Genomic DNA, 144179 nt, shown 5'->3' on the forward strand with positions numbered 1-144179 from the left:
ACTTTAGCAAACGTTCTGGGTTCTCTGCCCGCTTCAGGAGAAAGCAAAAGGAGTCGGTTCTCTGCCCACTTCAGGAGGAAGCAAAAGGAGTCGGTTCTCTGCCTCACCGAGGTTAGTGAAAAGAAGTCGGGTGTAAAGGCTTCTCCGCTTAGCTGTGGGAGCTAAAGGAGAGACACTTACTTAGTGCAATACCTGGAGGGCGCCTCAATGGAGTGGACGTAGGTCAAGTTGACCGAACCACTATAAACCCTTGTGTTCCTTTTTCTGCTTCAGCATTTTAATTTTTCGCAATTATTTTTCTGTGGTGATTTTGGAACATCCCTAACAAACTTTCAAAAGCCCTTCAGATATGGAACAAAATCATATTCCTTGGGTTAGGGTATACCAATTTGAATAGATGCAATTCCTTATGAAAGAGCTAATGCCTCCCTTACCTGGTCCTCGATCATCTTCTTAATATCTTTCTAGGTCGATATTGGAAGGATTGAGGAAATTATTGGTCAAATTACTAATTGAACTAGTGGAGCTAGTAAAACAAGTTGTAAGATAGGAGGGACTATTGAAACTGACTCAGGGACCCTATAACTGGACTCTAGCTTCTTATTCTGGTTAGTGATTACTTGGATAACAGGTTGTTGTAGTTTGAGCAGAGGTTGTTATGATTTATCCAGGAACTCTTGCATTTCCTTTTGGCGACTTGTGCCTCTAGGTTTTTGATATGCTACTCTTTAAATCTAGCCCTGACTGATTTATCTAAATATGAATCAATAACTATTAAACCTTCCTCCATGCCAGAATGACATCTTCACAGCTTAATCTCTTTAGCTGATCCTCTAGTCTCAATGATCCAAGTACTAAAAATGACAACTTCATCTTCCATCAATAAATCATTAAAATCCAGATCAAATGATTCCTCAACTTCTTTCTTTCTTAAGATTTCCTTGATTTCTTATGCTACCTCATTGACCAGCTAATCCTCTATCACTTTGAGGTTGATGGGTAAGTAGCCTTTATAGTCCATCATATCATAGAACTCATTATCTTGAAGCTCAGAAATGATAGCTTGTAACTTAAGATCATCAACTGTTGTAGGCTCTATATTAGTTGTTCAATCATCTCTTGGTCTTCATCTCAAATGGTCCCCTCCCCCTCGACTATCTCGGAGTTGGTATTCTGAATGGTGGCATCACTAATAACATGAGTGGCATCTACCTTGGGTGATGATGTAGGGGCATGGATAGTAATAGCTCCTATATTAGGCAAGGTAAAGCCCTCAGATACCTGGGTAGGGAGCTATGGGACAACAGGTGAAATATAGGAGAAACTTCCTGGGACATCAACTAAAGTATCTACTGAACCAGCAACTAGAGCATCAATTAGTGTATCCTCTAAATCAACTAGGACAACACTGACTAGAATTCGGGGTAGCTTGATTAAAGATTGAGGTGGCTCAGCTGATGGTGGCAGAACATCGACCCTGCTAATCTTCTTAGGGACAAAGTTTCCTTTAAGGGATTTGGGCCTTTTTCCTTTAGCTTCAGTCACCACTTTGATTTTAGAGTCCATCTTAGTTTTGACCACCACTGAGGCCAACTTCACAAATTTTGGGGAAGGGACTAGCAGCCTGCCAGTAAAATGGCATCCCTCTCTAGGTCCAGTAAGTACAATACCCTCTATTTTTTAGGATGGAGGGTGTGGCACCTAGTGGTACCCATCTACTAACACAAAAGTGGCTAGCTGTCTGGAAAACTTTTTCTTCTTCCTCACTAACTAGGGAGTTAAATATCTTGCTTCAAAATTTTTTTCTTAAGAATTTCCTTTTCAAACTTATGTGATATAATCCCCTTCATAAATCTCACATATTTCTCTTAGTTTCACCTGCCTAGGCAATATAGGTATGGATTATGTTCCTCAAAATTTTGGTTCTCTGCAATCATTTTTCCTTTAGAGTTTTCTTTGTTGAGTAGTCCACCATACATGGTGGGGAACTGGCTATCGTTTCCACCCTCTCCTCCCTTGTAGAAACAACCAAAGGATGTAAATAACTCCCAATAAGGAGTGGAGAGGATATAAGGATATGCATCTCATCATCAATTTTCTACTATTCTTAGCCCAGAGTCTTAGCCTCAATAACTTTTCTTGTCTTCGCAATCTTCTTCCTAATTCTCTTCAAGTAATTCTTCCTCAGATTATTATTTGTGTATGGGATCCAAAACTCAATCCCTCCTCAAAAATAGACTTTACTTCAGCAATCTCAGAAGGAGCTTCTGACTTTCCCACCTCAATATTAGGAATGACGAGTTCAACCCTTAACCCTAGGACTAACATCAATGTAGGGCTATCTAAGTCAACATCATTCATGTCAACGAATGCCCCCCCCAGCATTCATGTCAACCAATTTCTCCCCTTTCATTGATAGTTCAATGGTTTGAAATCCTAAAGCAAACTGAAATATTTTTCCAAAGTCAATCTCTTCACAAGTCAAACTCTTCTCAAAGGTGAAAATTAGCTTGATGGCCATTGAATTGAGTTGAGTTTTCTAGAATTAGAAATAAGAATTGGAATTAAAAAAATTTTAAATTAAATTTTGAAAATCAAAATGAACTTTATATTTTATCACATATGCTGAGTTGTAAAACTCATACCCAACATATGATGATAGAATATAAAGAGTAGTTATGATTTATAGGAAATTGAAATGTTTGTTACATATACTAGACTACAAGGGAATGTTGTAGGGTAGCATATGATGGTGTCAATTTTAAATTTAGTATTAAAAATATTTTATTTTGAAATATTGATGAATTTCTTCTAAATTTTGAAACACAACAAGTTGGTTTTTCACTCAACTTGAATGCTTACAAAATTAACAAGAAAATTCAATAGAGTTGTTTGCTTGACTCTTCCATGCCATTGACTAATTTAGATGTGGAATTTCAAAGCTATAAGTTTGAAAGATTGAAGATTTTGAAAAAAAGGAACAAAAGGAGTCCTTGTAACTTTATAACTCAACCTATCGAGTTGGATTTTATAGAGCAGGTTCATAAAATTTACATGGAGATTTTGAGAGTTTTACTTGACGCAATCACTCTACCAGTCAACTTGGTGGAAAAAGGTCAAAGCCCAATTTTCGGACAAAGGTTTCACCTCTCTTTTTAATATAAATTTTTTTTATGTTTGCCAAGCTCTCCCAAAGAAAAAATTGGTAGAGATGCCAAAGAAAAGAAAGGTAGTTAAGATTGCAGATGAAATAGAATTTCACTATTATTAAAGATAGAGACAGAGATATAGTCCCACCGAGCCTGCCATTTTTTATGTTGGAATTTGAAAAAAGGTTTTGAAAAGGTTAATATTCTTAAGGGAAATTGAAATCAATTTTCAATTTTATTTCTAAAATCAAACATCACATCAGCAAAGGTATACCACCTCAACTGGTGGAAATAATATTTTAAAATGGGGTTCATATTTAGAATTCCAAATTTCATCTTACATATCATAACCAATTTTAGGAAAGAACTGTATATGGCCACAAAGGGTCAAAGTGTAGTTAGATCAAATATCTAGTTAAGATAATCTAGATGAATTATCACTAATTTCATATTCCAAGTTTTGTTAACAAATGATATATTTTCAAAAAGAAAGAAAATATCACTCATTAATGATTATTCAAACATGACTATAAAGATTGTCATAGATTTTAAGTTTCCCAAAGAAGATTAATTGAGCTTTGAAAAGTTAATGTGGGTCCTAAATCTCCTATGACGGCAAGCCCTTATAGCTAGTTACATCGTAAGAAATTGAGGTCTCCTATAAATACTCTCAATTGAAATAATTACAAAAATATTATTTAGAGATTTTCGAGGAGTGATATCAAAGGAGGTAAATTTAGAGTTGCAATAGGGATTGAATCGAGTTTTGAACACTTATTTTTGGAGTCAACGGAGGAGGGGTAGGAGATACTTTGAGATTATGCAATAATTCAGAAGTGTCCCAAGCTAATTTAATTATTGGGCTTTAAGCTTAAGATTGAGAGAATTCTTTTTAATTTGAGTTTATTGTGTTATTAGAAATTTGGGATTATATTTCTGTAGGTTGGGGTCTTATGACTCAAAATTTGTCCAATATCCTAAATCTAAAATGGGCACTGGACCATAGTAACCCAAACCTAGCTAATGCATTGCAAAATTTAAACTTACCCCAGCATTTATTGGGGAGCTAGCTAACCATTTAGTCGATTAAAATCCATTAGTCTGGTCATTTTTATGAAAGAGTGGTAGGGACATTATAATTAAAGTATTTGAGAATTGGGACCAACATCTAGAGCAAATACTAATTAATTCCTTAACTTATGTAGGGTGGAAAATGCTTAATGAGATATGTAATTAAAACTTTAGAATCATTTGATTAATTTTTAATGCAATACATGCTTATCGACTCGATTAAATGAATAAAATGTGTATGAAGTAGTTTAAAAAAAGGTTTGAAAATCATTTTTCCTAGAGATTACATAACATTCCCTTGACAAATCTTCACCCTTAAAGGCCAAGTGGTTTGCATAACTCATAGGCTGGGAGGTGCCTAACAAGGAAGAGAAGCAATAAATAGGATTTTTTTAGACTCCCTATGGTCCTAGACTTACTTCTTAGATCAATAGAGTTTTTATATTAGCCTAAAAATTTTATTTAAATTTAAGTATAAAAAGTTTTAAACATTCTCTCACAAGCTTCCACATATCTAGGTTAAAACAAAAATGGCAAGCATATCGCTAAAAAAACTATGAAAAGTAGGAAACCCTATTCACAATCAAATTAAATAAACACATCAACAAATCAAATCAATTAAATAAATTTTCATAGGCAAATTACCAGTTTTTTACAACCCAGAATTGACAAAAGTTAAAAGTTGTCGGGCAATACTAGCCACAAACTCAAATTCTAATCCTCAGATCGTCCCAAGTTGACTTTGAGTGGGATACGCTTTATCTTCAACTTTTTGGTCTTCTCCTCTTCTGGCTCCTTGGATTCTTCATATCTAGATTCCCAAATGAAAAATAAAACCCTTCCCCAAAGGAGAGGTTATTCTTTTCCACTTGAGTTGTGAAATGATCCAAATTTGGGCTTCTAAGTGGAAAATAACCTTCCCCTAAGGTATATCCTTTCCTCTTTGGAAACTAAATTTTGACCTATGTATCTAGACTCAATTGTCTAACTTTCATAACTCTTAACTTTGAACAAATTACATCAACATAAAAATAAAAAAATCTAGATTCTCCTACAGGGCTATCATAAGCATTTAAAATCAAATCAATCTCAAGTAATTGTATATGTGCAATAAAAAGTAAATCACACTTGACCAAACTCTTATTTATTAGGGGGCCAAGTAGCTGAAGCATGTGTAGCATTTAAAAAGATTATTAATTAAACCCCCATTAATTTCCCTGCATGAGCATAACCACCTATAAAAAATTCTATGAGGAACCAGATTAGTCCTAACCCAAGGGTAAATTATCACACTTCACATTAATTCACAAATTGTAGTAAATAAACACTAAGATCAATAATTTTTCAATTCACAGCATGCAATGAAAATATAGAAAAAATTGGCACACAACAGTAAAATGTAAACACCAGTCTAGCCTAGACTAGAGTTGTTCATTCGAGTAAACCATCTAAAATGTATGCTAAAGGATGTGTAGCTAGGGTAGATCCTAAGTTTGATAACTTTTTATGTTATCTAGTGTTCAAATTTGTTGAAGGTTGAAGAGATATGTTTATGTCTGAGTTTAAATATTAATGAATTAAAGTTTAATTTAGGTATATTTAAATGGTCAAATGGTTACTATCTTTGTTGCTCACCGAGGCCTTGAAGTTTATCTCACCTTCCATGGGGCTAAGCTAATAGCCTTGAAGGCATGGGTTACCTAGTAGTAACAAGAGTTCATTAAATTGAGTTAATTGGTTAGGTATTAAATGTGATAAATTTTAATCAAACTGAATAATTACTAATTAAAATAATCAAGTTACAAGTTTCTGGATTTTTCAGTAAATTATTGGATTTTTAGAATTTTTGGAATTATTACAGTTATTTAACTATATTAATTGAAGGGTTGAAAGTTGAATTTTAGAATCAAAGTGAATTTTGAACTTTTAATATTATTCATAAATATTAGACCTTAAGATGAGTGATTATACTATTAGTTTGCTCAATTTGAAATTTTTGACAATAAGTTAAGATTTTTGAAGTTTGGACCTAGTTTTGAAAAATGGTTGACTGGAGAGTTGACTTTTTGAATTTGACTCAATCTTGGATTTTTGAAATTTTTAAAAAATACTAGATTTTAATTGGAGTTGAATGCTCTAAATTTTGTTTAAATTGATTTTTTTTAATTATTGATGATTTTTTAAAGTTATGGTATTTTTTACTTTTCTAAAATTACTTAATTAAGGAATTTTTAGATTTTGATCCAAATCAATTCCAAACCTCTTAAAATTAGTCGCAAAGGTCAGGAATGACATTAGGGGATGTTTCCAACAATTTATGGATTTTTTAAAATTAAAATATTTTTAATTAATTAACTGAATTAATAATCAATTTTCCTTAAAAATTAAATTAAAGTTAAATTAAAGGTGATTTGATTGGACTTTTATGTTTCATGGGTTAAGGGTTGATTTTGAATAATTAGAGGTCTTATGTTAATTTTTAGGATTTAATATGAATTAATTATGATTTAATTAGGGCTCCATGCCAAATTTAGGAGGGAATTTTGGGGTTCTTAGTTGGTGGACCAAATGGGCACAAAATCAAGTGAAAATTGGGTCATGAGATCACTTAATCATATGGCCTAAGCAAACTAAACTTGGGCCCAATATGGATCCCCTACGGTGGTTAACTAAATCACTAAAGGTAACCACTATGCTACCTTAGAAAATTCTTAAATCACTATCCTAGGCTTGGATGGGGATACAATCAGTAGCTCTAAACTCCTTAGACTAAGCATAATTAACACACCAAAATTAAAAGCCTAAATCTTTTTGGATATATCATAAAACCAATTTCAACTTAGGTGTAAAACCATGACCTCTAAGTTTAAATTGGGTCAAATATGCCCTTAAACTTATCAAGCAAGATAGAAAAAAAATGAATATGTCAGAGGCATGTCTAAGTTCATTCTCCCAAAGTACTAAGCCATGGTGACATCAATTGGACACATCAATTCAATAATACCTTAAATATTCAAATTAAATTAACATTAACACAAACATAATTAGGGCTTAAAGCCATAGAGATTTTAAAGATCTCTCTGAGATCTTTCCAATGAGTATAATAACTCCTAATTTGGTCAATTCTAAAGGGAGATATGAATTTTTTATGTTTTCTATAATTTTTGAATTGATTCAACCCAAATTTACACAGTCAAATTGCGCTTTTACACACGACATTGTTTAATTAGCTGGCCAATGATTACCTACTAATTGTGTAATATGGGACTAAAGATAGCTATTAGATCTTGAATCAGACGACTATTATTAAAAGGGCTACATAATAGTATGATCTAAATCAATAAATATGATTAAGTCTTCAAACTCCGATGGTGAGCTAAGATCTTAGGGCTTTCTGGAATGTCCAGGGAATTCTGCTGGCCAAACTCTTTCAAACTTTATAGAAAGCATCAGAGCAATGAAAACCTTCAATCCAACGGTGGAAATCTGTTTGGGTAAAGGTTTCCTTCACACTTGACCGGACTACCTTTCTAGGAGGCTCAGAAATCAGTTCTCACCATATATAAAGCCCCAACGAATAGTTTTTTCAATCAGTAAGCTTGAGGGGGTGAATGCAAAGTTTTTCCTTCAGATGCCAAGATCAGAGGAAGGCCGGAGGTATGACTTCGAGTAGAAGACACATAGATTTTGTCAGAGCTCACTTAAACCAATCGCTAAAGTAGGATAGGAACTTAGGGAATGAGATGGAAATTCTTAGGGAGCTTTGGGGAGGCTTTTCAAAAGCTTGGATGTAATTGAGAGGGTCTAGGTTGAGGTACCTTATTCAAATGAATTCTACAACCATAGATATTTAGGATCAACCGAGCAGGTCGTTAGATGATTGCTAATTGGAAGGGGACAACTTGAGAAGAACTCAAATAAGGAAAATTTAGGCCTTGGGGAATCTTTAGCCAAGACTCGTGATAGGGGGACCATCATAGATGGTTTTCCATTCACTTCAGTTGTTGGCTTAGTCGAGATGAGTTAGAATGGTTATTGGGGACCATGTGAGCTCAATTAGGTAGGAGGTAGCCCAATTCACCTTGATATCTAGGGTTGACCCAAACATGTGTAGTTTGTTGTAAATTGGGCTCAACATGGGTTGAGTCGGGTCATAGGATTGATGAGGGAAGTGTGTTGAGTCAGGGAGCATCTAATGCAAGTGTCAATTAGGTTTGAATTGCTCTGAGGTGTTAGATGGCTTGGGTCAAAGTGGTTTTAACCACTTTGGGTTGGCCTAGAAATTAAACCAGGTCAACCGAATGGCTGGGCTGACTAGTGTGGGTGTGTTAGACCTAGGGTAATCCAGTGGGGGCGGCGTTGGTTGGGCTTAGTGAGTCCTAGGTTGGTAAATGGCTCAACCCATAATGGTTTTGACCATTTTGGGTTAGCCTAATTCTTAATCAAAGTTGACCCAATGGCTGGGCCAACTAGGGAATGTGTGTTGGGTCAAGGGGGACATAATCCCACCATTGGATTAATCCAATTAAGCTAGGGTTGAAATTTGGCTCAAGGGAAATCTCTCTTTGGACATTTGGCTCAACCAAATGGCTAACTCAAGTGGGACCATCTTGGGTCTTCAAGAGGGGTTTATTAAGGACCAAATAATTGGTCACCCCATGGGTTTGAATTAGTTTATAGAAGTCTTGGTTAAAAGGATTGAGAGGGTGGAAGTGTATGGATGGTTTGGTCAAACTTGGTTAAGTTGGTCAACCAAGTTGACCTAGGTTCAAAAGTTAGGTCCATTTAGTTCAAATTGATCATATGAACTAATGGAGGTGGTTTCAAATCAATTGGATGTCATTTGGTTTGAAATGGGTGTTTAAAACCCTTAAGGGCCACTTTCATCAACCAGGTCAAACTAAAGTGTGTGTTTAGATCTAATGTATTACTAATAAATATTAGGATCCATTGGAATAGGTTTTGAAAGTTGATATGTGAAGGCCATATTGAATTTTGGAAAAAATACCAAAAACCCCTTGAAAGGGTATTTTGGTCATTTTGACCCCTAGTCAACCCTGGGTAAAATTGGGTCCAGCAAAGTGCAGTTTATTGGTTAAAAAGTCATGACAAAGGCCATGGATGTTGTTGAGAGGTTTCGAAAGAACCCTAAGGTGAATTTCCACTAAATGGCAAGTATGGTGACATAAGCTATAAATATTTAAAGATTTTGTAGCCTTTGGAAATCAGTCTAGTTTTTGGGTATAGTGACCTCAAAATGAGTTCAAATTTTGTGGGTTAACTCTAGAGACATATCTAAATGATATGCAATTTTTATAACTCAAATCAGAGGTCATTTGAATTGGTTTCAGGGTGACATAAAATTCACCCATAAAGGGTTTCATGACTTGGGTCCTTAACTCTGGGATTTGGTTTGGAAAGATGGGGTTGGATTAGATTTTTGACTTGAATGGTTACGTTTGAATTATCCACATTAATAAAAAGTAAATGAATGATCAAAATTAATTGGATATGATTTTAAAGTTTGTTGAAAGTGGGATTGAGATTGAATTGAATAATAGGATTGGATTTGATTTAGTTTTAACTAGGACCTAGATAACTGAGAAGTGGATACCTCCCAATCATTAGGTCCATACATAAATGAGATCAACAGAGTGCAAGCCCTCTTAGTTATTTACATAAGAGGAAACCTAAGTTTCCTATGAAAACTATCGATTAAAATAATGGCAAAATTTCTATTTAATAGATTTTTGAGGAGTGATATTAAGAGAGTAAGGTTATAAATTTAATAGAGATTGGTTCAAATTTGAACAATTTTTTTCAAAGAATACGGGAAGAGAAGTAAGAGGCCTTTGGGATTCTAAAATAGTTCAAAAATGCCCCACTCTACCCTATGTGTTGGGCTATAAATTTTTTATTGAAGAGAATTTTAATTCAAGTTATCAATTTATTATAAAGTTGGGATTATATTCCCAAAAGGTTGAGGTATTATAATTTTGAGTCTGCCCTAGGTCATAAGTCTAAATTGGGCATTGAACAATAGTAGCCATAACATAGTTAATGTCATGCAAAACCTGAACTTACCCCAGCCTGAATTGGGTAGCTAGCTAACCACCTAGGCATTTTAAAATAATGTATCTGATCTTTAATAAATGAGTTGTGTGGATGTTGATTAATCAATTTTGAGGAATTAGGGTTGATATCTAAAGCAGATCCTAAATGGCCTCTTGATACATGTACGGTGATTGATGCTTGAGAATACATTTTAAATTGCCTCGTAATTAAGGCAACATCATCACTTTTAAACCTAGAAGAATTCAGTGTCCTTATTATTGGCCTTTAGCGCTAGATTTTTCTCCTTCTTTTTCTCGCCTACATCAAGGTTTCTTTGATTCACCACTTGCTCGTAAGTAATGAGTGATCCAAGTAAGTTATCAATAGAATAAGTATTCAAATCTTTGTATTCATTAATTGCAATGATCTTAGCTTCAAAGGAAGAAGGTAAACATCTCAAAATTTTATTCACTCTTTCATAGTTAGTTAGCTCTCTTCCTAAAGCATATAATGAGGTGATAATTTGAGTAAACCTAATATACATGTCAGAAATCAATTCAGTGGATTTCATACAAAAAAGTTCATAATCATGCAATAAAATATTCAACCTAGATTGTTTAACTTCATTGGCTCTTTCATAAGTAATACACAATCTATCACAAATTTCTTTACCAGTTGCACAAGTTGAAACATGCATATAATCTTCCAATTTCAAAGAACATAAAAAATAATTCAAATATTTTGCATTAAGTTGTGTTAAATCCTATTCATTAAAAGTCTATTCAATAAAAAGAAGTTCATTTTTAATGCCATTAATTTCACATAACGGAGGTGAATAACCACCTTTAACAAGCATCCACATACGATTGTCAATCGATTGTAAAAATATAGACATGTGAGTTTATTGCAACTCGAGCTTATGAACTTATATTTTTGATAATAACAAATATTATGGCTCACTTTCTATTATCTACTTGTATTTGTAATATATGTTTCTTTATGTGTATACTAACTTTTTAGGATTACGATGAACCATTCAAGACTTAAGTATTAGTAGAATATGTTTTATTTATAATATTCATTTATGTATTTTAATTTCTTGAGTCAATACCTATAAGAGAGTATGCTTACTTGGTGACCATGCACACAAACTCAAGGGAGTGAGATCTAATCAAATCTAAAAGATCAAGTTTTAAACTAATCATACAGAACAATTTTGGATCGTCCAGAACGATCCTTTATGATCTTGGAAAATCGCTGCCAATGCTAATTTAGGCAAGATTTTAATATTTAAATTTTGTTCTAATCTTCCCGGACGATCTTGATCATCCACGACAATCAATACAAATTACGCCTAAATTTATCATGTGATTAGGGAATTAATTATGGTTAAATTTTTCAATTTGATCGTCCTGGATAATCTGTATATCGTACAGGACGATGTTTGCTGACATACTTGATTTTCCTAAATCATCCAAGCCGAATTACCATAATTTTTATTTTAATCTGCCTAAACGATCCACAATATCATCCTGGATGATCTGTATAATTTTGTTCTAATAATCTTGGACTATCCTAACATCGTCTGAGACTATCAGGTCAAATTATGCACATCGTACTGGATGATCCTATGATCATCCAGGTTGATTTTTGGCACCAAAATTGAGTTTTTAGGGCTTTTTGAAGCCCTCTTTTTAAGCGCATCGTACGGGATGATCCTGCGTTCATCTTGGATGATATTTGGCACCAAAATTGAGTTTTTTAGGATTTTCAAAAGCCCTCTTTTTAAGCATATCGTACGGGATGATCCGGCAATCATCTTGGACGATAATGTCGATATGGTGCATTTAAGAACTTTTTTGTAGCTATTCTATTTAAGCTTTGTCAAAGACTTTGAAAGTGTCTTTGGCAGCCATTGAGGCTTTATTTCTTATGGAGAAAACTTGAAGAGAGAGCTTAGAAGGGAGAGAGGAAATGGTGGAGTTTGAGAGAGGGAGAGATCCTTAGAGGGAGTTTCAAGGGAGTGTGGAGGGGTTTCACACGGTTGCTCCAGTAAGCTTACACCTTAGTACCATTAGATTCAAGGCTCATCTTGAGGGAAGTTTTGCGAAAAATATGATCTCTTTAATGTCAAAGAACCCGACTACTCCGCCGCACCGTGGAAGGTGGAAGTGATTTTGTAAGAGCTTCTCCGCCTAGATTTAGGGGCTAAAAGAGAGACACTGAGTTTAGTGCAATACTCTGAGGGTGCCTCCGAGGAGTGGATGTAGGTCAAGGTTTGACCGAATCACTATAAATCAGGTGTGCTCTTTCCTTTATTATTTTTGCATTTAATTTCTGCACTTGGATTTTCTTTGTGGTGAAATTTGGTTTAGTTTAAGTTTTATTTTTTATCCTGAAAGATTTTTTAAAATATCAATTCATCCCCCCACCCTCTTGGTTAGCCTTGGGCTAGTTCATAACGGCTTAACATCCCCAACGAACTTTCAAGGGGTATCAGAGTGGATTCATAAAAATGAGTTTTTAAAAACCTTTGAATTTCAATCCATAGCTAATTTTGTAATCATAATATTACGGAAGGTTATTCAATCACCATACCACCTTTATTTGAAAATATTACTTTTAATTTTTTGAAAATGTGCATGTCTACTTTCTTGCAATCAATTGATTATCGAATGTGACAAATAATTTTAACTAGTTATTCTATATTGTCATGTGTTATAGATGGAATTAAAACTGATATTCCTTTTAATCAATGGAGTAGGAAAGAACAAATCAATGCCTAATTGAATGCTAAATTGTTAAATTTTAAAGATTTTATGTTTATATCCATGTGCACTACTGGCAAGAAAATTTGGGATAAATTATATATTATATATGAAGGCACAAGTGAAATCAAGCAATCCAGGTTGAATACTTTAATACATGATTATGAACTATTTTGTATGAAACCTTATTAGACGATCTTAGACATATATACTAGGTTTATTCAAATTGTAATATCATTATATGCTTTAGGTAAAGAATTTTCAAACTTTGAAAAAGTCAAATAAAAATCTACTTTGTCTACTTGATAAGTTTGATGCCAAAGTTGTTGTTATTTGTGAATCAAAAAATTTAAATGAATATTCTATTAATAATTTGATTGGCTCACTTATTTCCTACAAGCAAAGTTTGGGTCAAAGACTTTTGGATGCAGGTGAGATGATAATGCTAAATGCTGAAAATATAAAGAAAAGTGACTTAGTTTACGACATAAGCAATGACTTATCAAGCAAATTAAAAAGCTCAACAAATCATAAGCATCAATAAAAGTGGAATAAAGGTAAAAAATGTAAGAATGTTAAGATTTCTTGTGACGTTGTTTTTTTTTGGATGTAGAAAACCCGAACATATGAAAAATTAGTGCCCTAATTTGAGAACTCTTCCTGCAAAAAAAAGGGTAAAGCTAAACAAATTGTAAAAAGGGAAAATAATGAAAAGAAAAAAATCTCCTGGGCAGACCTTGCTTCTGAATCATTAGGTTAGGAACAAGATGATGTTTAAACTCTTGTTTGTGTGTTTATTTATTTGTGTATGCTTTTTTTTTAATGTGTTTTCCTTGAGTTTATTCTTTTTTGTTCTATCTTTACATTAAAGTTTTAAATTTGTCTTTACATTTCTTTTTATGAAGTTCTCTCTGATCAACACACATGTTCACTTTTCTAAAAATGAAAAACCTACCTCCTATTTTTCTTGAATTTTTATGTAAGTTGTTGTTGACTTCTCTAAAAGCAGTCAAAGAAATGAAACTCATGATTTTGTCTCCCTATCTCTTTTCTTATAGAGGTTATTTTATTTTTTATTCAAAATCTTCATCATATTATAAATTTATTTTGAAACTAATCTTTTTCATTTTCCTATATTTATTTTATCGTATAGGAATCTTTTGCATGTTGTTGAATCTACCTCATAATTTTCTTAATCAAGTAGTTCATTTTATCATTAGAATAGGTTTACTTTTGTTTTTAAAATTTCAAAAATGTAGCATATTAAAAAAAAAAGTTGTCAATGATGCCAAATCAAAAGATGCGAAATAATGCTAAATTGAGAAAAATACACAAAGTGTATTAAAAAGTAAAAGATGTATAAAGTGCACCAAATAATTGATAAGAGACATAAAATGAGCATATAAAAAGTAAGCTTACCTTTCTTGAACTTTTTAAAACTTAAGAAAACCTTTTTATCTATTAATATTTTCAATACTTGAGCTTGAAAATCATGATTTTTTATTCACCAATTTGGCATTAATCTTTTATTAGATATATTTCATGAAAGGAGTTTTGAAAAGATTACTATTTATTTTTCTAATTTGTTCCTTGATTTAGATATTGAATTAAAAAAAAATTTAGCCTTTAAATAAACTTGAGCTTAGCTTAACAATTTCTGAATTTCTAATCTTTCTAGGTTATACATTGTCAATACATTCCTTACTAAATTTTTTGAATAAAATTAAGAAGTAACTTTCTCATTTTAAGAATATTTGATTTTTTTTTTCACTAGATCAGGGATTGTTTTGTTTTTTAATCATTTTTATTGTTCTGATTATTTGTGCCCCTCCTCTCTTTGATAATATCAAAGGAGAGAATGTACTGTTATATTTGTGTCTGTGTTCTATTTAAAATAATAATAATAATAATAATAACAAAAATTTTCTCTTCCGTTATTTTTAAATTGTTATTCTCGTGAGGGGCAGATTAGGAGAAAAAGTTTTCAATTTTGCAAATTCAATCAATAATATTTTCCATCATAAAAAAGGGGGAGATTATTGCAACTCGAGCATATGAGTTTATGTTTTTGATGATAACAAATATTATGGCTCACTTTCTGTTGTCTACTTATATTTATAATATATATTTGTTTGTGTGTATACTAACTTTTTAGGATTATCATGCACCATTCAAGACTCAAGTTTTGGTATAACATATTTTATTTATAATATTCATTTATGTATTTTTAATTTCTTGAGTCAAGTCTTGTAAGAGAGTATGCTTGCTTGGTAACCATGCACACATACTCAAGAGAGTGAGATCTAGTCAAATCCAGAAGATCAAGTTTTGAACTAACCGTACTAGACAATTTTGGATCGTTCAGAGTAATCCTTTATGATCTTGGAAAATAACCGCAAATGCTAATTTAGGCAAGATTTGAAGATTTAATTTTTATTGTAATCATCTCGGATGATCTTGATCGCCTATGATGATCAATATAAATCATGCCTAAATTGATCATGTGATTAAGGAATTAATTATGCTTAATTTTTTCAATATGATCATCCTGGATGATATGTATATCATACAGGACAATATTTGCCGACATACTTGATTTTCTTAAATCATCCAAGTCGAATTACCATAATTTTTCTTCTAATCGGCCTAAACAATCCACAATATCATCTTGGATGATCTGTATAATTTTGTATTGATCATCCTTGACTATCCTAATATTGTGTGGGACTATCAGGTCAAATTCTGCACATCATATTGGACGATCCTGCGATTGTCCAAGATAATTTTGGCCACCAAAATTAAGTTTTTAGGGTTTTCTAAAGCCCTCTTTTAAGCACATCATACGGGATAACCCTGTGATAGTCTTGGATGATATTTGGTTCCAAAATTGAGTTTTTAGGGTTTTTAGAAGCCCTCTTTTTAAGTATATCGTACGGGACGATCCAGCAATCTTCCTAGACAATAATGTTAGTTTGGTGCATTTAAGAGCCTTTTTGGAGCTCTTCTATTTAAGCTTTATCAAAGACTTTGAAAGTTTTTTTGGCAGCCATTGAGGCTTCATTTCTTCTGGAGAACACTTAAAGAGAGAGCTTAAAAGGGATAGAGGAAGGGTGGAGTTTGATAGAGGGAGAAGATCCTAGGAGGGGTTTCACATGATTAATTGCTCTAGCAAGCTTGCACCTTAGTGCATTTAATTCAAGGCTCATTTTGAGGGAGTTTTGCGAAGAAGAAGATCTCTTTGGTGTCAAAGGACCCTACTACTTCGCCGCACTGGGAAAGGTGGAAGTGATTTTATAAGGGCTTCTCCACCTAGCTGTAGTGGCTGAATGAGAGACACTGAGTTTAGTGCAATACTCAGAGGGTGCCTTCAAGGAGTGGATGTAGGTCAAGGTTTGACCGAACCACTATAAATCTAGTGTGTTATTTCCTTTATTATTTACGCATTAAATTTTTGTACTTTGATTTTCTTTGTAGTCAATTTTGGTTTGGTTTAAGTTTTGTTTCTGAACGTGAAATATTTTTTAAAATACCAATTCCCCCCCCCCCCCCCCGGTTCCCCCCCCCCCCCCTCTTGGTTAGCCTTGGGCTAGTTCATAAGGGCTTAACATCCCTAACAAATTTTTAAGTGGTATCAGAGCGAGATTTATAAAAATAACTTTTTTAAAACTTTGAATTTCGATCCATGGCTAATTTTTATAATTATAATATTATAGAAGGTTATTTAATCACGAGACCACCTTTATTTAAAAATATTACTTTTAATTTTCAGAAAATTTGCATGTCTACTTTCTTTTAATTAATTGATTACCAAATGTGGCAAATGATTTTAACTGGTTATTTTGTACCCTCACGTGTTATAGATGAAATTAAAACTGATATTCCTTTTAATCAATGGAGTAGGAAAGAATAAATCAATGCTCAATTGAATGGTAAATCATTAAATTATTTTTACTATACTTTAAATTCTAAAGATTTTATATTTATATCTACATGCACTACTGGCATGGAAATTTGGGATAAATTATATAGTATATGTGAAGGCACTAGTGAAATCAAGCAATCCAGGTTGAATACTTTAATGCATGATTATGAACTATTTTGTTTGAAATATCATGAGATGATCTTAGATATGTATACTAGGTTTATTTAAATTATGATATCATTACATGCTTCAGGTAAAGAATTTTTATACTTTAAAAAGTCAATAAAATTCTATGTTGTCTACTTGATAAGTTTGAAGCCAAAGTTGTTGCTATTTGTGAATCAAAAAATTTGAATGAATATTCTTTTGATAATTTGATTGGCTCATTCATTTCCTACGGGTAAAGTTTGGGCCAAAAACTTTTAGATGCAGGTGAGATAATAGTGCTAAATGCTGAAAATATGGAGAAAAGTGGCTTAGCTGGTGACGTAAGCGATGAATTATCAAGCAAATTAAAAAGCTCACCAAAGTATAAGCATCAACAAAATTGGAATAAAGGTATAAATGGTAAAAATGTTAAGATTTCTTCTGATGTTGTTTGTTTTGGATGTAGGAAATCCGAACATATAAAAATTTAGTGCCCTAATTTGAGAACTCTTCCTACAAAAGAAAAGGGTAAAGCTAAGCAAATGGTAAAAAGGGCAAATAATGAAAACTAAAAGATCGCCTACGCGGACCTTGCTTCTGAATCACCATAACAGGAGCAAGATGATGTTTAAACCCTTGCTTGTGTTTTTATTTGTTTGTGTATGCTTTTTTTTATTATTTTTTATGTGTTTTCTTTAGGTTTATTTTTTTTCGTTCTATCTTTACTTTAAAATTTTAAATTTGTCTTTACTTTTCTTTTTGTGAAGTTTTCTCTGATCAACACACATGTTCATTTTTCTAAAAATAAAAAACCTACCTCCTATGTTTCTTGAATTCTTATGTAAGTTATGGTTGACTTCTCTAAAAATAGTCCAAGGAAGGAAACTCATGATTTTGTCTTTCTATCTCTTTTCATAAAGATGTTATTTTAATTTTGATTCAAAATCTTCATCATATTTTAAATTGGATTTTGAAACTAATCTTTTGTATTTCCCTACATTTTGTTTATCGCATAGGGATCTTTTACAAGTTGTTGAATCTACCTCATAATTTTCTTAACCAAGTAGTTTGTTTTATCAATAAAATGGGTTTACTTTTATTTTTAAAATTTTAGAAAGGTAGCATATTTAAAAAAAAAAGTGGCCAATGATGCCAAATCAAAGATGCGCAATGGCGCCAAATTGAGAAAGATACACAAAGTATATCAAAAAGTAAAAGATGCGTAAAGTGAGCCAAATAATTGACAAGAGCCATTAAATGAGCCCATAAAAAGTAAGCTTATCTTTCTTGAACTTCTTAAATCTTAAGAAAACTCTTTTATCTATTGATATTTTTTATACTTGAGCTTGAAAATCATAATTTTTTATTCAACAATTTTGCATTAATCTTCTATTAGATATATTTCATGAAAGCAGTTTTGAAAAGATTACTATTTCTTTTTCTAATTTGTTCCTTGATTTAAATATTGGATTAAAAAGTTTTTGAGTATTTAAAAGAACTTGAGCTTCGCTTAACAATTTCTGAATTTCTAATCTTTCTGGATTATGCGTTGTCAATACATTCCTTAAGAAGTTTTTGAATAAAATTAAGAGAAAACTTTTTCATTTTAATAATATTTGATTTTTTTCACTAGATCAAGGGTTGTTTTGTTTTTTAATCATTTTTATTATTCTGATTGTTTGTGCCCCTCCTCTTTTTGATAATGTCAAAGGGGGAGAACATACTGTTATATTTATATATGTTTTCTATTTAAAACATAATAATAATAATAATAATAATAATAATAATAATAATAACAAAATTTTATGTTCCCCTATTTTTAAATTTTTATTCTATTGAGGAGAAGATTAGGAGAAAATGTTTTCAATTTTGCAAATTTAACTAGTAATATTTGCCATCATCAAAAAGAGGGAGATTATTGCAACTCGAGCTTATGAGTTTATGTTTTTGATGATAATAAATATTATGGCTCACTTTCTGTTATCTACTTGTATTTGCAATATATATTTGTGTGTGTGTATACTAACTTTTTAGGATTACAATGCACCATTCTAGACTCAAGTTTTTGTAGAACATATTTTATTTGTAATATTTATTGATGTATTTTTAATTTCTTGAGTCAAGTCTTATAAGAGAGTATGCTTGCTTGGTGACTATGCATACACACTCAAGGGAGTGAGATCTAGTCAAATTTAGAAGATCAAGTTTTGAACTAATCATACTGGATGATTTTTGATCGTTTTGGACGATCCTTTATGATCTTGGAAAACAGTCACCAATGTTAATTTAGGCAAGATTTTAAGATTTAATTTTTGTTCTAATCATCCCGAACGATCTTGATCATCCAAGACGATAAATACAAATCATGCCTAAATTGATCCTGTGATTAGGGTATTAATTATGGTTAAATTTTTCAATTCGATCATCCTGGATGATCTATATATCGTACAGGATGATGTTTGCCGATATACTTAATTTTCCTAAATTGTCCAAGACAAATTATCATAATTTTTCTTCTAATCGGTCGGACGAACCACAATATCATCTTGGATGATCTATATAATTTTGTACTGATCATCATGGACTATCCTAATATCATCTGGGACTATCAAGTCAAATTCTGCACATCATACTGGACGATCCTACGATCATCCAGGACAATTTTTGGAGCCGAAATTGAGTTTTTAGGGTTTTCAAAAGCTCTCTTTTTAAGCATATCATATGGGATGATCCGGCAATTGTCTTGGACTATAATGTTGGTTTGGTGCATTTAAGAGCCTTTTTGAAGCTCTTCTATTTAAGATTTGTCAAAGACTTTGAAAGTGTCTTTGGCAGCCATTGAGGCTTCGTTTCTTCTGGAGAAATTTTGAACAGAGAGCTTGAAAGGGACAGAGGAAAGGGTGGAGTTTGAGAGAGGGAGAAGATCCTTGGAGAGGTTTTCAAGGGAGTGTGGAGGGGGTTTCATATGGTTTGTCCAGCAAGCTTGCGCCTTAGTACCATCAGATTCAAGGCTCATCTTGAGGGAAGTTTTGCGAAGAAGATCTTTTTGGTGTCAAAGGACCCGGCTACTCCACCGCACTGGGGAAGGTGTAAGTGATTTTGTATATGCTTCTACGCCTAGTTGTGGGGGTTAAAGGAGAGACACTGAGTTTAGTGCAATACTCAAAGGGTGCCTCTGAGGAGTGGACGTAGGTCTAGGTTTGATCGAACCACTATAAATCTGGTGTATTCTTTCTTTTATTATTTTCATATTTAATTTCTACACTTTGATTTTCTTTATGTTGAATTATGGTTTAGTTTAAGTTTTATTTTTTAACATGAAATATTTTTTAAAATACTAATTCACCCCCCCCCCCCCCCCCCCCCCCCCCCCCCCCTCTTGGTTAGCCTTGGGCTAGTTCATAAGGGTATAACATCCCTAACAAACTTTTAGAGTTTTCAAAAATTCAAAGGGAATATTGTCAAATAAAGGTGGTTGGGTAATAGAACATCCTTCCTAAATATTACGATTACTAAACTTAGCTATGGATTAAAATTCAAAAAGTTTTTAAAAACTCGATTTTATAAATCCCTCTCGAATACCACTTGAAATTTTGATAGGGGTGTTAAGCCCTAATGAACTTGTCCCAAGGCTATCCAAGAGAGGGGGTGAATTGGTATTTTAAAAATTCTTTAAGAAAAAGCATAAACTTAACCAAAGTTCACAATAGAAATCAAATAGCAGAAATTAAATGTGGAAGAAGTAATAAAGAACAAAAAAATTTATGGTGGTTTGATCAACGTGACCTATGTCCATTCCCCGGAGCCTCTCCTATAAGTATTGCACTAAATACAGTGTCTCTCATTTCACCCACACAGCAAGTCGGAGAAGCCTTTACAAACCTCCTTTTTATTGACCCCGGTGAGACAAAGAACCCAACTCCTTTTGCTTCCTCCAGAAGAAGATAGAGAACCCAACTCCTTTTGCTTCCTCCTGAAGCAGGCATAGAACCTTGATTAGATGCTGAAGTAGACCTCTTTAGAACTCCCAAGGAATTAGGGATGATGATCGGAGAAGACGATGATGGATCCTTGCTTGGAGTAACCTTTGTGAAACCCGTCATAAGATCTTCTCTCTCTCTCTCCCTTGCTCTCCCTCTCCTCTTGCCTCTCACAGGTTAGGATAGCAGCAAAAATACTCTCTTGGGTAGAACAAGAGGTCTTATATAGAAGAGCTTCAGAATAGCTCTTAATTGCAACAAATCGATTTTGTCGTCTAAAACAATTGAATATCATCTTATACTATTAGTATAAATTTAGCTCAGTCAGCTAGGATGATTTGGGACGATCATAAGGTTTTTGTTTATATAATTTAAGCTAATAGTATATCATCCTATACAATTAGTATAAGTTGTTGAATATCGTCCAAAACATTGCCCTGAATGGATGTCTGGATGATGTAAAAATAACTTGATTATCCAGACCAATCTCACGATAGTCCCGGATGATTAGATCAATTCAGTACATATCATCCAAACCATCGCCCTAAATAGAAGTAGGCTGATATTTGATCATCCAGGAACAACTAAGGCTTTTGAACTGATTGTCCCAGCCATTCTTGAGATCATTCAGGACGATATGATTGAGCAATCAAACCTTAATTACTTTACTTAATTACCATATTAATTTAGGTATGATTGTACTGCATCATCCTAGATGATGTCCAAAAATAAAAGCTACCTAAATAGATATGGTGACTGATTCTTTCTGATTTGAGCCTATCATCCAAGCCGATGATAATATCGTCCGGGATGATGTGCTTAATGATGGCTGCCTTAACCAGGATGCCCTAATTATGATTTTTATTTTTAACTGATCATCCAAGCCAATATTGCCCAAATTGCAGTTTGATCTTGTTGACCTGAAATGTTAGTAGATAAGAGTCATAGAGAAACAAAAGTGTTTTTTATCATCAAAATTCCATTCCCTAAAGTTAGATTCACAACAATTATCAAAGATATGAACACAGAATCTGTTGCTGGTCCTGATGGTTTTATGGCTAAATTCTTTCAAAAAACTTAGCATATTATTAAAGAGGATTTGGTCAACACTATCGTTGATTTCTTTAAGGGTAATCCTTATCCTAAGTTTTTTACTTCCACTTCCATTATTCTTATTCCCAAAAGTAATGTCACTAACTTTTGGAGGGATTTTCAGCCTATTAGTCTTATCTCTTTTTTAAACAAGTTAAATACCAAGTTGATTATGAGTAGATTAGAATCAATTCATCCTAAAATTATCTCTTTAGAACAAACTAGTTTTGTTAAAGATTATTCTATTTTTGATAATTTTTTATTGGCCTAAAAATTAGTCCATGATTTGGAAGCTAAAAATGCTGGTGGTAATGCAATCTTCAAAATTGATATTATCAAAGCTTATGATAACCTCAATTAGTATTTTCATGATACCATGCTTAATGTTTTTGGTTTCAGTAATGGTTTTATCAAAATCATTAAGAACTATATTGAGCATTATTTCTTTTCTATTATTATTAATGGCAAGAACCATGGCTTTTTTTAAGTCAACCCAAGGTCTCAACCATGGAGATCCCTTATCCCCTACTTTGCTTATTTTGGTCGTGAAATTTCTTTCTAGAGGTCTTAATGATCTTTACATAAAACATCCCACTTTACAGTATCGGACCTTGGGTGGTTTACCTATTTAGCATTTGAGTTTTACTAATGATTTTATTTTTTTACTAACAGTTCAAAAAAAATGCTTAACATTCTTTTTAGATTTCTTCATCAATTTCAAACTTCTAGTGGTTTAATGTTTTATTATCTTTAAATTTTATTTATTACTGTTAAGTCTATTTATATTCAAAGGATCATTTCAATTCAAAACAATTTTGGTTTTATGAACAAGCAATTACCACTTAAGTATTTAGGCACTCCCCTTTTTAAGGGCAGGAAGATATCGCATTTATTTGAAGACATTTTTTTTATTATTAAAAAAAAAAACATTCTTCTTGGGCTTTTAATTTTTTTCTTTTGGTGGTAGATTGGTGTTAATCAAGAGTGTCTTGTGTTCAATTCCTATCTATTTATTTCATACGCTATATCCCACTATGACAATTTGTAGTAGGCTTGAAAGAATTTTCAACATGTTTTAATGGGGAGTTAAGAAGGGGAAGTCAGCCATTTGTTGGGCATCTTGGAAAATTTTCCCTGGTGTTCAAGATGAAGGTAAGCTTAGTCTTAAGAATTTAAGTGACATGGCTTTTGGTTTTTCTTATAAACTTTGGTTTAATCTTAGGACTAAGAAAAGCCTTTGGGCTAAGTTCATGACTGCTAAGTACTGTGGTGGCAAGCATCCTCTCTTGGGTTTTTTTAAAAAGGGGATTCTTTTAATTAGAAGATATTATGTTCCATTAAATGGGATGATGAAATTATATTCAATGGGGCTTAGGATTGGAAGACATCTTTTTTTGGCAAGACAATTGGTTTGGATCTCCTATATTCATAATCTGCTTAATGCTCATACTATCAGTGCTTGTAAAGTTTCTTGTTTTATCAATGATGGTATGTGGAATGTGGATTATCTTTCTAAGATAGTGTCTCATTTTTTCATTAATCTTATTTTGAAAGTTCCACTCCAAATGGATTAAAAAGACTGCATTATTTTCAATAAATCTAAATATGGGTGTTTTAATTTTAAAGAAGTTTGGCATTCCATTAGGAACTCACATGAGAAATCTCATATTTTCTCTTCCATTTGGTAAGGTATTCACATCTCCTACTATATTCTTACTTGGAGAATTTTTAACAATTACATTCCAGTGGATCCTATTGTAATCAAGAGGGGTTTAAATATTGTTTCTAAACGCCAATGTTGTTTTCACTTGGAGAACTTAAATTATGTTTTTGCTTATGGTCCTATTGCTTTGAAAGTGTGTTTGTTTTTTGATAATTTGTTTAATAATCAGTTTTTTTATGAGTATTATAATATTAAGAGTATTATGCAAGATTGGTTTGTGTCTTCTAAAGGTAGAATGCATAATATTCTTTTTGTTATTATTTGTTGGTATCTTTAGAAAAGTAGAAATGAATTGAAACATGAGAACATTACCATGAATGCTTTTAATATTATTTTAAAAATTAAGGATAAAGTGAGATAGTTAAATTTGGCCAATTTGATTAATGAGGGTATTTGTAATGGTTTTTTTTTAAATTGTTGAGTTTTTAATATTAATATTTCTTCTAATTCCCTTTTTAGTAAAGATATTATTATTAAATGGATCAAACCTCCCTTTGGTATCCATAAACTTTGTACTAATGGTTATTTTAAAACTTTGAGTGCTAGCTATGGTGGGCTCATCCGTGATTTTAATGGTGATATTATTGTGGCTTTTGCGGGTCCCTCTCCTTTTAAGAATGCCATTATGGATGAGCTTCAAGCTTTCAAGTATGGTGTTCAATTATGTATTTCTTTAAGGATTACTAATGTTTGGATTGAAGTTGATGCCAAGCTTGTGATTCATTATATTAATGGTATTATTAATGTCAATCACTCTTATTTCTACATTATCAGAGAAATTCATCAATGTCTCTCTCTCATTACCTATTCCATTTCTCACATCTATAGGGAAGGTAATTTTGCTGCTGATTTTTTAGCTAACGAGGGTTGTAATTTATTGGAATTTGTGGATTATGTGGGAACTTCCATACGTGGAAAACTTGTGGACTAGTTTGACCGTATCAGTCTTCCTTATGTTAGGAACTACTAATTTTTTGTGGATGGTTAGTTTTGGTGTTGTTTTTCTTATGAGTTGTGTTTGTTTTATGAGGATGTTTTGGCCTTGGGCCTTTCATATTGAGCGGTTCATGAAGTATTGCAATGATCAAAATCTTGTTGATCTAAACATCTAGCTCCTTTGTTGCTCTTTGCATCCTCCTTGTCTTAAAAGATTATGTGGTTGGATGGGGTACTTAATTAGTATTTTGAATCAAGGGTCTGTTTGCTGCTGGATTAACTCGGGATGTCTGAATTTTATTGATATTTTCTCTTTTATCTCTAAGATGTTCATTAATCATTATAAGCATTTGGAGGGTTTCATCTTTACTAACTATTGGGTTTTACATTTTTATATTATCACCCCGTTCTAAATGTATGTTAGTTGGTTGTATAGTTTCTCATTTGATTCTCTATTTCAGAAATTATTTTCTATTCTAAATCAAATTTGAGAAGTAGGTGTTATCCTCTGCTTATGATTATTCTACTATTACTTTCCTAAGCCTTTCTTTTGGTTGGAATAATATCACTATGGATTATTCGAATGCTATAATTTGCTAGTTTACTTCCTTTTTAATTGTTGGAATTGGATATTGCTTGACTTTATGATTTATGCTCTCTTTTTTATGTTGGTTTGTTTCCCTCTCATCTTTGGATGAGCATTTGGTTGTTCCCTCCTTTTTTTGGTTTAATTGTGAATGGTCCACTTGCTTGTGGTGGTGGACTTAGCATTCTATTGGGGTTTAGTTTCAGAGCTATCATGGCATCATTTCCTTTTTGGATATTATCTCTTCACTAGGGAGGTCTCGTTTTGGACTCATGTTGATCTTTTTATATCCTTATGGCCCTTCAAAATGTGCATCTGTATTTTTATATTTTCTCCAGTTGGTTGTATTCCCTTTTAACTATTTTTCCTATGAATTTTGTTAATTTTCTGTTTCTATTTTTTGTTATTACCTTTGTCCTTAAAGGCCTCTTTTGCATTCCTTTGGATGTTCTTTCTCATTTTGTGTAGTTCATTTTTTGGTCGAAAAGAATGAGTTGATTGAGTTTTATCTTTTCTTTTTCTTTTGGGCTAGTGGTTTTGGCCTTTGTAGAATGTTATTAGGTTATCTTGTGCTTCTGCTTAGTAAGGACATCTGGCTCATAGGTTCTTTTTTATTTTTCTTTGTAGATCTTCTAAGCAGTATCAAATTGGAGGTCCTTTTAAAGACCTTGTAATCCTTTTTTTGAATTAATGCGTAGGCCAGGTAGTGGGTTTCCCCTAAAAAAAAGGTCAAAAACCAATTCATCAAGTCTGTAGAATATCGTTTCAGTTTGATCTATTCCAAATTCTATATGTAGATCATAATGTATGATGCTTGGATCATATGATATGATTATTTCATTCTCCTCAAGTTTTTACAAGATGATCTCTGTGATGATAGGAGATTATCTCTGCATTATCCAGTATGATGGGTATCATACTATCTAATTAGTTCAATAAATCAAGGTTTTCTTAGGATGATCCCTCGAATGGCTAATTGTTATATCTATCCATCATCTAGTACAATCCACTTCATATTGTATGATCTATTGTATTAAACTTTGTACCATACAATCATTTCAAATATTAAAAATACTTACCTAGATCTGATTACTAGGGTTTTTGAGTTAAATAGATCATAAAATATGATATGGTTTATATAGTATGATTAGTTTATAAATATTAAGTACATAATTAGATATTTAAAACATTTTTCCGAATACCTGATAGTACAGTCTTATTTGAATTGTATGGTATAATTAGTATAAAAATTTTTAAACTTTAATTTTCTCACGCTTTGGTGTGTGTTCACGGTCACCAAGTTAGTATACACCTTTTACAACACTTTGACTTAAGAAATATAAAATAAAAAATATAAAATCATACAAAACATTCTTCTATTCTACCCAAACATGAGCCTTGAATCTTGTTGTAATAGTATATGTTATACCTGAAATTTTAGTACACATTAAAATGGATATACAAGATAAATGCTAGGAAAAGTAAGGAGATAATCAATAATATTTGTTATCATCAAAATCATAAGCTTGGGATCCTAGATTGAAACATTCTACACCATCATTGGTTATATGATCCCTAATTATATGATGTCTAATATCAACATGTTTACATTGGCAATGTTGAATTAGATTTATAGAAATATAAACTATGCTAGTATTATCACACATTATATAGATTGCACCTACAGGTAGTCCATAGTCAAGAATCTATTTATTTAGCTATAGTTGGGTAACATAGCTTCCTATAGCTACATATTCTACTTCAAAAGTGGATAGGGCGATGGAGTTATATTTTCCACTTGACCATGAAAATGATGATTGTCCTATAAATTGGCAAGTTTCATAAGTACTTTTCTTATCTACTCTATACCCAGCAAATTTTGAATTTGTGTATCCAACTAATTCAAAAGTAAAACAATTCCTAAGATACTAGATACTTAAGTTTTGCATGCTTATTATTTTTAAATTCTTTTAACCATAGTCATTTGGGATTCCTTAAGATCAGCCTAAAACTTAGTGCATAAACAAACACTAAATATTATCTATGTTTTATTAGTAGTCAGGTAGGGTATTGATCCTATAATACCTCTATATTTCTTTTATTTAACAATTTTGTCATCTAAATCTTTGTCTAACTAGGTGGTCAGGCTTATTAGTGTATTCATAATCTTACTACTTTTCATATCAAATTTCTTCAAATTTTTTTTAATAAGAAATGTTTCAAATTTTCTTTAATTCATAATAAACCTAAGAAAGTAAGTTAACTCACTTATCATTCTCATTTCAAACTCACTAGTCATAGTGGTATAAAACTCATTGCATAAATTGTCATTTATAGATCATAAGAGTATATCAACAATATAAATTTATACTATGAGTATATAATCTTCAAATTTCTTAAAAAATGAGGTGGTTTCTACACTACCCTTAACAAATGATTTCTCTAACAAAAGATGATGGTTTGATAACTCACCCATCCTGCTCAGTCTAAACTCTCTACCCCAAATAGTTGATTAGGGTTTTTTTCATCCTAGTGTGTCTCTATGGAGGGCACCTATTTTATTTTTGAAGAAGAGGATGGTACTATACATATGTATATTTATTTTATGAAACTAAATAAAGTAACAATCAGGAAAAATTATCCTTCACCATGGATTAATGATATTTTGATTAGCTTATGGGAGCTTCCATATTTTATATGTTTGATTTGAGATCTACATATTATCATGTAAAAGTAAGAGAAGAAGATGTGGAAAAGACTAAATTCAATACCAAATATAGACATTACAAGTTCTTAGTTATGCCTTTTGGGCTGACTAATTCACCTACAATCTTTATGGATCTGCTGAATTAGATATTCAAAGAATATCTCAATTAATTTGTGATTATGTTCAAACATGATGTTCTGGATTATTTATCTTCCAAGGAAGATCATGCATTACATTTGAGGATTGATCTAGAAACACTAAGGCGATATCAGTTGTATGCTATGTTCTTTAAGTGTGAATTTTGATTGAAAAGTATCTCAATTTTTGGGCATGTTGTGAGTAGTGTAGATATTTCCATAGATCCTTATAAATTTCAAATAATTTCTAATTAGTTAAGGATTACTAATTTATTTGATGTACACAAATTTCTAAGTATGGCGAGTAATTTTAATAAGTTTTAAAAAGGATTTTCTCATATTTTTGCATCTCTAACATGACTAACTTATAAATCAGTAGCTTTTACATGTACATCTAATTGTGAGGGGAGTTTTTTAGATTGAAAAATATTTGACATATGCTTCATTCTTTTCCTATTCCACCAGGTACAGAAAAATTTTAGGTATTCAGTGATGCTTCACAAAAAGAATTAGGATGTATTTTGACGTAGTATGGAAAGGTTATAGTATATGCTTCTAAGAAATTGATGCCACACAAAAGAAATTAATTGACTCATGAGTTAGATCTTATTACTATTATATTTTCTCTGAAGATCTTGAGGTACTACTTATTCAAAGTTAGATGTGAGATGTTCACTTATCACTAGAGCCTGAAATATTTATTTATTTAGAAAGATCTAAATTTGAGGCAAAGGAGATGGATAGAGCGTATCACTATAAAGTTTATTGTTAATAATGCATTAACACAATTCATAAAACTAAGAGGTCTTTGTTCAATTAAATTATTTTCACTTAGACAGTCCGCCTACCCATTAATTGACTTAAAATGATGAGTGTTAATTAAATATCTCTCTTGATAAGAGATGTTTTTCTTCTAAAATAGGTAATAGTCTTCACTTATGTAAGTTTGAGGACCTTTGTCTTGATTAAAATTGATGTTTTTCATTTCCTGTGTGTTTTTTACCTGCGAAAAAAATCTACCAGAAAGCTAAAATTCTTCTAGAACAATTGTCATTTCTGTTAGAAAAATCCACAGATAATGGATGATTTTCTTATAGTAAATTAAAGATAATGATTTGACTACATGGTATCAGCTTAATAAGCCTAATATAGTGGTATATGTTTTGAGTAAAAGTATACTAGAGTGTTGAATATTATTTTTACTTCTAATGATCATCTAATTAGGGATTTATAAAGATTATAGTTAGAAGTGATTGCTCATGTTGATAGGGATTCTAGTATTTTAGCTCAAATGATTATTCAACCCTCTATATAAGAAAGGATTTAGGAAGCTCATAAGTCATATTCAGAATATCCAAAGTTAATTGACCATATAAAGTCTAGTAAGAGATCTAAGTTGTGTATATTTGATTGTCGTATCTAAAAGTTCATTAGTTATGTTAAGCCCTTATGAACTAGCCCAAGGCTAACCAAGAGGGGGGTGAATTGGTATTTTAAAAAATTTCTCAATAAAAACACAAACTCAAACCAAATAAAAATTCACCACAAAGAAAATCAAAATGCAAAAATTAAATGCAAAAATAATAAAGAAAAGAATACACTAGATTTATAATAGTTTGATCAAACCTTGACCTACGTATACTCTTCAAAGGCACCCTCCGAGTATTGCACTAAACTCAGTGTCTCTCCTTTATTCCCCACAGCTAGGCAGAGAAGCACTGACAAAATCACTTCCACCTTCCCGGTGCGACAGAGTAGCTAGGTCCTTTGATACCAAAGAGATCTTCTTCTTCCCAAAACTTCCCTCAAGACGAGTCTTGAATTTGATGGTACTAAGGCGCAAGCTTGCTGGAGAAATAGTGTGAAACCCCCTCTACACTCTCTTGAAACCCCTTCTATGGATCTTCTCCCTTTCTCAAACTCCACCCTTTCCTCTCTCCCTTTCAAGCTCTCTCTTCAAGTTTTCTCTAGAAGAAACAAAGCCTCAATGGCTACCAAAGACACTTTCAAAGTCTTTGACAAAGCTTAAATAGAAGAGCTCCAAAAAGGCTCTTAAATGCATCAAACTGACATTATCATCCAGGATGATCTCAGGATCATCCCGTATGATGCGCTTAAAAAGAGGGCTATAGAAAACCCTAAAACTCAATTCTAATGTCAAAGATCATCCAGGATGATCGCAGGATCATCCTGTACGATGCGCTTAAAAAGAGGGCTTTAGAAAACCCTAAAAACTCAATTTTGGCACCAAAAATTGCTCTGGACGATCACAGGATTGTCCAGTACGATGTGCAGAATTTGACCTAATAGTCCCGGACGATATTAGGATAGTACGGGACGATCCGTGCAAAATTATATAGATCATCCAGGATGATATTGTGGATCGTCCGGGATCATTAGAAAAAAAATTATGGTATTTCAGCTTGGACGATTTAGAAAAATTAAGTATGTCAGCAAACATCATCTTGTACGATATATAGATCTACAGGATGATCGGATTGAAAAATTTAATTATAATTAATCCCCTAATCATAGGATCAATTTAGGCATGATTTGTATTGATCATCCTGGACGATCAATATCATCTGGGATGATTAGAACAAAAAATAAATATTAAAATCTTGCCTAAATTAGCATTGACGCTATTTTTGAAGATCATAAAGGATCGTCCTGGACGATCCAAAATCATCCAGTACAATTTGTTCAAAACTTGATCTTCTGGATTTGACTAGATCTCACTCCCTTGAGTGTGTGTGTGTGTGTGTGTGTGGTCACCAAGCAAGCATACTCTCTTATAGGACTTAACTCAAAAAATAAGAATACATCAATGAATATTACAAATAAAATATGTTCTACTTAAACTTGAGTCTTGAATGGTGCATCGTAATCTTGAAAAGTTAGTATACACATAAACAAACATATATTGTAAATACAAGTATACAACAGAAAGTGATTCATAATATTTGTTATCATCAAAAACATAAACTCATAAGCTCGAGTTGCAACACTATCATTTTCTATAAGAAAATATTATGAGTTCCTAGTTCTAAAGATGTGAGATTTTGTATGAAACCCATTATTCAGGTTTTACTATTCATTCAATAAATAAAAAATATATGGTGATCCAAAAGGTATGTTTTGGTGGCCTAGATTGCAAAAAGATGTGCCAAATGTTATTTCAAAGTGCGAATCGTATTAGTTAGAGAAAGCTAAGCATCAATGACCGATAGATATTTTATAATCATTTACTATTCTAAATTGAAAATGGGAAGAAGTAATGATGGATTTTACTATTAGATTCCCCATATCGAGACACATACATAATGTTATCTAGGTTGTAGTAGATCATTTGATAAAGTCTGCATATTTTATTTTGATCTAATAGGTTAATTCAATGTATAAATTGGCACAGGTGTATGTGCAAGAAATTATCTTACTATATGGTGTACCATAGGTGACAATTTATCATAAAGATGTTAAATTTACATTTAGACTATGGAAGGGGAATTTGCAAGGTTTGGGCACAAAACTATATTTCAGTATGACTTTTTATCCATAGATAAATAGATATTATGATAGGACTACTCAGGTATTAGAGGATCTTCTAAGGCGTGTTCTGGATTTTGGTAGATGTTGGGAGGATCACATTTCTCTAATTGAATTTAATTATAATAATAGTTTTAATTTGAGTATGTGTATGACTCTTTATGAAGCTTTGTATGATAGAAAATATAGAACCCAATATCTTAGATAGAGAGGGGTAAGAGGAATCTTATTGTGTTATCTTTGGTTGTTAAAATTACTAAAAGGATCCCTATGATTAAAGATAGATTAAAATTAGTGTAGGACATGTAGAAATATTATTTTGATGGAAAGCAATGAGCTATAGAATTTTAGGTTGAGGAGTTTGTATATGTGAAAATCAAATTGATGAAAGGCATAAGAAAATTTAAAAAAGAAGGAAAGTTGAGTCTAAGGTACGTTGGATCATTTAAGATAATTGAAAATATTAGAAAATTTGACTATAAGTTATAGTTTCTATAGTATATGTCCAATATTCAAAATGCATTTCATGTGTCATCTTTAAGAAAAAAGGTGTCTAATTTTGGAACTAAGTATTTTCTTATGAAGCAATAGTACGTTTGAATCTAAGCTATAGAGAAGAATAGAAAAGATTATGGTATATGATGTTAGAAGACTGCGAAATAAGTAGATTCATATGATTAAGGTGCAGTTGAAGCATAGAATTGAAAGAGAGGCTACATGGGAGAAAGAGTCTGATCTAAGACAATTGTACCCTAATTTAATTCTCTAATCTAAGTTTGAAATGTCAAGAATGATATTTTTTGACAAGGCGAGGAATGTAATACCCACTTAAATAGAGTTTAGTTATGCCTATTTTGACCAAGTCTGGTGAATGTAAATTTTATGAAACTTTTGCATTCATACCATATGCATGTGTCTATGAGTGATTTGTATACATGTGGGTATTTGGAATTTGTTCTGAAGCAGGCCCCTATGGTTTGTGTGCTTAAATGTAAAATTTGAAAATTTTCCCATTTAGTGTCATGATGTTGGGTTGGCAAAATTTTGGCATTGAGCTCTCTAATAATTTTTTGGAAAATGAACTAACACTACAGCAATGAGGTTGGGTGTTGTGGCGCTATGCTCTCCAGCAAAGAGCATTGTGGTGATGAAAGATTGAGTGTTGTGACGCTAGGTCAAATTTTTATAAAATATAAAAATTTACAATTTTTCATGTTTATTAAAATCTCACCATCAATTAGAGAGAGATTTTTTAGAGATAGAAAGTTCATTTTATGTGTCTTTTATACATTTTATGTTGTCGGCCTAGTTCAAAAAATAGTCTGGATTGAAAAAGATTAGATTTCACCTATCTCAGTTTTCAATAATAAAAAAATTTAGGTTTTTTTGGATTTAATTTATAATTTCGTAGAGTAAAAAAAAAATTATACTCAAAACTTTCACCAAATAACTTTTTATTTGTAGATATAACAATTTTTGTATGTTGTATTTTTTCTAGAAAAAATCCATCAACTATTTTAAAAACACTATTTTTATTAAATTGAATAATAATTCTAATCCCAAAAATAAGGTATAATATAGATAAAGCTACAAAATGATAGTTTGGATAATCCCTGGTAATCTGGCAAATTTCTAAAATATTAATTTTATGCTCAGTTGCTGAAATTGTAGGCTACCAATATAGCACATTTTGAAATTATGCATGTTGATTTATGTATATTCTTTTACTTAATTACAATGAATATGTGCTTATCTGTTTGAAATGTATGATACTAAATAGATTTGACATTGGAGAAAGTTTTGCTGTGCTAAATGCATTTGAGTCATTAGGCATTGAATTTTTGAATATATGATATATGATAAGCATTTAGGAGTCATCAAGGCTTGTTTTCATATATGATATCACGAGGGAGTCATAAGGGCTTGTTTTTTATGGGTGGCACGTTAGATTAATAAAAAATTGATAAAAAGAGTTATAATAATAACAGTAATAATAAATAGAAAAGTGCTTCATTTCATTAAAGAGACGCCACCTTTTTACATTACAAAAATGAAAAAAAAAATAAAAAATTAAAAAAAATAATAATAAAAAAAAAAGAAAGAAAGAATTCTTATCAACAACATTATTTGACATCATCAAAAAGGGGGAGATTATTATAGTCTATGACCCCTAGTCTTAGATTTTGTTGATGACAAATAATATTGATTGAATTATCTTATTAACCATTGAATATTTTGAATGTTATTCTTGTCTGTAAGTACTAACATTTCAGGGAGATTAATTATATATTGCTTAATATAATAGAAGACTTGAGACTGGGTAGAACAGGATGTGAAGGAGTCTGTAACTTTGTATTTTTTATTTTTTGTTTATTAAGTCTGGCCACAAAAAATGTATGCAAATTGAGTAACCATGCACACACACAAGGGGAGAGTTTCTTTTTATAAGAAAAAAAATTATTTTTTAGATCGTAATATATAATTTATCAATATAAATTATTTAAAAACTCACAATATAAAATTGTTGCGTCCTGGAGTATTCGCAACGGTAGAGAAATATATAGTTTAACATCTTAGCATTGTACGAAGATCCAGCACACAATCAGATAAGTGAGAGGGTGTAGCGTTCATAAAAGACACCAGAGTTTTTACGTGGAAAACACCTGAAAAGGGGGCAAAACCATGGGGCCTGGCCCAGTTTGAATGAATCCACTAGTATTTGTAGTCGATTACAAATTAGGCCTTCTCAAGGAGTAGGTCTTAGCTTAATGTCACAAATGTACATCATATAGAGTGTATTACATGGTGGAAGTTACAATATATATAATTTTTTTTGTCAGCACGTCCATAGTCGATATGATGGAGGTCGGAAAGACCGTTGTCTGGTGATGGAGGTCGGAAGGACCATAGTAGGCGACGGAGGTCGGGAGGACCGTAGTTGGCAGGAGACCGGGGTCTGAGTGACCGTTGTCTGGTGATGGAGGTCGGAGTGGCCATAGTAGGCGAGGGAGGTCAGGAGGACCGTAGTTGGCAGGAGACCGGGGTCTGAAAGACCATTGTCTAGTGATGGAGGTCGGTGTGACCATAGTAGGCTACGGAGGTCGGGAGGACCATAGTCAATAGGAGACCCGGGTTTGAAGGACCATTGTCTAGTGATGGAGGTCAGAGTGACCATAGTAGGCGACGGAGGTCGGGAGGACCGTAGTCGGCAGGAGACCGGGGTCTGAAAGACCGTTGTCTGTTGATGGAGGTCAGAATGACCATAGTAGGCAACGGAGGTAAGGAGGAACGTAGTCGGCAGGAGACTAGGGTCCGGAAGACCATTGTCTGTTGATGGAGGTCAGAATGACCATAGTAGGCGATGGAGGTCGGGAGGACCGTAGTTGGCAGGAGACCGGGGTCTGAAAGGCCATTGTCTGTTGATGAAGGTCGGAATGACCATAGTAGGCGACGGAGATCGGGAGGGCCATAGTCGAAAGACCGTTGTAGTAGGGAGATACTCTGGAAGAACTCTAGGCCTCAGGTAGTGGCCCAGTATAAGTCCTGGCCTCAGGTGGTGTCCTGGTTGAGCACATGGTCTCAAGTGGTTGTTCGGCAGAGCAATGATGTCAGGCAGTGGTCTGACAAAGGTGAGGGCCTTCGGCAGTGGTCCGAAGAAGGTGAGGGCCTCTAACAAAGGTGAGGGCCTTTGGTGAAGGTGAGGGCCTCAGGTGTTGGTGAGAACATTTGGCTAAGGTGAGGGCCTTTGGTGAAGGTGAGGGCCTCAGGTGTTAGTGAGGGCCTCAAGTGTTAGTGAGGGTTTCAGGTGATAGTGAGGGCCTTTAGCAAAGGTGAGGGCCTCTAGCGAATGTGAGGGCCTCAGGTGGTGGTCCGACGAGGCTCTCGCAGTGGTCCGGCGAGGCTCCGACGATGGTCCGGCGAGGCTCCGACGGTGGTCCGGTGAGGCTCCGGCGGTGGTCTAGCAAAGTTCCGGCGAGGATGAGGGCCTCATGTGGTGGTCCGGCGAGGCTCCTATGGTGGTCCGGCGAGGCTCCGGCGATGGTCCGGTGAGGATCCTGCGGTGGTCCGGCGAGGATCTTGCGTTGGTCCTGCGAGGTTCTGGTGGTGGTCGAGGAGGAGCTTCTTCCTTCTCTTCTCCTCTTCTCTTCTTCCTTGGGGTCCTCTTCCAAGAGAAATGAGGGGTCTATTTATATATTTTCTGGAGTGGCATGCCCCGTAAATAGGTGAGAGATCAAGGGTAAATGGGGAGTGGTTGGTTGGACGGCCGATATTGAACCCCTTGATCATGGACCATTCGTCAGGCATTTGGAGGCCTTAGTGATTTTGGAATTAGGTGATCTTGGTCTCGTTAGATTTATCTCGTCTAGCCATTCAATTCGAGTATAAGCTCGTTAAAATTGGGGACCGTTTGGTAACTCAAATTATGATTCGAACCTTCCAACAGCACTTCGAGTCTTCGATTTAGACTCATCGGATTGAGTTGAATTTGGTGTCGTTGGCTTCGTATTTCCAAGACGCTCAGTTTGACTATAAGTTCGCTAAAATCAGAGTTTGGGAGCTCCCAGATTTATTTTTTGAAGTTTTTGACTCCATTTTACATCGAGATTTGTGCCCGATCAAGGTAATTTTTTGACGATGTATCAGTTGCCCTCCTATTTTCGGACGTCAAAGTTCCATAAGTTCGAAAATACTAGTTCTAACATTTGACAGTGGCCGAATCGCAAATGTTGTGTTCCAAAAATTATTAACTTGCCCGAATGTGATCATAGAGATCTCGTTGAGCTCTGAAAGTGTCAAAATTGGGTCTGGAATGTAAAAAAATGTGTCTGAGGACCCCAAAAACATCGAAATCGAACTATTCAGGCCAAAAATTGGGCCGGCCGCCGCCTGCTTGCGGACACCGCCCCGGTGCCAAAATCGCTTGCCGTTTGGCGCGCGCGGTTTGTGTCGACAGTCGGTTTTAAAACCGGCTGCATTAATTTTTTATTTTTTTTTTGTAAGAGTTGAGAGAGTGGGAGAGTGGGAGAGTGGGAGAGGGAGACTCCCCTTTCTTCCTATAAATAGGCCCCCCTTTGTACCTAATTCCTTTCACTTTCTTCTCTCCCTCTGTCCTTACAATTGAAGCTTTCCCTTGGTCCTCCGAGGCCCCTCTCTTTGCAAGAAAGTCTGGAGATCCCCCCTTCTCCCACTATTCTTACAATTGAGGCTTTCCCTTGGTCATCCAAGGCCCCTCTCTTTGCAAGGAAGTCTGGAGATCCCCTTTTCTCCCTTTTTTCTTCGAGAGATCCTGTGGAGTTTCGATGTTTATTGGTTGACAATGGAGGTCGAAGAGACTGTTGTAAAAAGGGATGTTGAAAGGATGGGTGACGAGCAGAAATATAGCGTCGGGTAGGAGTCTTGCGACGGACAAAAGTCTGACGAAGGGTGAAAATTTAGCGTCAAATAGAAGTCCGACGATGTGCGTAAATTCAACATCCGGTAGAATTCTGACATTGGAGAGAAGTACAATAATGAATACAAATTCAACGTCGGGTAGAAGCCCGACGAATATCCGTCGATAGGCAGGAGTCTGAGATCGGAAAGAAGTAAGACGTCAGGTAGAAGTACGACGTCGGGTAAAAGTACAATGCCGTGCAGAAGACCGATGAAAGTCCATCGATGGACAGAAGTCCGACGACGGGTAGAAGTCCGATGTCCAGAAGAAGTACGACGTCGGGTAGAAGGTCGACGAAAGTCCATCAACGGGCAGAAGCCCGACAACGGGTAGAAGTACAACGGCAGGCAAAAGTCCAATGTTGGGTAGAAGTACAACGTCGGGCAGAAGACCTATGAAAGTCCATCGACGGGCTGAAGTCCGACAACGGGTAGAAGTCCGACGTCTGGTAGAACTACGGCGTCGAGTAGAAGTACGACGTCGGGTAGATGGTCGATGAAAGTCCATCGACTGGAAGAAGTCCGACGACGGGTAGAAGTACGACAGCAGACAGAAGTCCAACGAAAGTTTGTTGACGAGCAGAAGTTCGACGATGAGTAGAAGTCTGCTGACGAGCAGAAGTCTGACGTCCGGGAGAAGTCCGACGTCCAGGAGAAGTCCGACGTCGAGTAGAAGTACAACGTCGGGTAGAAGACCGACGAAAGTTCGTCGATGAGCAGAAGTCCGACGACGAGTAGAAGTCTGCTAACGAGCAGAAGTCCGACGACAGGGAGAAGTCCGACATTGGGTAGAAGTACAACGTCAGGTATTAGTCCGTTGAAAGTCCTACAAGGCAAAAGTTCAGCGACAGGAGGAAATTCAATATCAGGTAGAAATTTAACTTTGTGCAGAAGTCCAATGGAAGTCCATTGACGGCATTCTGGTGACGTTAACCAAGGATGTATAATCATTCCGAGATTGTTTGTCAGAGCCTTTGCTCGATGATGTTAATCGATATTGGATCCACTAATGATGTAAGACCTATCCGAGGTTGTATGTCAGAGCCTTTGCCTAATGATGTTAACCTGTGTGGAAAAGGTCGAGAGAATCCACCAAGGATGTAAGACCTATCCGAGGTTGTATGTTAGAGCCTTTACTCAATGACGTTAACATGTGTGGAAGAGGTCGAGAGAATCCACCGAGGATGTAAGACATATCCTAGGTTATATATCGGAGCCTTTGCTCGACGACGTTAACCTGTGTGGAAGAGGTCGAGAGAATCCACCAAGGATGTAGGACCTATCCAAGGTTGTATGTCAGAGCCTTACTCGATGACAATAACCTGTATGGAAGAGGTCGAGAGAATCCACCAAGGATTTAAAACCTATCCGAGGTTGTATGTCGAAGCCTTTGCTCGACAACGTTAATATGTATGGAAGAGGTCAAGTCGAATCCCGTTGGGATTGATTTTTTATTAATTAGGAGGGGGCCAATGCCGCGTGTATTCTGAATCAAAGGTGAAGAAGGGTCTATCTTTAGACCGCTACTGCCTTTTTTAGGTCAATATTAATTGCCCAAGGAGTAGAAGTCCATCAAGGGACTATAAAAGATAGAAGTATCCTTGCATTTGCTAGGATTTTTCTGAAACATCATCTTGATATTGAAAGCATTGGAGGGATCTTCTTGATCATAGTTTGAGTCAAGGTTGCCCCCCAGTCCGCTTCTGATTCTTATGATATTGATGAAGTTATGACTGCTCTCAGGAAGTTGACAAGAATGTCCTTTTGAGGTTGGAGCAAATATTTTCCCCCCAGTCGGGAACCAGTTTCCCACAGACGGCGCCAAACTGTTGCGTCCTGGAGTATTCGCAGCGGTAGACAAATATATAGATTAATATCTTAGCATTGTACGAAGATCCAGCACACAATCAGATAAGTGAGAGGGTGTAGCGTTCATAAGAGACACCAAAGTTTTTACATGGAAAACCCTTGAAAAGCGGGAAAAATCATGGGGCATGGCCCAGTTTGAATGAATCCACTAGTATTTGTAGTCGATTACAAATTAGGCCTTCTTAGGGAGAAGGCCTTGGCTTAATGTCACAAATGTACATCATATAGAGTGTATTACATGGTGGGAGTTACAATATATATATTTGTTTTGTCAGCACGACCATAGTCGATATGATGGAGGTCGGAAAGACCGTTGTCTGGTGATGGAGGTTGGAAGGACCATAGTAGGCGACGGAGGACGGGAGGACCATAGTCGATAGGAGACCGGGGTCTGAGTGACCATTTTCTGGTGATGGAGGTCTGAGTAGCCATAGTAGGTGAGGGAGGTCGGGAGGACCGTAGTCGGCAGGAGATCGGGGTCTGAAAGAGCGTTGTCTAGTGATGGAGGTCGGAGTGACCATAGCAGGCGACGGAGGTCGGGAGGACCGTAGTCGGCAAGAGACCAGGGTCTGAAAGACCATTGTCTGGTGATGGAGGTCGGAGTGACCATAGTAGGCGACGGAGGTCGGGAGGACTGTAGTTGGCAGGAGACCGAGGTCTGAAAGACCGTTGTCTGTTGATAGAGGTCAAAATGACCATAGTAGGCGACGGAGGTCGGGAGGACCGTAGTCGGTAAGAGACTGGAGTCTGAAAGACCGTTGTCTGTTGATGGAGGTCGGAAGGACCATAGTAGGCGACAGAGGTCGGGAGGACCGTAGTTGGCAGGAGACCGGGGTCTGAGTGACCGTTGTTTGGTGATGGAGGTCGGAGTGGCCATAGTAGGCGACGGAGGTCAGGAGGACCGTAGTCGCCAGGAGACCGGGGTCTGAAAGACTGTTGTCTGGTGATTGAGGTCGGAGTGACCATAATAGGCGACAGAGGTCAGGAGGACCGTAGTAAGCAGGAGACTGGGGTCTGAATGACCGTTGTCACCACTTGGAGGTCGAAGTGACCATAGTAGGCGACGGAGGTCGGAGTGACCATAGTGGACGATGGAGGTCGGGAGAATCGTAGTCGGCAGGAGATCGAGGTCTGAAAGTCCGTTATATGTTGATGGAGGTCGGAATGACCATAGTAGGCGACGGAGGTCTGGAGGACCGTAGTCGGCAGGAAACCGGGGTCTGAAAGACCGTTGTCTGTTGATGGAGGTCGGAATGACCATAGTAGGTGATAGAAGTCGGGAGGACCGTAGTCGGCAGGAGACCGGGGTCTGAAAGATTGTTGTCTGTTGATGGAGGTCAGAATGACCATAGTAGGCGACGGAGGTCAGGAGGACCGCAGTAGACAGGAGACCGAGGTCTGAAAGACCGTTGTAGTAGGGCGATACTCTGGTAGAACTCTAAGCGTCAGGTAGTGGCCCAGTAGAAGTCCGGGCCTCAGGTGGTGTCCTGGTTGAGCACAGGGTCTCAAGTGGTTGTTCAGCGGAGCAACAATGTCAGGCGGTGGTCTGACGGAGGTGAGGGCCTTTGGCGGTGGTCCGAAGAAGGTGAGGGCCTCTGGTGAAGGTGAGGGCCTCATGTGTTGGTGAGGGCCTTTGGCAAAGGTGAGGGCCTTTGGTGAAGGTGAGGGCCTCAGGTGTTGGTGAGGGCCTCATGTGTTGGTGAGGGCCTTTGGCGAATGTGGTGGTCCAGCGAAGTTCCGGCGAAGGTGAGGGCCTCATGTGGTGGTCCGGCGAAGCTCCGGCGGTGGTCCAGTGAGGCTCAGCTGTTGTCCAGTGATGCTCCTGCGGTGGTCCGGTGACGTTCCGGCGGTGGTCGAGGAGGAGCTTCTTCCTTCTCTCCTTCTCTTCTTCCTTCTCTTCTCCTCTTCTCTTCTTGCTTGGGGTCGTCTTTCAAGAGAAATGAGGGGTCTATTTATAGATTTTCTTGAGTAGCATGCCCCGTAAATAGGTGAGAGATCAAGGGTAAATGAAGAGTGGTTGGATGGACGGACGATATTGAACCCCTTGATCATGGACCGTTCATCAGGCATTTGGAGGCCTTAGTGATTTCAGAATTCGGTGATCTTGGGCTCGTTGGATTTTTCTTGTCGAGCCGTTCGATTCGAGTATAAGCTCGTTAAAATCAGAGACCGTTTGGTAACTAAATTTATGATTCAAACCTTCCAACAGCACTTCGATTTAGACTCATTTGGGCTCGGATCGAGTTAAATTTTGTGTCATTGGGTTCGTATTTCGGAGACGCTCAGTTTGACTATAAGTTCACTGAAATCGGAGTTCAGGAGCTCCCAGATTTAATTTTTGAAGTTTTCGACTCCATTTTACATCGAGATTCGTGCGCAATCAAGATAATTTTTTGACGATGTATCAAAAATTATAAATATAATTAAATATTTTAATATAAAAGTATTTCATTTGATAACATACAAATTTTTTAGAGGTGAAAAACTGAAACTTTGCAAATTTTTTAGCATAAGAATATTTCATTTGAAAATAATTAAATTTTATTAAATAAAAAAAATTTCCCAAAAGTATTCAAATTATAAAAATTAATTGTTTATATTATAAATTATATAATATAATATTTACTCGAGTGGCTTGACAAGCAAAAAAAAATCCACATAAACTTTCTAACATATATAATAAAAAAATAAATAGATAAAAATTAAATATTATCAACTAAAAAATAAATCTTATTCATATTATAAAAATTAATTAAGAAAATCTATAAAAATATTTTATATAGTGTATATACTAAACTAATGATGGTTTTTTATTTTGTATGGTTTAATCCAACATCACTTGTGAAATTTTACTTTGTATTTTAAAAAATTGAGATAAGTTCGCCGGTTTAGTAGTTGAACCTGCAATTTTTGCCCAAATCGGTCGGTTTGAAGCAACACCGGTTTTGAGGTTGAACTGAATCGGCCTTCAGACTAGTTCACGATTGACTGGTCAGACCAGGCAGTCCGATTTTCAAAGTCCTAAGTAAATGTTTTTTTTTTTTTTTTTTTTTGAAGAAATGCAAAAGTTGCATTAAAAAGAAAGAAATAACAACCTAATACAAACTAGAAAGTAGAAACTAAAAGATCCTTGATCAAGAGAAAAAGTATCCTTATTGAAAGCATATTTGTTTAAATTAAACTTATTATTTTTGAAATGAAACCCACTGTTTCTTATTTTAAAACCGTTGAGATGGAGGGGATACCAAAATATTAAACAACCCAAGGGTTGGTTAGTATCCCAGAGTTCCCATCCGGTTAAAAAATAGGATCTAGTATCGATAACATAAGCAAATATAGTAAGTTTAAAAAACAAATAAAGAGCCAAAAGAAGAAGGAAGGTACAAAAGATAATCAAAAGGAAATTACAAATAATCAAGGACAATCGTAAAACACCTAAGAATAACATCAATAGGTATTTCAGATGTCTTTTCCAACTTTCAATGATGTAGTCCAAAGCAAGAGATATGGTAAATTCTTTGATCAGATGCTCCATCCTTAGATATCTTTCCACTTTGATGATTGCAATGAGAATACTGGCATCCATATTATTGAGATGATTGAGAAGAATCTCTGAAGTAGTTCTTCATTCTGAGATTAGTAAATGTTTCAAATCAGCTAAATTCAATATGAAATGCTTCAAACAAATCAAGCTATTGTACTCATTCGCTTCTTTTTATAGTTTTAATTGAAATATGATTTCATTTGAGAAATTTTTTTGTCACTATTTTTTTATTGATTTTAATAAATTTTTTTAATTATTTTAGAAAATAGTAAAAAAATTATTCCAAAGAAATCCTATATTTATATGAAATATAACAAAATTAAAGTTTATAAAGCAATCAATTAACACTTGCATCACTCTTGAGTCAATTGCAGTCACATGCAAAAGTTAAGAAATGAGGATAAAATTAAAAACTTGATGAGGAAAAAATAATATCAGTACATCTTAGTGAAACTAAAACATATAAAACCTGGACAAAATTGAAGAAAATATAATTTATGATAACATCTTAGTGAAACTAAAAAAAGTTCGATGATTTTATGACTGGCATATCAACTATAGCTTTATAATTTTTAGAAATAAGAGATTATATTACTAATTACATATAAAATTTGAGAAATATTTAAGTCACATAGTATTCTAAACAAAAGAATATAACCTCTTTAGTAATTATTAATAGATTTTTTTTTTAGAATTCTTGTTACCACATTTCTTGATATAATAACTTTTGCATATAAAAATTTGATTATTAATGTTAAGTTTTAAGATATATTTATGGTTTAAACTTACAGTTAAATTTACTTCTATCTTGAAAAAAATCTTTCCTACAATTATTGTCATTTGACGTTCAGTTTAAAATTTAACAGCAGATAATACTAAAAAAATGGGACAGTATTGTGGAAACTTAAGTGGGAAATAAATATCCCATTAAGGTTTGACAAATAAGCTAACATTTTCCTTGATTTACTGAATCCTTCAATATATTAGGAAAATAATCAATCAATAAATAAATAAAATATTTTTTTTTTAGTCTTCGACAGACTCCTACTGAGCGGGCCATTGATGATGCCTTAAAACCGATTCCTAACAAAAACATTCTCAAAATAATCCCAAGACTATTCATGCATGACCAATTTAATATCATAATATCACATTGTCCCAATTTATTCTCTTAACCATACAAAATTGATCAAAATAGTCCATATTATATTTATGATATAAAATTAATCACAATTTAATCCATCGACTTTAAAGAATTGATCCCAATTTAGCCCCAAAAGGAGGCATGGTCGATAGACTAATGCTTCGTTTGAGGCGGCTTTCTTGTTGCTTCTTAAGCAATTTTTTAGTTCAATAATTAAAATTTTTGTAGTAGAAAACTGCTTTAAGAATCAACAAAAAAGCTATCCCAAACAAAACCTAATGCTTCGTTTTGGACGACTTTCTTACTGCTGCTTGAAGAGGTTTTTCTAGTACAAAAATTTTAATTTTTATATTAGAAAGCAATTTTAAGAAGCAAGAAGAAAGCTGTCTCAAACGAAGTCTAAATTGTAACATTATACTCTTGGACTAAAACGACATTATTTAAATAATGAGGTAAATAATGAGGTGACTATTTTGAGCTTTAACCCAATCACTAACTAATTCAACAACTAGTTCCTCTCTATATGCATTTCTAGCGACAAATTTACTGGGGTGAAACGATCCTTCCAAATTATCTAAATGATTAAATAAGGCATGGATGCAACATCAACTACAAATAATATTAAATGAAGGCTTAGAGCACAGCTTTGGTAAACAACTCAGTTGTCTTCGCACATTACAGCCGAAGCCAGAGAAATATGAATCTTACAGTCCAATAAGACTCGTGCAGGAGCACAAAATTTACATCTACGCTCTTCAAGAACTCAAGCCTACAGATAAATCAATTAACTGGAGGAAATACCCAAAACTTCATATAAAGCTTGAGATCACAAATGTCAGTAATAGATTATAGAAAGAATCAGTAAAAGACTACTTCTAGGCTACAGAGCAAAAGCCAAACCAGAAACTTCCAAACTTTAGATTAGCCCAAGGCCTGCCTGCTTTGCAAACATTGGGCATCAACAAGATTCCAGACATTCTGGACAACCCCATTTGAAACAGTTGAAAAGGCGAGTTTTGCAGATTTCTGATGTGATTTTAAGAGCTCAGTACTGCTTAGAAGCTGCTTCAAAGACTTCACAAGTTCTAATTTCCCCTCAACCTGTACAATCAATGGCTTATTTCATAAAAATAATCCTACTAAAGTTGGGTGTTTCTTAGAGGTAAATCTGAAACATGTCTAATTACATGCCGTCAGAAAGAATGTGCATTCAGAAAATAATAGAAATGTTACGGATAGCAGGAAAAAAAATCAAGAGTTCATTTGATTTTTCATAAATAAAAATCATGTTTTAGAATAATGATTACATTTCAAAAGTTTGATAAGGTTTAAGGCTTCGTTTGGCTGCTTCTTAAAACTATTTTTTAGTACAAAAATAAATTTTTTTTACTAAAAAGTTGCTTTAAGAAACAGTAAAAAAACTGTCCCAAACGAAGCCTAAAACTCTGATTTTCAACTTTGTCCAACCGAACAATGAAAAAATCTAATTTCATTGTTTCATAATTTTTTTATCTATATTTACAATAAACTATACATATCCTAAGATGAATAGCCTTCCTCGACTTGAGAACGAAGGAAAGAAAAAAAAAAAAAGCCTTCCTCACCTGAATAACTGACTGGTAATCTACTTGTTTCATCTCTGCTAACATGCGAGAGAAGTGGCCTACATGAGGACCTACAAATTAAACAAAAGCGAGGATAATTTAAAGAGGAATCCAAAGAAAATGCACTTTACATCATAGTAGCTAAGAAGCTACCTGTGAGAACAGCACAACCAGCTGCAGCAGCCTCAGAGAAATTGTGACCAGAAAGACCAGATTGGAAAGAACCTCCAATAACAGCTATTGGAGAGACCCTGTAAAGCATTCCAAGTTCCCCTGTACAGGCACCAAAGTGTCAACCACCATAGAGAGTCCCTGGCAAATTAAACCAGCACCCTTTTGTTGTTATTTGTGCAAAAAAGGAAAAATAAAACAATGTTGGATGAGTCCATTGACTATCTGAGAGCTGCATCATCCATATAATTTATAATATAAAACTTGAAAATACAACAAATTAATTGTTGTTAAATCATGAAATTGTCCAAAAGTATGTAAAAAAAATACTGATATTCAAATTTACTCGACCATGTAGCAGCAATTTACGACTTGGCCATGCCAAGTTGAAAATTTTCTAAATTATATGAATAGATCAATCATATCCAATTTCAACCACGTGACATGTCTCGGCCATCGTTAGTCCCTTGAATTTATCACAAACATGCCTAATTCTGCACTCTCCTCCAATGATCCGAAAAAAATATTACAACCAGTCAACTTCCAGAAGAAAGAGAAAGAGCAGCATTTGTGAGGACTCAAAAATGATGGGGTGAAAATACAAATAAGGTTTTTATCATCAAACAATAATGAAGAACTCCCTAGTGATGTCGATTAGCACAAGCACTTGCCAAAATATAATCTGATAAAAAATCAATTAGGTTTTGCATAGATTTTTTATGTGCCTTAAGTTTAAGCTTTTATTTGAGAATAAGAACTCCTATGTTCTATAAATCCAAATAAACTGACAACAGAATTGGATTATAGGCTCATGCTCAATGGTTTTATCTATAAAAATTAGACTTCTACCTTTGTTTTACCAAGAAAAATCTCATGCTTGAACTTGATTTATGCTATAAAAGAAAACTGATGACATCCCATATGTAAGATTCTATTTTGTGCAAATGCTACCTACATATGTTGAAACTTGCATTCATAATTCATTCTTCAGTCAACAAAAAGTCCTTAATGAAATAAACCAGAATTAAGCTATATATTGTGCTATCAACTTTTATTGTTATGGCAGAGATGGCTACAAATGAATTTTGTTGAAAATGTTTCTGGCTCTGTTTATTAACTATAATTCAAATCAATTATGATGCCTGTAGCAGTCTTTTCCTATTTTTTTGAAGATTCATCTTGAACTAGTTAAGATTTCTAAATCTTAATTAATTTTAGGATGCCAGGTTTTCAATGTTTTAAACTAGGACATTTTGGATTTGATCAGTTCCTGCCTATAACATTCAAAAATCTGGTATGAAAATACTTTAGTAATACCAAATCTTTAAGTAATAAATTGATGTTAAGTAATTAATAATTCTGAAAATGTGCCTCCTTTAGGCGTGTGAGTATGAGAGCAGTTAGTTGGCTGGCTCTTATTTAATCCTTTTTTTTATTCACGTCAGCCAACTAATAGAGAATAGATATTTCTATTGGATAAGAATGGAATCAGTTAGTGTAGTGTGTGGGCCCCTCTTCCTACCATTTCACATAAACCATGGACTAAAAAGGCGTTCGAGGCGGATGCCTAGAGGTGCGCCTCGAATCGAGGAGGAGGTCGGGCGAACTGAGGCTTAAGCCTCGATCGTTCGGGCGAGGCTTACGCCTTTTCCACTGAGGCGTACGCCTCAAGGCATGAGGCATCGAGACGCAACGAGGCAGCGCCTCGAAAGGGAGAAAGTTACCTTCACATTCAGCGATCAAAATGTCGTAACTTATGATCCGATAGGAAGGGAAAGTCGTCAAAGGAGTGAAGTCAAACAACCCAGAAGGAGCCAAACAAGCGACGAGTGCAATCTCTGCACCTCTTGTGAAGCAACGAAGCCGAACAACAAGGACGAAAAGAGAAGATGAAAGGCAAACCCTAGACATGGCTAAGTTATAATTGATTAACTTAGTTAATATAATTTAAAATATTAATAATTAAGCAAATTAATTAAATAATTAATAGTATAATTAGTGCATAAATTAATTATCTAATTTAACTTAATTGACTAATTAATAATATAATTGTTAATTAAATATTATTATAATTAGCCTAATTAATATAAATTACATATTATAAAAAGATTTTTCTTTTCAGATATAAACATCAACGATATTCTTTCAAGTTCATAATTGACTTAATATTTTGCCATTTTTTATAATTATTTATAATTTTACATTAGCTTATTTTTACCATTTTGAGGCTTACGCCTCGATCCGCCTCAAGGCTTATGCCTCACCTCGCTTAGACAAAACGCTTTGATTCTCAATTTCGCCTTTTAAAACATTGACATAAACTAAGCATTTCACTCTTACAAACGGTGAAGGATGATAGTAAAGTACGGTATAGTGTTATGAAAAAAGAAAGGTTACAGAGTGGAGTGCGAGCAATGTAGGAGATTTCGGCACAATGCTCAGAACGGCACAGTGCATAATGAAGTGTGAGGACCCGTGTGAAGCCAGTATTTTATTGAGATTTTCGGCACAGTACTCGGTAGAGGGATTTCACATAGTGTAAGGACGGGTTCAGCACAGTTCAAAGAAAATTAGGGAAGAAAAAGAAGAGGAAATACAGGATCTTTGGGTTATGCAAAAGAGAAGTTTCGAGGTAAATTATTATGTTATGTAGAAGTGGATATTATGCAATTTATTTGAGTAATAAATTGTGGAATTTATAGAATTAGAGATATGAATTGTAGGTGACTTATAAAAGGAAAAGAGTACAAGGTGGAAGAATTGAGGATACAAATCGTCAAGGAGGTAAGTAATTCATTTATATTCAAATTTAAGAACTTTCATTTATAGGCATTAAGGTTAATTTTGAATGCATTAAAATAAAAGGTTATTAAATTTGGTTAATGTATAGAAATGATTTTTAATTCAAGCTTCTATGTATTAACAACCATATACATAATGAAATCAGGTAAGTGTAAAATAAGATTTAGTATGTTAATCTAAATGCTTTCCTATTTGATACTGTTTTGAAAATATGTCAATTTACTTGCATATGGTATGCATTTTAATTGTACACCGGTGATCACAATAATGATTATGAAAGAATGCAACAACTTAAGTATAACTTATGAACACTGAAAAGCTTTGTGAATATCAATTGGAAAGTAAAGTTTGGCTACAAATGATGTATAACTGTAATTACAGGTGGGGTAAAATGGACCCCATATAATATACCTGTATTACATAATGGGTAAAAGGGACCACAGAGAATATGATACCTGCATAGCATGTGAGGCAAATGGAACCCATAAATAGGCAAAAGAGACCTCTATGTAATTCAATAATGAGAATGACAAGTTTACCTGGACTTCATTAAAAAATGTTATGAAAGTATAACCAAATCTTTTATAGATTAAAATTGATATTCGTTGTAAAATTCAAAAGAAGTAAAGATGAAAGTTAATTATGAATTTATGATGATTTCAATGATTGATTATTCTCAATTATTGTACTTTAAATGTTAATTAATTTGCAAAGCTTACTGAGTCTTATAGCTCACAAATATTTTCTTACTGTTGTTGTTACATGAAAACACAATGAGAAGATTGTTGCAGATTAATTTATGCAAGTTATTTCTTCTTTTTATGTTAAAGCTATCTTTGTTAGTGAGTCTTCTGGTAAGGTATGATAACATTTCAGAAATGAATTTTATTTGGTTTTCCTTAGTGGCTCTGTAAGTATGTTATTGAGGTTTTAATTTGGAAGTTGCTTCCGTTGTTATATAAATTGAATTATGGTTGGATGTTATATATGATCTTCTAAAAAGAGAAGTTGTATTAAATGTTTTTGAAAGGAAAAATGTTTATGCTTGTTGACCCTAAACCGTGGCCAGCAAAAACAAAAAAAAAAGAGAATCGAAATCAAATCCACGTACCTGCCATCCCACACGGTCACACGTCGTCGCCGCTCTTCGCACGAGGAGGCCATACATCACATCGTTTCTCCCCACGACTTCGCATGACGAGCTCGCGTTGTTAAATGGCTACGAAAAGGAGACCTTCATCCCTTTTCAGGCACCCGAGCTCTTACGCGATTCCTCTCTCACTCTTCGTCTCCTTCCTGGCTGCTCGACTTGGCTCCCTCAACGACGTCCTTTACTGTCGGTTCGGAAGTGACGACATTTTGATCGAAGGCTCCCATAGCCTCCAATCCTCTCTCCTATTCCACTCCCCTTGCTCTGTTCGGTCCAACCCGACGTCCATACAGAGAGAGAGAGAGAGAGAGAGAGAGAGAGAGAATCTTCTCCCCTTGCCCTAGCCGTGAGAGCCCGTCGCCGAACCCCTCAACCGAGCTCCTCTCTCCACCCGATCTCCCCTATCCGAAGTTGCCTCTCCCTCTGCCTTGCTTCTTCGGCTCCTTCAGTCGAATCAGAAGTTAGCACATTTTGATCGGAAGCCACAACAGGGAGCCTGCTTGTTGTATAGGTAACTTTCTCCCTTTGGCAAGCTTCTTCGGCCAAATCCAGTAAAAAAAATAAAAAAAAAATAGATTTTTTTCTTTTTTATTAATTATAATAATTATTAATTATCTTTAATTATTATTTAATTATAGTTATAATTAATTAATTTTATAATTAATTACTAAATATTAATTAATGATAATTAATTAATGCTTGCGATGCTTCTCTCGCCTCGACATCCATGCCCTCCACAGCCGGTCTGCCAGCCTCGAAGGTACAATCCCAAAACTCAGAATTTGGTCCTTGACGTTCGCGACGAATTAGCAAACCCCCTACGCGCTCACGTAGCGTTGTAGGGCGGGAAACCGGTGCGATGCTTGCGATGACTTAAGGATCCCTCTTTAATGCTAGCAATGAGCCGTCAAACCCCCTATGCGCTCAAGTAGCATTGTAGGGCGGAAAACCGGTGCGACGCTTGCGGAAAAGAGGATAAATTTTTTTTTTTAATGTATATATAAGTACCCCCGAACGCTCACGTTGTGCAAAGGGGGGGAATCTGTGTTTTTCTGACTCGTGCTCCACACCCTTAAACGCTCAAGTAGCGGGCGGGGATTTTAAATAAAACATGCGGCCGCGGTGACATTTTTGACACCTACCTGAAGCGCTCACGTAGCGTCAAGGGGAAGGTTGCCTCTTGGTTTTTATCCTAAAAGGGAGAGGAGCCGGGAGGCTGCCAAAATTTTCATTAAAACAGGGGACTTGGGCAGAATTTGAACAAGCTGAACTTGAACTCGGACCTGGACCTATTTGAACTCAAAAAGAACAAGAACATGCACTCAAATGAACAAGAACAGATGACTTGTGGACTTGAACCTGAATAAAACTCAAGTGACTAATAAAAGACCAAATGAAATAAAATCAAGCTGAAACCCAATTCAAATCAAAGTGAACATGCAATTAAACTCAAAGGACTAGACTTGGACAAGTAATCCAAACTCAAAATCGGAGCAAGATGGGGAGAGCAAGGGACTCAAATTGAACTCAAACTGGATCCAAACTTGACATGAACAACAAAGAACTTGAACTTTCAAGAACAATAGGGACTTGAGTTTGAATGGGATGCCAAGAGCTGAACCCATAACAACATACAAGACTCGAGCATGAATTGAACCTTGAGCTCGGGTCCGATGTAACGTGTAGGACTAGAGTTTGGATGAATGAACAAATCAAAGTCCAAATGCACGGTTGTTTAAGCTAACAGCAAGTTGCAAGTGAAAGATGAAATTCCAGTGTACACGAAAGATGAATGCAACAAACTCCTATAACAGTCCCTACGAGATTAAAAGCAACGTGCTTACAAGAACAACAAATGGTTGTAGAATGCATATGTGTTCTATATGCACTATTGGGATCTCCAACTAAACAATAAGGCCTGCTGATTAAGAAGGCAATACTGGAGACCGATAATGGAGGATCTTCCCCTACAAATAAGTACAATCAAGCCCACCCGAGATTGGTGAAAGGGTGAATATGATGCAGAAATAATGGGTCTTCTACAAACATTTTCAGGAGGTCATAGTAGATGCAGCGGTCCCCTGCAATTGGATACTTGTGGATAACAACAGTGTATTCTAAGCACAATAAATCACTGTGGACACAAGTACAGATATCACCTACGACAGTGGTGATCAAGATCATCAAATACGTCGGGTACAAGGGTAACTCGGTCTATGAAAGAGGACTGCCCCCTGTAAACAAGTATAATTAGCAAAACTACCTGAGATTGATGAAAGGTGGATATGATACTGATGTAAAGGACTATCCTACGAATACTCCTAGGAGCTCGTAGTGGATACAATGGGTCCCCGCAAATATATACAAGTCGCTTGTGGATAACAACAGTGGGCATATCGTAGGTACAACGAATCACTGTGGGCACAAGTATTGATATCACCTACGACATTGGTGGTCAAGATCTTCAAGTATTTCGGGTACAAGAGCGACTCGATGTACAAAAAGTACACTCCCTGGCAGAATCGAAAAGGAAGTTTGAACAAATTAGAACCAAACTTCCTGGCGTTCCAAAGTCTCTTCTTAGTTCTATACTTAAGAAGAAAACAGTTCTGGTGCCCACAAACACCGGAAATAATAAATTCATTACACTGATGATCTTAAAAAGAGTTCTTTACAAAGCAACAAACTTCAAAATACAAAAAGTCCCTCCCCCGGTGAATGAGAAAGGGGGAGTCAACATCAAAACTAAGTCGCCACCGGATCTGCAACACTTATGCAAGCAGACAGAGGGCGTCCACAAACTACAACACCACGCCACCGGATCTGCAACACATATGCAAGCAGACATAAGGCGTATACAATCTAAATGCCACGCCACCGGATCCGCAACACTCGTACTAGCGGACAGAAGGCATGTATAAGTTCTCAAATGAAATATTGTGCATTCAAAGGGCAGTTACCTGCACACAACTAAAATATTTTAAAGAACCTCTGCACATTCACCATAAATTGTCTACACATAGGTATACTAAAGAGGTAAATATGATTAAAACCAGCATGGACCCCGGCGAGCGTGTTATTGGCACACACGTGACGCCTAAGGATGCTGCGCGGGTCGATAAGTGAATTCTAGTTCAAACCAGATCCTTCTATACGGATCAATAGAAGTCGACAGGGCTCGAACTTTCAAACAAATACATGATTGTGAGGACCGATGTATTTGTTTTCATACATTCATATTAGGCCTACAATCAAAAGAATTCACTAAACAAAAAGGCACGAAGCCTATGAAACCCGATCCTCCTAAACATGTAAATGGAAGTAGATAAGGTTGAAACCATAAGATAAATATGCAGTCACGAAGTCGACCGGAATATTGATCTTATACATTCATATTAGGCCTTCAAGGCCTTCAACAAAGAAAGTTCATGAACAAAGGCACAAAGCCTACGAGAAACCCGATCCTCGATCAACCGCTTGGTCGAGTTGAAAAGGTTCAATCAAATAAAGGGAAATGACCCCAAACACCCCGATGATGGCCGTGTTGAATGTAAATCTCAACCGGAGGGGTTCACAAATATTTCAAATGCCTCCCACAAGTCCACTCAAAATCCAAAAGTCCATTCAAAATCCAAACTCCACAAAACCTAAAATCCAGATATTTAAAACTGAAATCAATCCATCAATCACTCAAAACAAAATTCATCCGCCATCCGCAATAATTTGCCGAGGTGGACAAAAATAAAAACTACTCTAGCTCACAAAGAGCTAAATGTCTAGTCGGAAATATCACTAGGATCCATTCTCAAAACAATCTCCTGCTAGTAAGGACGTGGTACGTGTCCTCTGACCGGCAGTTCGCCGCCAAATGGAACTGCAGGATAAATGATTATGATGACTCGGGACCCTCTGAACAAAGTGGTTTTGCTGCCAAATGGCACCACGAAATACTGGTTATGGCCAGAGTCAATACGTACCTTATTGGCATCAAATCCTTGAGATATGAATCAATAGGATATGAACGATAGGGCACAAAGCCCTCTGTTAGCTAACGTGGATTCAAATTTATCCCCTTAGATAAACATTCAACCCAGGTCTACAAGGTCCCCTTGGACGAAGCAACCCGTGGCTGCTGACAAGGATCCTTCTGTCAGGTTGGGTCGACTACCTCCTCTGAATAAGTAGACCAGGGACCACGATTGCCCGGGACGACGGAACCATGGGATCTTGATTGGGTCCATCATCCATTCCCCCACCATCTGCTTTAAGTAAAAGATGATGAAACTTCTGTTTTAAATATCAAACCTTCCAAATTCCCAATTCCATTCCCATTGCTATTACTATATGCCAGATAACACGTATATTCTACGTATCTGATTGAGGCGAGGCGCGCCTCAGTAAACTTGAGGCGTAAGCCTCATAAACTAAACTTATTGCGTAGGCTTTGAGGCTTAATTGGTCGAAAATGCGCTAAGGCGCGCCTCAAGGCGCGCCTTTTATTGCGCAATTTTAAACGTTGCCTATAGGAAACCAGAACTCAGATCATAAAGTCCTCACAAAATGAGGGCGAAATCTCTGGGTAGTGTCTTATCTACAAACCATCAGCCTTCCAAAATTTACCCCGGAATTTATTCCGTTAAAACTCCCTTCGCCGATAAAAGTAAAGCACAATCAATCAATGCGCGGTGGGAAGGCCGGGGCGGAATTTCCGGAGCCCACAATGCTATGCACGTTACACTCCACCGTACTGTTTAGAGGTACTGTGGGGTGTTACACCATATGCATAAACAAATTGCTCTCCTATCATTGGGGCTTCCTCAAAATTGGAAAGCACTCTTGATGTCGATTGTAGAAGGAGAATGGGGAATTGACAAATCACTAAAGTTAGTCCATAAACACTTAAATTTAGGCAATTACTAATCTATTTTGATGTAAAATAAATAAATAAGTAAATTCATCCCAATAAATAAAGTATTGATCGTCAAAAAGTTAAAATTTTGCTAGAAACACCAGCCACACAATGATTAAGGCTTTTACTGCAAAGGGAATATAAGATTGCAACCAAATCTCACTCACATGCAAAAAAACTATTATAAAGTGCAAAGATGATGTGAACTAGGACATAAGTAACCAAAGATCCAGGATTCGTCCCATAATGAAGAGATATTCTTCTCCAAAGGTGTCATTCAAAGCTTGCAAGAGTAGCAAAGATTTTACATTCAACAACATATATAATATTGAGAGAAAATCAAAATTCTCTTAAACAACAACAACAACATCAAACTTTTATCCCACCACATGAGTTCGGCCACATGAATCCTTTTTCTTCATTGTGTTCTATTAAGAGTCAAATTCTCATTTAAATATAATAAAGAATAGTCATTTCTAATACTTTCTAACCAAGCCTTTTTAGGTCTATCTCTACCGTTCTTAATACAGGTCAAATCTAATACATCTACTCTCCTACTGTGTCATCGGAAGGTTGACGTTTTATGTGACCAAACCATATAAGGCGATTCTCTCTCATTTAAGGGGACTCTCTCTAATCTTATCTACCACTGGAGCTACTCCGACCTTTTCAAAAAATATACCTGCTCGACATTTTGTCTCTAAGAGTAAACCAATCATCCACCCGAGCATCCTCATCTCTGCAACACTTATCTTATTTTGTGCTTCTCTTTTAATGGTCAACATTCTATGCCATAAAACACTGCAGACCTCTCAACCAACTTATAGAATTTCTTTTAAGTTTGAGGGGTACATTTCTATCACACAACAGGCCCGATGCATTCCTCCACTTCAACTATCCAACTTGAATTCTACTAATAATATCTCCATCTATTTTACCATCACTTTAAACAATAAACTAGAGATATCTGAAACATGTATTTTTTTAATGACTTGATCACCCAAAATCACAATTCCTCAACTAGATCTATTACTACTAAAACTATACTCCAAGCATTCGGTTTTAGATCTACTCAAACGAAAACCTTTAAACTCTAAAATTGGCCTCCATAATTCAATTTTTACTTCAACTCCCTTTCTAGTCTTATCAACAAGAAGAAAATACCATTAGTATAACTTATTCGACTACATGAAAATTGCATTGTTCATAAACATTTTTAATAGACTCAAATAATGACTTGATGATGCAACCATAAACTCTCGTGTTGAATTTGATCTAGGATATCTTATGATCTAGGTTTTGCAAATGCAAATCTAAAATTAGATATAAAAACAAGAATGCAAAACATTGTGTCGATATGATCAGGGAATCAAATAAATCTAGGGGGACCCCTCATAATCAAATCGAATGAAAGCGATCGAAATCGATAGAATACGGACAAAACATTAAGGGACATTGCCAAAACATCGTCCGTTTGCAAAACGGACTTCGTTGTTGCATCAAAAACATCGAAATCATATAGAAAAGGTTATTATATTTCCTAGGTCATCGTACAATGAAAAAGGTGAAATTGGCACAAATTTTGAGGTGACACTGCATAAAAATGCCCAACTGATATCTCGATCAAGCAGAATTCACTGTTGCACTCAAAATATAAAAATTACCCAAGAATTACCACTCGTGATTGATTTGAGCGAAGTTAATCGAAATCAATGGACTACAGACAAAACATTGTGCGATGTTGCCTGAATGTCCTCCCTTTGCAAAACAGACTTCGTCGTTGAGTCCTGAATGTCGAGAATACCCATAAGTGATTACCATATTGTATGGATCATTGGACAAGTGAAAAATTAAAATTTGCACAAATTTCGAGGTGATAATGACACACAAATCGAGGTGCATGATTAGCGAAGAATTCTACGAGTTGAATTATAAACTTTCTAAATCATATATATATATATATATATATATATATATATATTTCAAGTTTTATTGTATATTATTCTATTAAATCTTCAATTTATCGTGTCAATTATCTTCTGTCAATATCCTCTGCACAATCTAAAAATTCGGCATGTGAAGGGTGCCAACATCCACTCAACCACCTCATCTCCTTTAATCGAGTCTCTTTCTCCCTCTCATTATCTTGCTATTCACTAACCATAGATTTGGTTCCTCCTCTCCAACCAAACTCCTTTAGTTCCCCCTCCATTTGAACTCCCCTCCAGCTCCTCATATTGCAACCAGCCCCAACTCCTCTACTTGATTCCCAGGTGCATCCCACAATACTCTCAGCTACTCCATAAAACCCCTCACATTCCCCACTCCCAATCTCCCCCTCACAAAACTACCTCTGTTTGATCTCCCTATCAAACGATCTCTCTCCCATCTCCCTTTCCTTCACACTATCAGCCACAACAAACTCTACCCGCACTCCTCCATTCAATACCAAACACAACTCCACCTCCCAACCACAACAAAGCTCCCTAACTCCTGCACTAAACCGCAACCAGCTAGGGGTATCAAAATCGGGTTTCGGGTCAGGTTCGGGTTGAACCTGAAACTAGCTCGGGTTCAAATAGTTCACACTAACCCGACCCGGTTATGTAAACGGGTCGAAAGTTCAGACCGAACCTGACCCGCACAGGTTACAGGTTGACCCAACCCTACCCACGGACACAACAACTAAAATGGCAACGATAGTGCATCGGTAACGCCTGCAGTGGCAGCGGCGGCGCAACAGCGGTGCAGACGGGGCACGGGAGAAGAGATAGTGGACGGCTCGACGCGACGTGAACTCGATGAGAAAGATGGCGGGCGTGGGCAGCAGACGCGAGCAGCTGTGTCATTCCGGGTCATTTCTGGGTTTCCGAGTCAAACCGAACCTGACCTGATTTTTGAAAGGAGTCGATTTGTTGAACCCGAACCTGACACGTTTCACAAACGAGTTGACCCTAACCCAAAATTTTTTGGTCAGATTCAAATCGGATTTTCGGGTCGTATCAAATATTGACACCCCTACAATCATCAGTCGCCTACATACTCGACAACCTTCTATCGACATCCAACCAACCTGCATAAGCCGAAAGCCCCCAATATACTCCGTTCCTTAGCTCCTCAAAGCAGACCGAAACCTCCCTCATCCTTTCCAACTGAACTCCTCACAACCCGTCGTGCTGGACCTGTTGAAGCACACTACCGAATAGCCCATTCACATGTCTTCCTCCTGCTCCAATTCACATGGAGACCTGCCATTCACATCTCCTCCAAAAATAGTAGATTGACCACTCCACGCACCTCCTTCAAGCCACAGCAGCAAACTACTATACCCAAAAAATCAAACAACTCCCTTCCAACCCTACTAACTTCTATGGCTGCCCAAAACCCATATTCCTCATACCCCACTCTCCAATCCCTCACAAAGAACACCTCAAGCAGCAAATCCCCTCAACCAACTACCTCTATGTTAGCATATTGAATAATGCATACACATGATACATCTGCATGTCACATAATGTATATGTATAATATATTAACATATGACAAATGTGCACACAATGTATTAGCATTTTAGATAATGCACACATGATACATTTGCACTGTACACTTGCATGCTTTTCAGAGCACCTGCACGAATGTATTGGTACGTATTTTAGTGCATTTGCGCAAGTGCTTATACATATTTTGGTGCATTACATTGCATATTCGTACGCTTTCAATTTTTATGCCTTACAATGCCTCAGCACGTTTCTCGAGATGTTGTGCTTTGATGAGTTGTTGCACACTTCTTAAGACCATGACATACTTCTTGTGGTGCTAGCACACTCAGGGCCATCACATGCTTGCCGAGGTGACATGCTTAAGTTTAAGAATTTTCATTTTAATGCATTCGTGTATTTTAAAATTTAAACATTCACACGAGTGTTCATTGTTGGAATACACATTATGTTTCATTTTCGAGTTTAAAAATAACGGCATTTATCCGTTTGTACAAGTGTTGTGGATCTGGTGACATTAAAACGAATTAGGCTTCATTCATTCAAGATATAGAGTTATTTTTTTATTCAATTAGCCTATTCAAGCTTATAGATTTTACATAGTTTATAGGATTTATGAATTAAATTAAAATAAGAAATTTCAGTGCTGCTCGTAGGAGAATTAATAGGTCTGCTACAAGTTCCCCGGTTCTGAATTGTAGGTGGGTTGATTTATTCAATATGAGTCTGCTAACCTCACTTGTAGGTGAGTTGTTTTGTGCACTACAAATTGCTTACTCCTACTCCAAGGCGAGTTGTGCACTATGAATTCCCTATTGCTACCCATAGGCAAGTTGTAGTGTTCATTACAGGCATCTTATTATTTTCCTATACGCGGGCTACTATTTTCTTTACAAATTTGCTGATACCACTCGTAGGCAAGTCATTGTGCACATCCACTAAAAGTCTCTTATTACCACCCGTAGGCGTGTTGTCATACGCACAACAAGTCTTTTGTTCGTTCTTGTAGGGAAGCTATCGCAATAATTATAAGTTTCCTGGTTTTTACCTGTGGGTAATCTGTTGAGCGTATCACAAGTTTATATTTGTGCCTTTAGGCAGGCTGTCTTGTTTGTTTTAGGTTCTTGTTTTTGCCTGCAGGCAACTTGATATGTTCATTACAGTCCTCTGTTCTCGCTCGTAGGAGAACTGTCACATTCATTATAAATTTGTTGTTCTCTCCCGTAAGCAAACTGTCGTGCTCGTTACAAGTCTCTTGTCTCATAATTTAATAAATTTCGTTTAAATTGTATTTTTATTTTTAGAAGTATTATTTTAGGTTTGGTTCCCTGTGAATGCATAGTTTGAATTTTGGCAGCCTCTCGGCTTCTCTCCCTTGTGTAGAAAATTTTGGAGAGTCTAGGCCTGCCCTCCATATCAAGAAAGACGTGCAAAGTCATTTTTTCAGATGATAGCGTGGTCGTTGTCTTCAATCCCACCACATAAAGAAAGAAGTCCATGGGTTTTCAAAGTACTTTCTTCGCCATGCTGAATAACGCAAATAGGTATTTAATTTACCCCGTAGTGCTAAAAAAATGGCACAAGGTTTATCCACTTTATTGTGAGCATCAATAAGGAGCTTCCTCCTGCTATGCTAAGAAAAACAGGCTTAGGTGGTTTGCTTGTTGCTTCATAGGCATTGCCAACAAGATTTTGAAGTTTTTTTTGAGTTTGGCGAGCGTTATACCTTAGCGCACGAAGAGACAGTGATGGTGTCAAGATGAAGTGGCAATGAAAGCAGCGATCGAAGTATCACTACAGGAAAATCACTTATTACCGGCGGAATTTTCTGGCGGCTTTCCGGCGGCCAGTTTTCCGGCGGTTTTCCGGCAAATTTCCGGCAGTTTTTGACGGCTTATTCCCTACAAAATTTTCCGACGGCTTTCCGACGGCCAGTTTTCCCCGCAAAATTTTGCGACGGCTAATTTCCCGCAAAATTATCCCGCGGAATTGTCCGGCGGCTTTCCGAAGGATTACCAGCGGCTTTCCGACGGCTAATTTCCCCGCAAAATTTTGCGATGGCTAATTTCCCGCAAAATATTCCCGCGGAATTTTCCGGCGGCTTTCCGACGGATTACCGGCGGCTTTAAAAAATTTATTGAAAATGAATAAAATTTTTACTATGTAAATGATTTAACAAAAAATTAATTAAAACTTATATTCACTATTTAACTAATTTTCATTTTAAAATTATTTAGTTAGTTAATTGTTATTTTATATTAAATATTATTTTTTATTTTAAATTAATTAGTTTTATTTTTAAAAAAATAAAATAATTAATTGCTTTTCGTTCAGAATATACTTTAAATAAATAATATTGACAAAAAAAAACGTATTTGCATAACTGACATTTCGGTTGGGTTGCTTGGAGTCTACACGGAGAACCACCGTTCGAATCTCCACGCGGGCGCGCGCACGAGCCGCGCGGGGGGGAGCCTGGCCGGATCGCGGAGCGCGCGGGGGGGAGGCCTGGCCGGAGCGCGGCCCATGCCTGGTGGGAGGGCGGGGTAGCCTGGCGGGAGCGCGGAGCCTCTGGCCGGTGGCGGGATTCGGGCGCGGAGCGGGGTGGCTGGCCGGAGCGATTTTTTTTTTTTTTTCTAGTCCGAATAGGCGAGTCTGCTCTGACCCCGCACCCGACCCCGCGCGCGACACCGCCCGACCCGCTGCTTCCTCGTCCGCTCCAACCCCGCACGCGACACCGCGCCCGACCCCGCGCGACACTTTTCCCGGGTCGGGTTAGGGTCGACCCGTTTGAACCCGGGTCAGTTCCGAGTTCGACCCGAACCCGACCCGTGACCCGAAATTGACACCCCTACCTACAAGGGTTAACTTGAGCTAAGAACAACCAAAGCTTGAACCTAAGACTGAAGCACCATCACCAAAAGCAACTGATATGGACAATAATGCACCGTTCTTTCACAATAATACTAAGGTCTTGGCTGGCATTGCATCAATCATCCAGAAAAAAAAATGCTCCCAAATTTAGTACAACTGTTATGTTTTGGCATTTAATTAGTCCAATGCAATACCTTATGGAGAATGAATTCGAAAACAACTTCCTATTACAAAATATTTCCCAAATTTTATTAAGTGTTAAGGGAAATTATCATTTATCTTTCCTAAACTAAACTAATTATATGTAGCCCCTTAAAACCAAACAAGATATTAAATACTTTTATTTGTTCATCCAATTTGATGATAAAATGAGTTTTCTAATTAAAATTATGTTTAATATTTTACCAGATAAAATATACATTTTATGCTAAATGTTCAAAAAACTTCTTTATGTGTTACTTATGCCAAAGAAAAAAAAAATTGTCATTTTATATTTTATTTGATAAATATAAAATCTCTTTTATTATATTTCTTAAAGGTAAAAGATGTGTAATAATAATATAAGACTAACAAAAGATCAAAACGATCAAACGTATTATAATAATAGTGAAATTATTAAAAAAAGTGCAGAAATTTAGTACTTCAATAAAGCAATATGTTTTGCACAAAACAAAATTATATAATATTAAAAATTCAAATAAAAACAAAAAAGAAAAACTTCACTAAACATGCCCTCTTTCTTTTCAAACAATAGCGCGCGCTATTTTGTGTCATGCGCCATGCGCCATGGCGCGCATATGACGCAAATAGCGTGCGCCATTTTGAATATCTGCGCTGCACCATGCACATGGCGCCATAGTGCGCCGCGCCGTGCCGCGCCGTGCGCCATGGCGCATGCTATTTTGCGCCTTTGACATCTATGGATGGGAGGTTTCACGACAACAAAAGGGCAGGGGTAGCGCAGTGAGGAGTAAGGCTGTTGCTTGCCGGAGGTGGAGTTTATGTATGTAGCTGGAGTGGGCTGTTGGGTAGTGAAGCTTGGAGTGTAGTAAGTGGCAAAAGTTGTTGAGTTTCACGGTAGTAGCTAGAAGGAAGAACTGGGTTGGATCAACATTGGTGTAGAACTGTGGAAGAACGCATTTTGGTCATATAGTTAGAAGAGAATGACACGGTGGAGTGGCTTTGCTGGTGTTTCACGTGAGTTAGAGGAGTTCGTGTGGGAACTAAGGGTTCACGTGAGCAGGAGGAGCCACAACAGGTCGATGAGGTTGCTGTTGGAGGAACGGTTGAGTTGCGGCTTGAAGCATGGAGAAGCAAATTGGTAGGAGTGGTCGCAACTGTCAGGCTGGGAGAAGTGCCGTTTCCGTGGGCATTCAAATCGATAGGTGAGGGTTTAGTCTAGATATTGTTATTGTTTATTTACTTATTTATTTTTTGTCCTCTAGCTGAAAGCCATTTATGAGATCACTAGGTTGGGCGGCTATGCACGGATTTGAGCAGGGTTTTGCCAAGTGATATAGTAGCAAGATTTCCAAGTATATGATTTTATTTCACCTTTAATATATTAAATTATATATAAGTGATTTTAAATTTAACTTGATCTCTTATATGATTTCTCGTTTCCTATGCGCCTTGAAATTCTCCCCAACGTCATCTAGAAATTTGTGCCAATTTTGCACTTTCGCTCTTGCGATGACCCATGCAATATTACAGTCATTTTTTAGTATTTCTATACGTGACGATGAAATCTATTTTGCAAATGGGTGACGTTCTAGCGACGTCATACAATGTTCTATCTGTAATCTGTCGATTTTGAATGCCTTCGCTCGATTTATATACGAGAGGTCTTCCTTTAGGTAAATTCAATGCCCTGAACACATCAACGCAATCCATTTCATGATCAGAAGTCGTTTGAATAGTTTCATGCAATGTTGCATCCGCCATCGACCTCTTTCATCGTTGTTTGTGTCGATTCGCAAGCAACTAGCGCTTCTTTAGGTAAGCATGACATCCTGAGTGCATCGATAAGATCCATTTTGTGATTAAACAACGTTTGCGACAGCGGTCGAAGTGCTTCGATGCATGGCACATGCGACTTTGTGTTCGTCAGATGTCATCCTCTTCGCATTCACTCAGATTTAACTTTGGCTTATATATGGAGGTCAACATTACATCAATTTTTTAATAAAACTATATATATGCCAAATAATTTGTTGGATTTAATGGCTCCAGAACTTGCTAAATCTAAATGTGTAAGATTTACTAAATCTTAAATGCAGCCCAATGGTGCCTAAGCATAAAACAATTTGAACAAAATCAAATTGTCAATTTTTTAAAAAAGGGTGAAAAAATAATTTATTTTGCACATAATCACACTTCACATAATTGTTTGTTAGTGTTAAAAAATTCAACATGATCGGATGAAAATAATACAATTCAAAGTGGAATCAAATAACATCCCTTCAAACCCACATACATTCACTGTAGCTAGAACAACTAACTTTTTTCAAAAAAACAAAAAACCTTTTGCTTTTTAAACAAAAATACGCCCACACCAATGGTATGTAAGGGCATTCTGGGTAGGTAGAATTAATAAATAAAAATTTTCAAAAAGAAGTGAAGGATAGAATGACACCAATAGTGGCTTGATTGGAAACCTCGTCACCCAGCCTGATGACTTGAGACCACTCAACTTTGTCGAGGGAAGAGGCAACAGATTTCTACAGTATCTAAAACTGAGAAGTGATTTAAAAAGGAAACAGAGAAGATGGTGACACCGAGAAGCGATAGATCTGGAATGGCCTGGAACATTTTTTCGATATTTCATATGTAAGAATATAGGGCTCGAGAAAGGCGCGCCTTCCACCCTCCTCTCGTGGACATTTCCTCCTCACAACAGAATTCGATCATTGGAGACTGGAGTGGACAAGCCGAGCATTACAGGAGGAACGAACGAGGGAGAGAAAAAAATTACATGGGGAACGAATGAGGGAGAGAAAAAAAACTAGGGCTTCCAAAGTTGTGCTTCATTGCGTCATATGTGAATATATCATATACATTATGCGACATGCAAATGTATCATACATATACATTATTCAATATGCAAATACACAATGCAAATGTACCATGCAACATGCAAATGCATCGTGTATTCATCCTATCCAACATGCCAATATGTCGTATACATGTATCTTACAACGTGCAAATACATCATGCATGCGTATTGTCCAACACTCAGATATAACATGTACGTGCATTACATCACCTTTGAAAATTTGTGCATATACACTACACAACATGCAAATGCATTATGCAAATATATTGTACAACATGCAAATGTGTTATGCAAAAAGATATATAACATGCAAATTAATCATGCAAGCATAATAAACAATATGTGAATGCATTACCTACTTCATGCAAGTGCATTATGCCACACAAGCAAGTGCATTATGTCAATTCTGCATATGCAAGCCATCATACAAATGCATTCTACAAATATGAATGCATTACATACATTATGCAGGTGCGTTAAGCCACACATGCAAGTGCATTATACCACACGCAAGTGTGTTACGCCAAACATGTCGATCATGACTTGGATTAACAAATGAATGTCTAATCACCAACCTACCTTGATATTTAAGTTTAAAGTTCACAATAGGCTTTCAAAGGCTCTATAGATGAAACTCATCATGATGATATAAAGTCTTAGTTCTTAGAATTAGTATGATAACTCATAATATCATTCATCGAACCTGATTCTCTGTTGGTGGTCAAACATAGTTGAAAGAGCTCAAACAATCAAAGATATAAGCTACATAAATATCCTATGATGGTCGAGTTACTCATCTCAACCAAAGGGAAATCTATCTTTTAAGTGTCTCCAAATATTGATAAAATATAGATATTTTTAAATGACTCTAACATCACCTTGATGGTGGCCATATTGAAAGCTAATATCAACCAGAGGGATTAATTTTCAAATTAGACCACTCTAAAGCTCAATGTCTATAAAAATTTTTATATTTTTATATTTAAAATTAAAATTAATCATTAATAATTTTAAAGCAATGTTCATCCACCCTTTGTAACTGTTTGGTGAGGATAATGAACTCAAGGATAACTCAAGCTCACAAAGAGCGAAGGTCCAAATCGAGATTATCACTAAGATATATTCTCAAACTATTTCCTACCAGTAAAGATATGGTATTTGTTCTCTAACCAGTGGTTTATCCGAATGGCTCCATAAAACCCATAGCTTAGTCAAATCACTTTACATGGTAAATGGTTATGACTGGTCCTTTAATCGGTGGCTTAGCCAAATGGCTCCATAAAGAAATTGTGGCTTGTCGGAATGGCTCTACGTGATAAATGATTATGACTACAACCCTTTGACTCGTTGGCTTGATTGATTAAACAACTACACTATATTATACCCATATGTTCCTCAATGACTAATACTAATGCGTAATGAATTATAAGATATGGCATAACCCCCTCTATTATCTAGCTTGACTTGAATTCATCCCTTATACAAACATTCACCCAAAGTCTACAAGATACTTATTTAAGCAACCTATGGATGCCGATGAGAATTATTTGATCAGGTTTAGTTAACTACCTCCTCTGACTAAATATACTAGATACCAAAATAAACTGGGACGACGAAACTATGAAATCTTGCTTGGGTTGATCATTATTCCTCCCACCATCCGCTTTAAGTGTAAGGTGGCAAGTATCTAACTTTAACTATTAAATTTCACATCTAAAATTGTTGCTATTATACGTCAAGTATTTACTGCTTATCTAATGATTATGTACTCTCTCGTTATTAGGAGGGATAAACTACGAAACTTGTGCTTATATGAAACTAGACTTCAGATATTAAAGTTCTCGCAAAGAGGGCGAAATCTTCGAGTAGTGTCTTAGCTCTATTTTCTCCCGGAATATGATCTATTAAAAAAATCCCTGAATATATGCGGACAGGACAGGCCCAAAAAGCTAAAAATTTTCGAGCCACATGTGCACATAAATTTTATGTTTTTATTAACTTAGCATTTTAATTTCCAAATAATAGGTTTTTTTTCTTATAAAGAGTTATGAGCATGGCCTTGATGCAACATTGAGAGCATCAATGTAATATGGGCCGGCTTCAAACTAACATCCACTCGCTGCAACAATTCAGTGTAAATACAAGAAAGCTAGCTTAACAGAAAATAGCTGTCATGAAAGAAAAGAAAGAAAGACAAGGAAACAAAGATGGGAAGAGAATGCGAGCAAGTGAGAGTGAGAAATAAAGGGCAATCTGGAGGGAAAAAGTAATAAACGCAACAGAAGAAAATAATATCAAGCAAAGAAAAAAATGAATCATTTGAATTCAAAACAAGAATTTTCCAAGTTTATATGGCAAAGGAAACCGACCTAAAGTGTCCACTACATAAACATTTACACAAGGAGAGACCATTTTACATCTTGATCTCAATGCCGCATGCATCCCTCTTTCCAGTAGTGCCTGATCAAACAAAAGAAAATGAACACAGGTTAGAACAATAAGAATACAATAAACGAAACAAAGTGCGTTGTTGGAACTAAACACTGAACTAGTTAATCAGACCTTATTTGCAATCTAGCTCATAAAGAAATATATAGCATGTATCAAACTAATTAAATCTATGAAAGTGACTAACAGAAAGTGAATTCCAGTTACAGATATTTGTGTATCAAAACATAGTGCCTGATGTAAAAATCATCTTGATTATCTGCATATGCTGTAGTTAACATCAAATTATTGTGATAAGGAAATGATGGGAGGAAGATGTGCAACAGCAAATATTAAACAAGGTTAATCACCGCCATATATTTAGTTTAGCAAAAACATTTAAAAAATGAGTCTTATTGAGTAACTGCGTATTTTATTATTACTCCCTGATTGAATATAATGATTCATTAACAAACAGAATATGGCAGTAATTGAAAATGAGTAATTGTCCTCTAGTAAAATGAATTTCTTGGAACAATAGAATAATCAAGATGATTTTGTTATTTCCAAGAAGCTTAACTTGCATCACACAATAACGCAACATTGATCAGTTTCCTAAAATTTGATAGAGAATGATTATTATTAATTAATCAAAGGTCATTACATTCCAAATCATTATCATCAGCACGAAAATGCTTGCTATCCTTTGCTTTAAGATTCAAACATCATGAAACTAGTATTAAAGAAATCTATGCTATAGGAAAGGTGAAGCTTCTTCACCATATAATTAGATAGCAGTAAAATGCCATGCAAAGAAGGATGAAAAAGCACACCTCAACTAACTGTTGTCCATGCCGGGGATGTCGTGTCACAAGGATGGTAACCAAGTTGGGAAACGCCCTTGCTAACTCGTTGTGGACAGAAATCATGACTGCAAAAAACATTTGGGAGACATTTCGGTTCACTTAATTGGCACGTAACTACAATATTACAAGGATGCATTTATGTCTGATTAAAATCAAACTCATACCTATCAGATAAAAAAGCCAACATAAGATACGTAACAAAAGCATTAGCAATGAGAAGTAATAATTATATTGTGCCAGAAGCATACAAAACATCTAGAATAAATGTCTCCGGTAACAAATTGTCAATCTTAATGTTTGGCCTTAACTTTTTTATAAGCAACATGCCAATATGAGTAACATCCCAAACAAAAGAGTACATTTGGATAAAAATAATTTTATAATGTGTTATCAAACTCTATCATATTATTGAGAAGTTGGCGCCAAAATGAATGGCAATTCTCTTCATTTGTCAATGAACTAAGAATCATTTGAATTTTGCGTGTCAGTTCACTATGTCAAAATAAAATTTTAATTTTGTATAATAGAAATTTATTGCTTTATAAAGAGGCTTTAATTATTGAAATGTATCCTCATATCTAATGGTAGAATACTATTTTTCTTCCTTCGTTGTTTTTCAAAATTACCTATATATAAACATCAGTCTTCAAATGGGAAATATAAAAAAGCCTTTTCTCCTCAACATATACAAAAGGGTGTTGGAGAATTTTTGTATCCTCAAACGGATTGCATATTTTATAATCGAGTACGGCATAAGAATATGATATATTACCACGAAGAGTAAAAATATCATTTCCTTATGGACTCAATAATAAAATTTACAATTTGAAACAGAGATTCCCCCATTCGATGTTTGGTCGAATGGGGTTTATTTATTTCTGGGGTACAGACATCCCATAGGGGCAAGCCCCTATGGTTAATTACATCCTAAGCTTTAGTGCTTGAGAAAATTTTTGATTAAACTAGTGGTTTTGCTTTTCTTGGAAGTCATTTTAGACATTGGCTAAAGCTTGCTTTTTGTTTTAAAATCCATGAAAGTCCTGCTTAAAGGTTTTGGCCCTTTAGGAATTTCAAGGAGGAATTGATCAACTTAGAATCAGATTTTTGGAGTGAAGTACAAGGGAAGGTGAGGTAGGAGCACTTGATTCTGAGGGACACTCAGAGGTGCTCAAACTATCATATATTGGGCTTTACATTTTAGCAATCTAATTTTGATTTAAGTTGATATTTTTATTAGAAGATTGGGGCTTACATCCCAACAACACTTGTTGGAGGAATTGCCCGAAAGATGAGGGCTTATAGGGTGATTTGGAATCAACCTATGCCTCGGACCCTAAGACTAAGGTGAGGACTACCGATAGGTAGTGCCTCGAACCTAAATCTAACGAGTGCAAAGGGGCTTACAAACTACACCTCACAAGAGGTATAGCCTGCCCGACCTCTGGATTTATTGTCCCGCCTGGAAGAAACTACCAGCTAACCCTCCTAATCGTTTTTAAAACCATGTCATCCGGTCTCAATGCAAATGTAGAGTAGGGAGGTTATTTTTATTTAGAATGTAGGGCTTACAACTTGGCTTTGAGGCCAAGATGCCTATGCATGTAAATATGCATATGCTGACTCATAAAAAAAAAAAGACTTTTGTTATCTAATCCTTAAGTGGGGGCTTTCTATATGCAACACATTTGGGCTATGCATGATTGTTTTAATTTTTAGAAAACTTAGCTCCTTGAAGGGAGTCATGCAAAACTTTCTTACTTATTAGAAAATCGTGGAGCCTAAATCAATTTTTAGATTAATTACATTTTAATGGATAGAAATCTTATTTTTGTCCTAAAAGCCTACCGTATCAAAAGTCCAAGCCACTCCCAAGCAAAAGCAAAGAAAGAAAACTAGAAAAAAGATGCATTTCTATTGCACAACCATGTAAACAATCAAAGCATGCTTTTATTTATGAATAAAGTACAAGGAATGAAAATAGAGTCCACATTATTACAACTAAATTTGGCAGGTGAGTTGCCTGCCATTATACAACCCAATCAAAATTACACTCTACTTGTGGGGTTCTTCGGGCTCTTGACTTTTGAATGGACATTGGGCTTCACCTTTGACAGGTACATCTTTCTAGTCCACTTCATTTTTTGCTCCAAACCCCCACAAGTTTGATACAATTACAATTCTATCAAATACATGTTTGAAAAGAAAAGAGACTCAAACCTGTAGTGGATTAGAAGCAGTTTATATAATAAAGCATCACATTAAGAATTTTGTTTAGCACTTAGAGTGCCAAACACCTGCTTCTACCCTATTGGCCACATCTTTGGGGGGGTTTTAAGCAGCACCTGTCATGCAAGCAATTTATTATTTATGAGCGCCCCTCCTTTTAGATATGGCCACCTACAAGAAGAGCATGTATATTTCTACACTATCCACTTAAGGGCAAGTGCCCACAACACAGACAATCCAAGGGCGATCACACCACAGCATCAAACACATGCGCAGAAAAGAAAAATCCTAATCCTAGCATGCCTAAGGGGCTGTGCACCTAAGTGTGTGAGGCTTGTGTAGCATGTCACACTAAGGGTCTTTGATTTTATTTTGGAATGAAGATGTTTAATCTTTATCCAAGGGTGATTTCACTTTAAGTTGTTTGTGACTTAAAGATTTTATTTGATTTTTAAGTGTTTCATATTTAGGAGGGTTATGAAGAACCCATAAAGTAACCATTACTTGCTTTTGGACAAGTCTGTTACTTATGAATCCTAAAACACAATAATGTAGGCATCCCACCTTTTGGGGTAGATGATTGATTATTGTATCAAAAGGAATCTAAGTAAATTTTATGTGTTTTGGAGTTCTCTTAGTGTTTGGATAAGAGAAATATCTATCTAATAGGATAAGATAGACATGCTTAAGGGGTTTCACTTAGGACTTGGTGAAATCCATCCAATAGGATAGGATGAATTTCAACAGATTGGATAATTCCTAAGGGACATCTATGAGTTTAGCATTTTAAATGTCATAGGAAAGATCACTCAATTTGGGTTGAGTGGAGGAAATTACTTAGATTTTGAGTCTAAGAAGGGTGTCCAACATGTAGCTTTTGGGCTACATGTTGGAGAAATCTCCTTAGCTTTTGGAGCTAAGAGGATAAAGATAGAGATCCAACATTTAGTTTTGGGCTAAATTTAGGAGAACTCTCTCTAGCTTTTGGAGCTAAAGAGAAGAGAGATCTCCAACAACTTTGGAGTTGAAGGAGAGAAAACATATAGCTATAGGGCTAAGGTATTACATCTTTTAAGGCTTTTGGAACCTATAAAAGTGAATGTAGATTAGTAGCATTGAGGCTACAAATCAAAAAGATGTCTCCTTGAATTGTTGTATTCAAGGAGTTGGGTTTCATTTGCTTAATTTGGATTAAGCAAATAAAGTGAATCACTTATTGAGTTTGGTTCAATAAGTGAGAAAGATTTGTAACTTTGGGGTTACAAATCAAGAGGGATTATCATTAAACTTTTATATTCAATGAGGGGCATTTAGTTTGCTAAGTTCGGATTAAGCAAACATAAGGAAACGATGTGTAGTTTTGGCCTACACATCAAGGATTCTTTGGATTCTTGAATGTCCAAAGAGAGGAACTCATTCACCTAATTTGGGTTAGGAGAATGGAAGAAAGCTAGGAGTTTCTCCTTTGCTTGATATGAAATTATTTGTTGAATTTGGTTCAACAAACAAATGATTTTGGATTGAATTACTTGTTGATTTTGATTCAACAAATAAGTGACTTTCATGTGTCTAATTCACTCAACATGGGTTGAATGGATGAGATTTTCATACAACCTTTTGAGTTGTAGAAAGGAATGAACTTCTCTACAATTTTAACTTGTAGGAAGAATGGAGAAACACAATTTTAAAGATTGCAAATCAATGAAAGTTCTTTGGATATTTATTGTCTAAAGAAGGACCACTTACTCGATTTAGGCTAAGTAAATAGTGAAGTCTCTTTGAGCATTTGGTACTCAAAGGAAGATTATCATTTGCTCAACTTTGGGCTAAGCAAATGAGGAAGACTAGGATTTGAGTCCTATGTCTAGAAGATTACTCATTGGTTTGTGTTCTAACGAATAAATGATTTGATAAATTTCCTACAACTTTGGGGTTGAAGGAAGAAGATGTAACTTAAGAATTACAAAATTTCATGGATTCTCCTTAAATATTTGGTATTCAAAGAGAGATAATCATTCACTTAATTGAAGTCAAGTAAATGACAGAAGCTCACTTGTTGATTTTGTGACTCAACAAATGAAGTAGATAGCTTAGGATTTGGTCCTAAGCTCCAAATAATTCATGTAATGATATGTTTGGAGACTTGAAAGGTCCCAAATAATTATATATGAAAGAGGGGGAATGTTGATTTTGTCTCAACACACAAAGGAGGGAGCTTAAGATTTGGCCTTAAACTCTGAATGATTCATGCAATGATATGTTTGGAGACTTGAGAGGTCTCCAATGAGCAAGCATGAAAAGGATGGATAAATTATTGTTTATTGACTTTGTCTCAACAAACAAATGAGGAAAGGAATTTAGGATTTGGTTCTAAAATTAAAGGACTCATGCAACAACATATTTAAAGGCTTGAGGAGCCTTAGGACATATTGCATGAGTAGATCTTTGTTGGTTTTGAGTTTGGAGAGGTTCCTTTAAACATGTGGTTTCAAAAGGAACAAAGAGAGATACACATTCTCCTAGTTTTGAATCTTAGGAGAATGGGTTGGTCTCCTACAACTTTTGGATTGTAGAAAGACAAAAATGAGATGCGACCTAGAGGTTGCAAGATTGGGAGAGATCCCTTGAACATTTGGTGTTCAAATGAATTTCTTCACTCACTTGATTTAGTTTGAGTGAAGGGATGTATAAACCTAGAATTTGGTTCTAAGGTCCAAAATTTTCATGTTGCGACATTATGGAATTTTGGAAGATTCCAAATCATCACACATGAAGGGAGATTCATACAATCTAACATTTTGGTGCCTTGAGGAGGCCTTAAACATCATGTATGAAGGAGGAATCGTATGAGAGAGAGAGTTCCCCATAATTTGAATGAATGTTTTGGATTCATTTTTTGAGAAGGAAGATTGATTTCATAAGGCTTTGGGAAAGTTTCCAAATCAATTTTGACATGATTTAGAAATCCTTGGATAGGGGAGATCTATCCCTATGACTTCTAGGAAACTTAGGATCAAATTTGATATGATCTAAGAAGAAGCTAGAAATGCATGCAAGTGTAGTCAATTTCTAAGTATCTAAGTTAATTTTGTCATAACTTACAATTTGCTAACAATGACATTCATGCTACAAGATGTGAGAGTCCCTACACATTGTCATTCAAGATATGGTTGAGTGACAATACTTAGCCTAAGGTTTGAACGTAGGCGAAGGTATTAGGCACAATATGATGCATAAACATACATTTGAGAGGTGTTGGATAACAATCCAAGACCTCTACATGCATCGAAATCCTCTCCGGACCCTCACATGAGAGCCAACAAATGAAAATCACCGAATTTCCACTGTTTTTGCGAAGTGGACAGCCAACAAAGGGGTTTTGGGAGAGCGAAAATTGAAGTTTCTAAGGACCTAAGGTTCGGGGGCGTCAACCACACAACAATTGGCCTTGTGGGACCCTAGGTTTCACTAAGTTTTAGTGGTATACCTCTCCCGGTTTGTCCTAGCGCTCCAAATTGATGTCCAAGCCGCTGTCCAAGGTCCTAGGTTGCTGTCCAAGGTCCTTTGAAGGCTCCAAGTTGCTGTCCCAGGTTTTCCCAAGGAAGAAGACTGCTGTCCAAGCTTTTCCAAGCGTCGCCGCTGCTGTCCAAGCCTTTCCGGAAGGTGGATTTGCTGTCCAAACTGCTCCGGACAGCATTTTTTTTTTTTTGCTGTTTGGATGCTCCCGGAAGTGGTTGCTTGCTGTCCAAACTCTCCAAACAACAGTTTTCACTGTTTGGAAGCCTTCAGAAGCTGCGTGGCTGCTGTCCAAGCATTTCTGGATGACAAATCTGCTGTCCAAGAAGTTATGGACTGCTGTCTTGGCTGTTTGGAGGTCACCGGAGTTGAAGGAAGGGGTGGGAGAAGTCCCCACAGCAAGTATGCAAACTCTAAGTGCCTCCACTATACTCCTGCACTTCTTGTTTTTGCTTGAGAGAAGGAAAAGAGCAGGGCTTTGCTCTTCCACTTGAAGAAATGGAAGAAAAATGAAGAGAAGCTTCCCTCTTTCAGTCCAAGGAGGAAGAAAACAGCAGCAAAGAACACCTCTCATTGGACTTTTGTCTCTCTCGATTGCTTGGAGAGAGACGGCCTAGAAGGCCGTCGCTTGAGGAGTCGGGTGGCCTAGACAGGGTCGCGGGAAGAGCCTCCCGCTCCGCCTCCTTTCGCTCCTGGAGACACACACACAGGGCAGCCCCGACTCCTCCCTCCACTCTCCCTCTCTCGCTTCGTCTGGGAAATGTCGAACCAAAAATGGGGGAGCCGAATGGCTCTCCCTCTCCCTTGCGTGCTCTTGGAGAGCACGAGGACAGCAGGTCCCGCCGCCCAAAGAAAACCAATTGGGCTTCTCACGAGTGGAATGAGGGATTTAGGGCAGAATTCTACAAGAAATCAGAGCCCTTGATCTCAATTTCTGGTTTGAGAATCAAATTCAGCCCAAATTGAACAATTAGGGTTTAAATTGAGTCCGAAATGGACTCGACCTGAACCGATTTGGGTCGGTGTGGGTCCGATTGAGTTCAATCAATTTAATTTCATGAAATTGAACTCGAAACGACACCGAATTGTGTCGAATTGGGCTCGACGACGCTCGACAGAGTTCGATTTAAATTGATTTGATTTTAATTAAATTAAATTTAATTAATTTAATTAAATTGAGGCTTAATTCGGATTAATTTCACCTCGACGATGATCAATTGAGTTGATCGAGCGCGATCGAGCTTTGTAGGGCTCGATCGGGATCGAGTCAATGCGAAAATATTCATCAACAAAGGGCTTTTCTCCTCAACGTAGTATAAAGTCAACCTTACCATAGGCATCCCCTCCTAAAAATTCCAATGTTGACCCAATCCCCCAGCCTATTGCTCCCAATCAAACTCTCGCTCCCTTCAATTGCAAACCTAAAATTGGATATTTTTTGTCATAACATTCAATTTTGGAGTTAATGGTGTTAAATAAAAAGTTATTTTTGTCATTTTTAATTAAAAATTTATTAAATATAATTTTCAAGTAATTATAATATTTTCCAAATGCGAACACCTAGCCCGTGGAACGAACCCGGTTTGAGTCCTGTCGATGACTCGCGTCGCTCGAGCCATATGATTGTTCGGCACACTATTGAACGGTCCGGATCAACCGATCTGAACTCAATTCTAATTTGAATTGAAAATTTATTTGTTTATAACTTTTGATCCAACCATCCAAATTGGATGAAATTTGAAACATAATATCATGACAACCTAATCTTGTTATGCCTGGAGTTTGGAGGTTCCATGCATTGAGATTTAGAAGAAAATAGATTTGATCATAGAACTTTAAATGGAGATAACTTTCTATCATGTGGTGGATTTCTTTGATCTTGGGCTTGTTTGAAAGGTCTTGAAATCCTCTTTTAATTCTTCAAAAGACTTCAAGAGCAAGATCTAGCATGATCAAAAGATATATTTCAGTAATCATTTCTCTCTCCTTGTATCTCTCTCTCTCGATGGTTTGAGATTTTCTTGAATGATGGAAGGCAAGGAAAGAGTTGGAGAGGGCTAGGGAGGATGCTAGGGAGGCTAGGGAATTCAGTTGATCAACCCTTAGGCCTTCGAAAGGGGGGCTATTTATAGGATTGAAAATAAACATGCCCATTAAGTAGGCAACATGCATGCCGTGTCAATGATCCAAGACACCTTGGGACTAACCGATGGGAGCTAATAGATCATTCTGGAAAGTTTTAGCTTATTGGTCCAAGTAAAAAGAGAGTTATAATTGAACGAATCCTAGCATAGAGAAAATTTAATGAAGGTTTAATATCTTGCCACCTAACTCATGGCCACCAGCCATTTTAGTGGGGACTAACCAATGGGATCCAAGGGAAGATTCTGGAGAGTTTGAAAGCACATGATTGGTTGTTGAGGAAGTTAGGCTTGAACCAATCATCGGAGAGAGGTTCTTTTGAAGAATCATGCCACCTCAGTTGCTTAGGTGGCAAAGGCTTGATGTGGGCAGTTATAATGAAGGTTCTAGAGTCCACCCATGTGCTGGCTCAAGCTAAATTGGGCTGGGCTGGGTTAAATTTCAATTTAATGGGTTTTAAGTGGCTTGGTTCAACCCATACTTTGGACCCAGGTCAAACCATGGGTTCAAACTCTTGGGTGTGTGCATGAGGCTAATACACCTGCTACAACAATTTTCAAAATTTATTTTGATAAGGGTGGTGATTTAAAGAAAGAAAATAATATTTTTAGCCCTTGGTTCAACTTATTGGTCAAACAATATGGGCCTAAGGCTTGAAAATTTTTTTAGGAGACTCATGTTGACTTCATGGATAGTCCCCATGTGTTTGGTTCAATAATTTGGTCTAAATCATGAGAAATGAATTTTTTAAGTGTATGTGGTGATTTTGGTCAACTAGGTATGATCTGGTCATCAAGGTTTGACCAAGGGACAAAGGTGGGTCCAACTCATTACAAATGATATTTTAGACATGTTGGAAGTGGTCTAATGAATTGGTGAGGTCATTTAGTGCCAAATGCATATTTAAGGGCTTAAGAAGCCATTTGGTCAACCATGGTTCACTTGATCAACTAGGTTTTACCAAAGGTTGGAACTTGATTCAATGCATTTCAAATGTCATTTAGAGTTCGTTGAAGGTAATCCCTAGGCTTGGTGGGGTCTCCATGCATGTAATATAGTTTAAAGGGCAATTTGATAAGCTTAGGTTGACTTAGTCAACCAGGATTGACTAGGGCTTAGGGTTTGGTTCAATGGATGTCAAATTGTGTTTTGAACATATTTGTTTGACTTGGTTTGACTGAGCCATATTGAGAATTAAGAAAATTTTAATTTTTTAAGTTTTAGGGTTTTAGGATTTTGTGGTCAGCCATGATCAACCAAGGTTAAATGTTGGCTCAATGCATCGTATTTAGGTCAATGGAGAAGTTCAAGGAGTTTGGTAAAGCTTCCAAGATCAAATTCTACAATATGGCATATACAGTGGCATGAGCTATAAATATTTAAAGGTATTACAGCCTATGGAAATACTTTCAGTTTGTGGAGTTGGGGGTCTTGAAATACTTTCAAATTTATGTGTTTGACCCTAACGACATGTCTAATCAATATGCAAGTAATAGATCGGGAATACAAGGTCATTTGGTCAGATTTCAGGGCAATGGAAATTGCTCCAAAAATAGGTTTTGGATCAAGGGGTTTTGAGTTTAGTTCTAACACTAAATTTTGGAATTTGAGTTTGGAATAGGTTTGATCGATGAGCTTGATTTAGATTTGATTTAATCAATGATTTAGAAGGATCTAGGGTTTGCAATGCTCAAATCAATGACAATCATTGATGATTATCAATGATTGAATAGATGATTAGCTGATTATCATTGGAGACTATGAGCTGACGGATTTAATGTTTTATTTAGATTTGGGTTTTGAATTGATCAATGAAGATTAATGATTAAGAGAATTATAGTTTTACAATGATCATATCACTGACAATCATTTGGTGATTTTCAGGCGATAGATTAGATGATCAAATCACAGTCATGGGTGATTTTCAAGTGATGATTAATATATGTCAATGATCAAGGCACTATGCCAATGCACAGTACAAAGTTTGATTTAGAGTTTGAAGTATGGTTCAATGATTATTGTATGAAAATTGAATTTTTATTTATATCATTGATCTCATCCAAAAGATGAGGTAAACAAATGGACCTCCAACAAGTGTGATGAACATGAAAAATAAATCACATGTGTTGATGTTGACCGAAGTGATCAATTGAATCCAAGAGATTTAGAATCTGAATGAGAAAGCGACTCTCAAACAGATGAGGTTTATACTTGACTAAAATAGCATCTCCTAGACAAGTGGCTTGCAATCTTAATGAGATAGCGACTTTGAAATCGATTAAATTTATACTTTATTATGATAGTGTCTCATAGACAAAAAAAGATTAAAATTTAAATGAGATAGCGGCCCTCCAACAAATGAAATTTATATTTGGCTACAATAGTGTCTCCTAGATAAGAAGGATTGAAATCTGAATGAGATGGCATCTTTTAAACAGATGAAATTTATAGTTGACTAGACATTTGAAAGAGGATGTACCATGGTGTATACTTTTTGCTGATGATATTCTTCTTATTGATAAGACTAGAGAGGGAGTTGAAGGTAAACTTGAATTATGGAGGTCAACCCTAAAGTCTAAAGGTTTTCGCTTGAGCAGATCTAAAACTGAATATATGGAGTGTAATTTTAGTAGCAATAGACCTAGTGAGGGGATTGTAACTTTGGGCGATCAAATCATTAATAATAGTACACGTTTTATATATCTTTGTTCTATTATTCAGAGTGATGGTGAAATAGATGGGGATATTATCAGCAGAATTCAAGTTTGATGGTTGAAGTGGAGGAATGCATTGGGCTTATTGTGCGATAGAAAAGTCCCCCTCAAACTTAAGGGAAAATTCTATAAGATGGTGGCGAGACCTGCAATGCTTTATGGTGCCGAATGTTGGTCATTAAAAGAGAAGAATAATACTAAGTTAAGTGTTGTAGAGATGAGGATGCTTAAGTGGTTGAGTGGCTTGACCCTTAGAGATAGGATACGAAATGAGCATATACGTGAAAAGGTTGGAGTAGCTCCAGTGGAAGATAAGATTAGAGAGAGTCGCCTTAGATGATTTGGTCACATTAAACGGAGGCCTTCCGATGACCCGATTAGGAAAGTTGAGATATTAGATTCGACTTATGTTAAGAAAGGTGGAGGTAGACCAAAAAAGACTTGGTTAGAAAATGTTAGAAATGATCTTTCTTTATTAGATTTAAATGAGAATTTGACTTTTAACCAGACACAATAGCGAAAAAGGATTCATATAGCCGACCCCACATAGTGGGACAAAGTATTGAGATAGTTGCTTCTTAGTTTTGCATGTTTGATATTATTGTGACATGTATGTTTTTTATGATTCCAAATATTATTGATTTAATTATTATTTCTCCTAACATATTTTGAAAGAATTGTTTTGCTCTTGTATGTACTAACATTTTAGGAAAATCATAATCCTGATTGTTGAAGACTTCAAATCAAGATCAGTTTAGAGTTTATTGTAATTGAAGTCTTTATTTTTCCAATTTATTGAATCTGAGGGAGTGTGATTGTAATTGAGTAACTGAGCATCATACCTATTAACGACGAATGGCGCACCATGACGCAAAGGTCCCTTTGAGCCATGGCGCAAAGCGCACGGCGCGGCGCGCGCCATTTTGAACATGGTGCAAACTATATAAAAATTATAAAATAATAAGCATGAATATGAAATATCATTAAAAATGAAAGACAAGAATTCACATTTAAAGTCATCAAATATCTCTCAATCAAAGCATGCACTCATGAAGAAAACTTATACAAAGCATGCACTCATGAAGAAACAAACTAACACTAACAGCTATTACTAAAGATGATGAATATAACAATATGCCAGGCTGCCGGGGGTCCAAGGGGGGAGGGGGGCTGCCCCCTGGCAGGGTTCGACCTGCTCGTGCATGTACCGAGCGATACCAAGCATGTCAATAGCGGTACCAAGCATGTACATAGCGGTACCGAGTATGTACCGAGCGGTACCGAGCATGTACCGAGCGGTACCGAGCATGTAAATAGCGGTACCGAGCATGTACCGAGCGGTACCAAGCATGTAAATAGCGGTACCGAGCATTTTTTTAAAGAGGTGGACGCCTCTAAACCATGGTTGCTAGTGAAACACTTCATGTAGCAAGCAATAAGAATCATACCTGTTAAGTTGTAAATTCTTGTAAAAAAATATTCATAAGTATAATGAAATTTAAAAATAATTTGGTGCGCTATTTTACGCCGTGCGCCATGGCTCACATGTGGCACAAATAGTGATCGCTATTTTAAACACAAGGGCCTCGCCATGAACATGGTGCCATAGCTGCGCCGTGCCGCGCCGTACGCCATAACGCACGCTATTTTGCGCCATTGACAACTTGCTGAGCACGCACACACACCAGGGGAGAGTTTAAAATTCATATTTTTTAAACTGATCGTACTGTACGATATCACTTCGTACGAGACGATCTGGTCAGTTATTTTCCCCAACGAGTAGTTGAATGAACAGAAATGAAAAAAAAATTCTAAGTATGGATCGTACGGGTAAGGCTAAAGAGGGAGTTAAAGGTAAACTTGAATTATGGAAAGGTTTTCGCTTGAGTAGATCTAAAACATAATATATGGAGTGTAATTTTAATAGTAATAGACCTAGTGAGGGGAATGTGACGTTGGGCGATCAAGTCATTAATAAGAGTACACATTTTAGATATCTTGGATCTATAATTCAGAGTGATGGTGAAATAGATGGGAATATTACCAGTAGAATTCAAGTTGGATGGTTGAAGTGGAGGAATGCATCGGGCTTGTTGTGTGATAGAAAAGTACCGCTCAAACTTAAGGGGAAATTCTATAAGATGGTGGTGAGGCCTTTAATGCTTTATGGTGTTGAATGTTGGCCATTAAAATAGAAGTATAATACTAAGTTAAGTGTGGCATAGATGAGGATGCTCAGGTGGATGAGTGGCTTTACCCATAGAGATAGGATACAAAATGAACAAATACATGAAAAGGTTGGAGTAGCTTCAGTAGAAGATAAGATTAGAGAGAGTCGCCTTAGATTGTTTGGTCACATAAAACGGTGGCCTTCCGATGACCTGGTTAGGAGAGTAGAAGTATTAGATTTGACTTATGTTAAGAAAGGTAGAGGCAAACCTAAAAAGACTTGGTTATAAAATATTAGGAATGACCTTTCTTTATTATATTTAAATGAAAATTTGACTTTTAATAGGACACAATGGAGAAAAAAGATTCATGTAGCTGACCCAACGTAGTGGGATAAAGGCTTAATGTTGTTATTATTGTTGTATTTAAATTTTTAATTAGGGTGCTTTTTTTATTTTTTTACCAATTAACTCTAACACTTTTGAAATCTTCCCCAAATGTCAGAAATAATCTCAGTGGATGATTTCAAGTGTTTAAAATTATTTTGATAATTTTTATATATTTTTTAATATTTATTTTAATTAATTAGAAAATTTCTTGATTTTTAAAATTTATTTTAATTGAAGGATGAAGATCAAAAAATACTTTTCTTGGAAGAAGGTATTCAACAAAGATGGATGAGATATTTTCCTAAACTTTTTAATGAAGAATGTGAAAATACTATTGACTTTAGTGACTTTATCACCCTAAATGAAAATAAACATTTTTATTTTTATTGGCGTATAGGTAAAACTGACGTTAGAGAGGCTTTGAAGAAAATGAAGTGTGGAAAAGCTCTTGGACCTGATGATATTCCAATAGTGATGTGGAAATGCTTAGGAGATAAAGGAATTTCTTGGCTTACAAAACTTTTTAATATTGTTTTGAGGACTAAAAAGATGTCAGATCAGTGGAGATGACAGTGGAGAATGTGTGTTAATTTATATTTTTAAGAATAAAGGTGATGCACAGGAAAGTGCGAATTATAGAAGAATTAAGTTAATGTGTCATACTTTAAAACTATGGGAGTGAGTTATGGAGCGTAGGTTGCGGCATGATACTAATGTTTCTCAAAATCAATTTGGATTCATGCCGGGTAGGTCTACTATGGAAGCCATACATTTATTGAAAGGTATGATGGAGAAATATAGAGAGAATAAGGAGATCTACATATGATATTTATTGATTTAGAGAAAGCATATGATAAAGTTCCAAGAGAAGTGCTATGGAGAGTTCTTGAAAAGAAAGGGTTAATAACGCTTATTTTCAAATCATTAAAGATATGTATACATGAGCTATTACTTGTGTTTAAACACAAGGTAGTTTGACCAAGTATTTTAATATTTCGCTTGGATTACATCAAGGATCAGCCTTAAGTCCATATCTTTTTGTTTTAGTCATGGATGTTCTCACTAGACATTTGCAAGATGATATTCTACTTGTTGATAACACTAGAGATGGAGTTGAAGGTAAACTTGAATTATGGAGGCCAACCTTAGAGTCTAAAAGTTTTCGCTTGAGTAAATCTAAAATTGAATATATAGAGTGTAATGTTAGTAGCAATAGGACCTAGTGAGGGGATTGTGACTTTGGGCGATCAAGTCATTCATAAGTGTACACGTTTTAGATATCTTGGTTCTATTGTTCAGATTGATAGTGGAATAGATGAGGATATTATCAGTAGAATTCAAGTTGGATAGTTAAGTGAAGGAATGCATCAGGAATATTGTGTGATAGAAAAGTCCCTCTCAAACTTAAGGGAAAATTCTATAAGATGGTGGTGAGACCTGCAATACTTTATGGTGCTGAATGTTGGTCATTAAAAGAGAAGCATAATACTAAGTTAAGTGTTGCAGAGATGAGGATGCTTAGGTGGATGAGTGGCTTGACCCTTAGAAATAGGAAACGAAATGAGCATATACGTGAAAAGGTTGGAGTAGCTCCAGTGGAAGATAAGATTAGAGAAAGACGTCTTAGATGGTTTGGTCACATTAAACGGAGGCCTTCCAATGACCTGGAGGCCTTCCAATGACCTGGTTAGGAAAGTTGAGGTATTAGATTTGATTTATGTTAAGAAAGGTAGAGCTAGACCTAAAAAGACTTGGTTAAAAAATATTAGAAATGATATTTCTTTATTAGATATAATGAGAATTTGACTTTTAACCAGACAATGGCGAAAAAGGATTCATGTAGCCGACCCCACATAGTGGGACAAAGGCTTGATGTTGTTGTTGTTGTTGTTGTTGTGGATGAATCTAATGGGGCTTTTACTTTTCCTCTGTTGTGCTTTTAATTCTAAGCAATTTGACATGTTATATATAAATTTTAGATTTAAAAAAAATTTATTATGAATATTTCAAGATCCTAGAAAAATTATGTACATGAATCTTTGGTTTACTAAAGGGCTGTTTGGTATACAGAATTAGGAGGGTAAAGTAAAGTAATTACATGCATTTCTTAAATTAAGTTGTTTGGTTTATTTTGAGCGGAACAAATGAAAGTCTTTCGAGGTATTAGCGGTGTATTAGAGAAGCCCGATCGCGCGAATTCGAAAGCCGCCCAAATTGAGCGGGTTAGAAATTCTCCGCGCGAGAACCAGCCTCCCGCGATGGTTTCGCAGAAGCAGAGCTTACAAGTTCTCTTTTCTTCTCCGTTCTTCCCACTCTCTTCGGCTCTCTAGTCCGAAGTCCTCCGATCGTGGTCTCCTATCCGACAAGGTACAGCAACGGCGCGAAGTATATGAATGGAACAAGCTTGACAAGCATTCCAGGCCATTGGTCTGGGTGCTGGTCCTCGAGGAGTTCAACGACACTCTCATCCGGGTCCTGCTTGTCGTCGTTGTTGTCTCCTTCGTCCTTGCGTCGTTTAATGGAGAAGAGAATGAGGAGAAACTTCCCTTCGAAGTTCGAACCGACTCAGGAGGCCGCGAGAGACTCCGACTCCGATAGAGTTGTGGGAGGAATCGAGCAACGAAACTAAGAGGCAGGAAAAGTTTTCTTCGTTATTCTTTTCGGAGTCAGTGGATTGTTTGCCGCAATGATTCGAAGGTTTTCATTACCCCTTTATAACTTTCCCTCTATCGATTTTCTTTGGGAACAACTTCATCTTTCTTCTTTCCTTTTCCTCGGCCATTTTATTTAAACCTGTACTACGATTTTCTTTAAAGGTTTTCAGAGTTGGTTCTGTATCTGGTAGCTTCGTTATCGAAAATTTTGGATCACGATCAGATATTTTAGACATGATTTGTATGTTTCCCATTTTTGTTTATCTTGAATTAAATTTCCTGCAGGTGCATTTGGAGGCTTTCGTCCACTCAAGCTCTTGGGAGGTGGCACAGAGCAGGCCTGGGGCAGGCATTTCTTTTTCCCTTATAGATTCATTCTTGCAGTATTTTCACAATGACCACCATTGTTTGTCTTATACGCAGATCATAAAGCTTGAGAGCTAACATAAACAAGCAACTAGTTTTATGACTAAATAGTTATTTGCCTAGAATTAGTGAATTACTATTGATTATCTTTGTTCTATTTTAGTGATCCTGGAATCAACAAAAAAGATGATATTGTATGGCAATATGCAAAAATCATTGTGGATAAAAGGTTATATAAAGACAGATATAATTCCAATTTTTTTATCTTTCTTGAGATGCTTCCATGGATTAGTTGGAGACAGTTCCTTCTGCGAGGATTATTTCTTAGACTATTCAATGAAGAATAATTAATTCAATTATTTAAAAAAGCTATTTCTTTTATCATCTTTGAATTAATTTGGTTCTTAGTTAGGGAAAGCTATAAATTTGGAATTGGAAATTTTCTGGTGACTCATTATTTATAAAGCAATGCAAATGCGCTTATAAATGTTTCAAGACGAAAAATTACAGGCCTAACAGCAAATTGAGTCCATATAAAAGTGATATGAAATTAATTATTATTGACTTTTTTTTTAAGGGATGAATAAGCTTAATGGATTTTAAAGTTAGATTATTAATTAGGATTTTTGAAATCTCTGAAATGAAAGTGTTGGGACATAATATTATTAGTGAAGTGTTGGCACTAAACTTATATGGGTAAATATTTAACACAAACAAAAAGAACACTACTTCTCATTCATTTTAGTTGAGGACTAACTGAATGATCAACAATTGCTTATTTTCCAGAGGGAAACTTTTAAAGTTAGCCATAGCATTTGATAACTATCATACTTTGTCAAACTACTGACATCAACCCTTCTCAAATCCCCATTGGCAGGAATCCCTATGCACTTCCCTGCATGTTTACAGGTTAGTAGTAGAAAACTACTGCTCTGCTTTAAATGCTTATCGAAATAAAAGAGATGCACTTAGTGCGTGAGGTATATGATGACTGCAACGCGTTTTAGTAGACAAGCCATTTCTAGGAAACCTATGTCTTCCTCATCACTATAGGACAACCTAACTGTTACATGTAGATGCTCCCTATCTAAATGTTTCTCCATGGACCTGTAAGAAGTTAGTCATTCATAATTCCTTCTTTTTACTGTTTATTCTTCTACTTGAGTCATATGTAACCCAGAAGTTGCCTTGAAGCATTGATATTATTACAAAAACTAATAATTAGTTCTCTGAGAAGAGAATGATATGCCAAATAAATTAGAAATACTATGCTCTCATGTATTTATAAAAGCCTATCGATAACTAATCAGTCTGCCTTCTTTCTAGGAGAAGAAAATGGAATGCCTTATTTTTTAATTATGTCAAGTATTCAAAATTCTATCTTAAATCCTCTTTTCTTGATTGTTGAACATATATCTATCTTTCTTAATAAATTTATCTGCTTATATATATATATATAGAATAAAAATCTCAAACACGTTTTGCTCGCCAATTTTCATAGTCCTTTTATCGGTTGATTACTTATCACAATATAAATCAACGTTTAGTAGAATCTATACATTGAGGTTAATGTTTCCCTAAACAATGGTAATAAATTTCTAACTTTAACTATCTTTTAAAAGCTGATGTAAGAGTTAGTTTTCTGTGGATTTAAGGTCATGCAAATTCATTCATTTCTTGGCCCACACATTGTGCAGCTGTTGTTAAAACATCTCAACAATACTTCTTTTTTTGTTCAAGGAAATCGGTCAGCTTATCACCATGGACATTTGGTGCTTTGTTTAGGGCAACTGATGCTAGAATTCCATACTTTTCTTGCAGATACTGATACCAAGGAGCATTCATCTTCCCCTAATAATCTTCTTGTGCATGCATACAAAAAATGACCAGTCTGCTGTTGCAACTTATTTTTTATTACATTGCTCGTTTGCATCTACATCACAGAAACATGCTCTCAAAAACAGGTGAGCATGCCGAAAGAACAACAATTTCTACAGTTTTGGTTTAACGTTCAATTTAGAATAACTACGGGAGAACCAGTTAAATTGTCCATATTTCTTTGTCCTTTTTTTTTGACATTAATAATAAAACTCTTTGAAGCCTTTATATGTTCAACTATCTTTGTTGCAGTTCGATTTAAAACCAATAGTTAAATTAAATGTTTAGTCATTTCTAGGATTTGGCTATGAATTCGTCACAAACAGAGATGAACGGTAATTCAAAGCCCAAGAGATAAAAAAATTTATGGAGCTTAAAACCTGAGTGGATAACTGGAATTTTTTCGTAAAAACATTACTTGAAACATAAAAGAATTAAATTTTCAAAGAATTTTAGATTAAAATTTCTCTCTAACACAAGTATATTTTCGTCTATTACAACACACTGCTAAATTAATACACAGAATAATTTTATATATTATAATCTAAAAAAATTATAATAAGATCGTGTAATAAATGAATACACTAATTTATATTTTATAACATCAAATAATACTAATTATTATAAATACACTGTTTTTATAAATATATTAGTTGTAAAGATAGAATAAATTATTATAAAAAAATCACTTTTACTTTACTCTGGATCTACCAAACCAAACAAGGGAAACAATTCTCATGCGTTTATTTTGCAGACAACCAAACAGGTGCAAAACATTCAGAATGCACTACATTTATTTTACATTGCATTTATTTTACACTGCATTTTTTTTTCAGGCAACCAAACAGCCCCTAAATGAGAGATCAAACGACCTTCAAATGCAGTGAAATTTGAAACATATATGCATGAATACATGTTGCTTCAAACCCACTGAATTTGAGCACCTCAAAGCCTCCCTAAGTTGAGATATCAATCACAAAATCTAAGTGCATCTATAGCTTTGGTGATTTATTTTAAAAGCTAGATTCATGAGAATTGAGTAAAATCATTGGCTAACAACCTTTGCATAAATATAAACATACCATAAAAAATGAATATCTAATTCTAAGTGCACAGATAGTAGTGAATTTTCAAAGTTATGGGCACAAAATTAACCCATGAACTTAAAAATTCAATTTGTAGAAAATATGGTCAAAATAAGACCCGAGAAAATCAGGATAGGTCAAGGATAGGAGCTGTCAAAATTGGGTCACGGGTCGAGTTTGGGTCAGACCCGAAATTGACCCGATACATATTGACAGGACCCGAACCCGACATGTTTTTTAAAACAAGTCATTTTCTCAAACCCAAACTCGACCTGCTTCGAACCCAGGTCAACCCGACCCGCCCCGAGTTCGAACATGGAAATGGCCTTAAGCCTCTCGTGCATCTTAATGATCTCCGACAAATTAGAGGGCTCGAAGTTCATCAGGGGCATTGGCGACAAGGAGAAGGGAAGCCATAGATGCGGCCTGGTTGATGTAGAGGGTCATAACGTGCGATCATAAGTACTGGATGGTATCGTAGATAGCTAGACCGGAGTAATAACACTGCCTGGGGAGTTGATGTAAAGGTGAACAGGTTTCGAGGGGTTCTCAGACTCGAGGAAAAGCAGCTAGGCGACCACGACGGAAGCTATTTCATCGGAGATGGGGCTGTTGATGCATTATGCATACAAACCGGCATGCCTGTGACATATCCAATGGATCGCCGGAGACTGAAACGAGAAGATCAGTGACGCGTTAACAATACACTTATGCACTTGCTTCTGATTGAGCTTGAGGTAACAGAATAGGAGTTTGAAGGAGTTTAAGGATATAAAAACAGCGGTGGAGGGGTAGCCTACGGCTGCATGAGAGGAAGCTTTGGTTAACAGAGGTAAAGTTAGGGAAAGGCATCATAACCTCGAGAAACAACAAAGAATTCTCTCTAGGTGGAGAACAAATGGGAGAAAGCTAGAATATGTTGAGCGTTGATTTTATAGTTGTGCTCAGATCTGCGGGAACCAACCATTTCACTCTTCGGAGAGTGAAGCAAGAACACCTGCGACGCGTTCGACAAGTAAGAGTTATGTTGTAGCGGCATGCGGGAAGCGGCTAAAGAGCTTTTGATTCTCAGGTCATTCTCAGGTTTCTAAGTCATTCTCGAGTCATTCTCGGGTTTCCGGGTCAACCCAAAACTGACCCAATTTTTGAAACGGGACCTCTTGTTGAACCCGAACCCGACCCATTTGACAAACGGGTTGACCCTAACCCGAAAATTTTGAGTCGGATTCGAGTTGGATTTTCGGGTCGTGTCAAATATTGACACCCTTAGTCAAGGATACACCCTAATATAAGTCATCCAAATTTGAGGTCAAGTTGACCATTATATCCATACTTGTCAATGGCGCAAAATAGCGCGCGCCATGGCGCACGGCCCGGCGCGGTGCACCTACGGCGTCATGTTCATGGCGAGGCGCATGTGTTTAAAATAGCACGCGCTATTTGCGCCACATGTTAGCCATGACGCATGGCGCACGGCACAAAATTGAACGCCAAATTGTTTCTTCCACCGAATCGTCCCACAGAGTAGTGCTTCTGCCAATACCGAGTGATCGGTACCACTCAATATTGCTATGTACATGTCTCGGTACCGCTAGGTACATGCTCAGTACCGCTAAGTACATGCTCGGTACTGCTATGTACATGCTCGGTACCACTCGGTATTGCTATGTAGATGATCGGTACCGCTCGATACTGCTAAGTACATGCTCAGTACCGCTCGATATTGCTATGTGCATGCTCGGTACCGCTCGATATTTCTATGTGCATGCTCGGTACCACTCGGTGTCGCTATGTACATGCTCGGTACTGCTCGGTATATACTCGGTACCTCTAGGTACACGCTCGGTACCGCTATATACATGCTCGGTACCGCTATGTACATGATTATTTTTCATTATTATGATAGCTTGTCCTTCATTTTTAATGATATTTCATATTCATGTTTATTATTTTATAATTTTTATTTTATTTTCGACATGTTCAAAATGGCGCGCGCCGCGTAGTGCGCTATGCGTCATGGCTCCAAAGGGACCTTTGCGCCATCATGCGCCATTCGCCATTAACAGGTATGATTAGATCTTAAGAAATTCAAGAAAAATGGAAATCCATCTTCTCTATTTTTCTCTAAATCCAATTATAAAAATTGTTCAAATTATTTAAAAAATTAGAAGTCGAGAGCTTTCCAACAAGCCCAAGAACAGTCAATTTAGATTTAAAATGGATTTTTTGTGAATTTATGAAGTTATAAGCATTCAAATGAATTATTAATTCATTTTAATTCAATTTGAAACGGCGGCGCCAGGAGCTGTTCTGATACTGACGCATATCCCTGATAAGTTTGGAGGCTCCATGCATTCAAATTTAGGAGAAAATAGGATTTGATCATAGAAATTTAAATGGAGGTAACTTTCTAATCTCTTTGTGGATTTCTTTAATCTTGGATTTATTTGAAAGATCTTGAGATTCTCTTCAACTCTTTAGAAGAATTCAAGAGCTAGATTTGGCTTGCTCAAAAGATAGATTACAATTATCCTTTCTCTCTCCTTTTATCTCTTTCTTGATGATTTAAGATTTTCTTGAACTATGGAAGGCAGGGATGGACTTGGAGAAGGCTAGGGAGGATGCTAGGAAGCTAAAGAATTCAATTGATCAACCCTTTGGCCTTTGGAAGGGGGACTATTTATAGGAGAGCTAAAATGAACCTGTCTATTAAGTAGGCTAAATGCATGCCATGTCATTGATCTAAGGCACCTTGGGACTAACCAATGGGAGCTAATGGATCATTCTGGAAAGTTTTAGCTTATTGGTCTAAGTGGCAAGGGAGTTATACTTGAACCAATCCTAAGTGAAAAATTTTGAATGAGGGGTTGAAATCTTGACACCTAAGCCATGGCCAGCAACCATTTCAGTTGGAGAGTGACCTTTGGGATTTAAGAGAAGATTTAGAGAGTTTGAAAGCACTTGGTTAGTTGTTGAGGGAGTTAGGCTTGAACCAATTATTAGAGAGAGGCTGTTTAGGAGAATCTTACCACCTTAGCTGCTTAGGTGGCAAGGGCTTGATGTGGATTGCTGTAATGAAGGTTCTAGAGTCCACCCATGTGATGGCTCAAGCTAAATTGAGCTGGGTTGGGTTGGAGCTCCATTTAATGGGTTTTAAGAGGCTTGGTTCAATCCATATTTTTGACCCAGGTCAAACCATGGGTTCAAACTCAAAGGGTATGTGCATGGGGATAATACGCACCTGCTACAGCAATTTTCAAAATTTATTTTGATAAGAGTGGTGATTTAGAGAAAGAAAACTCCATTTTTAGCACTTGGTTCAACTCTATTGGTCAAACCATGTGGGCCTCTAATGCTTGAAAATTTTTTTAGGAGACTCATGTTGACCTCATGATTAGTCCTTATGAGTTTGGTTCAATGATTTGGTCAAAATCATAAGAAATGAATTTTTTTAGAGTATGTGTTGATTTTGGTCAATCAGGATTGACCTGGTAAACCAAGTTTGACCAGGGGTTAATGGTGGGTCCAACACATTCCTAATGGTGTTTTAGACATGTTGGAAGTGGTCCCAAGCATTGGTGAGATCATTTAGTGCAAAATGCATATTTAAGGTCTTAAGGGGCCATTTGGTTAACCATGGTTGACTTGGTCAACTAGGTTTGACTAAGGGTTGAAACTTGGTTCAATGCATTTCAAATGTCATTTAGAGTTTGTTGAAGGTAATTCCAAGGTTTTTTTTTGGGTCTCTATGCATGTCATGTAGTTTAAAGGAGCAAAAGAGCAATTTGGTCTACCTAGGTTGATTTGGTCAACCTCGATTGACCAGGGCTTGAGGATTGGTTCAATGGATGCCAAATTGTGTTTTGAACATATTTGTAGAAGGCTGCATGGCTTGGTTTGACTGAGCTAATTTGAGGTTAAAGGAAAATTCAATTTTTTTAAGGTTTAAGATTTTAGGATTTTATGGTCAACCATGATTAACCAAGGTTCAATATTGGCTCAATACATTATATTTAGGTCAATGGTGTTGTTCAATGAGTTTGATGAAGCTTCCAAGATCAAATTCCACAATATGGTATGTTCAGTGGAGTGGACTGTAAATAGATAGAAGTCGACACGACCCAAACCGTTAAACAAATATACGGTCACGGCGACGATTAGAATATTTATTTTATACATTTATATTAGGCTCTTAAAGCTTATTATAAAAAAATTAATTAATAAAAACATAAAGCTGACGATGAACCCGAACCTCTATAGGCAAGTAGACAAAGTCAACAAGGTTCAACTGATAAAGTAAAATTGCTCATAATCATCATTGAAGATGACCATGTTGACAGAAAATCTCAACCTAAGGGGATCTCCAAACATTGAAAATACCTCCAAAATTCCCATAAATTTTAAAATTCAAAAATCATCAAAACTTAAATATTTAAATTGAAATAAAACACCAAAATACTCAAAGTAAAATACATATCCACCTTTCGCAATAATTTGCCGATATGGGCAAGTTAGAAAATCACTTCAGCTCATAAAGAGCAAATGTTTAGTCAAGAATATCACTAAGATTTATTATCAAATCATCTCTTGCAAGTAAGGACATGACACGTGCCCACTAACAGGTGGTTTCGCCGTCAAATGACACCACAGGTAAATGGTTATGACCGGAACCCATTTACCGGATGGTTTTGCCACCAAATGGCGCCATTAAACTATAATCATAGTCAGAGCCCGTATGCTCCCCAACAACATTAAATCATTGAACAATGAATCAATAAGATATAACTAATAGGGCACAAAGCCCTCTATTAGCTAAGGTGGATTCAAATTTGTCCCCTTAGATAAATATTCAACCTATGTCTACAAGGTGCCCTAGGATGAAGCAACACATGGTTATCGATAAGGATCCTTTTGTTAGGTTTGGTCGACTACCTCCTCTGATTAAGTAGACTAAGGATCATGATAACCGAGATAATGGAACCATAGAATCTTGATAGGGTTCATCATCATTCCCCCTACAATCTGCTTTAAGTGTAAGTTGATAAATTTCCAATTTTAAATATTAAATTATCAAGTACCAAAACATGCTGCTATTATACGCTAGATACTATATATTTGTTTGACGACCAGCTTTAATCGAAAGTTCTCTCTCGCTATCGGGAGGGGGAATTAACTATAGAGGCTTGCGCCTATAGAAAACCAGAGCTCAAATCATAAAGTCCTCATATTAAGGGCGAAATCTCTGAGTTATGTCTTATTCAAATTCCAATCTGTTAGATCGGTTCATGCTGGATCGGTTCAGCCTGCCCTGGACAAGGGGCCGGTCCAATTTTATAAGAGGCGGACCAAGCAATCCACCCTCTTGGTTTTACCGCCGAAGGTGGGTGGGGTCCATTAGATGTTTCAAATAGGGAGGGAGGTTTGTTTTCTTTAAATAGGAAGAAAGGATTAGGATTAGGATTATGCAAATTATTGGGGTTATTCTTGTTCTTGGAGTTGGTCTCTTGGGCTCTAGCGGCATCTAGGGATTGGGAGAGAGAAATTATCCTCTCAAATTGAGGATAAATTGTATCTTGATATTTTTCTTCCATTAGTTTGATTATTGCAATAAAAACTATTGGATTCTGGTTTCTTCCATTGGTTTTGTAGATCGTTCTTGCTGTTTTTCTTTTATTGGTAATAGAGAAGATTTTGGGACTGTTCGGGAATTTTTTCAAAGAAAATCAGCGGCTGAATTTTAACCAGAAGGGTGCTGTTTTGCTATTTGGACACGAGATTCACATTTTTTTAGTCCAACAAAAATCAGGGTATCAATGGAGGCCAAGAAGCTAGATGCATTGGAGGAACGCATTGAAAGGGAGATGAGCCAAATGAAAGTGATGGTGGAAGATAGAATTTCATCCATGAAAGACAAAGTTTCCGATCTTCAAGAGATGGTGAAGAAGATGTTAGAAAATCAAATTCAGATGGTGGCATCGAAGACAAAGGGACCGGTTGGAAGAACTACGAATTCTAAATTTCGTAGGAGAGAAAGTGAAGTGGAAATCATAGAGGAGAAAGGTGCAAGGTATGGAGATAGGCGTGATTATGGGGGGCATGAACCAGGGGGTGTTGAATATGAAGAAAGGAGAGGAGAAAGCGAAGAGGGGTATGTGTATGAGTGTGGAAGGGAAGATTGGGAGACTTGGGGAGGGCCAAATACTTGGGAAAGGGGTAACTATGGAGGAATCCGGGCAAACGGGGGAGATCCGAAGGTACAGAAGCTGAAGATGCCCATTTTTGAAGGGGATAATGCACATGGGTGGATTTAAAAGGTGGAGAAAAATTAACGACAACGGGCTTATGTTTGGAAGGGAAGGCATTGTCATGGTATCAGTGGAGAGATATGAGACCAATACGGAGTTGGAGGGAGTTCAGGAATGCTTATTGGAACCTTTTCGAACCGGCAAGGGAAGGAACTTCTATGAGCAATTATTTGTAATAGTGCAGGAAGGATCAGTGGCAGATTACCGCGAGAGATTTGAGAACTCGGCCAGCCGATTAGATTGACTATAAGAGACTGTTTTGGAAGGTAATTTTATGAAGGGAGTCAAATTAGATATCAGAGTTGTAGTGAGGATCATGAGGCCTTGTGACATGGGAGAGACAATGGAGCTGACACAACAAGTGGAGCATTAGAAACACCAAGAGATGGGAGCAAGGAGCAGCAGTTTAGGTGGTTCTTACAGGATGACTACTACTCTTCTAGTACCCAAAGTTCCTGCAGCAGGAAATCTTCGTGAGACACCCAGGGAGAAGCTAGTAAGAGGAGGAATTGGGGGCAACTTCAAAAGATTGACGAAGAGGGAGATGTAGGAAAAGAGGGCGAAGGGACTATGCTTCAGATGTGATGAGAAGTATACTCTAGGGAACAGGTGTAGGGATCAAACTCTTCAGGTTCTCGCCTTCTATGATGATGAGGAAATTGAGGGAGGTGAGAGTGAGTTAAAGGGAGAGATAGAGGACAAGCTTCATCGGGATGTGGTGGAGGTCTCCCTAAATTTAGTAGTATGATTCACTCTAAAACATACCATGAAGGTGGAGGAAATAGAAGACATGGAGGTGGTGGTGTTGATTGACAGTGGGGCTACCCACAATTTCATTTTCAACCAGGTCGTGAACCAATTTGGAGTGAAATTGGTGGGTATAGGATGTTATGGAGTGACGATGGGGGAAAAAAAGGTGGAGACGGGTAAAGGGATCTGTAGAGGAGTAGTGTTGACCATATAGGAGGTTCAGGTGAGGGAGGATTTTCTCCCATTGGAGTTAGAGAAAACTGATGTTATCTTGGGGATAAAGTGGTTGCATACCTTTGAAGATAGCAAGGTCAGCTGAGATGAGTTAGGAAGGATTACGGCTGATTTATTGAAGGAGGGGAGTAGCCACCTATGGTATTCTATAGAAGGGGAGAGGCTTCTGTACCAAGGGAGATTTGTGATGCCTAGGACATCAATCCATATTCTACACCTGCTTAAGGAGTTCCATGGGAGTGTTATTGGGGGTCATTTAGGGGTGCAAAAGACGTATAGAATACTTGCCTCATAGTTGTATTGGAAGGAGATGCACAAGGATGTGGAGGAGCTGGTAGCTAGATGTGAGATCTATCAGAGGAACAATTAAAAGGATATCCCCAGGAGGATTATTACAGCCTTTAGCTTTACCAAGTCGGGTGTGGGAGGAGGTATATATGGACTTCATAAATGGATTATTCTGATTAGAAGGGTTCATAGTGATCTTGGTGGTAGTAGATAGACTATGCAAGCGTGCTCATTTAATTCCTCTACGACATCCCTACACAGTTGTACCACATATTCCTACGTAGACGTGCAGCATCAACTTTATCAGGGAGGTGGTCCAATTGCACAAGATATCGGAGTCTATAATATCAGATCGGGATAAGATGTTCCTCAATCACTTTTGGAGGGAGTTATTCAGACCACATAAGACAGTACTGAAGAGGAGCACCGCCTATCAACCCCAAACAGATGGTTAGACAGAGGTGGTCAATAGGACTTTGGAAACATACCTATAATGCTTTGTGTCGGAGACACCAAAGCTGTGGGTCAAGTGGTTGGCACGTGCAGAGTATTAGTACAACACTTCATATCATTCTGCTTTTCAGATGACCCCATTCAAAGTGTTGTATAAAAGGGATCCTCCTCATATGGTTTATTTTTGGTATAATAACACCCCAGTTTCTTTAGTAGAAGGGTATTTAATAGAGAGGGACCCGGTGTTGGAAGAATTGAAAAGACATTTATTGAGGGCCCAGCAAATTATGAAGAAATAGGTAAATGGACATATGGACATCTAATTTGAGGAAGGGGAAACGGTGTCCTTAAAGTTCCGACCTTATATGTAAAAGACCTTCGCCAATAGGAGGAATGAGAAGCTTGCACTTAGGTATTTTGGGTCATTTAAAGTGATAGAGAGGATTAGAGCAGTGACATACCGGCTGAAATTGCCATCGATAGCAACCATACATCCTGTTTTCCATGTATCACAACTGAGGAGGGTAATTGGGGATCATGTAGCGACTTTTGAGCTACCAGTGACGTTGCCAGAGAACTTGAAGGTGGTATTAGAACCCTTAGAGCTGATGTGGGTTCGTCAGGAAGATGGGGGAACTAAGGAAGTCCTGATCAAATGGAAGAGTCTACAGACTATGATGCCATTTGGGAGCTTTATGAGAGGGTGAAGCATCAGTTTTCCTCCTTTCACCTTGAGTACAATGTGATTCTTAGGGAGGGACATATTGTTAGACTAGTCCATGCTGGACCAGTCCAGCCAGTCCTGGACAAGGGGCTGGTCCAATTTTATAAGAGGCGGATTAAGCAGTCCGCTCTCTTGGTTTTGCCTCCCAAGGTGGTGGGGTCCACTAGATGTTTCAAATAGGAAGGAGGGGGCGGCTAAGGCTTAGGAGGTGGGTTTGTTTGATTTAAATAAGAAGAGAGGATTAGGGTTAGGGTTAAGCAAATTATTGGAGTTTTTCTTTTTCTTGGTGTCAGTGTCTTGGGCTCTAGCGGCCTCTAGGGATTTGGAGAGATAGATCCTCCTCTCAAATTGAGGATCAATTGTATCTTGCTATTTTTCTTCCGTTAGTTTGATTATTGAAATAAAAACTATTATTTTCTGATTTCTTCCATTGATTTTGTGGATCGTTATCATTGTTTTTTGCTTTTATTGTTGGGGTTCTTCAAGTTTTTCCTAACACAATCATCCTTAAGAAAATTTGCCTTAAAACGTACTCGTCAAAACTCTCCTTGATGACCCGAAAAAGAGAAACAGACTGAGGAGAATATGGTGCACAAATTTTGGGAGTCCAGAAGATAGAACCAATGCTAAAGCTGAATACAGGGTTATGGCTGAATTTGAATATATAATGATGAGAATGAATCCTCTAATAGGAGAATTTCACTTCTAAATAACATAGCAAATGAACCTCAACCATGACAATCAGGTCGTCATCTAGTTTGCAAGAAATTCTATATTTCATAAATAAATAAATCAAACATAATGACGTGGATTATCACCAATTAGAGCTGCAGTCTCTTCAAAAAGATCATCACTCTCAAAACATAGTGGAGTTGATATCCTTACCATGTTTCTTGGACCACATTATTATTATTATTATTATTTTGTAAAATGCTGAAACTTATAGACATATATGCTCTAGCATGAGGTGCGGTATTATCTGGCAAAATTGAAAAATATTTTTATTACTATAATGTCCTCATAATTGAATATATTCACATCTTATTATCTTCTTACAGGCACCTGTATTTAAACGATGAGAGTCAAAAACGCTTTTCCCAACAACCAATTTAAAATATAATCAACAAAATTAATGCAGTGATATGGAATAATAGAGTGAAATTTATGACCTTCTGTTTCGCCACTATGTATGGATGCAGCCATCCAAACTGACCTATCCTTCAGTTGCAGCTTAAGACCTTCGATATTTTTGTTCTCCCTTTGAGAGAGTTGGAGACCTCCAACTGCTGTAAAACGAAATAATGCATTTATATTTCCCTGCTAGTCTTTTTTAAATTCAGAAAGTTCACAAAATGTTGTAAGCACTTATCATCATATATATTTTAGAAAAAAAAAAACTAAGAATCTCCCTAAGATTTTAGAACAACGTTCTAACCTCTAACAGAAAAATGCTTTCATCATAAAAAATGAAAAAAAGCATTATCCTTGCCTAAATTCAACAAACTTAGAAGCATCATAAAGGGATTTAAGCTTACCATATTTCAAATCACCAGCGAAATTTATAATAAATGGTGGTGCATTTAGCAATTGATAACGAACTGCTTCAGTTGTACTCTGCAAAACAAAATATGAAATGCCACAATTGTTCTCCGAAAAAAAGATCTCTTCGTTTGGCGATGAGAACAGAATCATGTACCAATGCAACTATGAGAGAAAATTTTGATAGCATCAAAGCTATCAGAGGAAGTGATATCCTTAGGGACCAACGCTTGAAGGATTTGTAAGACATCCTAGCGTTCAATAATGCTACTGCAATCTGGAGATAAGATATAAAACAAAATGATTGTCATGATTAAAAGAAATTTCAAGAATAATATACAGCTAGGAATCCTAGCTGCATGTTCCATGTAATTTAGAGATTAAGAAAAAATTAATTTCTTAAATACCTATAGATTTTAGATTCTACTGCATGAATAACTTACTCCTTTTCTTGAGGCAGAAATAATGAGATTTGGCCAAAGTTCACTTTCCATAAGAATCACGGCAACAGGACTCCAGTACACAAGAAAGTTTTCCATAGCCATGGGCGTATCAACTGGAGCAAACTAGAAAAATAAGAATTTCCTGAGGATCAGAACAAATGGTGAACGAGAAGAGAAAACCAGTAGCGTAAGGAATTAATATTCTGAGCCATGATAGAATCACTGAGAAATGGCATCGGACTAGAGAAATTTGCACACTTCATTACATTTGTTCAAGAAACTAAGAAGATGGAAAATTTCATAAAGTTAATAATAAATTGCTTATAGGAACTTGACATTTAATCCTAAATTGTGTTCCAAAAGTCTATAATGCGTGACATACTAGGCTTAGAAATTTTTATCGTTATTTGTCATTTTCTCGGAAATTGAAAACTTATAAGCATCTTAGTTTTTATAATCAACAACTATGAAAAGTAATTTTTTGCCCAACAGAGCGATGATCAGAAGTTAAAGATACTAAATATTGGAAAAAAAAAAAAAAAAGTAACAGAAACTTTATTTATTCCTCTTGATCTCTAACTTTCCTATATGACTTCTCAGTAACTCTCAAACAAACCCAACAAAGGTAGGATGGAGTAGATGGTGGCCACATGTCACACATATGTTCTCCTCCCACCTACTAGCACCCCTCTGTCTTTCTATCATATGCTTTTTCTTTCACATTCTCTTTCTTCTTGTTTTTCTATGTTTTTGTCTTTCTCTCACACTCTTTCCCTCTTTCTCCTCTCTCTCTCCTCACCCACATGCTTTTGATTCTCTTCCTCCGTTCCTCATCCATGCATCTATCAATCCATTGATGATGCACATTTCTCTTTCTCACTAACCCTTATACCTCTAACTCCAGCAATCCAACAGAGGTTTGCAATAAACAACAAGGACCCAACAAAAACTAATAACTAGACTTATGGATCAGATGCAAAAGCAAAGGGAATCAGCTAATATTCATTGTGATTACATCGCCACTAAATGAGACAACACATGACACGTATTTGATGGCAGAATGCAGATGATATTACCCTTCAAGGATCCAATAAATGCTGAAGATTAAACTCGATCCATAAGCAAGGTTTTGAAATATACCAAATCACAAATCAAGTTTTCGAAACTTGAGGTCTATGATGCACAAATAAGGACATAGGGACACATACATGATACGATTTGGACACATCTATTATTAAAAATATAAGACACGGACATGCATTGGACATAGCATTATAACATTTTAAATTTTTAATTAAACAAATACATATAAATTAAATAAAATAAATAGAATAAACTTATAAAGTTATAATCTTATAAATTTTTATGCACATTGCATAATATGCACAAAGATATATACAAATTATCAAATGGCACAACTTAAAAAAATGACAGACAAAATCATAACATTAAATTGTAACTGTTTATCATTTAAAAATTATTTTAGTAATAACGTTTCATTCAGTAATAAACTAAATAGTGTTAATAGTTTAAAAATATTTATTTGAAGGGTTCACTTTCATTCTCTTTAATTATTTAGTGTTTATTTGGAGGACCTCGGGCTTCGGCATTGGGAAAAGAGGAGGTCAATCATCCCCTTGTTGGGCTTTGGGGTTGGCCTTGGTATCTAGAGGGTAAAGGATGACACTGGACTTTTGAGTCGAGCTTTGGTGTTGAGAGGGGAGAGGAAGTTGGAAAATGAGCATATAAGAGTCGAGCTTTAGAAACCAAGGGTTAGTTGCGCAGATCTTGTAATGTCAATCCAAACCCTAATCGAGTGCGAGAAAGGAAAAATTCGAGCAAGAAGATTTGCGAGAGAAGCACTGTAGAGGAAAATGAAAAATAAAAAATAAGAGTTCTTAATTAAATTCCAATTAAGTTTTTATGGAACGAGTGTTGGACACACTGTCTGATTTTTTTAATCAGACACGTGGTAGTTGAGTCTGAAACCTATTTGATCCATATCAGACACAGCATACCCCCTTAACATGAAGTGTCGGTGCATCATAACTTGAGGCCAAAAGTGCAAGGTGAAAAAAACCTCATAAACCTATAAATTAAACTTCTACGATAATATTAGAAACAAATTTCATATAGACTTCTAAATTTTTTTTAATCTTTCAAACTGAAGCATTACATTAAGAAAACTATTAGTGTGTATAAGAAAGAAAAAAAGTAAAATAGGATACCTGATAGATGACACTATTTGGAAGCTTGTCCTTGATGACCTCACTGCAAAGAGAAACCAGCTTTTGTTATTGTACAAGTACGATCCAAGGCATCCCTTTCCAATCTTCTGAGATGTCATTTTCCTCTTCAAACAATGGAAATATATTTTGAGTTAAAACCTGTCCCTAGACCTATTCCGAAGCTATGTTCTGTTCCCAAATACAACAAAATTTTACCCAAATATGACCTAAGAGAGATTATCACGAAGGCACAAGGCACAATAAAGTATGTGATAAAAACATAAATATAGTGTTCAGTGAAAAGTTATTGAGTACCAAGATCAATTATTTGTTTTATGTGATCCTCCCTATAGAATGTCTTGAAAAGTTTGCTTATTTGAGAAATAACTCAAGCATGTCACATGCATCATCATCATTAGCATTAGCCTTATCAAAACTATTTAGGGTTAACCTCATAAAGCCTCATTCTCCGATCACTTAAGTCCATCGTTGCATAAATTGTTAACTCAGTTCAACTCTTTTTCAGAACATCAATTCTTCTTTATGCATTTATTCTAGAGAAAAGTAAGAGTAATAAAAATAGCAAATTAAAAACAAAAAAAAAATGGGGAGAGATTCAACAACGTGAAAATTTATAAGTATGCTCAAATTCCAGTATATCGTAGCGATGAGATGAAAACAAAATATAAACATTGCTTGAAACTAAATTTCACTAAGCACTATCGCATTCAATTTCATACATAAGTTATATATATACTCACTTTAAGTTAAAAAGTACCAGTGCAAACCCAAAACGATGGCAGGTTGAATGTTAGTCTACACAAGTTCTATATTATACGTGTATGATCTAGCATATCTATATTCGGAAAAAGCCTTTAAGGGCTTGCGTAAGGTAGTCTAAAAAAAAGAGATTAAACTGTCATTCAATTTAAAATATTGGCGTCAGATATTGGGGTTGTTCAATTTGGTGAAAACTTAAAGTAAGGTGGTTCCAAGCAAAGTGATTTTTTTAAGTGTGGTTTGAAAATCAGTTGCAGCATGACTATTTGATAGTAAGTTTTCTTCACAACTATGAGGTAAAGTATGCGGCCAAATCTTTGTCATTTATTTTGTAGGGCTTTATTTAACATTGCTTTTTTCCCCCAGCTTGAATTCAACCATCATATCTAGTAAATATCATAGAAAAGAGTTCACAAAAAAGAAACTAATCTTCTCATGACACCCTCCTCCAAGTGGCTCTAGGCTTCTGAATCCAGATAATTCCACCGATCACCAAATGGACCTATAATAAATGGCCGTGGAAACTTCGTCCATTCAGTCCTCATTTAAAACTAAATTGCAACATCACAAAACAACGATCTTGGAATTGAAAACTCCCCACCAAATTCCATCATTACGATATTCCATGATGAGAGTATAAAAAAATGAGACGAGTACTTACAAAGCTGAAACTGTCGTGGTGGTCATCAAGACAAGGACATTAGGGTATTCCTGCAAACAATGCTTGATCACGGGAATGGCGGCCAGTCCTTCACCTGAGAGTCCAAACTTCAAATTAGAAGAAAGAGAGACTGTAACACCTAAAAAGGTAGAGAGGAGGAGAAGGAAACACCTAAAGATACGGCATGAAACCAGATGAGAGAGCCGGGGGGACGCGGGGTTGTAGGGCGGCCGAAGCGCTCCATCCATCTTGACCGGTGCTCGAGGCCACGAAGCCGTCTCCAGTGGATGTGCAGGTATACAAACGGGGCTATTGCTCGACTCGCCGCTCTGTAAATGTCATATAGTGCCCACCCCCACTTTGCTGACATAGTACCAACTGCGCCGTTTGTCGTCAGCCAGAAGGCTTATAAACGTACACCACCGCCACAATCCCACTACTTGGGTTTTAATCTTTTATCTCCATTGTGCATATTAAATATCAAATTCTCGTTTAAATCTAATAAAAAGGTCATTCCTAATATTTTTTAATCAAATCTTTTTAGGTCTGCATCTACCTTTCTTAACATAAGTCAAATCTACTACCTCTACTCTCCTAACCGGGTCATTGGAAAGACGCTGTTTTATGTGACCAAACCATCTAAGGCGACTCTCTCTAATATTATCTTCTACTTGAGCTACTCCAACCTTTTCACGTATATGCTCATTTCGTATCTTATCTCTAAGGGTAAAGCCACTCATCCACCTGAGCATCCTCATCTCTGCCACACTTAACTTAGTATTATGCTTCTCTTTTAATGGCCAACATTCAGCATCATAAAGCATTGCCGGCCTCACAACCATCTTATAGAATTTTCTCTTAAGTTTGAGGGATACTTTTCTATCACACAACAAGCCCGATGCATTCCTCCACTTCAACCATCCAACTTGAATTCTGCTGATAATATCCCCATCTATTTCACCATCACTCTGAACAATAGATCCAAGATATCTAAAACGTGTACTCTTATTAATGACTTGATCGCCCAAAGTCACAATCCTCTCACTAGGTCTATTACTACTAAAATTACACTCCATATATTCTGTTTTAGATCTACTCAAGCGAAAACTTTTAGTCTCTAATGTTGACCTCCACAATTCAAGTTTACTTTCAACTCCCTCTCTAGTCTTATCAAATATCATCAGCAAAAAGCATACACCAAGGTACATCCTCTTGCAAGTGTCTAGTGAGAACATCCATGACTAAAGCAAAAAGATATGGGCTTAAGGCTGATCCTTGATGTAACCCAACCGAAATAGGGAAATACTTTGTCAAACCACCTTGTGTTTGAACACAAGTAATAGCTCATGCATACATATCTTTAATGATTTGAATATAAGCATTATTAACTCCTTTCTTTTCAAGAACTCTCCATATCACTTCTCTTGGAACTTTATCATATGCTTTTTCTAAATCAATAAATATCATATGTATATCCTCATTATTTTCTCTATATTTATCCATCAAACCTCTTAATAAGTGTATGGCTTCCATAGTCGACCTACCCGGCATGAATCTAAATTGATTTTGAGAAACATTAGTATCACGCCGCAACCTATGCTCCATAACTCGCTCCCATAGTTTTAAAATATGACACATTAACTTAATTCCTCTATAATTCGCACAATCTTGTGCATCACCTTTATTCTTAAAAATAGGAATTAACACACTCATTCTCCACTCATCTAGCATCTTTTTAGTCTTCAAAATAGTATTAAAAAGTTTAGTAAGCCAAGAAATTCCTTCATCTCCTAAGCCTTTCCACGCCTCTATTGGAATATCATCAGGTCCAACAGCTTTACCACCCTTCATTTTTTTAAAGCCTCTCTAACTTCGGTTTTATTAATACATCGATAAAAAAAAAAAATCTTTATTTTCATTTAGGGTTCTAGGTTCACTATAGTCAATCTTATTTTCACACTTTTCATTAAAAAGTTTAGCAAAATATCTCATCCACCTTTATTGAATATCATCTTCTAAGAAAATTATTTTTTAATCTTCATCCTTAATACACTTCACTTGAACTAAATCCTTACAACTATCTCTTTGCTTGGCTAACTTATACATATATCTTTCTTCCTCCTTAGTATCTAATCTATTATATAAATCACTAAAAGCTAAGGTCTTTGTATTTCATATTGCTTTTTTAGATTCCTTACGAGTCTCTTTATAAATGTAGCTGAATGTAAAAAAAATGGGGGATTTACATGCATGCCACTCAACGCATCTCTACTTCTCACGTTTAAAGATTTATTTATATTTGCTCATCCATGAACTAAAATTATTTTGAAGTCATGACATGAAGAGTGCTAACTCGACAGAACCTAAACCATCCCAACTCTGTGCGACTTCCAACCGTAGAATCTTTGTAACCACTGGTAGATCTAAGGGCATTTCCAACCGAAAATCTCTTTTTTCAATCCAAAATACATTTAAATTCAAAAATGTCGTGATCCATCTTCAATCGAACTTCATTTTGCAAGCTTCTATGAAGGTAACCATCTTTCTCCTTTTTCACGGGTTTCTTCGACAAATCCGGTTGAGACAGAAAAATCACGTAGGTGATATATAGTTAGTTGCTGGTAGCTACCTGTTGCAATTTTGTGTGAATATTGTTTATTATATTTTGATTCGGTCTAATTTCATAGTTTAGACTAAATTATATTTCGGGCTCATAGATTTCTATGTCATGAAACCTTTTACAGGACGTGTAGTTAGGGTTTGACCTTTCTGATCTTATCCTAATGAGTTGATACATAAATATTAAGAAGGATCACATATTTGAATAATCTTAACTATGTAAAGTTCAATCGACGTTGATAAAATATTTTTTACGAGTAAAGCTACTTCCACCTAAAAATATAACAGTAAACAAGAATTATTATGATAAATTAAAGAGTGCTAGATATATGTGCCAGCTTAGATTTTATTTAGGATGGCATTTTTACTCTATTTTTTAATTTTTTACAAAAAAACTACTTTAACAAGAAGTAAGAAAGCCCTCCCAAATGAAGTCTTAGGCTTTGTTTGGGACGGCTTTCTTTTTGCTTTCTAAAATAGTATTTTAATACAAAAATTTCTTGAATTTGAAAATTTGGTGCTTAAAATTCTTTTTAGAAAGCAATATGAAAGTTGTCCCAAATGAAGCCTTAATCTTATGGTTGAGAGCTTCAGCTTCATTATAAAGATAGCGGAGCCTGCTCTTTACCTCGACCCACACAGTCTGATGGAGATCGCTCTCACCTCTCTGCTGATTGGCATACTTTCCCTCGACATAGACAGAGACGGGTGAGACGATAGCGATAAACAGACTGAGGTAATGTTGATTTCATCTTAATCTTTTATAATATAACGATAACTCTTTCAAAATATGAAGAATAGACGTAATAAACTGTAATTTTATTTTTATTTTATATTTAATATTCTACCTTCTTAAATAATAATTTGAAGAAAAAAAAAATAAAAACTGCCTATACCAATCCCAACCCCAGATGTAAAAAGTTGAGGAAAAATTTAAAAAAATTAATTTAGGCTCTGTAAATACATTTTCTAGCTCCGCCACTGGGTGAATGTGGGACGCCACTGTTCACTCGCAAGCAAATAATGGAAGATTTGACATTCAATTGGAGCGACCAAATGACGTCATACGCATGTTTAGCGTTCGGTTGGAGATGCCCTAAGCGAGGGGCAGTTGGGGTCGTCCCCTCCTTAAAAAAATAGTGTCTAATTGAAGATTTAAACCAAAGAAAAAATAATTTGAACATATGAGGTAGGCAATCCTAGGTACTTCATGCATGAATTAAAACTAGTGTACTATTATAACACGCTATGTTGAATTCTACATATATATCGAGCAGTCCAATCAACAACATGATGATGAACAAAGCAATTTCCACGGCATCGCATACTAATCTATAAAAAAATATATATAAAAATGTAGCAAATCCTAATAATTGATAACTATGAGCTTTTTTCACTTTGCCCAAAATTTATTTCAAAATAAAATCGATCATGTTATTAGTATCATACAATTTATAAATAAATTAATATTATAGAAGTTGAAAGCAAATGTAGAATTTCTGAAAGCCTAAATAATAACTTTGTTTTTATTTTAATTTTAATATACCATAATCGATATTTATTTGATTTACAAATGATTTATAAATTTAGACAAAATAATTATTGCTAGTGTTTGTTCTTTTTTTTTTTTTGCTTCAAAATTGCTTATGCTGGTCCAAGCTTGGAAGCAAAAGTTAATGGAAAGTTTGTTAAAATAAATTTGGGACAATTTTTTGCTGCTTCTTAGAGTCGCTTTTTAGTACAAAAATTAAAATTTTTTTACTAGAAAGTTGTTTTAATAAGCATTAAGAAAGTTGTCCCAAATGAAGCCTTAGGCCCCCACCAAAAAATTTTTTTGGCTCCACCAATTGCAATGCCACTTCATGATGATGAAAAAAAAAAAAAAACAAACACAAATATGACTAGATATTCTATTAAGTATTAAGTAGCATATATTATCTCACTTGAGTTTATGCTACTTGGCTTTCTTCCTTGCATATGCAGCTTTTCCTGAACCATTGCTTGTTGTAACTTTTAAATTTGTTGAACACTTGATTGGGGAAAAAATGTGAAGATGGGAAATAGAAAACTATTAAGCTTTAAGAAATATTTAATCAAATTTTAATGCTCAGAGAAGAGATTGAAGCATTTGCACTTGTCTAAGAGTCTATAGGTTTAAAATACACCATGTTTTCATAACATTGCTCAAATAGTACATGCTTATCGCAAATGACATTAAGGTGATGGAGATCATCAAATAGCCCAGAGGATGTTGTCAAGTTGAGGTAGTTGTCATAATAGAAGAAAAACAAAATATCATATGTGTTCACAAGGTTGATAGTGGAATATATGAGTACTATATTGAATCTAACAACATTGAGCATGATTTAAATTGTCAATGATTGGTTTTCAAGTTGTCAAGATTGAGGAAACTTAGTATTATCAGTTAGTTCACCCTTTTGGTGATGATATGGGTTTCAAGAAATTTCTTTAATTTGAAATACATTGTGAATGATTAAGGAATTAAGATCAAAGCTAATGATAGAACCTAACTCATAATTACTAGTTCAATTCACACCAAGAATATCCATGAAAAATATGAGTGTCACTGTATGTATAAATGGGTAAACTTTAGTAGTGAGAAAATTAGATGCGGCATGCTTATGCACGTGTGACAGTTGACCTAGAAACATAAAAGCGACATCCACTTGGGTAACTAATCAATACAAGACCATGAAGAAGGATCAGGACATCTCTCCAAAACATATTAATAATAGCTTAGAAATGCCATAATATTGTATTACATAATTGGATAAGTGAATGATAATTACAACTGGGCACCTATATTAAGAGTATAGTTTATTATTAGAAATTTTGTCTTCTATATGACATAAGCTTACTATAGTGTTGATAGTTTTTCCAAGGTTCTACATTAATTTCAACTTTTGTATTGATGGCTATTTTAGTGGGTGTAGACATTTAATAGGGCTTGATGATTGACACTTTAAATCAAAGTATTTGGGAGTGTTATCATTAGCAAATTTATGGAAATAATGATTTATTATCTTAGATTTTGCAACAGTGGAAACTATGTGGAAGAAAACTTGGCAATTTTCTTACAAATTTTGGTTGAAACACTAGGATGTGAGTTAGCTCCTTTGACCTTTATATCAAATATGAAAAAGGACTGCATGAATCAATAAGGTGTGTATTTCCCATAATAGATTATAGGGTTTTTCTATAACACTAATAGAATAAAATGAAAAAAGTATTTTCATTACCATGGCAGTCATAAGCTTAGAAGCTAAGTACGGTCGATTGCAAATACATACAAAAAGAAAAAGTTTGATATAGGTTAAAATATTCAATTGAAAAATCTGATTTGTGGTTGTTAGACCACTTGAACTATAACGGCACAATAAGAGTAAGTGAAGTGGTGTTTTAAAAATTTTCGTCTTTAAAAATCTCTTTTTGAAAAATTACAACCAAATTCAAAACTTAAGTTCAAAATCAAATCTTGTGCTGCGGAAGCTAATAGTAGAAAAAAATTTAATGTAAATTTTTTTATTTTGTAGAAAAAAAAAGTATCAAAATATTTTTCTCCTTTTTATTTTCATATATTTTTATTTTTTTTTCCATGTTGAAAAAAATTAATCCAAAATAACCTTAATGTTTTCAGTTAGATTTGTAAGAATGTAAATGTGCAAGAAATTAAAAATAGATAGAATAAAGTGCTAAAAGAAAAATAAATTATCACACATGAAATTTTATAGCAATTCGGTTAACCTTGACATATGTCTACTCCCCGGAGTCCTCCTCTCAAGGTATTACACTAAACCTTTAGTGTCTCTCTTTTTGCCCCCATAACAAGGTGGAGAAACCTTTACAATATCTCTTCCACCAACCTGGTGTATCGGAGTAGCCAAATCCAGTTCACCAATGGAGTAGTGGAGTACTTCACCCTCCTGGTGTGGCAGAGAACTAAAATCAATTTCACTGACCAAGTGAGGCAGAGAACCTAAATCCCTTTGTGAAATGGATAAGCCTTAATCCCTTTCACCAACTCGGTGCGGAAGAGTAGTTGGCCTCTTTGACCTCAAGAGGTCCTTCTTGGAGTTTCCCTTAAGAAACACTTTGACATATGAAGGAACTAGGTGAACATTGGCCGGAGAAACCATGTGTTGACTCCTTCTCACACTCCCTTGCACCCACAAGGTTCTTCTCCCTCTTTCACAACTTTACTTATCTCTCCATTACCTAAAGCTCTCTCTTCAAACCCTTGCTTATAGAAGACTCAAGCCCCTTGACTACCAAAGGCTCTACAAAATGGATTAAGAGTTATTTAAATACATGCATCCAGGAAAAACCATAATTTTTAATTTGGTCGGCTTTGTTTGTACAATATGATATAAAGATCATTTAGTAAAATTAGTTCAATTTTCCCTTTAGTATTATATGAATAATTATTCATTGTACAATCAGTTCAAAATTTTTAACTAATCATCTAGTAAGATCTTATGATTGTAAAATACGTTTAGTTCAATCAAATCGTGGTTCGTCCAATATAAACTCCTGGATGACCAAACATTGTCTATGTCGAGTGTCTAGAACGATATAGATTGTATAGTACGATCTTAATGTTTAATTAAAATTAATTTGGTTGGTTAATTTTTAGGATTAATTTAGGCAAGATTTTTAAAGATCGTATAGTACAAATACGTTCATACAAGACGATTAGAATAAATTACATAATTTTAAAATGTTACCTAAATTTGATTGGTAATGGGATTTCTTAATTATAACTAATCGTCCTGTATGATTAAAATCGTACAGTACGATTTGCTCAAATTAAATTTGCCCGATTAAATATCTTGATTAATTTCTATTTTAACTAGATCATATAGTACAATCCCTATCATATAGCATAATCCATATTATACCATACAATTTATATCTTATAGTACAAACTTCAAAAAAATAATTAACACATTTAATTTCATTCCTCCCATGTGTGCACGGTTGCTACGCTAACATAAACTATTTGTATTATATTGACTTAAGAAAGATAAAATTTACATACTTTTGCAAAAATTAATCCTATACTACCCAATCTTGAGCCATGATCCTTTAGCGTTTCTTGGTGTATATTGTACCTGAAATATAAGCTTGAACTAATAGATCATAACATCAATATTAATCCATAAGTTTATCCCCACTTGCTTTCTTTGCCATATAAGCAATATTGAAGTGATTTCTCAAATGAGAAAAAGAATATATACAAAGCAAATAACATAATAAAGTCATTTGACTGCTAAATTGTGGAGGCTAGATGTAAACAAGCTAAATACCTTGTTGACTTTATTAGAAAAATGATTACTGAACAAAGCGAAAATGTAAGTTGAATTTAGCAAGATGGTGTTAACCACATTTTTTTGTGAGGTCAAGAAAATCAAACAAAATTGAACCCAAAATCAAATCAAAATTAGAAATCCAATTCAATATCCAAAATCTAAAATTAAATGCTTCAATCCAAATCCAAAGCCCTTTATCCAAAACTAATTTATGAGGAAAATTTAAATACTTCAAAATCCTATCAAATGAACTTGGATCCATGATCCATCAATTTCATATTGATTAGGCATGTTCCGAGGGTCGACCACATCAATTTGGAGGCATTCTAGCCTCATATCTCCAAAATTTAATTTATTTCCAAAGGTTGCAAAACTTTTAAATATTTACAACCTATGTCTTTGGACCTTACATCTTATGGAAATTCACTTTAGAAACATCTCCAAAACTCATGATCATATTCAAAATCATTATCATGATGCATTGAACCAACATTAACCCTTAGTGGTCCATGGTGGACCATAAAATCCCAAAAACTCTAAAAACCCCAAAATCTACTAAAATTTTTTTCTTAAACCTCAATATGGCCTAGTCAAACCAAGCTATAAAACCTCCTCCAACACATCACATATGTGATTTGAAGTGCATTGAACCTAATCCCAAACTTTGGTAAAGCCTAGTTGACTAAACAAGCCTTTAAGCTTCAAAAAATTATATTTTAATGACTGTGATCAAACTAACCCTTTCAATCAGCCAAATTTACTACATTGTATTCCTTGAATGAGCCCAAGCCATGTGTGAGGCAAATCATGGTGAATTTACTTGGTCAACTCACTTAGATTAGTCAAATTCCTCACATACACATTTAAAAAAAATGCAAAATTCACATCCATGAAACTAAATCCTCCGAAATTCATGTAAATGGCATATTGAAGTTTCCTAAGATTTATCCTTAATGGCTTAACCAAGTTTGACTAGTCAACATGGTCAGTTCCATAAAAATTGTTTAAATAATAAAAATAGTAAATAAAAAACTTAAAAGTAGTCAAATTTGCCAAATTTAAAAAATCCCTCCACACCAACCCATGTGGCCTACTTAAATGGATTCTAGAAGCTTCCTAATCACCTTTTAATCTATTTTTAAACTTTGGTTTTATCCAGCTCATCCTCATGTGGCCATATGTATAAAAAATGCCATAAAACCCTTTCCACATCACTTATTCTTGTATTGTCCATTACCTAACCAAAAGGGCATCTCCCCATCAACTCCATCCATATGGAAAGCATGCAAGAAGCCAATAAACAAATCCTAGCCCTTGGTTTTGGCTCTAAAGTTTGAGTTAAGTGAAAAGGGCCAAATGACCCATTCAAGCATATCTCATGATCTAAAAAATTCCAAGCTCTCATTTCTTTTTGCCATAGCTCCAACACTCCCCTTAGCCTTTCCAAGTCTTCTCCCATTCTTCTCTAGCTCCCAAAACCCTCATTTGATGAGAAAGAGAAAGAGAAGAGAGGATAGATAGAGAAAATCATAATATTTGAATATCTTTCAATCTAAAAAAAAAGGTTTTATTCTCAATAAAAGTTGAAGAGGACATTAGCAAGAGTCCAACGAATAAAAAATCAAGTCAATTAGGTGTCTAAATTAAGGTATTTTCCTAAAATAAGCTCAAAATTTCTCGTTATAACGAAAAGAGCTTTTTAGAGCGATCAAACACTCCCCATTATTCATCTTTGCATGGAAAGATGTGTTTTAAATTTCATTGAATTAGGATGAGTATTTAAGAAGTTATGAGTATTTAAAGTTTTAGTTCATTGGTTAAAATTAAATTAAACACATTAAAAAAATTAAAAAATGTTTAGAACATGAAAAATTCACCAATAATTTAGTTCTTAAACAAATTTGACGTTGCTGGCTCATTAGAAATTTCTTCACACAAATTTATTTAAAAATTAATTTCATTTGAATTTCATCATTAGTTTTGAGTAAATTATGTTTGAGTTCAAACTGATTTTCTTGATTTTGTCATTTCCCAATGGTCCAATGGGACTCAAATTTTTTATAGGGCATATTAAGGTGTGTTACATATTCTTTGGCCATAGTTGTTGCGAATATGGATTCAGGAATTATACTTTTGATGATAGCAAACATTTCTAACACTTTTGTTTTTCTATGACTGACTTGCCTACCAATGTTTCAGGTCCACAAGGCTAATTGCAAATTAAGCCAGCTTAAGGATTGGGTAGATTAGGACTGAGTTTGTCTGTAAACTATAGTTAAGTTGTTTTTAACCTTTTCTTGTGTCAATTATAAATAAAGTGGGTCCTAATACTAAGTAACATTGCACACACACACTTAAGGAAAAATTTTGTCTAATTTTAGAGTTTTCTGTTTTTGATCACATCATCCGGGATGATCCCAAATCATCCTGGATGATCAGTTAAAAATATAAACCCTAATTAGGGCATCCTAGTTAAGACAGACACAATTAATCAAATCATCCTAGACGATATTAGCATCATCCTTGATGGTATGCTCAAATAAGAAAGAATCAGTCGTCATATCCTTTTAGGCATATTTTAATTTTTGGATGATGCAGTGAAATTATGCCTAAATTAGTCTGTTAATTAAAGAAAGCAATTAAGATTTGATTGCTCGATCATATCATCCTGGATGATCTCTGAATCATCTGGGATGACCAGTTAACAAACCTTAGTTTCTTCTTGGATAACTAGAACGATGTTTTGGATAATGTGTATTGATTTGTATTAATCATTCGTGGAGATCCTAAATTGTCCGGGATGATCAGTTATTTTTCTATCATCCTGAGATATAATCAGGGTAATGTTCTGAATGATATTTGACGTTTTGAACTAATTATCCTAGCCGATCGTGAAATCGTCAGGGATGATCATTTTATTTTCATATCATCGAGAAAAGCAATCAGGGTGATGTTCTGGACAATGCTTAATATTTTTGTACTAATTGTCCTATTATCCCGGATGTTCAAAACAAATAAGTCTTTTAATCATCCAGACTCTCCTAGTTCATCCTGGCTGATTGAGTTGAATTTGCACTGATCGTATAGGATGATCAGTCTATCGTCCTGGAAGATAATATCAATTTGTTGCAATTAAGAGAAAATTCGAAGCTCTTCTATATAAGATCTCTTGTTTCCCCAAGATTGTATCTTTTGCTAATGTCTTGACCTGAGAGAGCCAAGAGGAGAGAGAGAGAGAGAGAAGGGAGATAGAGAGGGGATCTTATGAGGGGGAGTTTATGAGGGGTTTCACAAAGGTTTCTCCAAGCAAGGATCCGAGTCATCTTCTCTAGTCATTGTTCCTGGTTCCTTAGAGATTCGAGAGAGGTCTACTTCAACTATTGATCAAGATTCTCTTCATGCTTCAGGAGGAAGCGAAAGGAGTTGGGTTCTCTACCTGCTTCAAGAGGAAGCAATAGGAGTTAGGTTCTCTGCCTCACCTCTGTCAGTGGAAAGGAGGTTTATACAGGCTTGTCCTCCTTACTATGGGAACAAAAGAGAGTCACTAAGTTTAGTATAATACTCATAGGAGAGGCTTCAGGGAGTGGACGTAGGTCAAGTTGACTGAACCACTATAAAATTTTATGTGTTCTTTATTACTGTTTTTCCGCATTCAATTTTTGCACTTCAATTTTCTTGTGGTGAATTTTGGTTTGGTATAAGATTGTGATTTTGATTAAGAAATTTTTAAAACACCAATTCACCCCCTCCCTTTTGGTTAGCCTTGGGCTAGTTCATAAGGGCTTAACATCCGTAATAAACTTTTAAGTGGTATCAGAGTGGGATTCATAAAATTGAGTTTTTAAAAACTTTTGAATTTTGATCTATGGCTAACTCCTGTAATCGTAATACTATGGAAGAGTACTCTATTACCCGACCACCTTTGTTTGATAATATTCCTATTAATTTTTGAAAAACTCGTATGTCTATATTTTTATAATTGATTAACTATAGTATGTGGATGCTTGTTAAAGAAGGTTATACACCTCCGTCATGTAAAATTAATGGTATTAATACTGAACTTTCATTTACTGAATGTATCTTTAATGATAGGGATTTAGCACAACTTAATGCAAAATGCTTGAACTATTTTTTTTGTGCTAATCTGAAGATTACATGCGTATTTCAACTTGTGCTGCCGGTAAAGAATTTTGGTATATATTGTGTATTACTTATGAAGAAACAAATGAAGTTAAGCAATCTCGATTGAATATCTTACTGCATGACTGCAAACTTTTTCGTATAAAACCTTCTGAATCGATTTCTGACATGTATACTATGTTTACTTAAATTGTAACATCACTACATGCCTTAGGAAGAGAACTCATGAATTATAAAAAAGTTAATAAAATTTTGAGATGCTTGCCTTCTTCCTTTGATACTAAGATTACTATAATTATTAAATCTAAGAAATTGAATACTTATTCTAATTTTAACTTACTTGGATCACTCATTGCTTATGAGCAAGGGGTAAACCAAAGATAACTTGATGTAGGTGAGAAAAAGAAGGAGAAAATTGTGGCACTAAAGGACAATTATATGGACACTGATTCTTCCAGTTTGAAAGCGATGATGTTGCCTTAATTATAAGGCAATTCAAAAGCTTTCTAAAGAAGAAGCAAAAGAACCATTAGAAGTGGAATAAAGGTAAGGATAGAAAAAATATTAAAAGTTCTAATGATATGATTTGCTTAGAATGCAGGAAGTTGTGACACATTAAAGCTGATTGTCCTATACTTAATTCTCACCCATGCAAGGAGAAGGGTGAAAAGAAACCCAAGTTCAAGAATGATAAGAAGCAGTTCTAAAAGGCATTCTAGGCGGATTCTACATCAGACTCCTCTGAGACTGAAGCTGAAGAGGAGACAACAAATCTGTGCTTGATGGTAGACGATCATCTTGGTTAGTCTGACCAAGAAGAGGTATGCAAACTAACTTAAAAATTGTCACTTGAAGTTCTTAAGAAAATTCATGCTTCATATAGAAAAATTAAAAAATTGCATGCAAGCATGAAAATTAAAATTTTAAATTTATAAAAAGAGCAGGAAGTTTTACTTAAGGACCACTCTACAATTGATAGTAATCAATATCATTACTTGATGAGTTTGATGCATTAAACAAAAAATATATTGAACTAACTGATGCACATGATTCCTTGAAGTCATCTCATGTTGAGTTAAGTTTAAGAAATTTAAAAAACTTAAAGCCTTTGAAAATGATAAACAACATTACATGTATCGCATAACTTTAAGAAGAAGCATCACCACCCGAGTAGACTAGTAAACTCTTTTCGTGGTGTTAGATGTTTTTCATGTGGCATGTTAGGACACATTTCACACACTTGTACTATTCACCATAGTACACATTGGATGTAGAGACCCAAATTGCATGGTTCATAACATAACACACATACATTATATTCTTCTTTATATAAGAATTGACCCAAACTTGTTTGGGTTCTTAAATATGATGTTTGATGATTTATAGGCTTGCTCTCATAAAAGGCCTTTGTTGACCTCAGTTTTGGCTTGATCGTGCTCGAGCTCTTTCGATCGATTTAATCGAACCCTGTCGAGCCCAATTCGAACTCGAATCGACCTGACTCGAGCCGGATCATACTTAAATGTGTTCAATTAGATTCGATTAGTCTGATTTCATCGCGTCGTACCTGATTTAATTTGAATTGATCATTATTTTGGACCCGATTTTGTTTGATTAATTTTATTGAGTTGGCTCGAGCCCCAAATTGAGTCGAACCGAGTCGAATTCGGACTCGGGCTTGACACAAGCCTAGCCAATTTCAATCCGATTCAGCCCAATTTGATCCGATTAGATGCCATTTGACTTTCTAAATTATGAGAGCATGTGGTACCTGGACAACGGATGCTCACGACACATGACTGGAGATGCCAACCAATTCGTATTGCTGGAGGCCAGGGCTGGAGGCAAGGTCACTCTTAGAGGCAATACCACCATGAAAGTGGTGGACGCAAGTATAATAAAAAACTCCAAGAACCTTTTAACTGAGAATGTTTTGCTTGTTGTTGGACTAAAATACAACTTTCTAAGCATCAATCAGCTGTGCGATAAGGGCTTCATCATAAAAATTTTGACAAATGCTTATATTATTAGCTTAAATAATAATGTTGTTTTGTAGGGAAAGTAGATCAACAACATTTATATGCTTGATATAAATAATATTGAATATGCTACTTCATTTTACTTAAAAACTATAGCTGATGAGTCATGGTTGTAGCACAGGAGGTTATGTCATTCCATTATGAAAACTCTTAGGAGAGTGACCCAAAAAGACCTAGTAAGAGGTGTCCCCAAGATTAAGTTCACCAAAGACCACCTGTGTGATGCCTGTCAACTAGGAAAGGAAGTCTAATCATCTTTTAATTTGATTAAGGATATTAGCTCCTCTAGATCTTTAGAAGTCCTTCACATATATTTATTTAGACCCATTAACACTACCAGCTTAGGGGGAAAAGTCTATAGTTTTGTGATTGCCGATGACTACTCGAGGTTCACTTGGATTAAATTTCTATCACACAAGAGTGAGTCTTTTGATGAGTTTAGATCCTTCTTCACTTGGATTAAAAAAAAATCTAGGTTATGAGATCTTGATCATCCATAGTGACCATGGGGGAGAGTTTGAGAATGAGATATTCAAAGACTTTTGTGAGGATAAGGGGATTAGTCATAACTTCTCAGCTTCTAGGACCCCACAGTAGAACGGGGTTGCTGAAAGAAAGAACTAGACCTTAGTTAAAGATGTTAGAGTCGTGCTTGCTGAGTATTCACTTCAAAAATACTTTTGGGCTGAAGCGGTAAACATAGCTTGTTATGAGTTGAATAGGGTGAATGTTAGAGCCAAACTAGATAAGACACCATATGATATTCTTAAGGATAGGACACCCAACCTTTCCCACCTCCATATCTTTGGCTATAAGTTTTTCATTCTTAATAATGGGAAGTCATACTTATGCAAATTTGACCCAAAATTTGATGAAGGAGTGTTCTCAGGATATTCAAGTGTTGAGAAATCCTTTAGGTGTTTAATAAGAGGACATTGGTGGTGGAGGAGACTATTCATGTAGTGTTTGATGAATCTAATCCTAAGAAGTCTAGAGTTGAAGATGAAGATGATGTTGGAGAGATTACCCAAGGAGTTAAAGATTTGGAGAAGAGGGTAGAGCCCAAAAATAATGAAGGAGTAGGAGAGATTACCCAAGAAGTATAAAATGCAAATCTGAAGGAAAGGGTAAAACCTAAACAGATTTTGCCTAGAGATTGGAGATACTCGTTGAGTGATCCTAAAGAATTGATCTTAGGAGACCCTTCTGAAGGTATTAGAACTAGGAATGGACTTAGAAAAGAAGTGAACCATTCTGCCTTTATCTCAATGACTGAACCCACCAACATCAATCAAGCTATATCTGATGAGTTTTGGATCTTAGCTATATAAGAGGAATTAAATCAATTTATTTGGAATAATATTTGAGAGCTTGTAGAAAAACCGAAGGGATAAAGTGTAGTTGGAACCAAAGAGGTTTTTAATAATAAGATGAATGATTCTGGTGTGGTGGTTAGGAATAAGTCAAGATTGGTGGCTAAGGGGTACAATAAAATAAAAGGGATTAATTTTGAGGAGACCTTTGCCTTTATAGCTAGATTGAAAGCCATTAGAGTGCTACTATCATTTACCTATTATAAGGGATTTAAGCTTTTTCAAATGGATGTTAAGAGTGCCTTTTTAAATGGGGTAGTAAAAGATGATGTGTTTATAGAGCAACCCCCAGGTTTTGAGAGTTTCCAATTTTCAAATCATATTTTTAAATTAAAAAAAGGCCTTATATGGATTAAAACAGGCGCCTAGAGCTTGATATGAGAGGCTTAGCACATTCTTACTAGAGAGGGAGTTTGTTAAGGGGAGCATAAACACCATCCTTTTCTGAGAAAAGTAAGAGATGAATTACTCATTATTCAAATCTATGTTTATGATATACTTTTTGGATCTTTTGATAAAAGGCTATATGATGATTTTTCTAAAATAATGAGTAAGAAATTTAAGATGAGTATGATGGAAGAGTTGTCCTACTTTTTGGGGTTTTGCATAAGACAATTAGATGATGGAACCTTCCTAAATCAATTAAAGTACATAAAAGATATCTTGAAGAAATATGAAATGGATAAAGCCAAGCCAATAAATACTCCCATGACTTCCAATGTTCAATTGATAAGGAATCAAATGGAAAATTTATTGATCAAAGTAAGTACAGAGGGATGATTGGATCTTTACTTTACCTCACTGCTAACCGACTTGATATAATATTTAGTGTTTTTCTTTGTGCCAGATTTCAAGCTGATCCTAAGAAATCCCACCTAACTACAGTTAAGAGAATTTTTAGATATCTCATAGGGACCCAAAATTTAGAAATCTATTATCCTAAGCACAATAGTTCTTTTGAGATTATTAGATATCATGATTCTAATTTTGTAGGATGTAGGGTGGATAAAAAGAGCACTTACGAGTCTTGCCAATTTATAGGATAATCTTTAGTCTCCTGATATAGTAGAAAATAAAACTCTGTTGCACTTTCCACTACTGAAGCTAAGTACATTACCTCAGAGCGTTGTGTGGTCAAAGTCCTTTGGTTAAATCAACAAATTTTGGATTCAAGATTACCTGTAGGAATAATTTCAATCCTTTGTGACAACGCTAGTGCCATTTGTATCTCTATGAATCTTATCCAACATTCATTGTCCAAACAAATTGACATAAGACATCACTTTATTAGATACTATGTGACCAAAGGAAATATTGAGTTACACCATGTGGCAACTGAGAATCAACTGGCTGATATCTTTACTAAACCACTAGCCTTCGACACTTTCAGCATCGTAAGGATCAGATTGGGTGTGATTGACATAAATGACTGAACTTGATGCTTTTTGAATTCTAAATTTTATTTTTCAATGTTGTTTTCTTTTCTTTATATTGACTTTAGTTTTATTTGATATTTTTAAAGTTCTTTTCAAGTTTTTATTTATGTAGTTTAATTTAGTTCATTTTTCTTTGATCACTACTGAATTGATATTTTGTGCCTTTTTTGCTTTTAAAAATTTGTAGTCAATGTTTGACATCTCTAAATTAGTTAAAGGGAGAAACACCTTTAACTGTTTCCCTTCCTCTAAATTCTTTTAGTGGTATAATTTTCATTTTTAGACAAAAGTCTGTCTTAATTAACAACTGGACTTTATGATTGAGATCTTTTTTATCTTGCTACAGTAATTTATCTTAAATAAATAATATTCAAAGTCTTTAAATCACTTTCAAGCTTTCATAATCTTGTAGTTGTATTTATCATATGAGTTTGATTCTGCTTTATGTTTTACTCTTCCTTATATTAGATAGTGAGTTTTTCTTCTCTAATATTTGGAAGATATTCTCATAATTGAGAGTATTTAAAAGTTTCAAAAGGGATCTAGTTTGTAAATAAAAAAAAATGACAAGGGTATAAAATGAGGCTAAAGAAAAAGAAAAACTGAAAAGATGCGCAATGATCACAAAAAAATAAAATAAAAGATACATAAAGTGTATCAAAAAGCAAAAGATGCCCAAAGTGCACCAATCAATTGATAAGAGGCATAAAATGAGCCCATAAAAAGAAAGCTATCTTCTCTTTCAAACCTTAAATCTTAGAAGAATTTATGTGTCACTTAATATTTTTAAAGGCTTGTGCTCGAAATTCATGATTGTGACTAATTACTTTGATATATTATTCTATAAGATATTTTTTTAGAACCAAGTTTTGAATGGATCTCTTTTTCTTATCCAATTAATTTTTTTGAGTTAGATCTTTGCTTTCAAAGGATGATTTACCATGTGAGAAGTCCGAGATAGGGCTAACAGGATTGGTTGTTCCATCATTTTTGTGGATTTTGACAATGTTAACTCATTATTTCTTACAAAATTTTAATTCAATCACATGGAAAATTTATTATATTCGTATGTTGATAAAAAAAATAGAAAAATCATTATTGTCATTCTTTTTGTCATTTTTATCATCTTTTTTATTATTTTATTTTTATCTTTTACTATTAGTTTGTGTTTTTAGGCCTTATCTAATCAACTCCATCAATTTCAAAATTTCAATCTTTGGTCACAGCATCCTGGACAATACATTCAATCCACTCTTAAAATTCCATCTAACGGCTGATATGACTTCTTTGTATATGATCATCCTAGACAATCTAATCATCTTCTACTTTAATTATTTGTGATCATCCATGACGACCCACCTCGTCCTGGATGATCTTCTCAATTTTTGCTAAATTATTGGTGATCGTCCTAGACAATCCACTTATTTGTCCTAGATGATTTACATGGCAAAAGTCATTACACATATTAAATTCGACTGGTACATTCCATTATTATCATCATTCTGAATGATCCATCTAATTATCTCGGAGAATATATTTTTTTAATGGTCATCCGAAATGACTCCTCATGATGATCGCTTGTGTCTTATCATCCCGAGTGATATCTGATCGTCCTGGATAATATTATTGCCTTTTTGACCAATCATCCTAGATGTAATAATTATACTTGATTGTCTTGGATGATTTCTCATTGTCATGGATAATCGGTCAATTTCTTTATAAACTGTGGCTTTGAAATAATTTTTCTCATCCAAACTCCTCCATTCACCTTTTCTCTCACGTTTTCTCTATTTTTCATGTTCATGGAGGGTGGTAAGTGATCCTGTATGCATGCTAGAAGTTCCTTGAGGGCCAACATTGACCCCCATTTCATTGAGGCTGTTGACCAAGCCACCTATATGTATTACAAGACAATCTCGATCACCTTATCATGGATTGTTAATCCACATACGATTTCTAACCCTGTACTTGACCTTTTTGCGTACACCTCTTTAACTTTCATCCTTACCTCACCATCCCTTTCAATTTTGAACTACTTTTTAAATTTTTTTCTAGCCTCCGAATCAACTCCTTAGTCATTGCACTTTAGTCTTATGTCAATAACCGTCCTATTGAGATCACGTATCAAGATTGTAACGAGCTCCTGTAATTGTCCACCACAGGAGACATGCTTCACCTTTTATCTCAAGACCTCAATTATGACTGGGCTTTGGCTAATCACTTTCTTAGAAACACTCTTATCTCCTATCATGTTGGGTAGTCTAGTAGCTTACTCAAAGATGCTAGGACAATCCAACAAGTTCTTCATACCTCAGTTATTCCGAAAGCTGGTGTTCATGTCCATATCACTCCACTTATTTCTATCACCACTTTCTATATCATGGTCCATTGAGAATTCAATGCTACTAATCTTATTTTCCACTGTATTGAGCACCTCACAAGCATTAGAGATCCAGGATATAGAAGGAAGCCTAACCTTTCCCTCAGACACCTCATAGCCCATGTCTTGGAATCCAAATACAAACTTCAATATCTTGTCCCATTGAACTTTCAGCCTGCCTTTTACACCAACAGCTCTTTCCAAATTCTTCACAGTACTTGTCTCCACCCGGAGTATGAGAAAGCTGAGGGTGCTGAGGAGGCGGCTCCTCTACCTATTCCTGCACCTGCTCTTCTCTACCAACACTCACATTTGGATTTGCTGGTGGAGCAGTTTGACTAGTGGGAGGCTGAGTTCTAGTCCTACGTTGCTGTACAGGAGCAGCAACATGTAAAAAGATGTTGCTTGATTTGACTCATATGTGTCTCACTAGTAGCGCCAGCACGACCAGGATATGGCCTAGTTTGGAGAGCAATTTAGTACTCTTTCTAGTTTCTTTTAGCCGCCACCTCCACCTCATTCTAATGATCAGGGGCCATCCTACCTATAGTTTGTTTTCTTGTGACGTAGCTTATTTCTTTTTGGCAAAATTTGTTCTATTTTTCTTCTTTCCCTCCTCCTTTTTGTGTTGTCAAAAGGGGGAGTCGTGGTAGTGTTTCGTTGTACTACTTTCTATTTAGTGTTTTGTTTTAGTAAAATTTGAACTTCTTGATTCAGATTTTTTTTTATGTTAAACTGCTTAAATTATTTTTGTTTGTCATCATTAAAAAGGGGGAGATTATTGCGAATCTAGATTTAGGAATTATAATTTTAAAGAAAACAAATATTTCTGACACTTCTATTTTTCTACGACATCCTTGCCTACTAACGTTTTAGGTCCACAAGGCCAATTACAAATCAATCCAGCTCAAGATTGGGTAGATTAGAACTGAGTCTATTTGTAAACTTTAATTAAGTTGTTTTTAACCTTTTCTTAAGTCAATTATAAACAAAGTGGGTCCTGATGCTAAGTAAACTTGCACAAACACACCCAGGGAAAATTTTTGTCTAATTTTAGAGTTTTTTTTGTTTTTGATCACATTGTCCGAGACGATCCCAAATCATCCTGGATAATCAGTTAAAAATAGAAACCCTAATTAGGGCATCTTAGTTAAGGCAGTCGCAACTAAGCAAATCAATCTAGATGATATTAGCATCATCTTGGATGATAGGCTCAAATTAGAAAAAATCAACTGCCATATCCTTTTGGGTATGTTTTAAGTTTTGGATATCATCCAGGACATCATCTTAGATGATGTAGTGCAATTATGCCTAAATTAGTCTGGCAATTAAGAAAAGTAATTAAGATTTGATTAATCGATCATATCATCTTGGATGATCTCCAGATCATCTGGATGATCAGTCAAACAAACCTTAGTTTCTTCCTGGACGACCATAATGATGTTATGGATGATGTGTATTTATTTGTACTAATTATCCGGAATGATCCTAAATTGTTTGGGATGATCAGTTATTTTTCCATCTTCTAGAGATGCAATCAGGTGATGTTTTAGATAATATTTGACGTTTTAACTAATCATCCTGGCCGATCATGAAATCATCCAGGACGATTAGTTTATTTTCACATCATTCAGACATGCAATCATGGAAATGTTCTAGATGATGCTTAACATTTTTGTACTAATTATACAGGATGATATCCTATCATCCTAGATGATCAAAACAAATAAGTCCTTTAATCATCCATACTCTCCCAGATCATCCTGGCTGATTGAACTGAATTTGTACTCATTGTACAGGATGATTGCCCAATCGTCCTGGATGATAATGTCGGTTTGTTATAATTAAGAGAAAATCCGAAGCTCTTATATATAAGACCTCTTGTTTACCTAATATTATATCTTTTGCTACAATCATGACCTGAGAGAGCTAAGAGGAGAGGGAGAGTAAGGGAGAGAGAGAGAGAGGGGATCTTATGTGGGGGAGTTTGTGAGGGTTTCATAAAGGCTGCTCCAAGTAAGGATCCGAGTCATCTTCTCTGTTCGTCGTCCCTGGTTCCTTTGAGGTTCGAGTGAGGTCTACTTTAGCAATTGATCGAGGTTCTGTACTTGCTTAAGGAGGAAGCAAAAGGAGTTGGGTTCTTTACCTGCTCAGGAGGAAGCAAAAGGAGTTGGGTTCTCTGCCCCAGTAGTGTTGGTGGAAATGAGGTTTGTACAGGCTTCTCTGCCTTATTGTGGGAGAAAAAGGAGATTCACCGAGTTTAGTGCAATACTCTGAGGTCAGGCTTCGGGGAGTGGACGTAGGTTAAGTTGATTGAACCACTATAAATTTATGGGTGTTCTTTATTACTATTTTTTCTGCATTTAATTTTCGCACTTCAATTTTCTTGTACTGAATTTTAGTTTGGTTTAAGATTGTGTTTTTAATTAAGAAATTTTTAAAACACCAATCCCCCCCCCCTCTTGGTTAGCCTTGGGCTAGTTCACAAGGGCTTAACATCCCTAACAAACTTTCAATGGTGAGCTCTGGATTTTTGTAAAATAAAATTTTAAGGTCATATGTCAATATTTGATCCATATCTTTAAATATTCATAACTCTTGAAATAAAGGATATTTTCTTTACATTTTTTTTTTTTGTGATGTGTTTATGTTTATAGAAAAGTTAGTATGCTATTAATTTCCCCCAAATCGAATAAGTAGAACCCTTAAAACAAATCACCAAAGTTATAGATATACTTAGCTTTGTTGATTGATTTTAAAACCTAAGGAGACTTTGGTGACCCCAAAATTTATTAAGTTTGAAGCATATGTACATTTATACCCATTTTCCAAATTTATTGGATTTGGAGGTCAATTGGTATGTCATTTAGCAAACCCATGATTGATGCACATAATTGACATAAGAACTTCAAAAAATTACAATGAATACAAATTAAATCCAAAAAGACATGTGTGAAATTACTCAGAATTAAGTGCTCAAACAATGAAAATTAAAAGCCTCACAAACCCCTAAATTTAAAAATATTTAAAAAATAAGGAAATTTTTTAATTAATTAAAATAAATAATTAAAAATTCTTAGAAATATCTAATAAATTTTAAACACTGTAATCATCCCTAAGAGTCATTAATGATATTTGTGGTAGATTTTAAGAGGTTTTAAGTTGATTTGGTATAAAAATAATAAAATATCTCTAATTAAACAATTAAATAATTCATTAAATTCACCAAACTTATAAATTTCATAAATAATTACAAAAAACTCCAAATTAAGTAAATTCAAAGGCATTGAACTTAACTCTGGGTTTAGTATTTAGGAAAAATATAAAAAATTTAAGAATTCACTGCAAATAAAAAAGTCTATATTTATTTAAATCTAGTTTATTAAAATGGCTAAACTTTAAAATTTCATAACTAATTATAGAAAGTTCAAAATGACACAAACTCAAATATATTTGACTCATCTCTAGGTCTAATATTTTTGAAAAAATAAGAAAGATTAACAATTCAATGTAAATGAAAAATGTCAAAATATGGCTAATTTAATTAATAAAATAATCAAGAAAATTCCCAAATTCAATAAAATCCAAAAATTTTACAGTTTGATTAACTTATTGAAAGTAATGAAATGCACAATGATGATAGCTAAATATAAAAAAAGCTAATACTTTTCCAACAAAATTTTTTTGATGGACTACCTCGAGTTCCGGGACTATATATCTTAAGGAGGCTTTGGTTATCATGCCCATTATGACAATGCCATGAATGAGTTGACATATTCTAATATTAAAAAATAATTATTTTGTATTAATAATCTACAATCTAAATTATTTTAAATTTAGCAACCAATAACCAAACTCAAATAAGTAGGTAATAATCAGGTAACCTGGCCCTACAAGGGTATTAAGTTGTCCCCAAGGTTGATGAAATACACTTCATGGACCTGGTATAAATAAAAACAATTGCCACTCAATACAATTTAGTAACTAATAAATTATTAGTTATTTGAACCAAATTAAAATTGCTTGGTAACCCGAGACTACACGGCTATTAAGTTAGCCCCATTGAGCGTGAAATAAACCTCACGACGCTAGTGTAAACAAAGACAATTGTTACTTAACTTAAATAATCAATAATAATACATTAATAAATTGAATCTTTCGTACCCTTTGCTTGATTCCATTTGGAGGGCAAATTTCTATTGGAATAGAAGGCTTAAGGACTAAAATACTTAATAAAAACTTAGGACTTTAGAGAATTAATAATTAATGAACTTCAACATTTAAAACTCATTTAAAAATGAGCATTAAAATTTTAAGACTTAAACTTAAAAATAAAATTTCCCTCATCTTAAAATAAACTTAAAAAATTAAAAAAATAGAGAATTTCAAATAATAACAAACTTAGGTTATATCCAAAACACATAGCTTTGTACACACACTATAGATGATTTTTTAAGACAACCAACTTTAGTTTTATGCTAGACTATTATTTCTTTCATATGCTTTTTTCCTCTTCGATGTGGATTGATGTAGATTTCTATTTTAATGAATGTTAGTTTTTATGATTTGATGTGATTTATAATGATTATGATGTGATACTTTTACCATGTTATTTATTATATGATATATGATGGACATTTAAATCTTTTCTAGGTTGGTAATGATATGGATGTTAAAAAAATTTTCTATAGGAGGTCATGCTTATGTAGGACTATTATAAAAAGGGGGTTAAAAATTAATCATGATTTAAAGCTAAGAGAATCTCTTGCACATGCTTATGTTGCCTAGTCCCCTTAATCATTAATAACATGGCCAAGTTATGAGTTGTTAAAGAATGAGCAAGTGATTATGATGTGAAATGTTTTTTGAGATTTTATATGAATTAGTTTCCTAACATGCAGGGGTATATAGTCTTTTCTTTTCTTCCATAAGTGTAATTTAATTCAAAATATTTGTGAAGGATTGTAAAGCAATGCATTCTTCCAAGAGATTTGGGATCCAAAGAGGAAAAGAAGATCCTCTAATTGAGAGTTATTTCCATGTGGAAACCCAAATTAGAAAAATAAAGTAAGCCTAAAGATAAGAACCCAAAAGAAGAAGATGAAAATTCCTTACTTAATAAAGACTTACATCATTTCGTAGGAATAGAATCCAAGTTGTTGTTGGTGGATCCTAGTTACCTTCACATTCAACAGACCCTAGGTTATATATTAAGTGGGATTTGTCATATTGACTTTTGATATTCTATATTTTATTGATGATTGTTTAAACTATTTATGTAGTAGAATGTGCATGATTTTTATAGGTTTATTAATTGTATGTTATGTTTTAGCCTGGATTCTGGTAGGCTTAACTTAATGATAATTTTTTTTTTCTATTTATAACTAGATAAAAGAAATCAAGCTCACATAAATAGATAAACATTCTTAAGAAGTAAGCAAGAGCACATTTAGAGTTCTTATGGATTAATACCATTTTTTTCTCCATGCTAGGCACCTCCCTACCTATGGGTCATGGCAAACCACCTGACCTATTAAGGTGTAGTTCTGTCTAGGGGATGTTGTGCTCTTTAGGAAAAAATCTTTTTTTAATGCCTATTTTTAAAGTTCAAAGCATAACATTTTTGCATAAAGAGTCAATTAGCATGCGTTATATTAGAAATAAATAAAAGTTAATTAATATTTAATTGCAACAAGCATAATTATACCATTTATAAGTAGAGGGCACATAGAAAATTCTTGAAATGTTAGCCTCAAACTCTCAAAAACATAAATAACAGCTTGCCTATCTTTCATAAGACCATAATCATGGGTTAAAAGAGCTTAGGTGGTTCAGTTGGCTTTCCAATCAAGGTCAATGTAAGTCTAAAGTGCATTAGATAGGTTTAGGCTACTACTATGTTGTACCCAACTTTGATCTAGATTTTGAGGCAAACCTCAAATAATAAGTATTCATGCTCTTGGAATATAATCCCAAATATCTAATAAAATGGCAACTCAAACATAAAATCCCCTCTCTAAAATATTTAAGCCTAACATAGGATAGTTTGGAGTGCTTCTTGGAGGTCCCAGAATCTCAAAGTACACCCTACTCCTCAATTCTTAGTCTTCTAGAAGGAACTATTCCAAATTGATCTAATCCCTTTTGAATATTCTTTTCCTCTCATCATTTTCTTAATCATTGAAGTATAAAGTAAACATTTGCCACTACTTTAATTATGAGTATTCTTAGTATATTTAATTTTCTTTGGATATAATTAACCATAAAGGTTTTCCTTTATGGGGAGCTTATAATGTTGAATTAAAATAAACCATATCTTATTTTCATAAGATAGGTGAAAAGTCTCTGAGAATGTAGACAATTTCAATAAACTCATTTTTGTGTTCAAACCACCTTGTAGAGTATTATTTTCACCTTTTGATGGGATATAATATGATTCTTGTGAAGTTTGATGGAAAAATTGGAGAATTTTCAAAACCCCATTTTCATCTTTATATATTATCATGGAATGGTATTTTTTTCTCTCAAGATGATATGTTATCCCTCTATTTGCATTTGATTATGAAAGTGAATGATTTTTAAAACCCTATTTTTTTATTTGAAATTACTATAGCATATCATTTCTATCTTTCAAGATGATATGTCATTCTCAACATTATATATTGATCACAAAAATAGGACTACCCTAAATCTATGTGGGCATTTTAAAATTCTCCATAGATTTTTTTGGTGACTCTATTGGGATGGTTCCTCTCTCCATCTTTGTTAGTGGCTAAATATTTTCTTATATAAGTAGTGTTTGAGAATACCTTTCCTCTATTGATTGCCTTATCCATTTATTTCATGGATAAGTGTGATTAACATCTAAAATGTTTGAGAGTTGAGTGAGTGAACTTCTAAATAATAAAATTTTAAGACTTTAATATTTCTTGCCAAGTTAATTGGTGTAAGGAGAGCGCTAAGAGAACTTCTTTCAAAATCTTCATTGAATATTTGTAGATCCTAAAAACCTTATATTGGATGAAAGTCTAGTATACTAGATCTTGGAATTTTAAAATATCTCAAAAATAAAAGCTAAAACTATTCTTTCATAATAATTTTTTCTTCCTCATTGATATATGTTGTAATTATTGCCCTTTATAACTCAACAGGTATCATGGTATGCCAAAAAACTTAAAATTCAAGAGTCAATCATCTATAAAGAAATTTATTTGGGGTATTTAATTGGGGGTATTTTCAATTATGGAGAAAATAATGATTGAAGGTATTTTCAATTTTTCTAAGTCCTAATCATCTATATGAATTAACCCCTTCATCCTAGGATGATGTCCTCTAGACTCATGCTTTTAACTATTCATCCAGACAAATTAACCCCTTCATTCAAGGACGATGTCCTCTAGACTTGTGCTTTGAACTATTCATCCAGACGAATTAACCCCCTTCGTCCTAGGACAATATCCTCTGGACTCATGCTTTAAACTATTCATCTAGACAAATTAACCCATTCATCCCAGGACGATGTTCTCTGGACTCGTGTTTTGAACTATTCGGCTAGATGAATTAACCCCTTGATCCAGGATGATGGCCTATGGACTTGTGCTTTGAACTAATCATCCAGATGATGATACCAAATCATCCCAGGATGATATCCTCTGTTCTTTAAACTTGTGGTCCATCCTGCATTTTTGTTCCAACGAATCTTAGGAATAACAGTTAGTACCGGACAAACCATGTTCGTATGGAATGATGATCGGGTATGAAAGTAGTTCATACCAATGTGCATTGAGTTCGTACACAACAGTTTTTACACTATTCGTACGTACGAAATGAAATTGTACTGGACGATCTTAAATGTACAGATTTGAATAATTGTAATTTTTGGACAGTTTTTCATGTCTTTCTTATATAAGGTCCACTTAGGACTGTCATGAAATCTTTTTGTCACTTTGTCTTAGTGAATGGTAAAGGGAGATTGAGGGAGAGAGTAAGAGAGAGTGTTTGAAAGAGATTTCTTGCTATAGGAGCGTGAAGGGTTCACTTGGTTACGCAAGAGTAAGGATCACTGTGTGCATTTTGTATTTTCTTCACTCTTTTATCTTATCCTTCTAGTATTCTCATGTGAAGATTTTTCAAAAGAATCCCGTTCTGTGGCAACACTTAAAGAGTGTGAACAGTAGGAGATTCTCTGCCTACACTTGGAGGGTGTAAAAGGATGACGGTTCTCTGCCGACACTTGAAAAGCATAAACAGCGGGAGGTTCTTTGCCTACACTTGGAGAGTGTAAAAGGACGACGGTTCTCCGCCGCACCAGGTTGTGGTGGAAGCGAGTTTTTGTGAGGGCTTCTTTGCCTTGCTGTGGGGACAAAAGGAGAGACAATAGTAGTAATTGTGCAATACATGAAGTGGGAGACTTCAGGGAGTGGATGTAGGTCGTGTTTGATCGAACCACTATAAATCTTGTGTCTTTTATTTTCTGCTGCTTTTTATTTTATTGTTTTTGTTTTTTTTATCTGTGGTTGAAAAATTGTTTTTTTAAATCACAAAAAAAATTTAAATCAATTTAAGAAGAAACTTTTAAATTACCAATTCACCCCCTCTTAGTTGGCTATTGGGACATAAGCTTAGGTTTAACAACCTAATTCATATTTAACAAGTTTTAACACAAATATCAATGAATGAGTTTATAGAGTATATCTAGAATAAGGAGTGCTTTAAGGACTCGATGCCTTTAAAGAAAAAAAATATATATACATCAAGGATGCGTTAAGTTACTACACCTTTAAGAAAAGATCATAATCACAACATTGAGGAGTGCCAAGAGCTCTTAGTACTCATTAATAACCTCATCAAGATAAGAAATTAAAGTAGTTCATACTTACAGATATTGGTCAGCACCAAAGAGAATCTCTATTAGAGAGCAATGGAAATAAGCCCATCCCTACTCACTTAATTAACATCATTATATAAGTACCGACCATCATGGATGGAGAACAAATGGAGTCTTTCATGATAACAAATTCAAAAAGGCCACAAATTGGTAAAGTCAATTTTGCCACCAACTTGTGGGCACCAATGATTGAAGTCACCTAATAACTTTTTATGAAGAAATTGGCCCTTTAATGGAGACCCCTATAATGATGTTTTCATCATCTTTAATTTGGTTATCAATTACTAGATCTATTGTATATTAATCATCATAAGGAGTTCCTTTAACATAATCTTTAAATATATTTTTAATATAATGAATCTTTTTGTTTCTTAGCTCACCCTAACTTAAAGATTCCTCTATGGCTTCTCATGAAAATGCAGGGATACCAAAAGAGAACTCACCCTACATGTCACTTGGGACTAGAGTAACTACCAGTACATTATAAGTGTAGCCTTTGTAGTTTTAGATACACATATTACCAACAACACCATCTTCAGAATGCCTCTCCTGAACACATTCAAAGTAGCCATCTCAACCTATGATATTTTGACCAAGTTCATGGATAGAGACATAGAGATTATAGTGAGAGGTGCTAGATCATACTGAGAATAAACTTCACTCAATCCCATGTGTGTTGCCTGATAGTAGTAGTGATTTTTCTAATAAAGTTATTGAACTTGATGTTGAGCGAGGACCAAGACTGGAGACCTTAGTAGTAGTAGAGGAGGTACTAACCACAAAAGGTAAATTTGAAGAACTTCATTCAACTCAAAGCATTAAGGTAAGCTTGCCTAAGCACTCAAAGATGTCCTTAATGTTTTTTACATGGATAATAATTAAGATGCCAATTATTGATGAAGATTTGCTAGACATATACTCAATGTTTGAAAAGATGCCACATCCATTAAAAAAAAAGAAGAAGAAGACTATGCTCATTGAGATAATTAGGTAGGAAGTGAAAATGTTGCTCAAAACTTACTTCGTAAGAGATGTATAATACCCTAACTTTGTTTCAAAAATTTTAATGGTGCAATAAGTGACTACAAAATGGAGGATGTTCATTGATTTTATAAACCCCAGCTCATCATTCATTAAAATTGGGGACCCACTTCCTAGGGCTAATTCATTTGTAGACTATGCTATTAGAATCTCAATGATAAAGAGGCCACTAAAAATTTTAATAGAGGGTGTGGTGATCATGTTGAAGAACCACCTATGGAGGTTAATAGAGGAAAGAGCCAAGATGAGTCTATATCATCTTTTATCAAGTTCACTCCCTGTTCTAATTGTATGAACTTTTTTATTATTATAAAAAATAAAGAATAATTAACTTAGAATTTAGTATAAAATGGATGCACAAATTGAATTTGTACATAGTAATAAAAAAGAGAAATTTTCTACTCATGTTAGCCATGTCAATAAGTTAATCACTCATATAAAGAATGGTGAGAATGTTGTATTGGAAACCAGAGCAGTTCAAATTAAAGATAAAGATATTATCTAAGGAATTGATTTATAAATAAAGAGGCTATATAAGGTTTTCCATTAAAGTGGAGACATGGGAAGATTGGTAAGTAAGTAGAGATTTCCTATATCCATTTATTAAAAGGCATTAGCTATATAATCTAAGTCTTTAATCAAATCAACACAATAAATGAAGAAAAGTTACCTTACTTTAAATCCTTAATGATATGGATTAAAACAACTCATGAGAGAGAGAGGGGAGAGAGAGAACCACATTGTAATATAACTATGAGTTAGATGCCTTTTCATTTTTAGCAAGGGAGCAATGACTAGCTAAAATTATGATATGTAAGTGCACATGCCCTTTCAAGTAATAAAGTGATAAGAGAGTATCGTTCTCATGAGGAATTAGTAGATATCTTTATTATGATAAGTACTAATTTATATAAATCTTTTAATTTTCTTAAAAAGTTTTAAGTTTTTAGGGAAATAAAATAAAGCAAATTATATGATTTTTCTAACGGTATTTTTTTCTAATTATATAAAAACCTAGAATTTATGATTGATTGGATGAACATGTGAATGTTAGTTAGGTATTTTAAAATTTAATTATGAATTAAACCAACCTTAATTCCTCATCTGTATTGAATTCATTGGAATCCTAGCAAAGTTATGACAAGCAATACATCTACTCTAAACATCATTCTTTACTGATTGAGCACCATTTTCTTAATGATCCCAAAACCCTAAAAATACACATGTCTATGCTTTCAAGATTGTATTCAAGTTCCATTAATTGTTTTACTAAGCCTCTATTGATAACATTAGTTCAAAATAAATTTTAAATTGTATTTGGACAAATCCTAATTAAATTAAGCATGGGGAGAAATGAAATAATAATTAATAAAGTACATGCATAAACCTAATATAGCAATGTAAAAATTACCACCATAAAATCATAAATTTAGATTAAACAATTTCCCACTAAAATGCATATTAAATAAAATAATAATAACAATGTTCATTTAAACCTAAAATTATAATTAAAAGTTCGAAGGATAAAACCAATGAAACAAGCTTTAAATATTTCCCTTCCTTCTTTTGAATGCTTTTTCTTAATTCTCCTTAAAAAGTCTCTCACTTTCACACCCTAAGTTTTCTTAAAAGTGCAAGAAAATAAAGGAAGAAGAGTCTGTCTACAAGAAATTGAGACTCATATTTAAACTTCATACATAAATAACTTTCTAATTGCTTACAACACCACAGTGTAGAAAGAATAGTGCTTCAATGTTCAATTGTAACTATAGTGTTGTAGCACTGGGGAGATATGGTGTTGTGGTACTCTACATAAATTATCATCGTACTTCATGTGTTTAACTATCCATGCAACACGACCATTATGCTTAAGTGATCTAGCTTTATGGTGCTGAAGTATTGGCACGACAAAGTTGTAATGTAGGCCTTATGGTGTTAACTTCTCTATCTAGAATATCAAAAAATCTTCTCTTCACAATGTTACGACTTTGGAATTACAATTTTGTGGTGTTAAAATTATAGCACTATGGTGCTAGGATTACAGTGCCGAGGTGCTAGAATTTTTGTATTGTAGTCCCAAGGTCTCTATCTTAATACAAAATAATTCACCTTGTGGTGTTGCAACCACGGGTTTATGGAATTGCAATCCTTATCTTTCTATGTGAGCATCAAAATTTCCTCCTCAAGAGCGCTGCAACACTAGCTTATTGGAACCATGACATTATCCTAAATTTCCTTTGTTTTTTTTTTATTTTTTTATTTTATTTTTTTTATCCTAAATTTCCTTTGCGTTTTTATTCTTTTGAGAAAATCCTACATAAAATATTTAGCATAATTAACTTTTTATTTAAAAATAAAAATTTAAATATTACTTTTTTTTACTTAACAAAATCCCCCAAACTTAACTTATTACTTATCTTCATGTAATCTAGTTACACATTAGCTTATTGTCTAATTTTGTTAGCTTTCACTCCTTCAAGTTTAAGTTTAATAAATAATGAAAAAAATAATTTAAACATGTGCAATGATTGTTAATAATAAAATTAATGAAACAAATATAAAATTATTTGTTATTATTTGGTTAATTAATTTCTTATTTTTTAGTTTTATGCACTATTAATTATTAATTTATTATTTTATTACTTTTAAATTCTAACACTATGGCTAAGTGAAATGAGACAAGAATTATGAACTAAGTCATAGACACATTAGAACATATGGTAAAAAAATTAATAATTTCATTAACTCCATAATATATGTATTTATATAAAGAAAACAACACTTAATAAAATTTTCTCTCCTTCTACAAAACTTAAACTGAACCTAAATACAAATAAGTTGAATAAGAAAAAAAAATTGAATTGAAAACTCCACTTCCGTAATCCATATATTCATCCTCTTCTCATCATCATCCATTTTCTTCTCCAATTTATGTTGTTGTTGATGTTGAACTAGGACCACTGTGGGTGAGAATGCTTGGCCTATAATGAAAAAAATGTTGTTTGTACCAACATTAAGTTGGCAATTATGAAGTGTGAGTGTTTGGGCTATGTTAACTCATTAGTATAGTTGAATTATTTTTGTTGATCCAAAACATAATCTAATTTGTGGTTTGTTCCTTGCAACCATTGCCTAAGTGCATCTAAAGTCTATTAGATGCTAGATGCCTGCCCCTTAGATCTTCAACTTAGTCTCCTACAATTGAAGGGATCCTTTATTAGACTGATTAGATTGGTTGGGGGAGAGGGGTGGAGCAAAACTCTTACAGGCTAGAGGATTGCTTATACGATAAATTTTTGTTTCGTTAAGTGTAGTACTATGAAAGAGCTACTCATTTGTAGGTTTTCCATAGAGTCTTACTTGGTTGCATAACAAATAAATTAAAGAGGGGTGGCCATACCCCATAGAGTTGGATCCCTTATTCATGTGCTAAATGGACTTAAAGATGACCTCTACATGTATAGATACGCCCCTTTGAATGGCATTGTTAAATACAATCTTATCCTTGTTTACCTCTATGATATTACTTCTAGGCATGACCTTGGCAAATATAAATTAATGCCACACCTTTTTGTAATAGCACATATTTTGAGCCATTTAAATAATTTTCAAAAGTCATTATAAGTCCAATTTGTAAACTATCTTCGCTATAATACATATAATATTATGTTTTAATTATAATATTTTTCCTAATTTAAGGGGAAGCATAGGAAATTAACACATGTCGATACAAGTATTTTTTTGGGACAGTTAGGTGTTGCAAACTCATTTCATGAGATCCTTTTAGTTATGCTAGGTAATTTTATGTAAACTTCTTTATAATTTTTGTGCTCTAGATTTGAGGAAATAAAATGTTTTATATTAATTTTCTCTAAAAATTGAACAATTGGCATAATTTCTTAAACATTCAAGATATTTTATTCTAAATATCCTAATACACTACAAAACTACCATTTTTTGCATTTAACTCATTTTCCCCCAAACCAGAGAAGCATATATGAAAAATAAAAAGAAAAAAGAGAGTGAGAGGAGATGAAAGACCTATATTTTGGGGTTACAAAACCAATTTTTTCTATTTGTCCAGTTGTGAAATTTACTCATCTCATTGTAAGCTACTTTTACATTACCTCTAATTTTAATAATTTTGTGTATTTTGTGTTTTATGAATTTTAATTTGGTTTAAATTTATAAAAATTACAATATCTTAATTTTTAGTAAACTTCCACCATGTAACTTTTTGTATATGATAGATATGATCATCTTGAGCATTTTAACTATAATATTATTAAATTTTAGCTGGTAATTGAAAGCTATATCTTTTTGAAGTAAATGCATAGAATATAAATTTTGGTAATTTATCTATATTTTATGAAATATTATATTTCATACCTTATATTGACTTACATTATGTAGAAAAATATAGCAATTGTAAGTAAGTAATGAAGGCTGACTATTAACACTATAATATCTTGCACAAGAGGGTTGGCTAATATGCTTTCTTTTAAATAAAAGGTTGATGGTGTAATCCTAGTTATAGCTTGTAACCAATGGACCAAATTACATCGACTAGTATTTTGTGACTTTAAAGGCAGATTTTTATTGGCTTTTGGACGTACTTGTGTCCATTGGAAAATGCACGTAAGTCATGAATCCTCTGATAATGCAATTCTCCTTTCGTATTGTACGATACACATTTCAGAATCTATTAGGATGAATTCAATATGTTTGGTAGGATCATAATTATAATTCATACTGTACAAACACTTATTTGTACCGTATGATACATTTAGTCAGAAGTTGTTCAGGTGACTCCTCGGGATGAACATAATTCTTTAAGATCGTCTAGTATGATACTCGATCATACTATATGATTTGACCACCTTTTTGACAAGTCTTCCATACAATTTAACTTGTCTAATTGTACTATACAACATCACATTGTGCTATATGATTTGGGGAAATCTATAAATTTGATATTTTTTCAAAGGTTTCAATCACTCAACTCATCCTTCTTTCAAACTCCTAACCTCTCTAATTTAAACCCTTCAATGGCTGGTGAAAGCAAACGTGACAAAATTACCCAAGCAAGTTCCTCCTCCTCTCATTGCTTTGACAATCATTTTCTATCTACAAGGGATGAAGATGACTACTACAAGTTTATGGAGGCTCAAATCATCCCATATAGAATATTAAATCAACAAGTTCTTAACTTTGAGATGATGAACCTCTTTGCCTCCACCACTCTTTACTTTCTACTCACACTAGCTTTTCCTTTCAATTCTAAACTACTTTATGAATTCTTAGCCAACCTTAGGCTAAATATGGAAACTTATATCATGACTTCATATGTTTGCTGACAATCCGTAAAGATCAAAAAGGAATATTTAGGGGAACATATCAGTATTTTTACTGAAGGACCTCATCCATAATACCTTATCTCTATAACCAACTTGGACTAGAGTTCTATAAACATGACTATTAGAAATGTGGCCATAAACCAACATAAACCATTAGTCTATACCCTAAATTAGAATGTATGGGTTATCCAGCATATCCTTAGAACCTCAATTTCGCAAAGCTTGAGATTGTGTTAATACAACCCCACTTCTTTCCCTAGTCACATACCTAATAATATTAAATACTCAATATCATGAAGCCAAAATGATTATTGATTATATCCAAAATATGAATCCTATTTGATATCCCAAAACCATAAGAAAGCAAGATGTTGCATTATGACATATCATAGGGTACGTCCTAAACAAAAAAATACAAAATCAGCTATCCTGCTCCTCCTAATAATATTCCCATTTTTATATAGATACCTCATTCCATATTCTTTTCCATCAAGTGCACGAGCATGAAAAGCCATAATTTGCTGAAGAAGGGGAATACACTCGTGCCAATGGACCTCCACTAATACCACCACCTGCACCTTCCTACCTAGCCTACCCTTAGGATGATATTATTCAGTAGCTCGAGTGACTAAAAACTTTACTAGATTACCATATTAACAACAAGAACTGTAGCATCAGGAAGACATGGAATGGTTTGGAGAAAGGTTTTCTCAAATTGAAGATCATTTCACCTCCATCCATAAATAATTTCAACAACCACCATGACCTGATCAGGATTTATCTTATTTCTAATATTTATTTGTTATGTTTTACTAATTTTATTTCATGTACTGTTCACTTCATTTTGAGTTCCTCCTCTTTTTGGTGATGTCAAAAGGAAGAAAATGTATGTTTGGTTTTATATTCAAGTTTAATAAAATCTAGTGTTTATTTTAGCTTATTTTATGTTTTTTTTTCTTTTTGTCTTTCATAAAAACAAAAACAAATGCCATAATTTTTAAATCTATCACCTAGTGAGGGGGAGCTTAGGAAAAAGAATTTTTATTCTTACCTATCAACCAATATTATTTGTCATCATAAAAAGGAGGAGATAGTGGTTTCAGAGCCCAAGGTTTGATTTTTCCTCTCTGCTATTCCATTCTAATGAGGGGCTTTAGGAGCAAAGAAGTTATGTTTTATACTTATCTCTTGATAGAAAGATTCAAACCTATCATTTTTAAATTCTCCACCATGATCATTATAAATGGTCAAAATTTCACATCCTAATTATCTTTGAATCCAAGTAGAGAAAGTTCTAAAATCATCAAATGACTCACTCTTATGTGCTAAGAATCTAACCCAGGTAAATCTAGAGTAGTGATATACTATTACAAATCCATATGTCTTCCCTCATAGGCTGGCTATGCTAATAGGTCTAAATAGGTCCATGTGAAGGATTTCTAGTGGCCTAGAGGTGTTGATAACTTTAATTGAATGAAATGAAGTCTTAACTTATTTTCATAGTTGGCAGCATCACATAGGTGGTTCTTCGTGAAGTCTAATATATGTATGCCCCTAACTAGATCTTTTTGGGAAATCTTCTTTTGGGTTTTCATGCTCGCATGACATAGCCTTTTATGTCATAGCAAGGAATCATCAACAATTATTTTTAGGCTTATATAAGTTGAATTTTCAATATAGTTGACTAGCTTGTAAACATTATTCATTCATTTTCCTTTTAACACATATTTTTTATTTAAACTAATCATGTATTTTTTAGAAAGAAATTTAATGTCAAAATCTTTATCGTATAGTAGATTAATACTCAATAAATTATGTTTTAAGCCAACAACAAAAATAATATTTTTAATAATAAAGCTTTTAGCATTGTTGATTATACCTGAGCCCACCACTTCTCTAGTGGTGTTGTTGTTGAAACTCGTTCACTATGAATTAGGTTGTTAAGCCTAAGTTTATGTCCCACGGCTAACCAAGTGGGGGGGGGGGGGTGAGTTGGTATTTTTAAAAAATTAATCCCTCTTTTGAGTATTTTAAACTAAAATTAAACTTTAATGAATTTTGTAGAAATAGTTTTTCAACCACAATTTTAAAACAGTAAATCACAAAAATAAAAAGTACCAGAAAAATAATGACACCAGATTTATAGTTGTTCGGTCAAAACCATACCTACATCCACTCCCCGGAGACACCCTCCGAGTATTGCACTAATTCCACTAGTGACTCTCCTTTTGCATCCACAGCAAGGCAGAGAAGCCTTTACAAAACTCTTTTCACCACTACTCGGTGTGGTAGAGAACCATCATCCTTGACATTATCCCCAGTGCTGGCAGAGAACCATCATCCTTTTCACACTATCCCTAGTGCTGGCAGAGAACCGTCCGTCCTTTTCACACTATCTCCAGTGCTAGTAGAGAACCATCCGTCCTTTCACACTATCCCTAGTGCTGGGCAGAGAACCCTTCGTCCTTTCACACTCTCCTAGTGTGAACAGAGAATCCTTCATCCTTTCACACTCTCCTAGTGTGGGCAGAGAACTCGCGGCTGTTCACACTTTCCAAGTGTCGGCAGAGGACTGGATCTCCTTGACAGATCTTCTCAGAAGAATTTTAGAAGGAAGAAAGAAAAGAGTGAAGTAATCCCAAATAACAAGTAGAGATTCTTACCTTTGAACACCAAGCGAAGACTTCACGCTCCAGTGGTAGGAATCCTCCTTTGAATGCACTCTCACACTCTCTCCTTAACTCTTCTTTCAATAGGTATGAAGATCAACGACTAAAAAGATTTGGTGGCAGTAAAAATTGGACCTTATATAGGAGAGACAAGAAAAACCGTCTAAAAACTGCAAATATTCATGTCAACACGAAATGGATCGTCCCGTATGATCATGGATCATCCTGGACGATTTTACTTAAAGTGTCGGAAATGATCCTAATGAATATTGGTATGAACTATGTTCGTACATGATCATCATCCCGTACAAACTAGGTTCGTCCGGACGAACAATTATTTCATAGGTCGATTCCCAAATTACCACAGGATGTAACCAACTTACTTAAGTCGGTTCCCATCGTCCTGTGATGAACAGGACTTTGTCCGGATGAAATTTTTATAGAGGGAAACTGTCCTGGCACGATTATGAATTTCATATAAACAAAATTTTTATAGAGAAGACTTCATCCAGGGATGATTTGGATTTCGTCTGGACAAAATTTTTATAGAGCCCAAGTCATCTTGACACGATTATAGATTTTGTTTGAACAAAACTTTTATAGAGAAGACTTCATCTGGGGATGATTTGTATTTTGTTTGGATGAAATTTTTACAGCGCCTAACTCGTCCTGGGACAAAAATAATTTTGTCCTAGACGATCAGGACTTAGAAAAATTTCCTCCAACTCCTGTTCGCATTGCTCTTACTAGGATATAACTGACCTGATCATTTCGTACGAACTAGGTTCGTCCCGTACAATAAGTACAAATTTTGTAAGATCTCCGTAAGTGTGTGTGTGTTTTTATTCACTCAATTATAATTACTCCCTCTCAATTTAAAGAATAATTTAAAGCTTTAATTTTCAAAGGATTGTATGCTGAATTTGATTTGAAGTCTTCATAGTTTGGAGTTCAATTTTCCTGAAATATTAGTACACACAAGAGCAAAAACAAATCTTTCAAAAAGTGTTAGGAGATAACTATACATAAAATAATAATATTTGGAACCATCAAAACTATACAAGTTACAAGAATGTAAAATATGCAAATTCCAACTCTCTTAACAATCTCCCCCTTTTTTATGATGGAAAAATAATTATTGTTTGAAGGATTTCAAATTTTAAGAATATCCTAAACTCTCCCTGAATAGATGAAAATAAGGAGGCATTGATTCAAAATTTTGTTTTTCAAAGATTTTATACAAAATCAAAATAATATCACACAAAACAAAAACAAAAAAACACACAACGACAACATACAATAAAACAAATAAAAAATACAAAATACACTTAACACAAATACATAAGATACAACAAACAATTTCTCCCCATTTTTGACAACATCAAAAAGTGAAGAAGAAAAAATACTTGAAATGTAAGTAGAAATACGAGAATCATTTGAAACTTTAACCTTGAAAGTGATTGAAATAATGTATGTAAATAAAATTAAAATATTAGTCAAATCATAAAAATTCATAGAACTTAAGTAGAGATATAACATAGAAACTAAAAAGAATTTATCAAAACATGAGTCTATTTAGACATTAATATAAAGAAAATCATTGCAAGAAGGATGAATAGAAAAATTATATATTTCAAATTTCAATATGTAATATAAATGAACATAAGAACAATTTGAATTAAGAGATTAAAAGAATCTGGAAAGAAATAACTACCACATGTGGCGCTTTGCGCATCTTTTTCAAATATGTGGCACATTTTATGCTCCTTTTTTTATGTTGGGCTTATTTTGTGCTTCTTTTTCACATTCCGAACCTTTGCGCATTTCTTTTGATTTTTGTACATCTGTACATTTTTCAAGAGTAATCGTATTCTTTTCAAAATCAATAATCTAAAATTTCAAATTTATCTAAGTACATAAATATTAAATGATAAGTGAAATATAAAATAAGAAAAATATCATAATTGTAATAATAACATTAACAATAAAGTAGTCTAAATAAGATACATGAAATTGATAATCTTAATAATATCAAGTTATAATCAAAACTTAAATTTAGAACAATTAAAGTTTTCTAATGAATTTAATTTTAACTTACAATTCATGATATATCACATTTAAGATTAAAAATATGATGATTTTCATAAAGACTAACAAACATTTCAAAAATAAGTTCAAATCAAAACACAAGAACTAATATTTATATCACTTTGAAGATATTACAATGATACATCAGGATATCAATACAAAATAAAACATCTGAAATAAAAGAAAAATACATCGAACTACTAAAAACAAATAATAAATAACAGATAAAGTAAAAACAATAACAACACAAACACATAACATTAAGTGCAACAATAAAATGTAGACCTAAAAAAAATCACATAAAAATAAGATCAAAAACTCATAACGAACACAAAAATATTAACTAGAAAACAAACATCAATGTTGTAGAAAACATTTTTATTTAAGCATTTAAATCAATCACACCAAGCCTTGTTCTTAATGCACTGAAAGTATCAAAGGCTAAAGGTTTTGTAAAAATGTGTGCAAGTTGATTTTCAGTTGTAACATGAATGAGTTCAATTTCTCCCTTGGAAATATGATCCATTATGAAATGATGCCTTATGTCAATGTGTTTGGTTCTTGAATGTTGAATAGGTTTTTTAGAAATACAAATAGCACTAGTATTATTACAATAAATTGGTATAGCGCCTATAGTTAATCCTAAATCAATTAACTATTATTTTAACTAAAGTACCTATGCCACACAACTTCCTAATGCAATGTATTCAGCTTATATAGTAGATAGGGCTATTGAATTTTGTTTTCTACTGGACCATAAAACTAATGAATTTCCAATGAACTGACATGCTCCAGAAATGCTTTTCTATCCACCCTATAACCTGTAAAGTCAGAATCTGAATAACCAATAATTTCAAATGATGAGATAAACTTAGGATACCAAATTCATAAGTTCTGAGTTCCTAATAGATATCTTAAAATCCTTTTCACTGCTGTCAAATGTGATTCTTTTGGATCTGATTGAAATCTAGTACACAAGTAGACACTAAACATGATATCAGGGCGGCTAGCTATCAAGTAAAGTAATGATTCAATTATCCCTCTAAATTTCTTTTGATCAATAGATTTTCCCTTAGGGTCCTTATCCAACTGAACTGAGGAACTCATTGGTGTACTAACAAGTTTAACATTATCCATTTCATACTTTTTGAGGATGTCATTAACATACTTTGATTGACTTAGAAATGTACCTTCCTCAATTTGCTTAATGCTAAAGCCTAGAAAGTAACTTAAATCTCCTATTAGACTCATCTCAAATTCACTACTCATTGTTTTAGAAAAATCATCACAAATATTTTTATTTGAAGATCCAAAAATGATATCATCCACATGAATTTGAACAATGAGTATATCCTTTCCATATCTCTTCATAAAGAGAGTTATACCCACACTTCCTTTTTCAAATAATCTTTCAAGTATGAAGGTGCTCAACCTCTCATACCAAGCCCTAGGTGCCTGTTTCAATCCATATAATGCCCTTATCAACTTGAAAACATGATTTGAGTATTTGGAATTTTCAAATCCTGGAGGTTGTTCTACAAAACATCCTCTTGTATTACTCCATTTAAAAAAGGCATTTTTGACATCCATTTGATACAATTTAAATCCTCTAAAACAGGCAAAGGCTAGTAAAACTCTAGTTGCTTCAAGTCTAACTACAGGGGAAAAAGTTTCACCAAAATCAATTCCTTCAATCTGATTATACCCCTTAGCTACTAACCTAGCCTTATTTCTAATGACTACTCCTGAGTCATTTATTTTGTTTTTGAATACCCACTTAGTTCAAACTGTTGCAAATTCAGATCTATGAACTATGTTTTGATGATTGGCAAACACTCTTACTTATCTTGGACTGTCTTTTACTACTTTTTTTTCAGGAATAAAAAAATAGACAGAAAATGGAGCCAGCTCAAGATGGGGTAGATTAGGGTTGAGTCAGTCTGTATTTTGCTTTTTCTCTTCTTGAGTCAATTTGTAATGTTCAAAGAGACTGATGCTAAGTAACCCTACACACACACACACACACACTTGAGAGAGTTAGAATTTCTATTTTTAATCAAATCGGCCAGGACGATATTTGAACATTACAAATTAAGGCAGATCAGGCTCAAAACAAAAGTTCTAATCAGGGGTTCTTAATTAAGGCAGCCGTCATTAGCCAATCATCCTGGAAGATACTTGTATCGGCCTAGATGATATGCTCAAAATAGAAAGATATTGTCGCCATAAACAATTAAGGCATACTGTATTTTTAGCAATCGACCAGGACGATCTTGGATTGGCCTGGACGATATTTATAATTATGCCTTAATTAATCAGACAAATCAAGGAAGTAATTAAGGATGATTAATATGATCACATCATCCTGGATGATTTATTCAAAAACCTTAGTTTCTTCTGGACAATAAATATCGGCCAGCACCAATTTAGGGCGATGTGCTAGACGATCTAGATCGAACAGATTGAATTCAGGGCGATGCTCTGGACGATTTTTCTCTGATTTGAACTGATCGGCCGGGATGATCGTGATATCATCCTAGACGATCAAGACAATTTTCAATCATCCAGTTTGCATTCAGGGCGATGCTCTGGCCGATCTCATGGGATTTATACTGATCGGCCAGGATGATTTCCATATCGTCCTGGATGATATAGTCGGCAACTTGCAATTAATGAGCTCCTTTGAAGCTCTTTTATTTAAGAGCTCTTATTTAACTTTTTTGAACATACTTGGCTGCTATCTTGACCTGAGAGTCACGATTTTAGTGCAATACTCGGAGGGCGCCTTCGGGGAGTGGACGTAGGTCGAGTTGACCGAACCACTATAAACCCTTGTGTTCTTATTTTTTTATTGCTTACGCATTTATTTTCTTCCACGCTTATTTTTTATGGTGATTTGGTTTGTATTCGTGCTTTGCCTAAAGAATTTTTAAAATACCAATTCACCCCCCTCTTGATTAGCCTTTGGCTAGTTCTATAGGGCTTAACATCCCTAATGAACTTTCAAGTGGTATCAGATCCGGATTCAAAAATTTAAGTTTGAAAACTTTTTGAATTTGATCCATGGCTAACTTTGGGAATATAAACACTACTGAAGGTTATTCAATTATACGACCTCGCTTGTTTGATAACCTACCTTTTGATTTTTAGAAAACCCGCATGTCAACATTTTTACAATCTACTGATTATCGCATGTGGATGCTTATTAAGGGTATTCTCCACCTTCTCGTGAAATTAACGGAATTAAAACAGAAGTTGCTTTTACTGAATGGACTTTCGATGAAAGAGATTTAACTCAATTGAATGCAAAATGTTTGAACTATTTTTTTTGTACTTTAAAGTCTGAGGATTACATGCGTATCTCCTCTTACAAAACTGGTAAAAAAATTTGGGATAAATTGTGTATCACTTATGAAGGAACCAATGAAGTAAAACAATCTCGTTTAAATATCCTCTTGCATGACTACAAACTTTTTCGTATGAAACCTTCCGAATCTATTTTTGACATGTATACAAGGTTTACTCAAATTGTTACTTCATTGCATGCCTTAGGAAGAGAACTTTTGAATTTTGAAAAAGTAAATAAAATTTTGGGATGCTTGCCTTCATCGTTTGATGCTAAAATCACTACAATAACTGAATCTAAGGATTTGATCACGTATTCGATTGATAACTTACTTGGCTCACTCATTGCTTACGAGCAAGGGGTGAATCAATGAAATCTTGATGCAGGTGAAAAAAGAAAGAGAAAACGGGGGCACTGAATGTATACAAATCTGACTCCGATTCTTCCGGGTCTGAGAGCGATGAAGTTGCCTTCATCTCAAGGCAATTCAGAAACTTTCTAAGGAAGAAGCAAAAGCATCATTGGAGAAAAGGTAAGGATAATAAATATTCTAAAGGATCTTCTGATGTTATTTATTATGAATGCAGAAAGCCTGGACATGTGAAAGCCGATTGTCCTACACTTCAAGATCACTCAAGCAAAGGAAAGGGTGAGGAGAAAACCAAGTTTAGGAAGGGCAAGAAGAGACTCCAAATGGCGTTTTGGGCAGATTCTGCATCGGATTCATCGGAGACGGAACCAGAAGATGAGAGAACAAAGTTATGCTT

General features: G+C 35.0%; 1 protein-coding gene across 2 annotated transcripts; it reads right to left on the reverse strand.

The window, feature by feature from the left end:
• Positions 1 to 44406: 44406 nt before the first annotated feature.
• LOC110115163 (probable 3-deoxy-D-manno-octulosonic acid transferase, mitochondrial) lies at positions 44407 to 101133 on the reverse strand. Of its 2 annotated transcripts, XM_020848312.2 has the most exons (12): positions 100879 to 101133; positions 100708 to 100801; positions 99267 to 99309; positions 97039 to 97161; positions 96753 to 96872; positions 96592 to 96670; positions 96226 to 96342; positions 67131 to 67228; positions 66240 to 66330; positions 45566 to 45685; positions 45413 to 45483; positions 44407 to 44909 (listed from the first exon to the last, which is right to left on the reverse strand). In XM_020848312.2, the coding sequence occupies exons 1-12, from the start codon at positions 101075 to 101077 to the stop codon at positions 44730 to 44732; spliced, it is 1335 nt and encodes a 444-aa protein (XP_020703971.1). In that variant the 5' UTR covers positions 101078 to 101133; the 3' UTR covers positions 44407 to 44729. The 2 variants fall into 2 exon arrangements, 1 of the variants encoding a protein (XP_020703971.1); XR_003700783.1 differs by lacking the exon at positions 44407 to 44909 and having other exon boundaries at positions 45455 to 45483; positions 45566 to 45724.
• Between the last annotated feature and the right edge of the window lie 43046 nt (positions 101134 to 144179).

Source organism: Dendrobium catenatum, unplaced genomic scaffold (assembly GCF_001605985.2).
Source record: "Dendrobium catenatum unplaced genomic scaffold, ASM160598v2 fragScaff_scaffold_60, whole genome shotgun sequence".
NCBI lineage: Eukaryota > Viridiplantae > Streptophyta > Magnoliopsida > Asparagales > Orchidaceae > Dendrobium > Dendrobium catenatum.

Excerpts from the sequence above, each read along its gene's own strand:
- LOC110115163 (XM_020848312.2), bottom strand. The coding sequence starts at position 101,077 with ATGTCAGCAAAGTGGGGGTGGGCACTATATGACATTTACAGAGCGGCG. Across the intron at positions 96,873-97,038 it reads TTTCTGCCTCAAGAAAAGGA|ATTGCAGTAGCATTATTGAA; the intron begins GTAAGTTATTCA and ends TCTTATCTCCAG. Across the intron at positions 45,686-66,239 it reads TTATGTAGTGGACACTTTAG|GGGAACTTGGAATGCTTTAC; the intron begins GTCGGTTTCCTT and ends GTGCCTGTACAG.